This window comes from Tachyglossus aculeatus, chromosome 12, assembly GCF_015852505.1.
Source record: "Tachyglossus aculeatus isolate mTacAcu1 chromosome 12, mTacAcu1.pri, whole genome shotgun sequence".
NCBI lineage: Eukaryota > Metazoa > Chordata > Mammalia > Monotremata > Tachyglossidae > Tachyglossus > Tachyglossus aculeatus.
This window is the reverse complement of record NC_052077.1, coordinates 30,817,560-30,932,654: the sequence shown is the minus strand read 5'-3', so window position 1 is coordinate 30,932,654 and position 115,095 is coordinate 30,817,560. Positions and strand designations below refer to the sequence as shown.

The 115,095-nt window shown below is 43.7% G+C and overlaps 1 protein-coding gene across 2 annotated transcripts; it reads right to left on the bottom strand.

Moving 5' to 3' along the window:
* Positions 1-4,798: 4,798 nt before the first annotated feature.
* KLHL2 (kelch like family member 2) lies at positions 4,799-106,997 on the bottom strand. Of its 2 annotated transcripts, XM_038755187.1 has the most exons (15): positions 106,893-106,997; positions 85,884-86,009; positions 73,144-73,250; positions 64,757-64,878; positions 29,359-29,521; positions 25,417-25,526; positions 23,857-23,973; positions 23,119-23,268; positions 17,235-17,352; positions 13,036-13,233; positions 12,311-12,412; positions 11,079-11,207; positions 10,156-10,296; positions 7,939-8,082; positions 4,799-5,897 (listed from the first exon to the last, which is right to left on the bottom strand). In XM_038755187.1, exons 1-15 carry the CDS (start codon positions 106,943-106,945, stop codon positions 5,869-5,871), a joined length of 1,809 nt encoding a protein of 602 aa, XP_038611115.1. In that variant the 5' UTR covers positions 106,946-106,997; the 3' UTR covers positions 4,799-5,868. The 2 variants fall into 2 exon arrangements, with proteins under 2 accessions (XP_038611115.1, XP_038611116.1); XM_038755188.1 differs by lacking the exons at positions 12,311-12,412; positions 13,036-13,233.
* Between the last annotated feature and the right edge of the window lie 8,098 nt (positions 106,998-115,095).

The following is a 115,095-nucleotide window of genomic DNA, read 5'->3' as shown; positions in this document are numbered from 1 at the left end:
GACTTTGGGCAAGTCACTTAACTTCTCTGCGCCTCAGTTACCTCATCTGTAAAATGGGGATTAAGACTGTGAGCCCCCCGTGGGACACCTTGATCACCTTGTAACCTCCCCAGCGCTTAGAACAGTGCTTTGCACATAGTAATTGCTTAATAAATGCTATCATTATTATTATTAGGACCTGGGTTCTAATCCCAGCTCCACAACTTGTCTGTTGTGTGACCTTGGGCAAGTCACTTCACTTCTTTGGGCTTCAGTTACCTCATCTGTAAAGTGAGGATTGACTCCATTCATTCACAGCGTGGCTCAGTGGAAAGAGCCTGGGCTTTGGAGTCAGAGGTCATGGGTTCAAATCCCAGCTCCACCAATTGTCAGCTGTGTAACTTTGGGCAATTCACTTCACTTCTCTGGGCCTCAGTTCCCTCATGTGTAAAATGGGGATGAAGACTGTGAGCCCCCAGTGGGACAAGCTGATTACCTTGTAACCTCCCCAGCGCTTACAACAGTGCTTTGCACATAGTAAGCACTTAATAAATGCCATTATTATTATTATTATTCAATCGTACTTATTGAGCGCTTACCGTGTGCAGAGCACTGTACTAAGCACTTGGGAAGTACAAGTCAGCAACATATGGAGACAGTCCCTACCCAACAATGGGCTCATTCATTCATTCATTCAATCGTATTTATTGAGCGCTTACTGTGTTCAGAGCACTGTACTAAGCGTTTGGGAAGTACAGGTTGGCAACATATAGAGATGGTCCCTACCCAACAGTGGGCTCACAGTCTAGAATGGGGAGACAGACAACTAAACAAAACAACAGTCTACAGTGAACCTTTTGTGGGACAGGGACTGTGTCCCTGCTTGTATTCACCCCAGCGCTTAGTACAGTGCCTGGCACATAGCAGGTGCTTAACGAATACCATAGCTATTATTATTATTATTACTATTATCATGACAAATGCATTCGAGAAACAGTGTGGTCTAGCGGATAGAGCATGGGCCGGAAATCAGAAGGATTCAATCAAGCGCTTAGTACAGTGCTCTGCACACAGTAAGCGCTCAATAAATACGATTGATGATGACCCGGTTCTAATCCCAGCTCTGCCACTTGCCCGCTTTGTGACCTTAGGCAAGTCACTTCATTTCTCTGTGCCTCAGTTACCTCATCTGTGTAAAATGGGGATTAAGACTGTGAGCCCCATGTGGGCCACGGACTGTCCACCCTGACTTGCTTTTATATACCCCAGTACTTGAACATAGTAATTGCTTAAAACAAAACAAAAATGCTACTTGGAGACTCATCTTTAGTCCCCTTTGTTGCTGGCTTCTAATCCCAACACTGCCACTTATCCACTATGTGACCAAAGGCAAGACATTTAACTTCGTTGTACCTCAGTTTCCTCACCTGTAAAATGGAGACCGGACACTCAATAAATGCCAGTAATGTTAGGGCTCACTTTCCCTCCGTCCCAGGCTGGGTCAACTGGGTCAACTGATTGACAGGCAACATTTCAGACCTTCTCTTTCCAATCAATCAATCGTATTTATTGAGCGCTTACTATGTGCAGAGCACTGTTCCAGACTTGTCCCACTACGTCACGCTCGGGCTGAGGGCCTCGGGTAGAAAACAAAAAGTGGGAGAAATGGGGTGGGGAACAGACACCCCTCAGTGTCTTTGTGCGTCAATTGTCAAACGGGCAACTGAGAAGCAGCGTGGCCCAGCGATTAAAGCATGGGCTAAAAGTCAGATAATTTGGGCTTTAATCCCAGCTCCACATCTTTGCCTGTATGAACTTGGGCGAGTCACTTAGCCTCTCTGGGCCTCAATTACCTCATCTGTAAAATGGGGTTAAAATACCTGTTCCCCCTCCCTCTGACGGTGCACGCCTTGTGGGACATGGACTGCTGATATTACTCCTACCCAAGCACTTATGCTTTACACAGAGTAAGCTCTTAATACCATAAAAAAATTGGGCAGATTCTGGGACAATTAGAAAAACCTCCAACAGCAAGATGCGATCTACACCAACCACTTCACCCAGGCCAATTATATCTCAGTTTTACTTCAACTGTTAAGGTGTAACGTTGACGACTTTCATGTTACTAAATTTCAACTGTAAATGTAAGATTGCTTTAAATTGGCCAATCTTCCTCAAGTTTGTTCTGGTTCTACGGTAGTAGTAGCAGCATTTATTTTGCACTAGGCACCTGAGAAGTGAAAAATAAAGACGTGATACGTTCCCTGCACTCTATCGGGGAGGTGACATAAAGATACGTCTAACTAGTATCAGTATCTAGTATCAGAGAAGCAGCGTGGCTCAGTGGAAAGAGTACAGTCTTTGGAGTCAGAGGTCATGGGTTCAAATCCCGAGCCTGCCAATTGTCAGCTGTGTGACTTTGGGCAAGTCACAACTTCTCTGTGCCTCAGTTCCCTCATCTGTGAAATGGAGATTAAGACTGTGAGCCCCCCGTGGGACAACCTGATCACCTTGTAACCTCCCCAGCGCTTAGAACAGCGCTTTGCACATAATAAGCGCTTAATAAATGCCATCATTATTATTATTATTAGTGGTCTAAAACCAACCATTGACTACACATACACACAGGCGGCATGGAGTGTGAGTGAGCTTCTAAGTGGTAGAAGTTGGTTGAAAAGTTGACATGGTTTTGGCGAGCTCGCGCTCCTGACTGTAAGCTTCTTGTGGGCAGGGAACGTATCTAGCAACTCTGTTGTACTGTACCCTCCCAAGCACTTTGTTCAGTGCCCTGCACAGAGTAAACACTCAAATTCCATTGATTTATTGAAATTCACTAGGGAAAGGTTTATGAAAGAGGTAGCACTTTAGGAGGGCTTTGAATGTGGGAAGAGCTGTGATCCGTCAATTGAATGAATCTGTCTGATCATCATCATCATCGGTATTTATTGAGCACTTACTGTGTGCAGAGCACTGTACTAAGTGCTTGGGAGAGTACAACAGAGTTGGTAGACACACTTCCTGAGTGTGGGGAGGGAGTTTCAATCCAGGGGATTGAGACAGTGTCAAGAGAATCAAGAGCAAGGGACAGCTAGGAGAGAGAGAAAGAGAGAGAGAAAGAGTGAGACAGAGAGATAGAGTCAGTCAATCAGGGAATATGCCAGACTGAGAAGCAATGTGTCCTATGAGAAGCAGTATTGCCTAATAGATAGAGCCTGGGCCTGGGAGTAAGAGGGACCTGGTTTCTAAATCCGGCTCCGCCACTTTGCTGTGTGACCTTGGACAAGTCACTTCACTTTTCTGTGCCTCAGTTACCTTATTGGTAAAATGGGGATTAAGACTGTGAGCCCCAAGTGGGACAGGGATTCAATCAATCAATCAATCAATCGCATTTATTGAGCGCTTACTATGTGCAGAGCACTGTACTAAGCGCTTGGGAAGTACAAATTGGCATCACATAGAGACAGTCCCTACCCAACAGTGGGCTCACAGTCTAAAAGGGGGAGACAGAGAACAGAACCAAACATACCAACAAAATAAAATAAGTAGGATAGAAATGTACAAGTAAAATAAATAAATAAATAAATAAATAAATAAATAGAGTAATAAATATGTACAACCATATATACATATATACAGGTGCTGTGGGGAAGGGAAGGAGGTAAGACGGGGGGATGGAGAGGGGGACGAGGGGGAGAGGAAAGAAGGGGCTCAGTCTGGGAAGGCCTCCTGGAGGAGGTGAGCTCTCAGCAGGGCCTTGAAGGGAGGAAGAGAGCTAGCTTGGCGGATGGGCAGAGGGAGGGCATTCCAGGCCCGGGGGATGACGTGGGCCGGGGGTCGATGGCGGGACAGGCGAGAGCGAGGTACAGTGAGGAGATTAGTGGTGGAGGAGCGGAGGGTGCGGGCTGGGCAGTAGAAGGAGAGAAGGGAGGTGAGGTAGGAGGGGGTGAGGTGATGGACAGCCTTGAAGCCCAGGGTGAGGAGTTTCTGCCTGATGCGCAGATTGATCGGTAGCCATTGGATTGTGTTCAATCTGATTAATTTGTATCTACCCCAGCACTTAGTACAGCGCTTGGCACTGTTAAGTTAGCACTTAACACCATGAAAACAAAATAAAGGGTGAAGAGATCAGAGAGGTTAGGTGGGGCAGAGTGTGGAGAGCCTTGAGGCCTGCGGAGTGGAGCTCTCCTTTGATGAAAGGACACTGGGCCTGTGGAAGGCTTTCAGGAGAGGAGCGATGTGGGCCAAGTGATTCCATCATATTCACTAAACATTTCCTGATATCTCCATTCTCTTTTAGAGTAGGTTCTTCTGTACAGTATTTGGTGTGATTCCTAAAATGGGCTACCCACTTCAGTCATGAACTCATGATTTTATAGTTTGAATTCACACACGCACTGCCCTATTTTGAAAACGATAATACTGATGGTATTTGTGTGAGCCCACTGTTGGGTAGGGACTGTCTCTATATGTTGCCAACTTGTACTTCTCACAGAAAGTGCTCAATAAATACGATTGATTGATTGATTAAGCGGTTATGTGTCAAGCACTGGAATAGATACGAGCTAATCGTGTTGGACACAGTCCCTGTTCCACATGGGGGTCACAGTCTAACAGGTGTTGAATCCCCATTGTACAGATGAGAAAACAGAGGGAGGGACGGAGAAGGTATTTGACTTGCCCAAGGTCCCACAGCAAGCCACTGGAGGAACCAGGATTAGAACCCAGTGTCCTCTGACTCCTAAGCCATGCTGTAGGACACCATGAAAAGAGCAACATCCCTCTCCCTCCCTAAAGTAAATCAAGGGCATCATGAAACAAGTAATATACAAACTTTTATTCAAAGATAACAGCTCAAGAATGACAAGAGTTTTGGTCATTGTTAAAAGGGAGGTTCTGAGAATTTTCTCAGGAAAAAAGTGATATTTGATCCACAAATATAGCCACACACACAGAAAGATCTTTCCTCGGTAAATAGCAGCTACATTTATACACAGAAAGAATTCATAAAACCATGCAAGTTCTGTTTGGTTCCATACATTCAATATATTCATCATTAAACCCGCAGTTATGTTCATGCCAAATAGTCACCGTTTGATGAAAACTTAAGAAAACATGACCAAGATTAAACGAAAAAACAAGTGAGCATAACTGATCTTTTCTCTAAGAAACATTTTGACATTGCACCTGGTCAAATATGCATACCATTTTTATTCTCCAGAAGTGGCATTTAAGTGTTAAGCAGTGTTAAATATCAAAAAATACAACTCTGTTTTACAACGTAGTACCGGCATAATTCGAAGTACTCCGCCAATTATAAATAGTATAATCAACTTTTAAACATTTTTAAAGGAAAGCAACCTATACACATATATTTTCACACTGTTTATTATATATCCATGTAACCAAAGATCTTTTTATAAAAGCAAACAGGCCTATCCCCACCTCAGTTTGTACTACTGATGTAGGTTTAAATACCCATTCAAAAATGTACAGTTCATGAATATACATATTATCCGGAAAGAGAAATGGACAAAATTTACTTTTACCAGAACACATCACTGTAGCCTTCTTCACAAAACAATCCTTACTCGATCGTATCGGATATCAATTGGTCCTTTGAAAGCAGTTTTTGTCTGAAGACTTCGCAAATAGATACCTTAGTTCTTATCCAAAATCCAGTCAGCTGCTGCTCGTTGCAGAAAAATCCCACACGCTGCTTCTATCTAGAATAATCTTCAGAATCTGATGTCTTTAATAGCAGACGATCTTGTCTTCTGCTGTGACTCAAAGTGCAGCTTCAAGTAGAGAAGTGCTAGATTCTCAGTCACTTCAAAAATACTTGCTGAAGCTTGCTTCTAGTGTATAAATTCACTCAACTCCTTCTTGCGTTCATAATGGTTTATCAATAACTGTAACACCTAACAGAGCAAATGAAGGAAACAGCATTAAAGTTATCGACACCGGTATCTCTGGACTGTCAGCTCGTTGCGGGCAGGGAATTTGTTTATTGTTATATCATACCCACCCAGCGCTTAGTACAGTGCTCTACACACATTAAGCTCTCAATAAATACGACAATGAATAAAGTGATCTAACCCACTTTCATTATGAAATAAGAACTGATACCATTAGTAAAAATAGACTTCCCGTGGTAAAGTAATGGGCACGTCTCAAACCATCTAATTACTACAACTACATCACGCTCTAAAGTTCAATGTCCAGATCACAAGCATGGTAATCAGTTTAAAGGCTCTTGTCTTACATTTTGCTGCTCCAACTCCAGTGAGGGGCGAGAAAGTTATCACCCCCAAAGAATCTGGAGTGGAAAAATGAAAAAAAAAACAAACCCCACCAAAAAAACATTAGCTTGGCCCTAGGGTGGGTGGGTGGCCACAGCTGGTTGCCCGCCTCTGCGCAACGTTATGAGGAGTCGGGCAGAAGCAAGGCCCGACTTGCCTGTATATATACCTGTATATATGTTTGTATATATTTATTACTCTATTTATTCTATTTATTTTATTTTGTTAATATGTTTTGTTTTGTTGTCTGTCTCCCCCTTCTAGACTGTGAGCCCGCTGTTGGGTAGGGACCGTCTCTATATGTTGCCAACTTGTACTTCCCAAGCGCTTAGTACAGTGCTCTGCACACAGTAAGCGCTCAGTAAATAACGATTGAATGAATGACTGAACAATAAATATGACTGAATGAATGAATGAAAGGCCCACGACAGGGTTCTGGGTTGTGGCTCTCTCCCGCCCTGGGCCTTGGCAGGGAACAGGTGCTTCGTTCGGATCCTGACTGGCTGTGGCTTCCGGGCCTTAATCCTCTCCTCCAAGAGGCCTTCCCCAAGTAGGCTCTCATTTCCTTTCATTCATTCAATCGATCGTATTCGGGGTCACACAGCAGACAAGCGGCTGACCTGGGATAAAAACCCATGACCATCTGACGACTCAGCCAGTGCTCTATCCATCACGCCGTGTTTCTTCCCCATTAAAACTGCGAGCCCCATGTGTGACACGTGTCCAACCTGATTAGTTTGGATCTACCCTAGCACTTAGTACAGTGCCTGGCATATAGTAACTGCTCAGAAACTTCCCAAGTGCTCTGCACACAGTAAGCGCTCAATAAATACGACTGAATGAACAAGTACAACGCCGCCCACCCCCACCCCCTGCAAAAAAATCCACCCCTGTTTCTCTGTTTCTGCTGTACAATACGGTGGTTTGGCCTCACAGCTCTAGCTCCCTTAAAGGCACAAATTCTGGGAGTATGGGAAGAACGTTTTTACCGGGTTATATTTCTTCTTACGTTAAAGCCTAAAAGGTTTCTTAATTCTTCAACCAGCTCTGCTCTTTGGCTGGATTTAAAAGTACTGTAAGGAATCTTCTGTTCCTTTCTTCTACAAACTAAAGCTCTTCCCAGAAGCACCTTCACTTCTATTAGCCCGTTTGATCTCTACAACATACTTACGAAGAAGGGCGGAACAGGTATTATTATGGGGTTACCAAGAACCCAGGAGTTAAATAACATTCACCCACACACACAGTCAGCCTCAGAACCAGAATGAGATGCCAATATTCTTAGGACAGTCTTGTCAGCTGTTGACTTTAGGTAAGTGACTTAACTTCTCTGGGCCTCAGTTCCCTCATCTGTAAAATGGGGATGAAGACTGTGAGCCCCACATGGGACAACCTTGTATGATGACCTTGTATCCCCCCCAGTGCTTAGAATAGTGCTTGGCACATAGTAAGCGCTTCACAAACACCAACATTATTATTATTCTAGGGTGTAAAGTTTTCAAAATTCAATTAAATATGTATTGAAAACATATCTTCTCCTGATTTTAGAACATAGGTATAACTACATACCTTTAGTCTTAGCTCCTCAGCCAGAACATTCCTTTCAATGTGCTTCTTTACAATATCATAAAAAATGGTAAGGAACTCAGATGATTGTTACCTGCATAACTTCGCCCCGTGCTCATACACGATGACACGACTGTCCATTTATCAGTTGTTGGGTTATAATATTCCACCGATGCCAAATTACAGGAGCCGTCATCACCACCGACGACATACAATAACCCATTAACAGCACAGACGCCTACAGAAATACAAGGAAAAATGTGACGTCAAATAAAAAGAATAGTGAGCCCCAAAGGGGTCCAGGACTCTATCCAGTTGGTTTATAATCTGTCTAATGCAATGTTGAACACATAGTAAGCCCTTAGCAAGCACCACAATCATTAATGTTCTTGGTAGCAAAATTCCAGTCTTAATTCCGGTGAGTCAGTGAGGAGGTACTGACTTCCTTATAGAGGAGCATAGACAGGACACTAAAATTTGGTCATAGTTAAAATTCTGAGTAATTATTGGAATCATAAGGAAAGAAAAAAATTTGGTGTTCTTGTTTTAAACGGGAAATTTTCACTTGTATTGCAGTCTAATTTTTTCTTGAATCAAATTTTGGAAAGCAGAGTGGCTTAGTGGATAGAGCACAGGCCTGAGATCAGAAGGACCTGGGTTCTAATCCCAGCTCTGCCACTTGTCTACCGTGTGATCTTGGGCAAGTCACTTCACTTCTCTGTGCCTCAGTTACCTCATCTGTAAGATAGGGATTAAGAGTGTGAGCCCCATGTGGGATATGGACTGTGTCCAAGTGCTCTGAACTGTAAGCGCTCAATAAATATAATTGAATGAATGAATGAACTTGCTTCTACCCCAATGCTTAGAACAGTGCTTGGCACATAGTAAGCACTTAAGTACTATAATTATTATTATTTAATATTCTGAACTGGGATAATAGCTCCAAATGTTTGGTGCTAGAGGGAATTTAGAAGGGAAGGCAAATACAGAATGGGATGAGGTTATACTTGCTGCCAAGAGTCCTGCAGATTCAGTCTATTTGAGGGCTGCTTTTTTTTTTCCTATTCTGGGAATCCTCTAAAGGATTTCGTGATGCTTTCATGCCCATCACAAAAACGAAATCAAAAATCCCTGTTTGACTTAGATGCAAATACCACCACAATAACACTTTGGAGCTTCATAATCCAGTCTTCCAAAGTGCGTAGTACAGTGCTCCGCATACAGTAAGCCCTTAATAAATATGCCTGATTGATCGATTGATTTGATAGCGCAGAATAACCGACCAGTTGGCTAATCACTCTTGCGGGGCAGCTTTGCCCCCACTTCTGGATCTGGACTGAGGGTGCAGGATCACAATAATTGCTCATGGCTACCACAGAGGTTAGATCCAACACTACACCAGAGAGGGAAATGGTGCTGCTCAACTGTACACGGCTGATGGGTTATCAATGCATGCATGAAAATAACTGAGCCCTGTTTGGTGAGGAATAGACAGGAGCGTGGACTGTTCGTTCACGGTTGAAGAATGAAAACAACTGAAGTCACTTGCAATGAACTTCCCTGTCACAGTAGATTACACCAACTTTTCTAATATTTACAGAGGGCTCTGACCTAAACATTGTTGCACAGAGAGAACGAGAGAATGCCCTTCAGCTCCTTTCCCTACCATGATGACTCCAGAGTAAACAAAACACATTATTACAGCTGTGCTCCAAATTCTGAGCCTGAAATAATAAAGTCCAAGAAATGTCCCACACCTACTCCCATACAACTTGTACAACTTGTACTTCCCAAGCGCTTAGTACAGTGCTCTGCACACAGTAAGCGCTCAATAAATACGATTGATTGATATTTTAAGGAGAAGTCTCTAAAATGGCTCATCCAAGATTTCTGGTGGGATCTGGCTTTCAGTTGGCTCCAGTCTTCAGATTTTTTTCCAGTACCTTCTGAGTTAGGGGACCAAGGTCAATTATAGTGAATGGGTAAAACTTGCAGATAAACCCTAACTGAATCCCCACCACGTATTTCACCAAAACTTCCATTAGTATTAATACTGAGGGAACGGCGTTTCATTCTTCCTATCCTTTACCCACCTTTGTAGAGGCTAATGAGAAGCGAATGATCAAAAAAACAAAAGCAGAGGGGAAGCGATCATTTCCTAGCTAATTAAGAGTTAATTGCAATTGGTTTTGCCTTCTGCGGGCATAAAGATAATGGCAAATGCTATTTTCCTTTGCCACACATTTGAGGGAAAGTCATAGCTTAATCTGATTTTTGAAACTGTGCCCTTCCTTGAATCCCAAATACGTACCTGCATTTCTCCTGCACATGTTCATATCTGCAACTTGCCTCCATGAATTACTGGCAGGATCATACACTTCCACACTTTTTCTTACCAACGGACCATCATGACCGCCTACGGCGTACAATAGGTTGTTTAACACACCAACACCTACGAAAACATAAATAAAATCAAACTGCACAACAAGGATAACAAAGAAACACACTGACTAAATTCCAGACACGAGACAGCATGATCTCACAGAAGAATTAGTGTGGGTTTTAATTCCCGCTCCCCTAACTGCCTGTTATTTTACCTATGTCAAGTCACCCCCTCCCTCTATTTGAAGTTCCACACGAGTAAAATGGGGACAAGATACCTGTTCTTGCTCCCTGTGATCCCTGGGAGCAATAGGGATGGTGTCTCATCCGATTACCGTGTATCAACCCCCAGTGCTTAGCACTCAGCATTAAATATGCATTAAATAAATTCTATTATCATCATCATCTAGATAGCACTCCGCCTTGTGTGTGCTACATGCCAAGTTAAGCCCAAAGTTGCGAAGAAGTTGTGATTCACCAGATAGGGAAAATCTACAAAGGTTTCGATAACAGCTTACTGCTATCCTCAAAAATCAGCATGCCATTAAACAGAATAAGAAGAACCTTGATGAATATGGAAGAGAAATCCAAAGAAGGAAAGGGGAAGAAACCTTTCATACTTGGCATTCCAAAAGCACATTTCCCCCAGGCAGCACGTATTTTTGTGCTGGTGATTTAAAAGGATCCATTACCGGTACAATGCCAGCGACATTTAACGAGCAAGGCGACGTCATTCGAATCAGTATGCAATCTTTTTGAGATTATCTAAAGGGATGCCAAATGAATCATTTCACTTGTTCATCCACATTAAGTCTTATTCTATTCCAACGGCTAAATTTGGTTACGACTCACCTGCTCCACTGCGCCTTGTACTCATTTCTGCAATGTAGGTCCACTCATTTGTTCCAGAGTTATAACATTCTACCGTACTAAGACACTGCCGCGATGCCCCATCATAGCCACCTACAGCATACAGCAGACCTGGAAAAAGGATCATAAAATATTTATTTTATTTTGTTAGCATGTTTGGTTTTGTTCTCTGTCTCCCCCTTTTAGACTGTGAGCCCACTGTTGGGTAGGGACTGTCTCTATATGTTGCCAACTTGTACTTCCCAAGCGCTTAGTACAGTGCTCTGCACACAGTAAGCGCTCAATAAATACGAATGATTGACTGATTGATTGAGAGAGTAAAACTTCAATCTTCTGGCAGCAGTTTTTTTTTTTTCTTTCAGGAACTTCACTTCCATCTTAAAACTATTTTAAATGTGTTTTCAGCAAGCATTTCATGGCAGTGGCAAGTAACATGCACTGAGTATGATGCTTAATACAGTGCTCTGCACACAGAAAGCACTCAATAAAAACCAGTGAGGCATCAATTGAGTAGCTCCATTACACTCCTTTTTAGCAGGAGGCAAAGGAGTTTCAACACGCACACATTCTCACCACAGTATCTTGTGTGCCTTCTCCCTATTACACTGTATGGCCCTAAAGTTTGCAACTTCCAGAATAATCAACAAATCAGGTTCCTTTTGATTGTGTATTAATGGCATAATTGCTCTCTTCAAAGGATAAATGAAAGGTGAAATGGGATGGTCTACAAGGTTCTGGATGTAGGACTAATCTAACATCTTTCACCAGCGACCCTGACAATGGAATAGAAAACACGGTCATTAGGATTTTCACTACTCTAGTTTGGAAAAGATGACCAGCCCCCAAGAAGGAGGATAAAAGAATCACGCTGACCTCAGCGAACTGAAGAAAAATCTGTCAAAATACAGAAAATGGTAGGGCGAATGCAAGGTAGAATGATTAAGGAGGGGAAATACATTTCATAAACTGATGTAATGCTACACCTGGAGATGTAGCATTGTCAGAGATGGGTCATTGAGATCATTTTTGAAATGGAATTTTGGAAAATTTACAATGTTTACCAGCTTTCACTTGTGAAAAGCCCTCTACTTCTGAGGAAAACGTTAAGTTCTGAACACTGAGTGAACCCCACCTCACCATTTCAATGGACAAAAAAACCACAGATGAATAGAACCTTAACATTGCTGCCAAAGGAAGGAATTGTCAGCACACACCTCCAACAACCCCTACACCAACACTACTCCTCCTTGTGTTCATTGGTGCCACATGAAACCACTCATTAGCCTTCATGTTATATGCTTCAACCGATGATAAACCTGAAATAAGTCCAAGAACACTCTTAGTCTTTCTAAAACGAGGCAACATCGTTTCGCTACCCAGCCTCTATTCCTGCTTATAAAGTTTTTCCAAAGTTAAGGGTTATTTTGGATGTACAATTTTCATGTTCCTCCACAATGGTCAGGCTGATTGGGGCTAGGTTAAAAAGAAAGATGAAATATTTCCGGCTTGCACAGAGGCACTGCTTCTTGGTTAGGAATGCTAAATGCTAGCGTGCATTTAGCATGCATCTAGAGAATGAACCTCCGGCAAGGTAACTTGAATTCAGAGTGGTGGAATTCCCAATATGTCAATGATCAGAATTCTTACAAAATTCTTCCCAGAAATTTTGAAATCAGAAAAACCTCCTTCTTTAAATACCAAGTATGTGTATGACCAAGTGCTTACTGTTACAAATGGATATCATGATTAGTTATGTAAGTACAGAAGGAAGACCAAAAACAGCTTCTTCAACTGTAAAATGGGTACTAATAGCTGTTCTCCCTCCCGCTTCGAATGGGAGTCCCATGTGGGACAGGGACAGTGTCTGATCGGATTGAATTGCATCTACCCCAGTGTTCGATACAGTTGGTGCTTAACCAATAGCCCCATTATTAATTACCTGTGCTTCCATCAAATCCTCCCACAGCATACAACAGTCCGTTTAATACAGCAGCTCCTAAAGTGCTTCTCCGATCTTGCATATTAGCAACACTGGTCCACTGATCCTTTATTGGATCATAAGAATCTACCGTGCGAACTCTTAAAGAACCATTAAAACCTCCAACGGCAAAAACCAGGCCAGCCATGTAGACCATACCTATAAAAGGAAGTTATTTTAAAGTTCATTACCAAGACTTGTTCATCAAAGAACCGGATACTCCAGTAGATTGGTTTTTCTGAGGGAGACTCTCACTGAAGAACCATTAACCGTTATTATTAATTCGAGTACCCACACAATCTCCTTGTAAGTTCCTGGGGGCAGAATCCACAGATTTGATCGTATTCTTCTATTACAGTGCTCTGCGCTTGATAAATGCTTTTGATTGAGTGCTACTGAATGTTCCCCTCTGTCCATTTAATATAAAATACAAGATCCTGTGGCAAAGCCCCAACCTCTGTTTTGCTCGGAATACCTGTGCAAATATTTACAGATTTTCTAATGTTCCCTCATTTGTCTCAAACTGCAGTAGGACGCTCACTGCCGTTCTTGAAGGTGTATCCGAGTTAGAATTTATCATCACAAGCTGTATTCCCTCATTAGTCAAATACTGGTCTTTGAGAACATGAATGGAAAAAAGGATGTTTGGGGAAAAAAATCATTCTTTTTTTAAAAAAGGTAGCATATCGCTCCCCAACTTGCACCTCCTTCCACTATCCTCCACTCTCCAAACACCCATCTTGCTACCCAATCAATCAGTCAATCAACAGTAAGTACTTACTCTGTGAAGAGCATTGTACTAAGGGCTTGGGAAGAACACAATAGAGTTAGTAGACAGGATCCACTGGCCACTCTTCTCTTCAGTCTCTGACGGAGCTATCTATTAATTTTCTCTCCTGCATCCACTATCTGCCATTTAACAAACTGCCCTTCAGTCTCTTTTCTTCTTCCTTGTGCCTTTCCCTCCTTTGCACTGTCTGTGATGCTGGCAATTTTCCTGTATCTTCTCCACTTTTATTCTACTCGTCATCTCCACAGAGTTGGATTCTTCTTTTCTCGCCCTTTCTCCTCCCTCCTGTAATTTTTCCTCTTTCCTTTTTCTTCCTCCTTCCCCCTGCAACCTTATCCAGTTTGCTTTTCTATCTCTTCCTTTAAAAAAATCTCCTTCTCTTCAAAGGGCCTGAGCATTTATTCATTCCAAACCACTCCGTGCTCAGTTGGGGGCCCTGGCTTGGACCTGACTTTTCCCAAGTTTCTGGTTCCCCATCTTCCTGTTCCAAACACCCACGGCTGGAGCTCCTCTCCCGAGACTAGGCGGTAAGGGGAAGGTGGCTCGCTTTGCGTTCCCGAGTTTTCCGCAGAGAGAGTGAGGGAAGAGTATCTGGCAGGACTGAGGGCTTTGGAATGGGAGCCAAGGATGGGAAAGGTAGTGTGGGAACATAAACCTCATCTCCAGCATGGCACTGGCTTGCCAGCGGTTTTTGTTCAATTGAAATAAAAGGCTCAGGTCCTGCTCTCACAGAATTTGTGAGCCTGCTGTTGGGGTAGGGGACCGTCTCTATATGTTGCAAACTTGTACTTCCCAAGTGCTTAGTACAGTGCTCTGCACACAGTAAGCGCTCAATAAATACGATTGAGTGAATGAATGAACAATAAATGGCAGGGAGAACTGTAAAATGGACATGTGGCTAAATCAATGCTTAAATAGAAGAGTAGGTCTATATATACATCTCTCTAGACTGTAAACTCATTATGGGTAGGGAAGGTTGTCTGTTAATTCTGCTGTATTGTACTCTCCCAAGTACCTAGTATAGTGTTCTGCATACAATAAACGCTCAATAAATACCACTGGCTGATAAGTGCTGGTGAAAGAGCTATATATACAAATGGTGACATGACCTACTAAATATCATAACCGGGAAAATCGAAGGTAGGATTAATTAGGGAATACCTCCAAGGTAAAGTGCCATTTTAACAGGGCTTTGAAGTAAGGAAGGGATTTGGTTTGGTCCAAGTGAAGGGGAGGTAAGCCATTTCACATGATTGGGGCTAAGACATGAGAAATGGGTGAGATGCGGGAGAGTCCAGAGTGAAACAATCACGAGTTTCTGGGTGAATGGAGAGCCCACAGAAAATTATTATTAGGATTAAACTATTATTGAATCAACAAGAGTGGCTTGAAGAAGCCTCCTTCAATTCTAACTCACAAATTCTTTTTTTTTTCTTCATTTTATTACTTCTAAAAGACCTTTCTCCCAGGCGGCTTAAAACAGTTAAAGACGATCCTTCACGACTCAACACCGGTCCAGAGTGTTTATTTTCCTCTCCGTCTGGGAAGGGGGATGGGGGGGACTGAGCGGCACAAGGAAGCTGTGATTTACTCAGGGACAAAGGTCAAGTTGGGAATAAAAGCAATTCCCCTGACTTCTGGATTCCAGTACTGTCCAGAAGAACCACACACCTTGTTTAACAACTCTCTCTCTGGTTCCTAGCAAGTCAGGACTCTCTGCACCCATTTTTTTTTTATTCTAAATGAGAATTTACTCATTCCACTTGGTTAATGCACCATCTTGGGTTGGAACGTCCAGTATGTTAGAATCACACACACACACACCTCAGTCCTCGTGAGTTCCCCATAGTTTGCCTGCTTTGCCAGTGCAACATCTTTGGCTAATTAAGCCACCTTATCTATAAGATCTGGAAAAATTCACTGTTTCTAAGCAGTGAATGATAAGTAGGTAGACTGTCCCTCCCCCTAGGGCCACCTCCTTCCCTCCTGCATATCTCTTTTCTTCTCCTTCCTATTTTTTCCTTTTCCTTCCTCCCTCCTCACGCTACCATTACCACCTTCCTCCTTCCAATTACATAACAAGAAAGATGCCTGAAACCTATTTTAATTCCCTCTCGTCGGGCTATCCTTAACCACTAGGATGTATGCTTCATATTCACTTGTTCAGCTAATTATAGTCTAGATGAGTCACGTGGCGATTAAGTTGCTACTTCACCGTTCAGCAGGAACAACTCAGAGATGGGCTTCTTGAGGACAGGGAATGTGTCTTGCTTCTACTGTTCTCCTGTATGCTGTGCATTTAGTAGGTGCTCGGTTATAGCTACTGACTGACTGATCATTCGTGATCTTGCCATTATCCCCGTTCACACCGTGGGATGAGGACGATGACTAACAGCCCAGAGATGCCCCAACGCTCAGCAATGTGGAGTGTGGTTCCCTCCCCCACCCTGCACTGCTTCCCCTAATTCCGTGTGCCTTTGGTGGAGGTGGGGAGGGCCTACGGTGCCAGCCCACTTGTCTGCTGTGTGACCTTGGGCAAGCCGCTTACCTTCTCTGTGCCTCGGTCACCTCAACTGTAAAACAGGGGATTAAGACTGTGAGGCCCCACGTGGGACAATTTGATGATCTTGGATCTACCCCAGCGCTTTGAACAGTGCTTGGCACATAGTAAGTGCTGAACAGATACCATTATTATTATTATTATTATTATTATTTGGGACCATTGTGAATCAGGACATAGGCAACCAAGACATTTCCAGGTTCCAGAGTGAGTTAAACACCAGGCATCTGACACAGGGTGGGTTTGGAAGTGGTAGTGAAGGCCTTCTTGGAACTAAAGGCCAGCTGTCTAGGCACTCAGTTATTTTACTCACTGCCCTTATGTTGGTGGGCGGGGAGGGGGTTCTAAAACTAAAACAGAACAATCAAGCAGTACTATTACTGAGCGCTTACTGTGTGCCGAGCACTGTACTAAGCGGTTGGGAAAGTGCAATACAACAGAGTTGAAAGATACATTCCCCACTCACAAGAAGTTTACAGACTAGTGGAACAGAAAAGGATTCAATGCAGCATGGCCCTAGTGGAAAAGCACAAGTGACTGGGAGTCAGAAGACTGGGTTCTAATTCCGCCTCTGCCACCGGCTTGCTGTGTGATCTAGGGCAAGTCACTTTTAATCTCTCTAGGCTTCAGCTTCTTCATCTGTAAAACAAGGATAAGGTAGAGTGTGGGCCCCATTTGCAGGAGGGGCTGTGTTCAACCGGCTAATTCCACGTCTATCCCGTCGTTCATAAATGCCATGAATTCTAATAACAATGACATTTCAGAGCCGGTGAGATTTAACGCGCCGAGGTTTGACATGATGCGTCGTACCTGCTCTGCATCTCCTGGAAGGCAGTTCAGCCACTTGGTGCCATCGTTCCTCTTTGAAGTCATAGCACTCCACGCTGCGGATAGCCTTGGGAGCCTGGCCTCCCACCACAACCATCACCTGGGAGAAGACAGGTGTAATAATGTTAACTGCTAGGTCCCACTCATTCGCCTCTCCGAATCTCCTTTCCCCAACCTAAGGAGGGGTGAGAGTAGGGCCAGCCCTGGCCAACGTTCCTAGGAAATAAAGAAGGGAGATTCCTGGCAATTGCCCGGGCACCTGATCCTCTCTACACCATCAATCAGCCACTTGAGCGCTCACTGGGTGCAAATGCTTCAGAGAGTACAGTCCAACATGTGATCCTGCTTTGTGACCTTGGGCAATTCACTTCACTTCTCTGTGCCTCAGGAACCTCTTTGGTAAAATAATAATAATAATAATGTTGGTATTTGTTAAGCGCTTACTATGTGCCAAACACTTCTAAGCGCTGGGGTAGATACAAGGTAATCAGGTTGTCCCACGTGGGGCTCACAGGTCTTCAGCCCCCATTTTACAGATGAGGGAACTGAGGCCCAGAGAAGCGAAGTGACTTGCCAAAAGTCACACAGCAGACAAGTGACGGAGCCGGGATTTGAACCCACGACCTCTGACTCCAAAGCCCGGGCTCCTTCCACTGAGCCACGCTGCTTCCCCGTGGAATGAGGATTAAGACTGTGAGCTTGACTGCGTCCAATCTGATTCGCTTGTATCTATGGTAGTGCTTAGTATAGTACCTGGCACATAGTAAGTGCTTAAATGCCATAAGGAAAGGCAGCCGGGAGACATGTCCGCAATTCACCAGAGCGGATCCACACTGGCTTCTAAAACCCCTGGCTCTTGTGCGTGGCCTTGGACAGGCTAGAGCCTAGGTTAGGTGCTTCACCATTATTCTGGCCTAAGACTGGAAGCTCCGGCCCCATATTAGCAACTTTGTTCCAGGCACAGACCTGGCATTGCTTGCTGTAGGTGAGGGGTGTGGTAACGGGGAGTAAAGATGGGAAGGAAGACAGACTCATCATAAACATTTAAAAAGCCTAGCGTCTAGCCCCCTAATGACCAACTGGATTCTAAAACTTCAGCCGACGGCACAGACAGCCACAGATCTGGGGACTTATGTTGTTAATTTATTTATTGTTTGGTGCTACTTATCTGAGTCCATTACCCCAATCTAAAATTGCCCTGATATTTAGAGTACGAGTATGGATTTCCCAGGGGCTGAATGCAGTGGTTTTAAATGAACCCAATGATTCACAAATGAACAGAAACACAGAAACAAATAATAACGACAAATGGTGGAAGGTCAATCTGCTCAAACCCAAGATCATAAATCTTAGGGGTACTAGACCATTCATTATGGTCAGGGAACATGTCTTTTTATAGTCTCAAACTCTTCCAAGTGCTTAGAACATTGCTCTGCACATATTAAGTGCTTAATAAATACCTCTGATTGTTTCACTTATCTGTTTTCTCATTCATGAGACGATATTGCCAAGGAGAAACAGTCCTTGAACTTGCTCCTCTCCTTAGGGCTGTTGTGCCAGTATCAAATGTCAACAAACAAGGGCGATGGCCAAATTCTACCACCCATGAGTGCAGAGACAAGACGAAGATGGAATCAAGATCTTGCCTGTAGAGATCAGGGGTAGTTTTAAAAAATTTATGCTTTTACCTACATTTTTTCCCTAGGCTTGTGATAATAAGGGTGACAATCGGGGTGATTTTTTGGACCCCAACCGGGAACCCTGATTTCTGCCAATCCGCTGGATGGGCAGAGGGCACTTCTGGATTTCCCATTGTCCATCACTGTTCTCCCACTCCACACCAGCAGAGGTTGATTCGGAGCTACCCTTAAAAGCTTGGCAAGCTGGCCCAGGGTGAAAAAAGGAAGGCAGAGGTTATCTGTACCCCTGGGCTGTACCTACCAATCAATCAATCATTTTTATTGAGTACTTTCTGGGTGCAGAGCACTTAATGAGCACTCAAGTGGACTCTTGGGTCAATCTAGGGTTCCGCGCAACACAATCTCTGAACCAAAATCCCCTCTCTTCAACCACATGGCCTACTGCTTCTGAGTCACACAGAGCTAAACTGCCACATAACCCTACTGGCATCTAATCCTGCTAAAATCAGTATACCGAGTCAGCTAATGTCAGCCCTGGTGAGCCAAGAGCAGAATCTGAGAAATGCCACCATTTACAGACAGAGCCTGCAATTCTGAAGCAGCATGAATTTGTGGCCAGAAAACAGGACTGGGAGTCAGGAGACCTGGGATCTATTCCCAGTTCCACAACTTGCCAGCTGTGTGACCTTGGGCAAGTCACTTAACTTCTCTATGCCTCAGTTTTTTCTTCCGTAAGCTGGGGAGATGATTACTGCTTTCCCTCCCTTTCACACTATGTGCTTCATATGGGATAGGGACGCTGTCTGATCTAATTGTCTTCCATCTAGCACAGTGCATGGTACATAGAAAGGGCTTAAAAAATTCATTCAGTGATGAAATGTGAATTTTGGAGCTAGGTCTCTTTAGAGTGTAAACTCCCTTTGGGCAAAGAACGTGTCTATCAACTCTTGTACTGTGCTCTCCCAAGTGCTTACTACAGTGCCCTGCACACAGTAAGCACTCAGTAAAAATGATTGGTAGATGATGTGTGTGGGGGTGTGCCACTATGAGATCAAAGGTGTAATCTCTAATAGGCAGACAGCACAGTGCAACTATATTAAATGGAGACAAATGAGAAGCAGCGTGGCTCTGCGGCTTGGAAGTCAGAGGTCGTGGGTTCTAATCCTGGCTCTGCCACTTGTCAGCTGTGTGACTTTGGGCCAGTCACTTCACTTCTCTGTGCCTCAGTTACCTCATCTGTAAAATAGGGATTAAGACTGTGAGCCCCACTTGGGACAACCTGATCACCTTGTAACCCCCCCCCCCCAGCGTTTAGAATAGTGCTTTGCACATAGTAAGCGCTTAACAAATGCCATTATTACTATTATTATTTCCTCTTTAGAGAATAAATCACAGCTCATTGTGGGCAGGGAGGTGTCTGTCTGTTGTTATATTGCACTCTCCCAAACACTTAGTACAGTGCTTTGGACAGAGTAAGTGTTCAATAAATACGATTGAATGAATAAATGATAGAATGGGGGATTTCACTCATTTAAAACACTTTAAAAAGTGATGATTCTCCCCTTTTGACTCCGGAGGGCACAACACACCCTCTGGAGCGGTGGAAGGGAAATCCGCTCCTTGTGTTTCCCTCCTCATAAAGGGACTGCCAGTTGCTTTCCTGGCCACTGCATAACAGATTACTCCTCCACCTCTAAGAGCCGTGAATGAGAGCCAAACAGTCAGTCATATTTATTGCACGCTTAGTGTGTGCAGGCACTGTACTAAGCGCTTGGGAAAAATAGTGCTTCTTTTGTTTCAAGAAAGACAGTAATTTCCTGAGAAAGTTCAATGATTAGTAGTACTTATTGAGCACTCAGCGTAATGCACTTTACTGGGTGCTTGAGATGTACAGAGAGAAGCAGTGCGGCTTAGAGAAGCAGAATGGCTTAGTGGAAAGAGCACGGGCTTCAGAGTCAGAGGATGTGGGTTCTAATCCTGCCTCCACCACTCATCAGCTGTGTGACTTTGGTCAAGTCACTTCACTGGGCCTCAGTTGCCTCATCTGTAAAATGGGGATTAAGACTGTGAGCCCCACTTGGGACAACCTGATTACCTTGTATCTACCCCAGTGCTTGGAAGATAGTAAGCGCTTAACAAATACCATCATCATTATTATTATTACAGAATAAAGAAGCACAGTAACTAGCGAATGTAGTTGCTGACATACTACAATTATTTTTGAAGAATCTTGAAGAATTGAGGAGTTATTAGAAACAAAAAGAAGAAAAAGAGTACCTTCACACTGCATATCTTTATGTAAACCTAATGCCAATTCTCCGGTGTAAAAAAATGAAGAAATAGTTTGAGAAAGACTGTGAACATGTAGGGGACAACAGAAGGATGAAGACTTGGCATTAGGGGTGTAAAATGACAAACTAGGTCTAATGTGATTCTACGTGAAACAGAATATTATAACATTTTGTTTGCCAAATTAGTTTTATATGACTTGGATAAGAATATAGTTTCAGGAACTGAAACTTTCTGCAAATGGACTTATGTCCTGGAGCTGGAGTGCCAATTGAGATGTCCCCAGAGGTGAGGCTGGGTCCATAAAAAGTTTAAATCTTTACTAATGATCTGGAAAAGTGAGTAAACAGCACGTTGATAAATCTGCAGTTGACTCTAAATTTGGAGGTGTTGATAACAGCAGGGAAGATAGAGAATCAGTACCAATATAGACTTTACAGCAATTAAAATGTGGGCAGAAATCATGGGGAAAATGAAAATGGATAGAGGGGATGGAAATGATCCAAAACACATAATCTAGAAGGAAAAACACCCCAGAAAGTCCAGGAATCAATGGGGAGACCAAAAGAATGGCAAATAAACCAAAGATCATGGACAACAGGTTCAAGTGGAGGGCTTTGTTTTTCCCCACGATAATGACCTTTCTACTTCGAAAATGTGAACCAACGATCTGCATGGGGTATGAAAGATCTATGTCGTTAATTATTCTCTACATATTTTGAAATATCACTCCCAGGATTCTGTTTTCAGTCTTGGTCTTCCAGTTTCAGAAGAGTTACTGACCAAAAAAAGTTGGAGGAAAATCACTTGGATAAAACAGACATGAAAGGAAAGATTAAAGCGAGGAAAATAGGAATAGCTTGACTGGAATAATAACGGCAGACAGCAAAGCGCAAAGAGGGACAGGATGTGAAATTTGTACAGCATTCTGGAGATTAGCACTCTCTCAATATTGCTAAATATGGGAGCAAAAGGAATAACCAAGAGGAACAAAATGAATAACATTTGCAATGAGAAGTGGACCAATCACTGGAAAAACTGAATTTACTAATATTGACAGAGAAGGGAGGAGGAGGCCTAGATGTGCTGCTTTGTCTTCCCTAGCCTCAGTTTTCAATTCGTCAATTGAGTGATTGTGTTTAGTCCAGTGCTGTGCACACAGAGGTGCTCAATAAATACCACTGACTGGTGATTTAGTCCAGTACCCCCATCTTTCCAAATTAGAGTCATTTACAGAGAGAACTATCCACATAGATTTGCAGTACCTCTTTTTTATAGGAACTAAAAAAACTTAAAAAGGTCCAACACCTATTATCTTCCAAAAGCGATCATCACATTGAATTTATAGAGAACTTTTTCACCCTCTAGTGTGCTTTCTTGATCATTTTTATTGTCCCCACAATATCCCTGTGAGTTACAAAGGGATGTAAAGGGGCATATTATTATTATTCCCATTTTACCAGTGAAGTGACTAGGGCACTAGAGAGGTTAAGTGACCATTCATTCAATCATACTTTTTGAGTGCTTACTGTGCGCAGACCAGTGTACTAAGCACTTGGGAGAGTACAATACAACGATAAACAGACACATTCCCTGCCCACAACGAGTTTACAGTCTAGAGGGGGGATTATCCCAACGTCACCTCGCTGAACAACAACACAACGAGCACCAGACTCATTTCCCTCTGACTCCCATACGAGGAGTACCATCTTCTAGACCATATTGCTTTCTGCATGATCTTGTACCGTTTGTGAAAAAGACTCATACACCTTTGCACCTACATGGTCCCTTTGCGGATGCCTCAGGGAAATGAAATCAATTTAACAAATAAGCTCTAGCAGGAAAATTGCGAGCCACATTACAGCTCGATTTTTATCCCAAGCCTGTCGGCAAACCCTCCCCCCAGGAGCCAGGAAACGTAAAGTGACCAATCTTACTTTGGGAAGGCTCAAAGGGGTTCTTAATTGAGTCCTTGCACTCTTCATTAGCGCACGCTGCTCCAAAGGTAGTAAATGATACTTCATGGCTTCAATGAGGTAATCTTTACATGCACTGCTGTTCTTAACCAGCGTCTCCTCTTCAACTCTCTGTGGGTTTGCACAATCATCAGGGGTGGGGGTGACAAAAATAAAATCAGATATGACACTCTGGTAGATAAATACCTATCTTAGATGAAATTTGAGTTGAAAATGAACAAACAACAACTTGTGGCCTCTAAGTGCATTAAGGGTGCTGAGGGACATTTATGAGGACGATAGTAGGCTGCCCAGGGAAGGAGTATCCTGGGAGAAGCCAAAGAAAAATTTAAACATCTGGAAAAAAAGACCGAAAACTCTAAAAACAACTGCTTTCCTAGCTGATAAATCTGCTCCCTGACTGGATTAATTTCGGAAAGGGAAGTTAATTTCGGAAAAGAAAGTCTTAAAGCATCTAAAAACGTCAGTTTGCCATGACGGAGGGCAGCTGATATGATACCTACCTTCATCACGAATCTAGCCATAACTATTAAGGTTATAAACTCAAATCTAGACAATGGAATTAGAATATTCACTCCTCCTGGGCAGAACTGTAGCTTCTACTTTCAGTGCACGTTTCCAATCACCCTCGGCAATGCTCTGAACACAACAGGGGCTCAAGTATTAATGACAGCAGGATCTACAGTCAGCGAGGCTTACCTGAACTAAATATTCTCGAGGAAGCAGAGGCAAGCGCACGTGCTCCATCAGCTGGGCCATAAGTTCCTGCCTGATATCTTTGTCGTGGTTTACCCAAGATATCACAGCTTCAAAGACCTTCCAGAAAATATGACGGAGAGGAAAAGTGGTCTAAGATTCAGTGCATTTCAATACATATTATTTTTCAAATTGCTATTTTCTTTTTCATATACACAGTTCCAGGAAGGGCCCGCTTAGGGAGCGTATGCCTGCCATTATATCCACATTTGAGATTGTAAAGGGCCATAAAACTCTTTCACTCCACTACAACAAAAATTCTGTAGGTTCTGTGGATAAAACCATTTCACTGTCAGAGCTCCTCTTAAGCATGAGTAATGCTGGTGATGCCTCAATGACTTGGATGCTATTTTATTAGTGATTGTTCTTAATGGTTTGAAACTCTTCCGCTTCTGGAATCTAAATTTCCACGCCTAAGGAGAATCACAAAACTCACCGCTTCATTAGCAGGTAACCAAAGTACTGTGGGCAAAGCTGTACTTTTCAACAGAAAGACCTATATCCACGGCCCATATAAGCCTTTTTCTTTAAGTCTGAACCATGACATCCTGCCCCCTCCATTAGACTACCAGATTGCATGACCTGATGCAGTGCTTCACGCAGCGCTTTGCACACATTAGGTCCTCAAATAGTTTTGACTTCCCAGTTTGTCCTGGGAAGCTTCCTCTAGACTGTAAGCTCATTGTGGGTAGGAAACACGTTCACCGACTCTGTTGCGTTGTATTCTCCCAAGCGCCTAGTAAGGTGCTCTGCATATAGGATGCACTCAATAAATACCACTGGCTGACTGATTGATGCCAGTGTGCCCAGAGAGTTTTGCCAGGTTATCATCTTCCTTTACAGAGTTAGGAAAAGTGAAATCAAACATGGTGACACCCAGAATGAGGGCATCCCTTAGGCTACAGGTGGGGAAGCACTCGATTAGGAAATTGCATGTACACAGTTCTGCAGAACACTCAGGCCAGTCTACAAGCTTTGATTAGTTCTGCTTCTCCCCTCCGATATTAACGGCTATCTAAAAAAAGAGATATTTTGGAAATTTTTTATCACCCAGCCCATCTATGAACACACCAAGAAGTAACTATGAGAGCTGCATCTCCCTATACCATTGACTCTGAAATGTGTGGTCAGAGAACCCATGGGTTTAAAACGCCACACAAAATATAGGACAGTCTGTGTGCAATCATTTATTCTTTTAAAAATAGATTGTAAGTGCTTTTGAAAGAAAGCAGAGTAATATATTTGAAAAGATGAAGTGAGAATTCACAGCTTTCTCATACGGACAGCGACTCAGTCAACTGAAAAATGACCCAATCCCAATTTAAAGCACCTCAGCTTCACCATCAAACTGCTCTCTCTTTCTCTCTCTTTCTCTCACACACAAACACACAGAACATACCCTGTGAGGACAAAAAAGTTCTCGAAAAAACACACATTAGGAAAAAACATAATAGGAGGAAAACACCTCACATAATCTACTTCAACTAGATCAGTGTGATTTACCTTCTCTTCTGAGGCAATGGTAAGTTTGTCACTTGCGATTAAACCGCACACTTGTTCTATGCCTAGATTGAGGAATTCTTCACTCAGTACGACATCAGAAAAATGCTGTTCTGTTTAGAGGTACAGAAAGAGTTTGCCAGTTAACATAATATTCACAACTCTCAAAGGGTCAAGTTTCTTTAATAGTGATAATAATGAGAATGTTTTTTTAATCAATCTTTGCCGATTAGTGCCCACTAATATTAACTCACTTTTTTAATAGCAGTGAAAGCGGAGTCTTTCTTAGCATTTTATCCCTCAAAGAGCAACTAGTGAAATGACCAATTACAAGAAGATTCAACCTTTGGCCATGCCGCTCTAGAATTGCTTACTGCAGAATTCTTAAATGCAGTCATATATCCCAGGTTATTTGGCAGCCCATGGGAACTTTTTCTTCATTTTTTAAAGTACAATTAGTTTTGGTCATGATAAACATAGTTTTGAACATTACTGGGCTGGAAGAAAGAAGCCCAGTGCAGAGTAGTCAGTTTGGGGGAGCCAGAAATCAAAAATGGAAAGGAAGTTGGGGGAATCAACTGGATGATGTGATCACTTATTAAATCCCCTTCCCTCCCTCCCTACTGCACTCGGCTTCATTCTGCTCAAATGGAATCCCATTTGGAAAAGAACACAAACTCGTACTTAACAGTTAAATTTACAGCAGTTTTCAATTAGATTCTAAAAAATGACAAAAAGAAAAAATAGTCTGTCCCAAACCCAGAATTTTTATTCGAGAAATATGGCAAATTCAGAGAACAGCTTTCGATATGGTCAAATATTTTAGTCACATTACATAGCCCATTTACCATAAGCCAAACGCATCTTAAACCCAGACACAAAAGTCAACCGATTCCACTAAGAATAATCCATTTATGAATGACTCAGAAGGTAAACACCCGGGATCTAATTATATAAAAGGTCTGACCTTCCTGACTTCGTGAAAAATGAATTCATCTTTTCTAAAGGATCTAATTAATCTTCTCATTGTGTCTCTTGATTGTATGCTTTACATGTAGTCTCCTTGATTTACCAAAAAGCAACTGAAAAACACGTTTTGGATGGGAATTGGTTTTATAGGAACTTATTGGAAAGAAAAGTTTGGCGATTAGTGCAGCCCATCTGTTGTTTCACATGTTCTAGAAGCAAGTTACTATTTTTCTCTAAATTCATCACCCTGTGTGGTGGCTCTCTCTGAAAGAGGGTACGTGCTCGAGCATTATTATTAAATGGCTTATAATTAATGCAACAAACTAAGGTATGAGGTGCCCAGCTCACAAATATAAAATACACTTTTAAAAAATTCTTTTCTTTCCCCAAGCCACAAATGAAGACACCCTGGAGAGGCCAGGGATGCCCTCCAGATCTCCTGCAAAAAATGCAAAAAATGAAGTTATTCAAAATAGTCCCTCTAGACTGTAAGCGTGTTGTGGGCAGGGAATGCGTCTACCAACTCTGTTGTACTGGACTCTTCCCAAGCGCTTACTATGGTGCTCTGCACACATTAAGTGCTAAATACATACCACTGATTGACTGATGCTAGTACCGGTATTTAGATGCTTGGGTGTGTGCGGAACATTGAACTAAAGGATGAGAGAGAATACACAGTGGCAATCGGACGTGGTTTCTTGGGAGAGTACATTAACCCTCCTCTCCGGTGTCCAAATCTCCATTAATACATCTATATGAGTTTTATCTTTTTCAAATCAAGATGCTTAATGTAAACTCTCAGAAATGTGAGATAGCCGCAGGTTAACCCAGATTTGGGTGAGATAAAGAGGAGTTTAAAAAGTTAGTATGTTTACTAGAACAGGAGTGGGCAGTTTACACGGGATATCACCCACATGTGATCACTAAGAGGTGAAGAAGTGGAACAGGATGGTTGCCAGAGGTGGTGACACTATACTGTTGACACAAAGACATCAACATGATCTAAAAAACACCAGTTCCAGCATTTTACTGGCTCACTCCAATCAAGGCTTTGGCTAAATAATTCACCTTCCCCTCTTAGAATAACCCTGTCGGGCACAGTTTCTCACCCTCATTTTCCCAGGAAAAGTGGATTTAAAGGGGGTAGAAAGAGGAGACAAAGAGCCTGCTTGAAAGGAACTAAATTACTTGGAACCATGAACTTCGGGTGAGTACCAGTTCTGTGAAAAGTATACAACTACTACAGAAGAACTTGATTTCAATCATGGCAAATAAAAATAGTTCAATACTCTCCTTTTCTAAATACTGCTGGAAATTTCAATAAACCAACATTTTTTTCCTGAATGAATTAATGGTAAGGCTACCGGAAAAAAACCCAGATCCATCAACTAAATTATTGGGATTTTCACATATTTATAAATAATAATAATGATAAAGTAATAATAATCATAATAGGTAAGTGCTTACTGTATGCCTGGCACTGTGCTAAGCACTGGAATTCATTCATTCATTCATTCAATCATATTTATTGAGCACTTATGGTGTGCAGAGCACTGTAGTAAGCGCTTGGGAAGTACAAGTTGGCAACATATAGAGACGGTACCTACCCAACAGTGGACTCACAGTCTAGAAGGAATAGATCTAATAGACCTATTAACATCTGGAATAGATCTAATAACATCAGATCAATCACAGTCACCATCCCAAATGGGTCTCATCGTCTGAGAGGCAATCTGAATGGCTTCTCACTTTTCTTAAATTTATCACAGTAAAATTATAACTAAAAATAAGAAAACATAACCAAAGAAAAACTAATAGTCTTCTTAGGAAAAAAAGGAGGGGAACGAATGATGGGTAACACAATGTTACTTGGAACCAGGTTTGGCACATTCCTGGTTAAACTTTTCTTAATACTCTTAAGGCTATTAAATATTCTCATTTTCCATTAAGGCAGTAGCATTGGCACAGTCCTTTGAAGATGAGTAGCAGCCTTAAGCCACAATTATTAAGTTAGAAAAGAGCTCTGCAAGCAGAAAGAAATGGTGAAATTACCTGGCCATTTTCCTCCTTAATTCTTACAGATAAATATCTAGAGATAAGAAGTGTAAAGCCAAACAGAAAGAAGTTTACATGCTGTTGAGAAAGAGCATTGGCCATAATGGGATGCATGTGACTGAATTAAGAAACATGTTCGCATCTTTTCCAGAAGGCTCACATCAGCAAGGGTGATAAGTGCCTCCTCTGGCCCTCTGACATCTGGATTGAGGCATTTCCATTTGAGAGAGTTTTAAGGCTTCAAAACTGTTAATGGCTCTACACTGAATTTCCATGCACAAAGATAGGCAGTAACTTTTAAAAATATTCATCTAGTCCAAGCAGCCTCAAGTATTCACGCGGCAATCTGGAGGAGACAATGTAATTTCTTTAATAATAATAATAATAATAATGGCATTTATTAAGCGCTTACTATGTGCCAAGCACTGTTCTAAGTGCTGGGGAGGTTACAAGGTGATGAGGTTGTCCCACAGGGGCCCATTTTACAGATGAGGGAACTGAGGTCCAGAGAAGTGAAGTAACTTGCCCAAAGTCACATGGCTGACAATTGGAAGAGCTGGGACTTGAACCCATCACCTCTGACTCCAAAGGCCATGCTCTTTCCACTGACCCATGCTGCTTCTCTAAGAATTCTTTAAAAACTTCAAACTCGGTTAATCAGAGAGCTAAAAACTGAAGGCAGTAGACACTGCATTGTAAAGTCCTTACATGACAGCATCGCTTAAAGAACATTATCTAATCTATATTCGGAGGAGTAAAGTTTTCAAAACATATTTTGAAAATTCCAACCACACCATTTAGAAGAGGAGATTGCTCACAAAAAGAAGTAAAGAATTGCTGTCCACCACCTCCTTATCAAACCCCATGAAGACAGAATCCACCTGAGAAGGCTTCTTGTCCTCTGCTGCCTCTTCTACTTGCCTGCATAAGTATTGGCCTTGTTCAGAAGGTCTGTGCACGCGTGCATATCAGCAAAAGCCCGAATTCCTAAACAGTTGATGGGATGAAGCTGGGATTCCAAAAAATCGCAGCAAGTTTTCTTCACATCCTGCAACTGTAGAAGCCCAGCTGCTGGGAGAAGCACCTGGAACAAGAGAAGAAAATGACCACTAGATGATTTACACATTATAGGAACAGTTGAGTTTCATTTTCACCTCTCTGAACCGTGGGCTTATTTGGATCCCCATTATAGTGTAAGCTCTTTGTCGGCAGTCCTCCAGAGTGTAAGCTCGTTGTGGGCAGGGAATGTGTCTGTTACACTGTTACACTGTATTCTTCCAAGCGCTTTGTACAGTGCTCTGCACGCAAGAAGCACTCAATAGATACTACTGACTGACCGACTGGACAGCGTACCTGTCCTCTTTGTTTTGTACAATGCATTGCATCCAATCAATCAATTGTATTTAATGAGCGCTTACTGTGTGCAGAGCACTGTACTAAGCACTTGGGAAGTACAAGCTGGCAACATATAGAGACAGTCCCTACCCAACAGAGGGCTCACAGAAGGGGAGACAGAGAAGGGGGAGACAGAGAAAAAAAACAAACATACTAACAAAATCAAATAAATAGATTAGATATTTACAAATAAAATAGAGTAATAAATATGTACAAACATATATACATATATACAGATGCTGTGGGGAAGGGAAGGAGGTAAGATGCGGGGGATGGAGTGGGGGACGAGGGGGGAGAGGAAGGAAGGGGCTCCAATGGGATCCAATGGGATCTCAATAAATTCCATTACTACAGAATTCAGCACACATACAAGAACGTAGGATGGGAGTCAGGATACCGGGGTACTAATCCCAAAGTTGCCACCTGCCAGCTGTGACCTCAGGTGCATTCGTTTTGGCTTCTCAGAGCCTCAGTTCCCAATATCTGTAAAATGGAAATGAAATGGCTGATATCTATCCACCTTAGATCCGATCCAGTTGTACTGGATCTCTTCCAGAGCTTAGCCTAGTGCTTGTCATATAGAAACTGCTTAACAGATGTCATTACTTTTGTTATTACTAAGCAAGTTACTTAACTTCTCTGGGCCTCAGTTTCCTCATCTGGAAAATGGGGATGAGGACTGTGAGCCCCACGTGGTGCAACCTGTTCACCTTGTAACCTCCCCAGTGCTTAGAACAGTGTTTTGCACATAGTAAGCACTTAATAAATGCCATTATTATCATTATCATTACTATTATCATTATATGGCAGGGGGCTCTTGGAAGCATTTTGACCAATTCTGGGCTTTCTCACACTCTATCCCCAATAGCTCTGCCACCACTATTTTGTTTACAGCCTCGCGTTGCATCCTATGGCAGTGCATCCCCACAACACTGACTTTGCTCGTTACCAAGGATTAACCAAGCACTCGCAGGAGACAGAGCACTGTTTTTGGTTTCGTTTTGTTTTTACGGCATTTGTTAAGCTCTTACTATGCGTCAGGCACTGTACTTAGCGCTGGGGTGGACACACGATAATTGAGCTGGACATAGTCCCTGTCCCACATGGGGCTCCCAGTCTTAATCCCCATTTTACAGATGAGGGAACTGAGGCACAGAGAAGTGAAGTGACTTGCCTAAGGTCACACAGCAGAGAAAGGGTGGAGCCGGGATTCAGGTTCTCTGACTTCCAGTCCTACGTTATTTCCTCTAGGCAACACTGCTTCTCTAATTACTAGGATGGTCATGCTGGGGTTGTTATCAGAATTATGGCTTATTTCTCCCATTCCACTAACCTAGGCAATTAACAACTTGGCCATCTCTTTATAGGAATATTTTTAAGAGGCTTTTAAACAATGGAAAAATTGTAATGCAAAAGAAGGCCGACCTCTCGCCCCCGTCCTGGACCACCCTCCCTTTTCATAGCTGATAGACGATTACTCTTCCCACCTTCCACGTCTTATTGTAGGCACATCCCCTCCAAGATGCCTTCCCTGACTAAGCTCTCACTTCCTCTTTTCCCACTCCCTTCTGCACTCCCAAGCCCCACCTCAGTGGAAAGAGCAAGGGCTTGGGGGTCAGAGGACATGGGTTCTAATCCTGGCTCCGCCACCTGTCTGCTGTGTGACCTTGGGCAGGGCACTTCGTTTCTCCATGCCTCAGTTACCTCATCTGTAAAATGGGGATTAAGACTGTGAGCCCCATCTGGGACAACCTGATTACCTTGTACCTATTCCTTGAGGAGCAGCGTGGCTCGGTGGAAAAGAGCACAGGCTTTGGAGTCTGAGGTCATGGGTTCAAATCCCGGCTCCACCACTTGTCAGCTGTGTGACTTTGGGCAAGTCACTTCACTTCTCTGTGCCTCATTCCCTCATCTGTAAAATGGGGATGAAGACTGTGAGCCCCACGTGGGACAACCTGATCACCTTGAATCCCCCCCCAGCGCTTAGAGCAGTGCTTTGCACATAGTAAGCGCTTAATAAATGCCATTATTATTATTATTATCCCAGTGCTTAGAACAGTGCTTGACACATAGTAAGCACTTAAATACCATAATTATTACTATTGTTATCATTTATTTATTCATTCAATCATATTTATTGAGTGTTTACTGTGTGCAGAGCATCGTACTAAGCGCTTGGGAGAGTGCAATAAGCAGACACAACCCCTGCCCACAACAAGCTTATAGTCTACAGTATGAGCTTATGGTCTAGAAGACGAGTTTAATGTCTGTCTCTCCCTCTAGACTGTAAACTCGTTGTGGGCAGAGAATGTGTCTGTTACATTGTTGTGATGCAGTTTCCCAAGAGCTTAATACAGTGTCCTGCACAAGGTAAGCACTCTGTAAATGTGATTGATTTATTAGGCCAAGAAACATTTTGCACAATAGTCCTTTTGTCTTTATGGCACAGTCACCAACAAGCTACTAAGAGATTGGACTGTAACCTCGTACATCCCAGTAAATTATATAAAGATCTAATCAGTGGTATTGTCATCAACCACATTTCTGTGTTTCAACTAACTAGGTGAGATTATTTACACCAACAAACCCACATACTCATCTTAAAGGAACTGGATAGAAGGAAACACGGAGGGATTAGATCACAACAAACATTAACCTCAATCTCAGAAGGTGTTGATCAAGAGGGAGCCGGTGATGAATTGTTTGTATATTGATATTACAAAATTCATCATTTGTTGCCACCGCCCACACAAACAAAAGTGCTGGAAGGTGGGAACAGAAACTACCAAAAGTGCTAGGAAGAGCAACCTGTTCCAATGCTAGAAAATTGAACACGATGCCAGGTTTTTAAATTGGGACTTTGTGTAACATTTTTTTCTGTTCTTTCTTTTTTTGGCGAAGCGAGAAAAAACACGAGAGCTGGTCTGGGCCAAATAACCAGGTGTGCCACCCCGTTGGTCCGGGGGTGGGTAGAGGGAGGGAGGTTGTTCCTCTTCTGGCCGTCTTCCTGCCTCCATACCACCATCCTCTGCTGCCTCTCAGACCCTCCGGCAAGCCGGATGTTGAAATATTGGGGTTTCGGGGGGCAAGCGGAGAGAACCGGAGCATGCTCGAGCTCACCGTTGCCCGGCCAAGCGAACAAGTGGGCTCCCCTATGGTCTGGAAAGACTGCCCTGACTACCTCTGCCACAGAAAAGTGGCAGGGCCCAGTGGAAAGAACCTAAGCTTTGGAGACAGAGGACCTGGGTTCTCATCCAGGCTCTGCCACTTGCCTGCTGTGTGACCTGGGGAAAGTCACTTTGCTTCTCTGGGCCCCGGTTTCCTCATCTCTAAAATGGGGATTCAATACCTGTTCCTCCTCCTCAGACTGTGAGCCCTGTGTTGTGACAGGGACTGAGTCCAACCTGATTAATTTCTATCTACCCAGTTTGGCACATGCAAAGTCAAACAATCAATCAATAGTATTTATTGAGCACTTCTTTTGTACAGAGCCCTGCACTAAGCGCTTGGGAGAGCATGATACAACAAATTAGCAGACATGTTCCCTGCCCATAATGACCTTACATTCTAGAGGGGGAGAAGTGCTAAACAAAGTGCTTAATTAATACCACAATTATCGTTACTACTGTTATTATTCTACAAGACTTGGCCCTTATGAGAGACTTTCCCAAACAAAATGAAAATAATAATAATTGTGATAAGCATCTAATTATGCTAAGCACTGGGTAATCAAAATAAGACACAACTCCTATCCCAGTCAGGGCTCACACTCTACAAGGATAGAAGAAGTATTTAGTACCCATTTTACAGATGAGGAAACAGACACAGAGAACTTAGGTGACTTGCCCAAAGTCACACAGCAGGCAAGTGGAAGAGCAAGCTTTACAATCCAGATCTTTGGATTCCAATCCTGTGAGGAATCCACTGGGCGATCCTGCTTCACTGTCTGTCCTGCTCTGAAGAACAATTTAGGTTACTTTCCCAAGGTACATGTCCAAGAGAGGAAAAAAAAAAATATGAAAATCAAAGCTGACAAGGAGAAATGCATTGAAACCTTTAGACATCTTCCAGAGGGCCAACTCCTTGCAATGCTTAGGTGGGAAATGTACAATTATGGATACAGAGAAAAGACCTAAAAATTCAACATTCCCAGATAAATCCATCCTGCTTCCTTATGCCATCCTCTGATCACCTCAGCTCTCAAACACTTATTGGTTCACTTGTTTTCTGTTATTTGTTACTGATTTACCCATCTGTGTGTTTACATATTATAAATTGTTTATTTATATTAATTTCTGTCTTCCCCTCTAGACTGTAAGCATGGTGAGCACTGAATAAATACTATTACTATTACACAGGTCAATGCTGAGCACAAGCTGTTTCTTCCTACCGTGGCATGATGTAACTAAACAGGAACACTGGACAAACTTCCCTAATTCCCTCACAAACTTTTGGCTAAAATACAACCTGAAGTTACGTTATGGCAGAACTAAGTGACTTCTGCTGCACAGTCCATTATGCATCTACTACAAGTGCACACAGTAAATCAGTAAAATTAACACCATCAGGTCTGAGCTCCCCAAAATCACCCCTTCCCCTTCACCCCCCTGGCTCTCAACCCTCTCTGCTACTCTCCCATCCTTCCCAGCAGTATCTTCAGATGAGATCTCCTCCCTCCTCTCAAGTGCTACTCCACCAACTGTGCTTCAGACCTCATTCCCTCTCATCTTATGAAAACTCTCGTCCCTTCCCTCCTCTCCTCCTTAACTTCCATCTTCAACTGCTCACTCTCCACTGGTTCCCTCCCCTCTGCCTTCAAACACGCCCATGTCTCCCTCATCCTAAAAAAAAACCCTCTCTTGATCCCACTGCCCCTTCTAGTTATCGCCCTATCTCCCTGTTACCCGTCCTTTCCAAAATCCTAGAATGAGTCGTCTACACTCGCTGCCTCAAATTCCTCAACTCCAACTCTCTCCTAGACTCCCTCCAATCTGGCTTCTGTCCCCTAGACTCCACCGAAACTGCCCTCTCAAAGGTCACAAATGACCTCCTTCTTGCCAAATCCAACGGCTCCTACTCTATCCTAATCTTCCTTGACTTCTCAGCGGCCTTCACACTGTGGACCACCACCTTCTCCTCAACATGCTCTCAAACCTTGGCTTCACAGACTCCGTCCTCTCCTGTTTCTCCTCTTATCTCTCCAGCCGTTCATTCTCAGTCTCCTTTGCGGGCTCCTCCTCCCCCTCCCACCCCCTTACTGTAGGGGTTCCTCAAGGGTCAGTTCTTGGTCCCCTTCTGTTCTCTATCTACACTCACTCCCTTGGTGAACTCATTCGCTCTCACGGCTTCAACTATCATCTCTACGCTGATGACACCCAAATCGACATTTCCACCCCTGCTCTCTCTCCCTCCAGGCTCGTCTCTCCTCCTGCCTTCAGGACATCTCCATCTGAGTGTCTGCCCACCATCTAAAACTTAATATGTCCCAGACTGAGCGCCGTATCTTCCCTCCCAAACCCTGTCCTCTCCCTGACTTTTCTGTCACTGTAGACTGCACTACCACCCTTCCCATCTCACAAGCCCGCAACCTTGGTGTCATCCTCGACTCCGCTCTCTCATTCACCCCACACATCCTATCCATCACCAAAACCTTCCAGTCTCACCTTCATAACATTGCCAAGATCCACCCTTTCCTCTCCATCCAAACCGCTATCTTGCTGGTTCAATCTCTCATCCTATCCCAACTGGATTACTGCATCAGCCTCCTCTTTGATCTCCCATCCTCCTGTCTCTCCCAACTTCAGTCTATACTTCACTCTGCTGCCCAGATTATCTTTGTATAGAAACGCTCTGGGCATTTCACTCCCCTCCTCAAAAATCTCCAGTGGTTGCCTGTCAACCTAAGAATCAAGCAAAATCTCCTCAATCTTGGCTTCAAGGCTGTCCATCATCTCGCCCCCTCCTACCTCATCTCCCTTCTCTACTTCTCCAGCCCAGCTTGCACCCTCAGCTCCTCTGCCGCTAGCCTCCTCACTGGGCCTCATTCTCACCTGTCCCGCTGTCGACCCCCGGCCCACGTCCTTCCCCTGGCCTGGAATGCCCTCCCTCCACACATCCGCCAAACTAACTCTCTTCCTCCGTTCAAAGCCCTATTGAGAGCTCACCTCCTCCAGAAGGCCTTCCCAGACTGAGCCCCCTTTTTCCTCTCTTTCTCCCCATCCCCCCCATCCTACCTCCTTCCCCTCCCCACAGCACTAGCATATATTTTTACAGATTTATTACTCTATTTTACTTGTACATATTTTACTATTCTATTTATTTTGTTAATGATGTGCATTTAGCTATAATTCTATTTATTCTGACGGTTTTGACACCTGTCTACATGTTTTGTTGTCTGTCTCCCCCTTCTAGACTGTGAGCCCATTGTTGGGTAGGGACCGTCTCTATATGTTGTCGACTTGTCCTTCCCAAATGCTTAGTACAGTGCTCTGCACATAGTAAATGCTCAATAAATACAATTGAATGATTGAATGAATAAAACATTAATGTTCATCATTGGGAAACTTGATAATCTTTGTAACTTCACAGCAGGTTTTACTATATTTAAGGTGGGGAAGTAGAGTAGACAACAGTTTTGAGTCAATTCATAATCATCAGCCTCCAATTACTAATTCCTATGAAAGGAGCATAACATTCCCCATCATAATATCCTTCAATGGGGAAGTGGCGGGAAGTCGCTGCTGAAAGCGAGGAAAACACAAGTTGCCTTCCCAGCCGATGAATCTAGACTGAGGAAGATGGGCTGAATCGTCTCGAATGTATCCCAATATTCCTATTGCCAAAACCTTCAAGAGAATGAACAAGGTGTCTGATACGTATGATCACTTACATAGGTTTCATTGAATGTCCTGGAATACAAAGCATGCATAATGGACTATAAAGGCATGAGATTTTTCTTATTTAGGCTTCCACAAATTTTGAAATACATACACAAGCATAACTGTTCATCTTTAAAAAAAAACTGCTACATTTTCGCTTTCGAAGTGTTGGCTTAGAAAAAGGTCTAATCAAGTAATAAGGACAACAGTAATTAGAGCACAGAGTAAAGACTATCCTAAAAATAGACCCAGCATTCACTACATTTTCTGCTGGAAGCGGAAGACCGTCTGCAACTGCCACTCCAGGCAAAACTAGATTACTATAGGCAGTGATTGCATTTTAATCAACGCAGCAATCCTCCGCTTCCCTAGATACCCATTTCATTCCAGTGGCTCTTAACGCCACAGTGAAAAGCCAACAGTCAGTGCTTAAATAGCCATCTCTCATCCTCTGCCTGTCTTCAAAAGGATTATATAGTATCTCTCTGAAAACTTTTTTCTGGAGTGAATGGCACCCTGAACCTCTGTGTCTGGGACAATGGGATAAACAATTATTCTATATGTAATGGCTCATATGTAATGGCAAAAGTCACCTTGCCAGTACTTTGGACATTAGTTATGTCCCTGCTACAGTATTATGCCCACCTTTCATCTCCACATTTTAAGCAAGAGAGCTGGAAATTGTTTCCCCAAAATGGCTTGTGAATGGAACAAATCAAATCTACATTACAATACATATCTCCTTTTGCTAAGTTACATAAGGCTATTGGGACTGTTGTCTCAATCAATCAAGGGCATTTATTAAGCGCTTACTACATGCAGAGCATTATATTAAATGCTTGGAAGAGTACACTACAACAGAGTTAGACACGTTCCCTATCCACAGTGAATTTACAGTCTAGAGGGACAATCATTAATATAAATGAGGAACTGATAATATATAAAGGGTCATAATTGCTGTAGGGGTTGAGGGTGGAATGGACAGAGCTCACAGATCCAAGGGCATAGGGAGAGTTGTAACGAGTAAGGAACCTGGCTAGTAATATGGCTTGAACATTCTTTCTTTCCTATAGTCGAATACACTCCAGCAATGACCCAGCATCTAATTCATTTATTCAGAGGTATTTAGTGAGTTCCTATTGTGGGCAGGGCACTAAACTAAATATCCTTCCTTTCGTCTTCCCGGAGGGAGGAGGAGAATCTCAGGCTGAAAAAGTGGAGAAAAATGCTAAGAATCTTCAACTCCCTCCGGGACAATCATTAATATAAATGAGGAATTGATAATATATAATTTAAAAGGTCGTAATTGATGTAGGGGTTGAGGGTGGAATGGACAAAGCTCACAGATCCAAGGGCATAGGGAGAGAGAGTTGTAACAAGTAAGGAACCTGGCTAATAATATGGCTTGCACATTCTTTCTTTCCTATAGTCAAATACACTCCAGCAATGACCCAGCATCTAATTCATTTATTCAGAGGTATTTAGTGAGTTCCTACTGTGGGCAGGGCACTAAACTAAAAATCCTTCCTTTCGTCTTCCAGGAGGGAGGAGAATCTCGGGCTGAAAAAGTGGAGAAAAATGCTGAGAATCTTCAAATTTCTCCAGAGCTAATCAACCCCAAGAACACATAATCCTCAGACACACACGACAAAAATGATGGGTACATCCAGTTCTCCCATAAGAACCCCAGGTTAAGGAAAATGCATTGTAATATGCACATCTAGTCCAATGTGACACATTTTTCTTTTTGACAGTCCAGTGTATTCAATCTAGATTAGGCATACATTGTTGGAAGAATGTTCTCTAATTCCCTAATAGTGTTCTAGCAAAAATTCAGTGCAAAAACATGTGTTTTGGAAGACGTGACTGTATGTTCTTTACCCAGAATCGCCAAATTCTGACCGGCTGGGGAACTTTAATAACTACATTAGTCTATAAATGATGTCATTTGAAACATTTGGTGCTAATGAGATGCTCTCCTTCAGAGACATTTGAAAACAGATTTCCAATAAATAAATTAAAAAAAAAACCAACAAAAGACAAATTCTAGAATTGAGGTTTCCTGAAGTGCAATCACACGAAGTCTAGGGGACTGACATCAAATTCTAACTCCATCTCATTAATTGCTTCGAATTAATCTTCTTAATGCATCTGTAATGCTGAGGAAAAGTCCAAAATTCCTTCAATAGTTTCTGGATCACAAACTCTGCATAATCAATCAATGCTATCTACTGAGCATTTACTGTGTGCCGACCACTGTCATAATTGGGAATTAGCAGATATGTTCCCTTCATAGGGGGGTAGTTTCTCATCACATTAATGTTCTTCTCAGATTAATTGAAAGGGCCGCTCCATTTGGACACTCTAGCTAGCATTGTTCCTATAGACTTTTAAAATGTGAAAACAGAGGCCTGAAGGAAACATTTTCTAAGCACAAACTCTGATCTGAAATTCTTTTTTAATTGTTTTATATTCTATGCCAGCATTTTGAGCAGCGTTTAGCACTACTACACCCCAAAATACTCTAAAAAAAAAAAGCTTTTGCTCTCAAGTCACTTTTTAGTAACCCGTTTAGTTTAGGAGTAATTACTTTTTGATGTGCAAAGATCCAATCAAAAATTAAAGTTCTGTAAATAGTACACGATTAAAAACACCAGCTATTCCTTTCTAAAACTCTCATTTTTTTATGGTAACTGTTAAGTGCTTACTATGTGCCAGACACTGTACTAAACACAAGGGTAGATACAAGCTAATCAGGTGGGACACAGTCCCTATCCCACATGGGGATCATAGTCTTAATTCCCATTTTACAGATTAGGTAACAGGCATAAAGTGACTTGTCCAAAGTCACACAGTGGATAATCAATCAATCGTATTTATTGAGCGCTTACTGTGTGCAGAGCACTGTACTAAGCGCTTGGGAAGTACAAGTTGGCAACATATAGAGACAGTCCCTACCCAACAGTGGGCTCACAGTCTAAAAGCGGGAGACAGAAAACAAAACCAAACATACTAACAAAATAAAATGAATAGAATAGATATGTACAAGTAAAATAAATAAATAAATAAATAGAGTAATGAATATGTACAAACATATATACATATATACAGGTACTGTGGGGAAGGGAAGGAGATAAGATGGATAAGTGGCAGACAAGGCCCTCACTTATTTCAGTCTTAGAATTTCTAGAAATAGAAATGTCATATTAGAATAGAATAAACTAAGTTATCAAGATAAACATGTGTTTGCTGTAAATCGCCTGTGTTTCTTCAAGGAGCCCAATGTCACATATGTCAGAAAGCAGCCAAGAATACATTTTTACTGGACTATGTGCATTCCACTGAGCTTTCTAAAGTCCCTGAACTGAATCGTAATTGCTCCTGTGAGTGAGATTGCTGCTTTGGCTTTGGTGTGTTCCTTAATGGACAGTGTGACCATTATCTCTCAAAGTGCAGACTTGCTTATGGTTTAATTTTCAGCTGTTTGTGGTTGCAACCTCAGAGTGGGATCCGGGCCTTCTGATTTCTAGCCAGGGCTGTTTTGGGGGCTGAGGAAGTAGGTAATGTGAAACTAGGCAATATTGGGCAGACTCAGGAGAATTGATCATCATCATCAATCGTATTTATTGAGCACTTACTGGGTGCAGAGCACTGTACTAAGCGCTTGGGAAGTACAAATTGGCAACATATAGAGACAGTCCCTACCCAACAGTGGGCTCAAAGTCTAAAAATTGAGAGTCCAAAAGACCGAGTTTTAGCTCTTTTCGGGTTTGCAATGACTTTGCACCCACAGTTAAAAAGAGTCCCACTGCGCCCATGGATGTGGGGTCAGGGTCAGAGAGTGACACCCCTTCTTGTCCTGGTTCTCGGCGACAACATGACCGTGTGCTTGGAAGGGTGGGGGTGGAGAAACGGCTTGTTTTATACCTTCTGCCGCTAACCAAAATGAACTGGCCTTAAACATAGTTTAAGGGATACTTTAGGGAAAGAGCTCTAAACAAGCAGAAAGGGGTAAAATAATTATTACTTCCAGGCCATTTTTAATACATAATGCTTGATTCTATATGTCGCAGCTGGAAACCATCTCCATGGAAAGATGTAATTAGTGGATTATTTTCAAATTGTAGGTTTTTCTACTATGGTGCAAATGTGCATTGAGGCACAACGGTTAAAGTAAATTCCAAGGGGCTTAGAGGTACAGACAGTTGAATTGAGCAGGCACGCTTTTCTAAAGACTGTGTAAAATAAGCCCCTGGAGACATTGTTTCGGAGCCAAACATTGCACACCCGAGTACAATTAGCCTAATAAGGAGCCCAGCTCACAGCCAGAGGCAAGGGAATCTGGAAAAGAAATATTCACACTGAGGATAAAGCCCCCTGAAGTGTCCCGAGGGATCCAAGAGGGACACAGAGTCTGGAACATCTGTTCGGTGGCAACAGAGACAAAATTTAGGCTGAAGGGGTGTGTGAGACCTCATCTCGCCCTACACGACAGCGTAGGATGGAAGATTCAGGAGATAAGAAAGGCCCAACATCAAGCCCTCCATGTGGACTTACAAACCTAAAAAAGGGGGGATGCTGTCCCCAGTAGCTCTACATCCCTGCAGCTACAGCGTGGCTCAGTGTCAAGAGCCTGGGCTTCGGAGTCAGAGGTCATGGGTTCTAATCCCGGCTCCGCCACTTGTCAGCCGTGTGACTTTGGGCAAGTCACTTTTTTATGGCATTTATTAAGCACTTACTATGCGCGAAGCACTGTTCTAAGCGCTGCGGAGATTACAAGGTGATCAGGTTGTCCCACGGGGGGCTCACAGTCTTCATCCCCATTTTACAGAAGAGGGAACTGAGGCTCGGAGAAGTTAAGTGACTTGCCCAAAGTCACACAGCTGACAAGTGGCAGAGCCGGGATTTGAACCCATGACCTCTGACTCCAAAGCCTGGGCTCTTTCAACTGAGTCACTTCACTTCTCTGTGCCTCAGTTACCTCATCTGGAAAATGGGGATTAAGACAGTGAGCCCCACAGGGGACAACCTGATTACCTTGTATCCCCCCAGTGCTTAGAACAGTGCTTGGCACATAGTAGGCACTTAACAAATATCATCATCATCATCATGAAGCAGTATGGAAAGGGCCCGGGCTTTGGAGTCAGAGGTCTCAAACCCTGGCTCTGCCAATTATCAGCTGTGTGACTTTGGGCAAGTCACTTAACTTCTCTGTGCCTCATACACCTCATCTGTAAAATGGGGATTAAGACCGTGAGCCCCCCGTGGAACAACCTAATCACCTTGTAACCTCCCCAGCGCTTAGAACAGTACTTTGCACTAGTAAGCGCTTAATAAATGCCATTATTATTATTATTATTATTATTATTATTATTATTATTTTATTATTATGAGGCTATCCTGACCTGGGTGGTTGCGGCTGTGTTGAAGATCCCGGTTTCATTTTCCACCACCAATGGGGAGGGGGTCCTGGGATTGACTGTAGGGGAGAGGTGCAATTTTATTCTACCTATTCTTCACACACAGGTGCAAGATCACAGCAGTGAAGGACCTGGAAGCTGGTTTTATGGGGAACACCAACTCGGTAGGATACAAGGAGAAATGAAAGTTGAATCGGATCGAGAAGCTGCACGGTGTAGTAGATAGAACACAGGCCTGGGACTCAAAAGGTCATGGGTTCTAATCCTGGCTCTGCCGCGTGACCTCGGCCAAGTCACTTCACTTCTCTGTGCCTCAGTAACCCCAACTGTAAAATGGGGATTGAGACTGTGAGCCCTACATGGGACAGGGACTACGTCCAACCCGATTTGCTTTTAGCCACCCCAGTGCTTAGTACAGTGCCTGCCACATAGTAAATACTTAACAAATACCACAATTATTATTATTTTTATATGGGTGTGAGATTGGATTTATCACAGACACCTTAAAGGACTACTCAGGTGATTTCATCAGTCACCTTTGTATCAAAACTAAATGCACATCAGAACTACTCAGAAGGGAGGACTGAAGCAATGCTCATTGCAGCATAGCTATTACAGTGCTCAGCACATCGTAAGCCCTCAAGAATACCATTGATTTCTGGGTGGTTCTGCAAGAAGAATGGATTTTATAAGGCTAGAAAGCCCTACTGAGAGCTCACCTCCTCCAGGAGGCCTTCCCAGACTGAGCCCCTTTTTTCCTCTCCTCCTCCCTATCCCCCCTGCCCTACCTCCTTCCCCTCCCCACAGCACTTGTATATATATATATATATACAATATATATGTATATATATTTGTACAGATTTATTACTCTATTTTACTTGTACATATTTACTATTCTATTTATTTTGTTAATGATGTGCATATAGCTTTAATTCTGTTTGTTCTGATGATTCTGTCTACACGTTTTGTTTTGTTGTCTGTCTCTCCCTTCTAAACCGTGAGCCCGCTGTTGGGTAGGGACCGTCTCTATACGTTGCCGACTTGTACTTCCCGAGCGCTTAGTCCAGTCCTCTGCACATGTAAAGCGCTCAATAAATACGACAATGAATGAATGAACAGGGATATGCACAGCAAAAGTGGAGCTATCATAAACAAAGAGGGCAAGAAGGGAAAGCTTTATTTTTCATGGTCTTTTTGAGGCTTTGTTTTTTGTTTGTTTTCTTAGGTATCTGCTAAGTGCTTACTCGGTGCCAAGCACTGTACTAAGCACTGGGGTAGAGACAAGATAATCAGGTTGGACATAGTCCCCATCCCACATGGGCTCACAGTCTTAATCCCCATTTTACAAGTGAGGTAACTGTGGCGCAGAAAAGTGATTTGCCTAAGGTCACAGAGCAGACAAGTGGTGAAGCCGGGATTAGAGCATCCCAGGCCCATGCTCTATCCACTACACCACGCTGCTTCTCATGATACACAATCTCAAATGATGTGGTATTGCAGTGGCTGAGTATTAGGACAAAACTAGCGGAGGATACTTCGACTTGCTATGACCATTGGGAATCAATCAATCAATCAATCGTATTTATTGAGCGCTTACTATGTGCAGAGCACTGTACTAAGCGCTTGGGAAGTACAAATTGGCAACACATAGAGACAGTCCCTACCCAACAGTGGGCTCACAGTCTAAAAGAGACTGTGATTCCCAAGAGATTGGGAATAGCACGGGCTTCAAAAAAAGATCCCAAGAGTGCGAAGCAGAATCAAAAAACAGCACCAGGCAGTGAAAAGAGCTTGATGATGATGATAATAACAGTGATGACTGAGGTATTTGTTAAGCTTAAAAACCAAAAAGGCCAAATGTGTACTCAGTATGGTAGGGATTCACAGTCACACATCAATCGGGCACCCCTGCAAATGCCATAATTAACTCATTCTGACAAATTTCACTGTCGAAAGAACCATCTTCAAATACAAATGAGCTCTACTCTATTGTATTCACAGTCCTCTAGAGTGGAAGCTCCTTGTGGGCAGGGAACACGTCTGCCAACTCTGTTATACGCTCTGCCAAGCGTTTAGTACAGTGTTCTGCTCACAGTAAGACCTCAACAAATAAAATTGACTACGTGCACATGTAGATTTTTGTAAATACAGGCGTACGTTGTCTAGTCTGAGCCCTGAAAATGTCCGTGCCAATCCCAAAGGATTGAACCTTAACCAAGCAGGGAGAAAGGTGAAGTGGTGGCCGGAGTCACCTTGCTGAGAGGTCGCCCTCCATCACGGGTTGGGGAGACCTGTGTCCTTGGGGTGGGGGGCCTGAGAGCCGAGACCACCTCCATCCTCCCATTTGACATCGTGGGAGCCGAGCGTGCCTTCCCAATGTTGCCAACTTGTACTTCCCAAGCGCTTAGTACACTGCTCTGCACACAGTAAGCGCTCAATAAATACGATTGATTGATTGATTCCCAACATTTCAGCCTCTAGGAACATTGTGATAGTTTCAGCGAGGAGACTGGAACTCTACAAATGAGGCGATGAGGAACAAATGGGTAGGAAGGGCACCATCTCTACCTACTTCGAGCTGTAAGCTCTTTGTGGGCAGGGAACATATCTACCAACTCTTGTTATATTGTACTCCCCCAAGGACTTAGTACAGCGCTCTGCACACCTTAAGTCTCAATAAATACAATCAACTGATTACCCTGAGGCTTAGTACAGTGCTTGGCACAAAGTAAGCCTTTAAATAATAATAATAATAATAATAATAGCATTTATTAAGCACTTACTATGTGTAAAGCACTGTTCTAAGCGCTGGGGAGGTTACAAGGTGCTCAGGGTGTCCCATGGGGGGCTCACAGACTTAATCCCCATTTTACAGATGAGTTAACTGAGGCCCAGAGAAGTTAAGTGGCTTGCCCAAAGTCACAGAGCTGGCAATTGGTGGAGCCGGTATTTGAACCCATGACCTCTGACTCCAAAGGCCGAGCTCTTTCCACTGAGCCACGCTGCTTCAAAATAATGGCATTTATTAAGCGCTTACTATGTGCAAAGCACTGTTCTAAGCACTGGGGAGGTTACAGGTGAACATATTGTCCCCCGGGGGGCCTACAGTCTTAATCCCCATTTTACAGATGAGGGAACTGAGGCACAAAGAAGTGAAATCACTTGCGAAAGTCACACAGCTGACAAGTGGCAGAGCCGGGATTTGAACCCATGACCTCTGACTCCAAAGCCCGTGCTCTTTCCACTGAGCCACGCTGCTTCTCTTCACCACCATTTACTGTTACTATTTTTGCCAAATGTTTTCCCTGGCCCATCTGTCATTCCCCTTATTAGATTTTGAGCCCTATGTGGGCTACAAACCATGTCTGGGCTGATACCCATATTTTTTCCCCACATTTGGTTCAGTGCCTTGCACACTGGAAGCCCTTAATAGACTGACTGATTGATATGGTGCACTGTATTTTTAATGCAAGTGTCGCAGATGTTGAACTTCAGTGTTCAAATGTGAAAAAATACTGTTAAATATAATCAGCCCCTCCCACATTGCCGCCAAACAGCTCTAGAGTTTCTAAACATATAGGAACACAAAGAGAGGCAGAAATTCTTAAATCAGAAATCATGTGTGAGCAGCCTGTCTTTCAAAAAAAAAAAAGAAAGAAGAGAGAATGAGTCAAGATAAACATCTTTAATAGTGGGCGGATGGCATTTGAGAGGGCTAAAAATACATTTCAATAACTAGAGCTCACAAAGGCTAAGAGCAATGCATTACATTTCACTTAGGAAAGCTTTTCACCTAAGATATCATTCACTGAATCTGCTGAAGTTCGTGCCTACTAAAAATGCTTTCAAAAATCCAAAAGGGAATTTGTCCTGTATAAAGGTTTTATTTTTAGTATCAAATTATGGTCACACGAGAATCGTACTTATTTTAACTTTTAAATCCAGTTAGTCTTAAATCAGAAGACGAGCCATAAGGAAAGACAAGTCATAAGGAAATGCATGTACGGAATAATTTAAGGACAGTAGTAAGGAAAAAGCTGTAATGACAAATTTAATTAGAAGGCACATATTTTACCCACCCATACTCTCTGCTATACTAGGCTTCTGTCATCCCAAAATAAACAGCTGATTCTTAGAATCAAAAGAAACAATCATTTTCCTTATCCATCCTACCAAATCCTTCTAAGTGCAAACAAATGCACAAGAGTATGAGGGAGAGAGAAAGAATAATAGTGGGAGGGGATTATGGTTAAGCACTTACTATGCGCCAAGCACTGTAAATAAAGAGACTTTTCTCCTGTGATCTCTTTAAAGAACATGAATGTGTCTACTGACACCATTCAAGAACAGATTTCCTGAAACCAAAGGCACCAGGCTACTATAGAACACCATTCTCTTAAAGAGCTGAAAGTGCTCGGCTTCTAGAAAATGGCTTTTTCTGATTCCCTAACTCTTGTTCCGCTTATCTAGCCTCGAAAATCCACAAATCACCAGTTTCTTTTTTTAATCCAACAGGTATTTTTACACCTCCAACCATCCATTATTGCCTCGAAAGGGTACCACACAGTGGAAGCTGATAATCCAAATTAATTCACTGAAAAGCAGCATGGCCTGGAGGAAACAGCACAGACCTGAGAGTCAGAGGACCTGGGTTCTAACCTCGGCTTTGCCAAATGCTTGTTGTGTGACCTTGGGCAGCTCAATTTATTTGTGCCTCAGTTTTCTCAACTGTAAAATGGGGATTAAAGACCTTTTCTTCCTCCTTTTTAGACTGGGAGCCCCAAGCAGGACAGGGACTGGGTATGACCTAATTAACTTGTACCTTGCCCAGTGCTTAGAACAGTCTTTGACATCACAAGCATTTAACAAGTACCGTAAGTATAAAGTTCGAAAGTACAGTTTAGGAAGGACATTTATTAAGTGCTTACTATGTGCTAAACACTGGTATAGGTACAGGATAACTCTTTGTGGGCAGGGAACATGTCTACCAACTCTGCTGTGTGGGTCTCTCTCAAGGGCTTAGTAGAGTGTTCTGTACATAGTAAGCACTCAATAAATATGACATTAAAAATCTTATCTGATAGTCAATCTCTCTCTCTCCCTCTCTCTTAGCCCCCACTGCCCTGGGGGACTCATGAAATATAAGAAGGAGGGAGAGCAGGTGCCTTATTCCCATTCCCCTCCTTCCCCTCCCCACAGCACCTGTATATATGTTTGTACAGATTTATTACTCTATTTTACTTGTACATATTTACTATTCTATTTATTTTGTTAATGATGTACATCTAGCTTTACTTCTATTTATTCTGATGACTTGTCACCTGTCCACCTGTTTTGTTTTGTTGTCTGTCTCTCCCTTCTAGACTGTGAGCCCGTTGTTGGGTAGGGACTGTCTCTACATGTTGCCAACTTGTACTTCCCAAGCGCTTAGTACAGTGCTCTGCACACAGTAAGCGCTCAATAAATATGATTGAATGAATGAATTAATTTTAAGGAAGAGGGGTACTGAGGCACAGAGAGGTTAAGTGGCTTGCCCAAGGTCACAGAGCAGGCCGGTGGAAGAGCGGGGACTAGAACACAAGTTTCTGGATCTCATAATTTCTAGACCATGGTTGTTCCACTATGCTGCAAGATAACTAAAGAAAAGGGAGGGTGGCTACCTCACACGGATTACATGTAGCATTTCTGCTCAATTTATTCATTTGTTCCTTTGTGATCTAACCTTGACAGTAACTTTTTGGATGATAATTGTTTGCTTTTCTTTAAACGTCCTAAGAAACATGAAATCAGAGTCTTTACTAACCCAAGAAATCTAATTTGTTAATATTATACTTTTGGAAAACAGTACAGATAATTAAACAGCTCAAATTTTAAAAGTGTAGCTAGTTGAAGAGCTTCAAATGTAAAACTGTAGCTGCTTTCAAATCACTCAAAATCAATCAAATCAAATGTATAAAAACAGCGAAATTTACAATATCTTCTGTAATAAAGAAGGACAAGGGAAAAAAATCTATCATTACCTAGGAAGGATGACGTGATGGTCACATAAGACGTTCCAACAAAATCTGATTCCTTTGCACCAGCTGTGCATTTTACAAGGAGACAACTTCATCCCACTGCACACTATTTGACAAGCCAAATTACACATGAGACACTTTGTTTTGGCAAATATAACCCTTCTGCCTAGCTCATAGAGTCCTTTAATTTATTTTTCACTTTGCGATTTTACCCGGTTGGGAAGTTGTTTTTTCTTTTGAAAGAGAAATGTAGCTCTTTAAAATCTAGCATAAACAACAGTACGAAGAGAAGAGTCTGCTTAACCAAATCAATTCTCCCCTTAGAACCAACGACCTCTACATTGAGAAAGTTCTAGGGTTTACGTGATTCTGGGTGGTTTTTGTGGATTTAGGCCAGGTGGGGCGGAAGGCAGCTTTCTAATTATAGGAACGCATTTTAGCAATGAAGAAAGGAGCCAAACCATCAGGCAGCACTGGCCCAGCATGTGCGACAAGGCACATGACATCAACTTTAAAGATAAATGGGCCGAAACCTCACTGAACCCAGTTCAGAGGTAGAAACTGAGAAGCTTCTGAAGCCCAGAAAGGACCCTCATTCTTAGCAAGAGAAACGATGGTCAAACACACTCTCAACCCTGGAAATAGCTTCTGAATTGACAGAATTACACAACTGACAAATAATTCTCTTCGTGAATCACCCTGGCAGTCTTGAGAAACAATTCCCCTGATACACCCAAAAGACAACAGGCCAACCCTTGGAATTGATAAGGCAACACACACAAGACAACTCGCATTAGTTGATATCACATATCAATGGGCAACAACCTGAGAGAGACAGAAAACGTAACCTGAAACACAGAACCAAGAAGGTAGTACAACCCGTCCAGGAACATAACCTGAATTCCAACAGATCATGGACAGATACGTACATGTGGTAAACTGAAAATCAGTACACAGCTTATTTAAAATGTTCACTCATATATGAGTATTGAATCCGCTACCGCATTTCTATTTTTCTTTAATGGTATTTGTTAATCAGTCAATGCTACTTCTTGAGCACTTACTATGTGCAGAGCACTGTACTAAGCGCTTGGGAGAGCACAATTCAACAGAACTAGCAGAAATGTTCCCTATGCATAGTGAGTTTACAGTAAGTGCTTACTATGTACTAGGCACTGTACTAAGCGCTGGGGGAGAAACAAGCTAATCAGATTGGACACAGTCCCTGTCCCACTTAGGGCTTACAGTCTTAATCCCCATTTTACTGAGGAGGTAACAGGCACAGAGAAGTCAAGTACCTTGCCCAAGGCTCTGCAGATAAGTGGCAGAGCCAGAATTAGAACTCAGGTCCTCTGGGTACAGGCCAGTGCTCTTTCCATTAGGCCACGCTGCTTCAATTCTTGCATGATACAAAAATCTACCATCCATAATTTTGGCAAAGGTCTGCCAACTGCCCACCACTCTCTAGTAGAGCCCACTCCAACAGAACAGCTCCTTCTCTTCCATCGTGGAGAAGTGGCTTTCCTGAGGAGTCTCAAATCCCTTCACATTAGCGATGCTCCCTCTGGAAGGAAGGAAATTGGTAGGGCACACGCAGATCCTTCCAGTTTATTCCTACAGGAGGAAAAACTCCAGCTGCCGGAAGGCTCTAAGTTTCCACGGCAAAGGCACCCAGGAACTGAGGTAATGAAACTTTGGCAGAGGAAGGGAAGAGTGGACAGTCGTACGTCAGCAAGTCAATGGAGCGTGGGGAAAGAGGAGATTGGAAAGTAACACTGTAGCACTCAATCAATCAATACTGTGAATTGAGTGCTTACTCTGTGAAGAGCAATGTGCTGAGCACTCACTTGGGGCACGAAGCCTATTCTGAAGAAAAGGCACAAGTTGTCACCATCAAATAATATTTAAATGCCCATTACTGAATAGTAAGTGAAATAGAGATACAGCTTGACCTAATGGACAGAGAGGGATAGAGCACAGAAGGACCTGGGGGCTGATTTCTAATCCACTTGTCCATTTTGTGACCTTGGGCAAGTCACTTCACTTCTCTGTGCCTCAGTTATCTCAACTGCAAAATGGGGATTAAGACTATGAGCCCCATATGGGGTGCAGAATGTGTCCAACTGATTAGCTTGTATCCACCCTGCACTTAGAACAGCGCTCGACACATAGTAAGTACATAACAAATACCATCGCCGTGATTTTCAGTCTAGCTTCTAGAAATTGACCATCTAATGGACACCACAAACAATACCCACATCACTGGACAATCTGTGAGAAGAAGGAATATAAACAGCTGCAAAGATATGGGCTGTGGAATCTTAATAAAGGAATATTCCACATATGGAGTGAGCGCATGAAAGAGCAGTGCTTGTGGGTGTTAGATTGGAATGTGGGAATTTGTTCAACAAGCCTGGCTGAAGAGAGAGAGCAGATACAGGGAAAAGGGACTAGAGTGGCCTTGGAAAACATTGGGGTAAAACTCACCAGGAGCTCTAGCAGTAATCAGAAAGAGAGCTCGCCTATCTTGCCGCCAACCCCTCACCCACATCCTGCCTCTGGTCTGGAACGCCCTCCCTCCTCAAATCTGACAATTACTCTCCCCCCACTCAAAGCCTTACTGAAGGCATATGTCATCCAAGAGGCCTTCCCAAACGAAGCCCCACTTTTCCTCTTCCACCACTCCCTTCCGCACGGCTCCGAATTGCTCCCTTTGCTCTTCCCTCCATCCCACCCCAGCACTTATGTACATATTGGTAATTTTATATATTGGTAATGATGTCTCTCTCCTCCTCTCTAGATTATAAGCTCGCTGTGGGCATATGTCTCTATTGCTGTATTCTCCCAAGCACTTACTACAGTGCTCTGCACACAGTAAATGCTCAATAAATGCAAAATTGAATAAATGATTGAAAGCAAGCTGGCCAATTTCCCTTACTGCCAACCCTCCCTCAAAAGCCTGAGGTGTTCCACGCTTCATCCTGAAAATCCAGTTGGTCTTCTGGAGGTTGGGAGAAAGAGCAGGCTAAACCAGACCCCCTCAGCTCCAGACCAATCTTGCCTACCCAAGATCCTTGGAATCTGTTGGAGGGTTTTGGGTTGGGTTTTTTTAAATGGTAATTGTTAACCGCTTACTACGCACCAAGCACTGCACAAAGCACTGCAAGACAGTCAAATTGGACACAGCCCGTATCCAACATGGGGCTCTCAATCTTAATCCCCATTTTACAGAGGCGGTAACCAAGGCACGCAGCAGTTAAGTGACTTGCCCAAGGTCACACAACAAATAAATGGCAGAGCGAGATTAGAACGCAGATCCCTTGACTTCCAGGCCTGTGCTCTACCCATTAGGCCACGCTGCGGCATAATTGCTTATTATTAGTCACCACAATTAGGGAATCTTTCCTGGAGCTATTTGCCCCCAACGATGACCACTAAGGACAGGAGTCAGGCACTGCTTCACTTTTTACTAAACAGATAATTTAGCTGGAGGATCAGAGGGCCAAACTAACAACCCCGAGGATGTTATTTAGTTAAGATCAAGCCAAAAACAACCTTACTTCCTTGGTCAAGGATAGTCAGTATTGGGAGGTCGGTTATCAGCTTAATGAAAAATATTGCCTGCCAAAATACAGTCAATTCCAACTACTGATATCACAGTGGAGTGATATGAGCTACTGCATTAATTACTGCGAAGATATTACCAGGACAATTATCAGTCTGTCTTTTTTGCCCCTATAATTCATAATAATATAAAGATCCATTGTTTAAGAGGGCCTGTAATCACCAGATCCATTTGCTTTAAGCTTGGCTTGCCCGCACTATTCATTCATTCAGTTGTATTTATTGAGCACTTACTGTGTGCACAGCACTGTACTAAGCGCTTGGGAAGTACAAGTTGGCGACATATAAAGACGGTCCCTACCCAACAACGGGCTCACAGTCTAGAAGGGGGAGACAGACAACAAAACAAAACACATATGGTTTGTCACAGCCACATTCTCCTCCTTAATTCCTCTATGCAAACAGTGCGGCAGCGTGGCTCAGTGGAAAGAGCCTGGGCTTTGGAGTCAGAGGTCATGGGTTCAAACCCCGGCTCTGGCAATTGTCAGCTGTGTGTCTTTGGGCAAGTCACTTAACTTCTCTGTGCCTCAGTTACCTCACCTGTAAAATGGGGATTGAGACTGTGAGCCCCACGCGGGACAACCTGATTACCCTGTCTCTACCCCAGCGCTTAGAACAGTGCTCGGCACATAGTAAGCACCTAACAAATACCAACATTAGTATGAGAAGCAGTATGGCTTAGTGGCAACAGCACGGGCTTGGGAGTCAAGAGGTGGTGGGTTCTAATCCCGGCTCTGCCACTTATCAGCTGTGTGACCTTGGGCAAGTCACTTAACTTCTCTGTGCCTCAGTTACTTCATCTGTAAAATGGGGATAGAGTCTCTGAGCCCCACATGGGACAACCTGATTACCTTGTATTTACCCCAGTTCTTGCAACAGTGCTTGGCACATAGTAAGCACTTAACAAATATTTATTATTACTCATATGGAGGCATTGCACTCAGTGAAAGCAGCATAACCTAGTATCAAGAGCCCGGGCTTGGGAGTCAGCGGTCATGGTTTCTAATCCCGGCTCTGCCACGTATCAGCTGTGTGACCTTGGGCAAGTCACTTAACTTCACTGTGCCTCACTTACCTCATCTGTAAAATGGGGATGGAGACTGTGAGCCCAATGTGGGACAAGGATTGTAACCAACCTGATTACCTTGTACCTACCCTAGAGCTTAGAACAGTGCTTGGCACATAGTAAGCGCTTAACAAATACCATCATCATTATTATTATATGTCGTGTTTCTAGGAACTGACCTCAGCGTTCCTTAGAGTTGCTGCTCACTCACTCTGCACTGGTTCCTTCCCCTCTGCCTTCAAACATGCCCATGTCTCTCCCATCCTAAAAAAACCCTCTCTTGACCCCACCTCACCTTCTAGTTATCGTCCCATATCCCTCCTACCATTCCTTTCCAAACTCCTTGAACGAGTTGTCTACATGCGCTGCCTAGAATTCCTCAACAACAACTGTCTCCTCGACCCCCTCCAGTCTGGCTTCTGTCCCCTTCATTCCACGGAAACTGCCCTCTCAAAGGTCACCAATGACCTCCTGCTTGCCAAATCCAACGGCTCATACTCTGTCCTAATCCTCCTCGATCTCTCAGCTGCCTTTGACACTGTCGCCCACCCCCTTCTCCTCAACACTCTATCTGACCTTGGCTTCACAGACTCCGTCCTCTCCTGGTTCTCCTCTTATCTCTCCGATCGTTCTTTCTCAGTCTCTTTTGCAGGCTCCTCCTCCCCCTCCCATCCTCTTACTGTGGGGGTTCCCCAAGGTTCAGTGCTTGGTCCCCTTCTGTTCTCAATCTACACTCACTCCCTTGGTGACCTCATTCGCTCCCACGGCTTCAACTATCATCTCTACGCTGATGACACCCAGATCTACATCTCTGCCCCTGCTCTCTCCCCCTCCCTCCAGGCTCGCATCTCCTCCTGCCTTCAGGACATCTCCATCTGGATGTCCGCCCGCCACCTAAAGCTCAACATGTCGAAGACTGAGCTCCTTGTCTTCCCTCCCAAACCTTGTCCTCTCCCTGACTTTCCCATCTCTGTTGACGGCACTACCATCCTTCCCGTCTCACAAGCCCGCAACCTTGGTGTCATCCTCGACTCCGCTCTCTCATTCACCCCTCACATCCAGGCCGTGACCAAAACCTGCCGGTCTCAGCTCCGCAACATTGCCAAGATCCGCCCTTTCCTCTCCATCCAAACTGCTACCCTGCTCATTCAAGCTCTCATCCTATCCCATCTGGACTACTGCACCAGCCTTCTCTCTGATCTCCCATCCTCGTGTCTCTCTCCACTTCAATCCATACTTCATGCTGCTGCCCGGATTATCTTTGTCCAGAAACGCTCTGGGCATATTACTCCCCTCCTCAAAAACCTCCAATGGCTACCGATCAATCTGCGCATCACGCAGAAACTCCTCACCCTGGGCTTCAAGGCTGTCCATCACCTCGCCCCCTCCTACCTCACCTCCCTTCTCTCCTTCTACTGCCCAGCCCGCACCCTCCGCTCCTCCACCGCTAATCTCCTCACTGTACCTCGTTCTCGCCTGTCCCGCCGTCGACCCCCGGCCCACGTCATCCCCCGGGCCCGGAATGCCCTCCCTCTGCCCCTCCGCCAAGCTAGCTCTCTTCCTCCCTTCAAGGCCCTGCTGAGAGCTCACCTCCTCCAGGAGGCCTTCCCAGACTGAGCCCCTTCCTTCCTCTCCCCCTCGTCCCCCTCTCCATCCCCCCATCTTACCTCCTTCCCTTCCCCACAGCACCTGTATATATGTATATATGGTTGTACATATTTATTACTCTATTTATTTATTTATTTACTTATTTTACTTGTACATTTCTATCCTATTTATTTTATTTTGTTGGTATGTTTGGTTCTGTTCTCTGTCTCCCCCTTTTAGACTGTGAGCCCACTGTTGGGTAGGGACTGTCTCTATGTGTTGCCAATCTGTACTTCCCAAGCGCTTAGTACAGTGCTCTGCACATAGTAAGCGCTCAATAAATACGATTGATTGATTGATTGATTGATTGCTCAGATGAAGCAGCATCAGAAGCTGCTTAGGAGAAGCAGCATGGCTCAGTGGAAAGAGCACAGGCTTTGGAGTCAGAGCTCATGGGTTCAAATCCTGGCTCTGCCAATTGTCAGCTATGTGACTTTGGGCAAGTCACTTCACTTCTCTGTGCCTCAGTTGCCTCATCTGTAAAATGGGGATTTAAGACTGTGGGACAGTGGGACAACCTGATCACCTTGTAACCTCCCCAGCACTTAGAACAGTGCTTTGCACATAGTAAGCGCTTAATAAATGCCATCATCATTATTATTATGAACAGACTGTGGTCAAGAGAGGCAATCAAACTGTTGCTCTTAGAAACGGGGGTTAAAAAAATGCCTGAGGGCAAAAGTCAACCAATGACATTCCTTCTCTTGGAAGGCAGTTCAACTATTTCACTGATTAACACTCCCACCCCAACTAGTAGAGGGATGGAAAAGGTGGAAATCACATCAAGAATGCCAACTACTATCAATGTTTAAATACCCAATGTCATCTTCCCAGATTACAATTAATCAAGAGATGGGGTAATAAAAGGGAGCTTGGTGCTGGTGATTATGAGGAACTTAGTATGTCCCCTGATAAAATTCTCTCCCGAAGCACACAAAGTGTTATACAGAGAAATAAGATAAGCAACGTACAAAACCCCAACACTTCTGCACTGGCACTCAATAACTTTTTTTATTAAAAACAACAGCTGGTGAATAAGAAACGATTAACACATTTGCACTAAACATATAATTAATATGCTTTCATTCCAATTACAGTTTTCTGAAAATGATTTATCTAGAATTGCTACTCTCCAAATTTGAACTACTCAGAACGACAAAGAAAATGTCGGCTGAAATTACTTCTGAGCTAAGTAATCAAGAACACATCAATATAAATTAATATTTGGCAGGGAGCACTACATCACGCTTTCAAATGGAAGGGGGAGTAAGACAAATGGAAAAGAAAAAAAAATCAGCAGTTTCAGAAATTTACAAAGTCATCTCCTCATCACATACCCCAAAATCTCCAAAACGCAAAGTATCTAATTATTCCCAAATATTATAAGACCAATGGGCCTTATCTACTATTACTATTACCTTATCACCATTACAATAACACTGTTACAATACAATGGACAATTGGATAGTTTATTCTTCTCATTTCTCATCTAGGCTTGATAAATATTTCTGCACCCCATCAGCGAAATGGAGATAAAGTATATTTTCTGCCTCCCCCTTAGACATTGAGCCCCATGTAGAGCAGGGACTATGTCCAACCAGATGATCTTTTATCTACACCAACCCTTAGGACAAGGCCCTACTGAGAGCTCACCTCCTCCAGGAGGCCTTCCCAGACTGAGCCCCTTCCTTCATCTCCCCCTCGTCCCCCTCTCCATCCCCCTCATCTTACCTCTTTCCCTTCCCCACAGCACCTGTATATGTATATATGTTTGTACATATTTATTACTCTATTTATTTTACTCGTACATATCTATTCTATTTATTTTATTTTGTTAGTATGGTTTTGTTCTCTGTCTCCCCCTTTTAGACTGTGAGCCCACTTTTGGGTAGGGACTGTCTCTATATGTTGCCAACTTGTACTTCCCAAGCGCTTAGTACAGTGTTCTGCACACAGTAAGCGCTCAATAAATACGACATTGATTGACTGATTGACAGTGCTTGGCACACAGTAAGCACTTGACAAATTACATAATCATTATTTCAAAGGTCGCATACAGCATATAACCAATCCCTCCACATAGGTCCCAGAAAAACATACAGTAAAGATTGCACACAAGTAAAATCATCAAACACTCTGGGCCTGTCACTCCCCTCCTTAAAAATCTCCAGTGGTTGCCTGTCAATCTTTGCATGAAGCAAAAACTCCTCTCTATGGGCTTCAAAGCTGTCCATCACCTCGCCTCCTCCTACCTCACCTCCCTTCTCTCCTTCTCCAGCCCAGCCCGCACCCTCTGCTCCTCTGCCGCTAATCTCCTCACTGTACCTCGTTCTCGCCTGTCCCGCCATCAACCCCCGGCCCACGTCCTCCCCCTGGCCTGGAATGCCCTCCCTGTGCCCATCTGCCAAACTAGCTCTCTTCCCCCCTTCAAAGCCCTACTGAGAGCTCACCTCCTCCAGGAGGCCTTCCCACATTGAGTCCCACCTTTATCCTCTGCTCCTTCTCCCCTCCCCATCACCCCCACTCCCTCCCTCTGCCCTACCCCCTTCCCCTCCCCACAGCACTTGTGTATACTTGTACATATTTATTACTCTATTTTATTAATGATGTGTATATAGCTACAATTCCATTTATTTTGATGGCATCGACACCTATCTACTTGTTTTGTTTTGCTGTCTGACTCCCCCTTCTAATAATAATAATCATAATAATAATATCATTTATTAAGTGCTTACTATGTGCAAAGCAACCAATCAATCGTATTTATTGAGCGCTTACTTTGTGCAGAGCACTGTACTAAGTGCTTGGGAAGTACAAGCTGGCAACATATAGAGACAGTCCCTACCCAACAGTGGCTCACAGTCTAGAAAGCACTGTTCTAAGCGCTGGGGAGATTACAAGGTGATCAGGTTGTCCCACGGGGGGCTCACAGTTTCAATCCCCATTTTACAGATGAGGGAACTGAGGCACAGAGAAGTTAAGTGACTTGCCCAAAGTCACATAGCTGACAGTTGGTGGAGCCGGGATTTGAATCCATGACCTCTGACTCCATAGCCCGGGCTCTTTCCACTGAGCCACGCTGCTTCTAGACTGTTAGCGCATTGTTGGGCAGGGACTGTCTCTATGTGTTGCTGAACTGTACTTTCCAAGCGCTTAGTACAGTGCTCTGCACAAAGTAAGCGCTCAATAAATACAACTGAATGAATGAATGAATAAATAATGGAAATTTCAACCCATCTCTTAATGATGCTGAGTAGAGCTGAGGGTTCAGGAGAGCTAGACTATCATCACAAGTGCAGAGCACAACAGATCTCAATTGTGGGAAGTCTCATCCGTGCTCTAATGATTGTGCGATCTTCTTGTGCGGTCGGGGCATATGTCTACCAACTCTGCTGTATTGGCCTCTCCCAAATGCTTAGTACAGTGCTCTGCACACAGTAGGTGCTCAATAAATACGAATGAATGAATAAGTGTGCAATAAATACCATGACTGACTGATTGATTGGGTTTAGGGTAGGCAATCTTCCTGCTTTAAGTCTTGAGTTGCTCCACCCCGTGCCTGGTATTGCTATGGCAATGGTCAACTTAATGACCGGTATTTTATTTTAATGGGGACATTGCATTTGAATTTTCAACACTCTCTCTGCCTCAGTTCCTGCCACCAAGCCCCTTGAGTCTAAAGGAGAACGTAAACCTCTCTAGGGCATGGGGGGGGGGGGGGGGCGGGGAGTCAGGGGTCCCACAGGGGCCCATCTCCGGGTTCCACATGATGCCATATGAGTTATAATGCATACCCTGTGTAACACACAGAATATTACTTCCTGGTCAGCAAAGGGCCACTTATGTAGCAGTTAGATTACTTTTAAACATCAACTACAGTGCTGTGATTTCACCACCTGAAATGAAGGCTACATCAGGGAAAGGCCATTTCAATCCATAAGGAAAGAGGCCTTTAAATACACCACATTTAAGCCATACAAAACAGAAATTGCTGTGACTCAATCGATCGATGGATTTCCTGGAAGGCTACCACATTCGCCATTCCCCGAGCACTTAATGTGTGATTTGATTACTGATCTTTTGGAGTTGGCCTCTCCCTCCCAAACCTACCCGGTTCTCGCATAATTGGGAGATTGCATTCCATCACACCTAATGTTTGGGGAAAACTCTTGGCACAGTATTCACAGCTGACACCCTCGCTTTCCCATTACTGCAGATGGCACCATCATCTTTCCTGTCTGTAAAGCCCTTGGTGTTACCCTTGACTCCTCTCTTTCTTTCTACCCATATACTCAATTCATCACTAAATTCTGTTGGTTACACCTTCACATCACTGATCCACCCTTTCCTCTCCTCTCACGTTAATCCAAGCACTTACCCTGACCCGCCTTGATTACTGTATCAGCCTCCTTGCTGACCTCCCTGCCTCCTGTCTCTCCCCACACCAATCCATACTTCACTCTCCTGCCTGGATCATTTTCCTACATAAACGTTCAGACTATGTTTCCCCACTCCTCAAGAAACTCCAGTGGTTTCTCATCCACTGCCGCATCAAACAAAAACTCCTCACTCTCGGCTTTAAAACACTCAATCACCTTGCCTCCTCCTTCCTCATCTCTCTTACTCTCTTACTACAACAAAGCCCGCACACTTAGCTCTTCTAATGCTAACCTTTTCACTGTACCTCGATCTCATCTATCTCACCTCCAACCTCTTGTCCACATCCTGCCCTTGGCCTCAAATGCCCTCCATCTTCATATCCCCTCCCCGCCCCACAAAACTTGTGCATAAATTTATTATTCTATGCAGTTTATTAATGATGTGCATATATCTAAAATTCTATTTATTTATATTGATGCCTGTCTACTTGTTTTGTTTTGCCTGTCTCCCCCCTTCCAAACTGTGAGCCCATTGCTGGGTACGGATTGTTTCTGTTGCCGAATTGTACTTTCCCAAGTACTTAGTACAGTGTTTTGCACACAATAAGCGCTCAATAAATACGATTGAATGAATATCTGACAGATAATTATTCTCCCCTCCTTCAAAGCCTTATTAAAGGCATATCTCCTCCAAGAGGTCTTCCTTCACTAATCCCCTTTTCTCTTCTCCCACTCCCTTCTGTGTCACTCTGACTTGCTCCCTTTATTCATCCCCCCTCCCAGCCCCACTGCACTTATGCACATATCAATCATTTTATTTATTTATTTTAATGTCTGTCTTCCCCTCTAAACTGTAAGCTCCTTATGGGTAATGTGTTTTATTGTTACACTGTACTCTCCCAAACACTTAGTATGGTCTTTTGCACACAATAAGCTCTAAATAAATACGATTGAATGAATGAATGATATTCACCAGAGCACAACTAGTTTTTCAGACGACACGCCTTGCTCTATCCAGGTAGACGTGTGCTGCGGAAGAGCGTTCCCTAATTCTGCTTCCAAAACCTATCGGAAAACACATAGTGAAAACAGGAACTCTGGACGGAACTGAGCGTTTAATTTCAGAAGAAGATCGGCTAAGGAGTCCACCGCCGCTTCCTTTCTGGCATCTACAGCGTTTCTATGGGTTGACTTTTCAAGGAGTCCACGTAGCTCTCAAATTAAACTACTTACACAAATAGGTGACTGACTTTGGCTTTCTTTTAGCTTGACCCCTTCTACTTTCTCAGTTCAAATCCAATTCTGCAGGATTTCCCAATATTCACCATAAAGCAACCATTGAAACGTGACACCACAGGGCACCTTTCGCTCCAGGAATCCAGGGGACTTAGCTATCCCTCTAATGTGTTTTGGTTTTGTAAGCCTATGTGCCTGTTATGTTTATGTTCTTGTTATATTTTGCTCTACTGTATCTCCCCACTAACAACTTGGGGGTTGGGAAGCATCTTTCTTCCTTTGCATTTCATCACTGCTCTACCCCCAAAAGCGAGATGACGTGGTTTCTACATGTTTGTGTACCTCTGTAAGTGTTCCTTGAAAATAGGGTGAAATGAAAAAATGCTAGATGAAGCATAGTTTACCATAGCAAATAATGAAAAGCACATTAATGTGTTCCGAACACCCAAAACAAATGCCTAGAAAATTTTGAATATATTTAAGTCATTAAAAACAGAATAATTAATAAAACCAAATGACAGAAAAGTGCCAATTCCTATTCCGTAGAAAAGCACTGTGCTAAACACTGGAGCTCTCATTATTTATTGCCAAACAAATCAATCAATAGTATTTATTCAGCACTTAATGAGTGCAGAGCATCTAAGCACTTGGGAGAGTACACTACAACAGACTGTGAGCCCGTTGTTGAGTAGGGACCACCTCTATATGTTGCCGACTTGTACTTCCCAAGCGCTTAGTACAGTGCTCTGCACACAGTAATCGCTCAATAAATACGATTGAATGAACAGATGCGTTCCCTGAAAGAGTGGTTGAAATGAGTTTTTATTCTCCCTTCAGAATAGAGTAGCTCAATGGTTGAAGGGGGAGGAAAAAGAGACAGGGTGAGATATTTGAGCCAAAGTAAGATTTGACCAGGTTGCAAAACCAAAACATTATCTCCAACTGGGAAAGTTCTAAAATATAAGTCTTCAAATTCACATGAGCTACTGCAAAACCAGTGCAAAGAGATAAATGTAAGGGAGAAACTAAGTACACTCAGTTCAGTAGCCCAGGGGTTCAGTCTTAAATCTCGCATTACAGTACAAATGTCTTAGCCACATTAGGTTCTTGCAACCAGTCACTTCTGACTTTCAAATCCTCACAACACCGCACAGAGTCAGAGAACAGTTACGCAGTGATCCCTAATGGTTTTACAATGCTACTCTTCTTCCGGACAACCTTGAGATTCAACTCCAGATACTCCATCTTTACACCCAGGCTCTCACTAATACTGCCTCATGACTTAGTTTTGTCCACCATTTATAAGCACTTGGATGTTTTCACAGTTCTTCACAATCATTAATTTCCTGCTCTTCTGGGTATCTCTATAGGTGTTGTGAGCATTATTAACCCCATTCGATAGAAAAGGAAACAGTCGCTAAGGTTAATGGTTTGTTCAAGGCCGCAAAGATGGATGTGAAGGCAAGATTGGGATTCAGAATTCAGGATCGCAAGGGCGGTATTACCTAGAGGTCCCCGGAACCGGCTGTCTATAAGGTTCTAGTTATTTTCTGAATCATTTCTGAACTACTAACAAGTTTGAAAGTTACTTCGTATGGTACATTCCCTTCCCCAATGCATCTCTTCATTGTCCGGGGACATTGGTTCTTTAGCATCATTTCACTTGGTGGCACGTGGTTTTTAACTTTCAGACACCCAAAGCTATTCCTCAATACCTGCCTCAAGACCACAAACATCACTGCCTTTGTGATTGATCAATCGATAGTATTTATTAAGTGCTTACTCTGCTCACAGCGCTACAGCAATATAGAGGCTCACACTGTGCTCTACTCAAAATTCTAATTTGAAGGGAAAATTCCGCAGTCTTAGGAGAAATTAAATCATTTAAACTTTCAATACAGTTTGAGAAGCTATTTCAGCAATCATAGTTTCGTTTTAAAAGTCTTTATCACCATCAACATTTCAAACATCTAAGGAGGCTGAGTTCTGAATAATGAGGGCAGGGGAATAGAAAAAAAAAATCAAACATTGTTCAAACAGAAGGGGTGGTTAAAATGGGATGAACAGCCACTTGGGATTTCTCAAATATACAAAATAAATGGCAACTGTGGCAATTTCAAATACACCTACTCTTCTTTCCTGGAGAAAAGAATGAGAGTAGCTGAAGCCACTGAAAAACGAAGTCACTAAGAAAAGCCGACTGCAGTTCATGGGAGATCAATATGTTTATGCGGCATGACTTCTTTTCCATTAAACCAACTTGCCTTTTGGTGAATATGCAACTGTCATGCCACCATTCCAGTCTTGTTCCTAATACAATTCCATTAATCATATTCTACGTCTACTCCATATTCCATTTCTGAATCCTGATTCAACCTCTTTAAGATAAGAGTTTGTTTTTATAGAGAACACTATATTATCATTATTTATTACTTGACTGGGCACATTCCAATTCGCATCTATTGATTTTTTCAACAAGGGAATGAAACTGATAATCTTTTCAAATCACCTAATACGTAGAAGTCACTAACCCCAAGATAATAGTTCTAACACCCTTGGACTCTACATTGCTAAAACAAAATCTATTTGTCTCCTACTTCAACCCAACATGGACGAAGCCAAGAGGGACTCTGCATACTAAACAGTAAAAATTCTAAGCTCACAGGAATAACCATCTACATTGGCAAAATTCCTTAATTTAGTTCTCCCCTCTTTACTCATTCGTTCTTGACACCTGCCAAGGCACTATTAGCTCTGACAGTCTTCCCATAAACTAGAAAGATCCACTTAAAGGTTCAACGTGATCTCAGGGCCTAGAGAATGTCGAGTGATTTCCCTTTTCTGAAATTGTAAGCTACCGAAGTGTATACAATGAGCCTTGACGAAGCTTTGCTTAATTCTGGAAAGCAAGGAGGGGGATGGGAAGTTTGGAAATATGATGCAACCTATTTATATGCCTTTGCGGAAAGAGTAGGCTAAAATAAGGTTTTCGCATCCATGGACATGTTTTTGCTGAAATAGCACAGAATAGAACAGAATTCTAGGAGGCAGTGAAGTAGTCTGCCAAAAGGGGCTCTCCAAATACATTCCAGCAAGATTAAAGGAATTCTCACAAAAGGCAAATTAACATGGCAAAAGGTTTTCTTAAAAACAGGTATGACTCATATTCCACGATGGGAACGTGATAGCTATTTAAAGAAACTTCCGAAGCATTCCATCAGTTCTCTGCAGGTTGATGGCTTCATTATACAAACCACTATTACCAATGAGCTCACACACTTAGTCTCTAACTTCCTTTTTTACTCCCCTGGATCTATTTTCTGATCTATAATATAAATCTGTAAAAAAAAAATCTCACCACCAATGGACAGAGACTTTATTAGTGGGTTACAGAGTAAGAAGGGTGTAGATACAGACAGAAGATAGGAAAACTAGACACGCAGAATTTTAATCCTGTAAGAAACAATGCCCTTAATCCAGATATATGATATGCTGTCTCCCAAAACCCATTTCAATTATCAAAAAGTAGCCTGAGGACAGTATGGAAGGATACGGCATAACTTCTGGAAGCAGAGATGTGGAAGGGCTCCGATGAGGAGAAAATTGAGCTTCCATTCTATTTAAAAAAAAACTCTACCACAGTCCATGGTTTAATGGGTTTGAACAGATACCAAGGACTGAGCTATGAATACCTTCCTCTAGAAAGGGGACTCCCAGATGAAAGTTGAGATAGCTTCTTGTTGGGAAGAAGCAGCAGGACCTAGTGAAAACAGCATGGTTCTGGGACTCAGAGGGCCAAAGCTCTTATCCTGGCTCTGCCAGTTGCTTGCTGTGTGGCCTTGGGCAAGTCACTTAACTTCTCGGTACCTCAGTTTCCCGAACTGTAAAGTAGGGATTCAATACCCACTCTCCTCCTACTTAGACTGTGAGCCCCATGTGGGACAGGGCTGTGTCCAAACTGATTAACATGTATCTACCCCAGTACTTAGAACAGAGCTTTGCATATACAGTTAAGCACTTAAATACCATCAAGGACACCATCGAGGATCAAGCAACAAAAGCAGAGTCAAGAGTCAAGAAAGAGAAATATTTCCCAGGAAACAAGGTCAAAGATCCAAGACAGCTAGAAGTATCACTCAGTGTACCAGTTCAAATAGTCAGTTACTGACTGAAAGCAAAAAATTAAATGCATAATTGCCTGTCTGCACAACAGAATTTGGTTGTTTAATTCTTGAGAGTTTAGGGCCTAATGTTTCAAAGCACCCCAGCTATCAACCTTTGATTTGGTTGAATTCCAGGAAGACTCTAGAGTGAAAGGGGCCCAGGTTGATGCAGGGTAAAAAGCTCTCCTGAAGATTACAGTATGATTACGGGCAACATGTAGCTACGCAATTACAAGTACATTTGACAGGTGCTTTCATTAAAAAAACCCCACAAACCCACAAGTGAAGCCAGAGAATTTGAATATCTAACAATTCATGTCTCAGAGCCTCGAGGACATATGACATGGGATTCATAAGGAAATAATCATCCCTCCCCCATCTGAAATGTTAAGTGTTAGCAACCGGTCCTGTTCCCTCAACAAAAGAGGGATCATTTTGATTTTTCTAAGCCATATGCCTCCAAGAGACCTCACACATGAAACTTTCGGCCTTACCTGTACGTTTTCTTCTGTCACGTGAATTTCAGCAGTGTAAACATAATCGATGAGCATCTTGAGGGTCCAGCCATCCACCTCCTTTATTCGAACCCTCTTTGCCCGGCTCTCACTCATCTCTCCTACGATACAAATGTACAATTAATTCTTCAAATGTACAATTAATTCTTCAAATGTACAATTAATTCTTCGTAGCCATGAGCTAGTCTGACGATAAGCATGCTGGTGTTACACAAGGCTGATCCCCTTGGCTGTGTTCTACAAAATACAAAGGTACGAAGCCAGTCAGCATGTAAAACTGATTGGAGGGGGAAGAGGAATTACAGACGAGGGAACTGAGGCCACATCAGACAAGAGAGGCCACGGCAGACATCCTATCCCGACTGGATTACTGCATCAGCCTCCTCTCTGATCTCCCATCTTCCCATCTGTCTCCCCACTTCAATCTATACTTCACGCTGCTGCCCGGATCATCTTTGTGCAGAAACGCTCTGGGCATGTTACTCCCCTCCTCAAAAATCTCCAGTGGCTACCAATCAACCTACGCATCAGGCAAAAACTCCTCACTCTCAGCTTCAAGGCTGTCCATCACCTCGCCCCCTCCTACCTCAACTCCCTTCTTTCCTTCTACAACCCAGCCCGCACCCTCCGCTCCTCTGCCGCTAACCTCATCACTGTGCCTCGTTTTCGCCTGTCCTGCTGTCGACCCCTGGCCCACGTCCTCCTCCTGGCCTGGAATGCTCTCCCTCTGCCCATCCGCCAAGCTAGCTCTCTTCCTCCATTCAAAGCCCTACTGAGAGCTCACCTCCTCCAGGAGGCCTTCCCACACTGAGCCCCCTCCTCATCCCCCCCACCCTACCTCCTCCCCCTCCCCACAGCACCTGTATATATGTTTGTACAGATTGATCACTCTATTTTACTTGTACATATTTACTATTCTATTTATTTTATTTTGTAAATATGTTCTGTTTTGTTGTCTGTCTCCCTCTTCTAGACTGTGAGCCCGCTGTTGGGTAGGGACCGTCTCTATACGTTGCCAACTTGTACTTCCCAAGCGCTTAGTCCAGTGCTCTGCACACAGTAAGCGCTCAATAAATACGATTGAATGAATGAATGAAGTGGAGGAGCTGCGATTAGAATACAGATCCTCTGACTCCCTGTGCTTATCCACGAGGTCATGCTGCTTCTCACTTTCCTCAAAGGCAATGTGTTTTCGCCTTTAGGATTCCCCAACGTGTTGGACCACAATTGATGACTGCCTCAGTCTTCTTCACACTGCACCCTTTTTAAAAAATACATTTTCCATCCGTGAATGCAACTACTATCTGCAGAGCCTGAATCTGGGACAGCCTCACACTCTTGTTGGTCCTGGTGCCATTTTCCAAAGGAGTCATGGAATTTTTGATAGCCAAATGTTGGGTGGGGTCTCTCTTCCTTGTTTTCTAGCGTTCGCATCTACACTACATTTCTGAAAGTTGCATTTCAGTGGTGTCCTTAAAATGCTTCGCCTCCTCATCTTGTTTTTATTGCTCTTTATCAATTCATATACAGCAGCTTCTTAGGAGTACTGTTATCTTTTCTCTCTGTGTAGGTCCAAATGACTTCAATATTTGTTCCGAGACCTACCTTCTTCTTAAAAAGTACTCCACTTTGGCTCTGACCAGAATGGGATCACTTTCCTTCTCTGCTTTCTCAAAGACTCCCACTCAAGGCGCCAAGCTAGACTCATCTGTCTCATTCAACTTGTCTAGTCAATCTGTCACCAGATCTCAGCAGTTCAATCTTCACAACAGCTCTAAAATTCACTCTTTCCTCTCCATTCATTCATTCGCATTTATTGAGCGCTTACTGTGTGCAGAGCACTGTACTAAGCGCTTGGGAAGTACAAGTCGGCAACATATAGAGACGGTCCCTACCCCACAACAGGCTCAAGGTCTAACACTGACCCAAGTACTTATAATAATGATAATGATCATGGTATTTATTAGGTGCTTACTATGTGCCAAGCACTGTTCTAAGCACTGGACTTACCACATCCCATCTTATTGCATCAGGTGCCTCATCGACTTTCCTGCCTCCTGTCTCTCCCCATTCACTCTGCTGCATGGACCATTTTTCTAAAAAAAGTTCTGTCCACATCTCCCCACTCCTCAAGACAGCACTTATGTCCACATCCCAAATTTATTTTAATGTCTGTCACCCCCACTAGATTGTAAGCGCCTTGTGGGCAGGGAACATATTTTCCAACTCTGTCATATGGTATTTTCCCAAGTGCCTAGTTCAGTGCACACATACGCACTCAATAAATTCGACTGACTGATTGAATAAGAGCCTTCCCCTGCTTCTGGGTTTCTCAAAATGGGGGAAATTCCAAAGAGTCCCAGAATCTGGAGCTGCATAGCTCCAAATCTAAACATTTTTTAATGGTTAAGATGGATGGGGGAAAGGGAGCCTTTTAGAGAGTAATACAGCAAGAGTTTGAGAATCACTATTCTTCAGTGCATTCAGGGGACCGGTGGATTAATAATAATACTAATGATGGCATTTATTAAGCACTTACTATGTGCAATGCACTGTTCTAAGTGCTGGGGAGGTTACAAGGAGATCACGTTATCCCATGTAGGGCTCACAGTCTTAATCCCCATTTTACAGATGAGGGAACTGAGGCACAGAGAAGTTAAGTGACTTGCCCAAAGTAACACAGTTGACAATTGGCAGAGCCAGGATTCAAACCCATGACCCCTGACTTCAAAGCCCATGCTCTTTCCACTGAGCCACGCTGCTTGATTACAAAGATCTCTGGAAGGCTGCTTGCTTTGATCCTGATAATAATAATAATTACGGTATTTGTTAAGTGCTTACTATGTGCCAGGCACTGTACTAAGTGCTGGGGTGGATACAAGGAAATAGGGTTGGATACAGCACCTGTCCAATGTGGGGCTCACAGTCTCAATCCCCATTTTACAGACAAGGTAACTGAGGCACAGAGAAGTGGAGTGACTTGCCCAAGGTCACACAGCAGATAAGTGGCAGAGCCAGAATTAGAACCCATGACCTTCTGACTCGTGCTCTATCCATTACGCCATGCTGCTGGAACTCACTATCCAACGTAATGATCTACCAGAAGGGCCTTTGGAAAGGCATAATTACACCAAATTCCTTTGTCCAACAAAAACTCTGGAGTTCAGAAATGATGCTGAACATTTAACTACACATTTCCCTGAAGATGTGCATCAGACAACATCTCGGAGGCCAGCTGTTTTACCAAAAACTTCAATACCTCAACAGGTCCTGCTACTTCCTCCACCCAAAAAATAAAAATAAAAATCAAAGAAGCCCACATCTTTTTGGAAAATTATAAAGACACCGAAGGGCTAGAGAGTTACATAAAGAATATGCAAGTGAGAAGGGACTGGAAGAATAAATACCTGTAGAAGAACTCATTGAGTTTTATTTTTTCGTAGTAGAAAAATAAAGGATGTGCAGTGATAATTATTCTGATCTGAAGAAGTTGAGGATTTGGATGGAATAGCAGCCCGATATCCCCAAAAAGGACCTACTGCTATGACTTTCTGAAAGCTATCGCCACATGTGTGAGATACAACTGTTAAGTGGATCACCAATTTGTCTCAATAGAGTCTGTAGATAGTTTTATATACACTTTCTTAGTAGGCTTAGATGGTGGTCCTTACTTTACTTTTCTAATCTCCCTTCCACCACCACTGGCACAGATTATTTATAAAAGTATATAGAGAACTGGGAATGTTAGTGGGGGAGATAAGAGATCACTAGTTCATTCATTCAATCGTATTTATTGAGCGCTTACTGTGTGCAGAGCACTGTACTAAGCGCTTGGGAAGCACAAGTTGGAGGCATATAGAGACAGGCCCTACCCAACAATGGGCTCACAGTCTAGAAGGGGGAGACAGACAACAAAACAAAATAGCTGAACAGGTGTCAAGTCATCAGAACAAAGAATTAAAGCTAGATGCACATCATTAACAAAATAGAACAGTAAATATATACAAGTAAAATATATAGAGTAATAAATCTGTACAAACATATATACAGGTGCTGTGGGGAGGGGAAGGAGGTAGGGCAGAAGGGATGGGGAGGAGGAGAGGGAAAAGGGGGCTCAGTCTGGGAAGGCCTCTTGGTGGAGGTGAGCTCTCAGTAGGGCTAGTGTGATTTGGTCCATTCCCATCTGAAGATCCCTTATGCAATGGAACAACTTTCTTCCTTTGGTAATTCTATTCATTGTGCACTTGCTTGCTTTCCTGCCCCCTTTCCCTCCCCTCCCGCTGCCCAGACCCACACATTTCCTAGCAATGCTTGTTAGCCAGACTCTAAGCAATTAATATTTCATGATTATCCACCATGGACAGAACATTGTTACAGAGGAAGAACAAAGTACAGAGCCAGACCTCAAAACACTTACAATCTAACTGGGAAAGAAATATACACACAAACTTAAGTAGTAGCCACACAAACAAGTTTGATGCAACATAAACGATAAATATATGCACGTAAATGATCCAAGGACACAAAACATATAAACAATTGTCATACATGCTCGTACACACATCTACACACACCCGCTGATTTTCACAAACTATCCTCAGCCCTCACACGTGCATATTTTTATTTTGTTGTACATTTTTTGGCTCATTCAATTACTTGTTCAGCTATTTCATCCTGATACATCTTTACTGCTTCTTGCTTTATGGTCATTCTTTCATCAGCTTTCTCTATTTCACTATCTGTAATTACCGTCCCCGCTTCAAAGCCTTATTGAAGGTACATCTCCAAGACGCCTTCCCTGAATTAGCCTTTCCTCTTTTCCCACTCCCTTATGCATCGCCCTGACTTGATTCCTTTATTCATCACCCCCTCCGCCCCACAATTTATGTATATATCTGTAATTTATTTATTTACATCAATGTCTGCCTCCCCTTCTATACTGTAAGCTTGTTGTGGGTCAGGGATGTGTCTGTTCACTGTTATATTGTACTCACCCAAGCATTTAGTGCAGAGCTCTGCACACAGTAAGCACTCAAGAAATGACTGAATGAAGAATTTTTGTCCATTCCCCCCGTTAGATATTAAGCTTCTTGAAGACAGAAAACGTGTCTCTTGATACTGCCGCATTCTCCTATGCACTTAGTATATTGCACCCAGCACTTAGTAGGTGTGCAAAAAAATGCCACTGATTAACTGATTTCACACTACCCAAACAGCCAGGTTCCTATTGAGGAGAGCAGGATATTTTTAGCTACCCAAATTAAAATGCCTGATAAAAATATCTAATGAAAATCATCTCAGGAAAGCCATGAATTTGAAGAATAGACTCAGAACTCTTCTCTTGATTAACATTAACTTCAAGGACTTATCTGTGAGGACTTTCATCTCAAAAAGGATAATGTCAATCTTTTATAACATTAGACATTGGGAAAATCATTAAGAAATAAAGTGTTGCTAAGGCACGGTAAGAGAAGGGGGAAGAAGCAAGTTTCGGGAATTGATTTCCTGGGAGTGTCATTTCAGATATTAAAAATACAATTCTCCTTGGATTCACAGCTGCAGCCAATCCCTCCAATTTTGCTCAGGAAGAGACCTCTTCCCAGTTCAGTTACAGTCCATCAGTAAACTACATCAAATTCCCTCGTTTTCTTACACCCTAGATGTTGCGGTGAATAATAAGGGAAGGGAAGTCATGATCCTTGTCCAATCTTGGGCAAGCGACTTAGCTTTTTGTGCCTCAGTTTCCTCATCTGTAAAATCGGGATGAAATATCTGCTTTCCCTCTTATTTAGACTGCAAGCCATGTTGGGTAGGGACTGTGTCTATATGTTGCCAATTTGTACTTCCCAAGCGCTTAGTACAGTGCTCTGCACACAGTAAGCACTCAATAAATACGACTGATTGATTGATTGACTCTTCCAACCTGACTGTCTTGTTTGTATCAACTCTAGTGCTTAGTACATAGTAAGTGCTTAAACACCACAATTATCACAAATAACAATTCACAGTGCAAAAGCAGAAAGGTACTTGATTATACCAAGCGCTTAGTACAGTGCTCTGCACACAGTAAGCGCTCAATAAATATGATTGAATGAATGAATACGTGGATCATAAAGTAAACTCGCTATTCCTTTATTTTTCATTTACTTACCTGCCCATTATTGAAACATTATTCCCTAAAGAAAAAAAAGATGTCTCCAGATTATAACACAAGATATTTACATATTTTGGCCCCCGAGTTTAGTCACGGAAACAAGGTGGGAGGCTCACAGCTCTGGAAAAATTGGATTCCCAACTCATTCTGTGAACTGAATTTTCTTTTTGTTCCATGTATGTTTCAAGACAGGGTACAGGCTAATGGCAATTGCCTTAATGGAAAATTTCTCTCTTTTCTCTGGGCTCCAGAAAGCTTGGCAATGACACCAGGTCCTACCGTCTCTGGAATGCACATTGCTCAGACTTCAAACCATCAAAGCTAGATATTAATAGGTAATCAGGTGATGACCCAACCCCATTCATATGACCCTTTCCATATAAACAACAAAGTCAACTCTCCATGGGTCACCTGGGCCTTTAAGTGAGAGAATAAATCCACATGGCCTATTTAAAAAATGAGCCACTCAATGAATTTCACCATCTGAACGCATTTCATTCAACCACTTCCTTTGTCCTCTCCATGCCAAGACACCAGGGAAACCTGTACTGAACTGGTCAAGACAATTTATCTTAACAAGAGCCGTTGCCGAAAGCAAACGTTTCGACTGGAAATAAAATTTAGGAAGCAGATGTGAGAAGAATGGAGAAAATATCCCTCAGTGGGATGGTTTTTCCTCCTGGTACACTAACTGTCGATGTCAGAAGAAAACAAAGACTCGATGCTTCTCCAGTGTGGCTCACTGGAAAGAGCCTTGGAGTCAGAGGTCATGGGTTCCAATCCTGGCTCTGCCAGTTGTCAGCTGTGTGACTTTGGGCAAAAGTCACAACTTCTCTGGGCCTCAGTTCCCTCATCTGTAAAATGGGGATTAAGAATCTGAGCCCCACGAGGGACAACCTGATCACCTTGTATCCCCCCAGAGCTTAGAACAGTGATTTACACATAGTAAGCGCTTAATAAATGCCGTCATTATTATTATTATTGAGTAAAATCCCCTGTCCCTTTTCTGCTTTTCTCTGTGCCTCAAATACCTCATCTGTAAAATGGGGATTAAGATTGTGAGCCCACCGCGGGACAACCCGGCCCCTTGTAATCTCCCCAGCGCTTAGAACAGTACTTTACCCATAACAAGCGCTTAATAAATGCCAATTAATATTATCACATGGGTGAAATTTAAACTGCTTCTGTCTTTAATAAAATGGAAGCATATCCAGATCTATTATTTTCTTTCAACGTTAAGTGAACTGTGTTCCTGTGAAAGATTAACAGGAAAGAAGCTAATGGGCTTATTTTCTGGCAAATTACTTAAACACACACATTCACACAAAGCCACCCTGTTCGTACTATGGGGATGCTGCTAGAAGGCAAAAAAAGAGCCAGACTGGCTTTGGCACATCCTTCTCTCCCTGCCACTACCTTGCCCCACCCCTCACCCCCATTCCTGAAAATCCTACACCCTATAATTTCTGCCAGCAAGTCAGTCAATACGCAGGGAGGAAAACAACAAGAGAGCAAAACACATCTTGCAAAGCTGAATGTAAGGTGACCTGTGGCTGGCGGGGGCATACAGCATAAACCTGCTCCCGGAGCACTTATGTCCATCTGCTGAAACGCTGCTGCTGCTAATAATAATAATAATAATAACATTCATTAAGTGCTTACTATGTGCAAAGCACTGTTCTAAGCGCTGGGGAGGTTACAAGGTGATCAGGTTGTCCCACGGGGGGGCTCACAGTCTTTATTCTCCATTTTACAGATGGGGTCACTGAGGTCCAGTGAAGTGAAGTGACTTGCCCAAAGTCACACAGCTGACAATTGGCGGAGCTGGGATTTGAACCCATGACCTCTGACTCTCAAGCCCGGGCTCTTTCCACTGAGCCACGCTGCTATTACCCCTGTCTTCCATGTATTTTACTGACTTAAAGAGAGGGATCGTGTCTACCGACCCCACTGTACTGTACACTCCCAGGTTCTTAGTAATCATCATCATCATCATCAATCGTATTTATTGAGCACTTACTATGTGCAGAACACTGTACTAAGCGCTTGGGAAGTACAAATTGGCAACATATAGAGACAGTCCCTACCCAACAGTGGGCTCACAGTCTAAAAGGGCTCACAGTCTAAAAGATGTGTTCAGCATACAGAAAGTGCTCAATAAAAACCACTGATGGATTGATTGATACCTCCTGAAGTAAACAGCATTACATACCTGTAAACATGGCATGGAAGTATGGACTGCAGGCTGCCAACACCACTCTATGAGCAGCAATTTCCATATCTTCAGCAACTATTGTCACATCGCACAGCAAATTTTGACTTTACCGCATGAGAGAGGAAGAGGAGAAAGCAAGAAAAAGTTTACTGTTATGAGGAGACAAGGCAAAACCTATTTGATATCCATTAAAAAACAGAGTTGTAAAAACCAGTCATTAAACAGCAATTCTTTCAGTTGCGTTGTGACTTCTGAATCTCAAGGTAACAGAATTATGGTCTCAAATACAATTTCGTGGCCCAACTTTTATTTCTGGTCAAACAAGCGCAGGATGCCAATGCTGAACCATGAGGTGGTTTGAAAGGCCTCAAGGCAAATTTCCCACCTCACTGTTAAACACTGCTGTGCCCCTATATGACAGAGGGATTGACCAAGTGCAGAAGACAGTTACCTTGACATGTGAGTCTCATCTTGGTGGAAAGAGCACGGGCTTGGGAGTCAGAGGACGGGGTTCTAATCCTGGCTCCGCCACTTATCAGCTGTGTGACTTTGGGAAAATCACTTCTCTATGCCTCAGTTCCCTCATCTGTAAAATGGGGATTGAGACTGTGAGCCCCATGTGGGAAAACCTGATTACCTTGCATCTACTCCAGTACACTGCTTGGCATATAGTACTTGTACTTCCCAACTTGTACTTCCCAAGCGCTTAGTACAGTGCTCTGCACGCAGTAAGCGCTCAATAAATACGATTAAATGAATGAATGAATGACTATAGAAGGCACTTAAGTACCATCATCATCATTATTATCTTTGGGAAAGTCACTTAACTTCTCTGTGCCTCAGTTACCTCACCTGTAAAATGGGGATTAAGACTGTGAGCCCCCCGTGGGACAACCCATCACCTTGTAAACTCCCCAGTGCTTAGAACAGTGCTTTGCACATAGAAAGTGCTTAATAAATGCCATTATTATTATTATTAATAGGATTAGTATCATCCAGATTCCCATAACTGCCAAAAGCCTGAAGCTAACAGGAAAGGCAGAATGGGCTAGTAATAATAAGATGCTTCGGTAATAAAAGCACCACTTAGAAATGCAGGTATTATTATTCGGTGCTTAGGACAGTGCTTGGCACATAGTAAGTGCTTAACAAACACCATCATCATCATCAGTATGTGCAAAGTGCTGAGATGAAACTTGGGAGAATGCAAGCTGCAGAGAAGAAAAGTTAATTGGGCAAGGCTTCCAAGGGGTGGTGAGATTTCAGAAGGGCTTTGAAAATGAGAGAGCTTGGTCTGGCGGATTTGAAGGGAGAGGGATTTCCAAGAATTGGAACCTTATTGACATTACTACTATTCCTAATTACTAAGCTCTTTTGCTGTTCTAACTCCTGGGGTAGATACAAGGTTATGCACCAATCCATGGTATTTGCTGAGTGCTCCCTATGTGCACAGGACTGTATTAAGCATGTGGAAAAGTACATTACAATAGAGTTGGTAAACAAGATCCCTGCCCATAAGAGCCTTACATTCACCTGTCTACACGTTTTGCTTTGTTGTCTGATTTTGACACCTGTCTACATGTTTTGCTTTGTTGTCTGTCTCCCCCTTCTAGACTGTGAGCCCGTTGTTGGGTAGGGACCGTCTCTATATGTTGCCGACTTGTACTTCCCAAGCACTTAGTACACTGCCCTATACAAGGTAAGCGCTCAATAAATATGATTAAATGAATGGGGAGGCAAAGCTGAGGGTCGGGGGAAATAAAGGGATCGTTAGGAGAAAAACCAAAAATAAGGGATGAGAAACTTCAATGTGAGTCCCACTACTAAGTCCCTGTGTCCCACCTGATTTTCTGGTATCTACTTCATTTCCTGGCTTATAGTAAAGGCAGAACGAGTTCCATTAAAAAAAGACAGCAGAAGAGAGTAATCATACCAAGCATAATAGGATGCAATGTGGAACTCATGATTACAGAGTTTTAATACACAGTAGAAAGAGTATGACGGAAGGCAGAAGAATGAGGACTGGCCAGCTACCTGGTTATGAATTGGACATGGCACACAAGCCCACATTTTAATTGGCTGGCATAATCCACCTGCTAAGCATCCGTTCCCTAACCCGAGGCATAGTATCCGGTCATCGTGTCTGACACACTTCATCCGCTCTTGGCTGTAGCAATTGAGATACTAAGAGAAACAGAGAAGCAGTAAAGCCGAAGTAGCTGGGAGTCGGATATGAATAAAGTCGGAAGACATCGAACGCCAACCTACTCACTGAATGTCGAGCTCGTCTATCTCACCACCGACTCCTTGTCCACCTTCTCCCTCTGGCTGGCATTCTCTCCTCCTTCATATACAACACAACACCAAAATCCCCACTTTCAAAGTCTTACTAAAATCACATTTTCTCCAAGTTGCCTTCCCTGACTAAACCCTCATTTCCCCTACTCCCTTCGCCTTCTGCATTACCTACGCATTTGGATACTTTTTGAGCACTCAACCCACCACAGCCCCATCATGCTCATTTTCATATCCAAAATTTAATAATAATAATAGTAATAATGATGGCATTTATTAAGCACTTACTATGTGCAAAGCGCTGTTCTAAGCCCTGGGGAGGTTACAAGGTGATCAGGTTGTCTGTCCCACGGGGGGCTCACAGTCTCAATCCCCATTTTCCAGATGAGGTGATTGAGGCATAGAGAAGTTAAGTGACTTGCTCAAAGTCACACAGCTGACAATTGGAGGAGCCGGGATGTCTGTCTCCCCTTCTAGACTAAACTCTACTGGGGCCAGAGATGGGTCTACCAACTCCATTGTATTGTACTCCCCCGAGCATTTAGTACAGTGCCCTGCACACAGCAATTGCTCAATAAATACCACTGATTGATACCACCTTACTCCGGAGAGTAGTAGAGAGGGATGGATGATCCCTGAAGATTTACATTATTGATATGATTACAAAATCCAGGTGACAAGAACTATGTCTATTTCCACCATTTATATGTCACAAATACAAGCAACCGATCAATTGAGAAGCAGCGTGGCTTTGTGGAAAGCGCACAGGCTTGGGAGTCAGAGGTCGTGGGTTCTAATCCCGGCTCCACCACTTGTCAGCTGCATGACTTTGGGCAAGTCACTTAACTTCTCTGTGCCTCAGTTCCCTCATCTGTAAAATGGGATGAAGACTGAGCCCCATGTGGGACAACCTGATTACGCTGTATCTACCTCAATGCTTAGAACAGTGCTTGGCAAATAGTAAGCACTTAAATACCAACATTATTATATTATTATTATTATTATCATTATCATTATCATTATTATTATTGGAGTCGATTTACTGACTGTATGCAGAGTGCTGCATTTATGTGCTTAAGTGCATTCAAATAAGAGGCAGTTCCTGTCCTGGAGGAACTTAAAATCTATAAAGACAGACTGACAGACACAAGCCATTCAGCAAGTTGCAGTAGAAGAAAGAAACTTATAGTTGTTGCAATAATAAGTTCAGAAGAATAAACAAAAAGTCAATGTAAATAAGCATTCAAAGAGAAGAACACAATTATATTCCCCCAAATTTTGTGCTCCTTGTGGGTAAGGAAAATGTCAACTCATTCTATTGTATTGTGCTTGAAACACTGCTCTGGTAGGGTAAGCACTCAATACCATTGATTGAGTGATTATTCAAAAAAAAAATTATAAGTAAACCCACCACTCAAATCACCTGCCACCTAAAAACACAAAGCTTCTTTCATTCACTTTTTGGCTTTTTCTTTTTCCAGTCCTCCAGGAATTCTCACAGTCTCCTACCTAAAAAAAGGGTTGGACCACAATCCACCTTTTTAAAACACGTGCATTTTTTAAATTCCCAAATCTGGTTTTATAATCTCCTGCAAATGGTTTTCCAATCATTGAGAAGCAAGCTGTGAAGAAAGAAAGTGCAATGGGTATGCAAGACAGAGATGGCTGTAGTAGAAGTTAATATCTTAAATTTGACTACCAAATAAACAACAAAATAAAATCAAAGTCCAGAGCTTTCTCACATCTAAAATGGAAGAGACATAAGCCTTTAAAATCTGGTAGTTATCATGCTGGGCAATTTCCTCCTGCCTTCAGGACATCTCTATTTCAGTGTGCCCAACTCAGACTTAACGTGTTCAAAACAGAACTCATCTTCTCACCTAAACCATGTCCTCCCCCAGACTTTCCCATCACTGTAAACAAAAAAAAAAAACTTTGCCATTATCCTTAACTGATCTCCCTCTCTCTTTCAACACATCTATTCAATTTTTCACAAAATCCTGTTGGTTCTACCTCCACATCTCCAGAATCTTCCCATTTGCCTCCATCCGTTTTGTTAGTATGTTTGGTTTTGTTCTCTGTCTCCCCCTTCTAGACTGTGAGCCCACTGTTGGGTAGGGACTGTCTCTATATGTTGCCAACTTGTACTTCCCAAGTGCTTAGTACAGTGCTCTGCACACAGTAAGCGCTCAATAAATACGATTGATTGATTGATTGATCCAAAGCACTCATCATATCCTGCCTTCACTACTGCATCAGCCTCCTTGCTGACCTCCCTGCCTCCTGTCTCTCCTCTCCGGTCCATATTTTTTTTTAATGGTACTTGTCAAGCATTTATTCTATGACAGGCACTCTAATTAATGCTGGGGTAGATACAGACTAATCAGGTTGGCCACAGTCCATGTACCACTTGGGGCTGATAGTCTCAATCCCCATTTTCCAGATGAGATTACTGAAGAAAAGAGAAGTGACTTGCCCAAATAAGGTCACACAACAGAAAAGTGGTGGAGCTGGGATTAGAACCCGGGTCCTTGTAACTTCCGGGCCCGTGCTCTGTCACCCTACTGCCCAGATCATTTTTCTAACATTCAGACCATTTTTCCCCACTCCTCAAAAACCTCCAATGATTGCCCCCCACCTCCACATCAAACGGCTACTCCTTACCAGGGACATTAAGACACTCAATCAGCTCTCTCCCTCCTACCTTAAGTAGATGATCTCCTTCTCCAAACCAGCCTTTACACTTGGCTCCTCTGACGCCAATCTACGTACTCTACTACAGACTCATCTGTCTCGTTGCAAACCCCTTGCCCACGTCCCCCTTCTGGTTTGGCACTCCCTCCCCACTAATATCCAACAGACCACCTCTCTCCCCACTTCCAAAGCCCTACTAAAATCCCAACTCCATTAAGAGGCCTTCCCTGACAAGGCCCATATTTCCCTTATTCACCCTCTCTACTGCATGACCTGCACACTTTGAAACTTGGATGGCACCCCTTAAGCACTTGTTATTCATCCCATCCTCAACTCCTCAGTACTTAATGTATATACCCATTTACTTCCCCATTTATCCCCTATCGGCAATTTTTCATGTCTGTTTCCTCCTCTTTGTGGGCAGAGATGGTGTCTACTATCTCTGTTGTACTGTCATCTCCCGAGAGCTTAGTACAGTGTTCTGCATAGGGTAAGTGCTCAATGAATACAACTGATTGAGTGATAGTTCCACGACAAAAGAGACACAGAGACAGAGAGTGAGTCACAGGTAGAGAGAAAAAGCCACAGGCACACAAAGTGAATCACGGGCAGAAAATATGAGTGTCACACAGATAGTGACAGAGCGTGATTCACAGGTAGAAAGAGAAAAACACGGGAAAGTTGCAGAAGCACGAAGAGTCGTAATACCTACTGAAAACTCAGACTTGCTGACTACTCGCCTAACTACCCCTGCCTTGTACGGTTGCTTACAAGCTGCATTTTAATTGGTTTGGGTAATTGACTCCTTCACCACCTGTTTCCCCAAAGTGTCACCTCACTAGCACAGTTACTGCTAATTGGCATGTGAGCATGAAATTACAACAGGCCAGACCAAAGACAAGTTTGGAGGGTTCTGAATAACTAGATTTAAAAGAGATAATTTTTTTTTTTTGGACAGAGTACAAGGCTCCAAGAGCCATCTTGAAAGCAGAATTATGTATGGTTGGCATTAACTTCCCTGAGTCTCAGTGGACCTCTGGAGAGGGGGAGCATCTCCCCATTCCCTAACCGTAATTCATTTCAGTGTCTGACTCCCCTGTAGACTGCGAGCTCCTTGTGGGCAGGGAATATGTCTGTTTACTGTTATATTGTACTCTCCGAAGTGCTTAGTATATGGCTTTGCACAAATTAAGCGCTCAATAAATATGATGGAATGGATGAATGCGTCTACCAACCCTATTGTATTGTTCTCTCCCAAGTGCCTAGTAAAGTGCCTATACAGGCCTGTTATAGTGTACTCTCCCAAGTGCTTAGTACTGTGCTCTGCACACAGTAAATGTTCCATAAATACCACTAATGATGATCCCTTGGGCCAGTCCAAAGCAATGACACTTTGGGGGCCATCCAAAACATTTTTCAGACTTGGGAGCAGCACAGCATTTCTCTAACTCTCGAAACTGAAATGTCTCCCACTCTCCCCACCTAAACAACACAACAATAGCATCTGTTCCTTGGCACTCTGTTGGGACAAAATGTAAAAGAACATCCTTTATTACAATAATACAGTCAATTTTCAATTATCCAGGGTTTAACTGGTCAAGTGGAAACCACCCAAGTTTCTTGAATTTCTCTTTTTTTTCCCCTCTCGTTGACTGACACTTGATCATTTCATCTCTTGGTGCCTCCTACAGTAAGCTACCAAAGGAAGGAAAAGGTTGTGAAATACTCCTGAGTCGAACACTGTTACTGAATTGTGAACTGGTTTTAGGACGGGTCTGATGGGGGAGGAGTTGAGATGATGGCTGAAGTGAAGTTTCTTGAAATGAGGATTTTGTTTTTACTTAAGGTCCCTCCCCAGTTACCACAGAAAATTAAGAGCTGGCTACAGTACTAAATAATAATCATAACAGTATTTAAGTGCTTACTCTGTTCCAAACACTGTGTTAACGCTCTGCAGAAGATGCAAGATAACCAGATCAGACACAGATCAGACACAATCTAAGGGGGAGGGAGAACTGGCATTGAATCCCCACTTAACAGATGAGGAAACAGACACAGAGACATTAAGCGACCTGCCCAATGTCATACAGCACGCAGGTGGGAGAGCTGATTTGGAACCCATGTCTCCTGACCTCCAGCTCTGTGCTCTTCAGCGCTTAGAGCAGGGCTTGGCACATAGTAAGAGCTTAACAAATACCATCATTATTATGATCATTATTATTTCCACCAAGCGATGCTGATTCTGAGAAGCCAGTGAACAGAAACTGCCACTAATTGACTACTCTTTCAGGACAAAAGATGTCTCAAACGATTTCATCCCATGAGTCCTACTGCAGACCCCCAAGACCTCTGGTCCTCCTCAGTAGCCCCCCACCACAAAATCACCAACACCTTAAAACTCCCAGATCCCCAGTTTGTCTTCCTCCTCGTGTTTTGTCGCTCTTAAAGATTAGAAGGGACTGAGATCAGGAGAAGGGCCCAGGGGAACTAGCTCATCTTCTCATTTTACTTCTACTTGCCACAAGAACAGTTAGCTGTTCAAACAGAAATTCCTCACCATTGGCTTTAAAGCACTCAGTCAGCTCACCCCACCATACCTCACTAACTCTGCTCCTCTAGCACCATTTTACTCACTGAACCCTGATCACATCTATCTCACTGCTGACGCCTTTCCCCCATCGCCCCCCTAGCCTGGAACTCCTTCCCCCTCTATATATCACCAGATCACCACTCTTCCCACCTTCAAAGTTTTACTAGCATCAGATCTCCTCCAAGAAGCCTTCCCCAATTAAACCTTTGTCTCCCCAGCTCGCTCTCCCTTCTGCATCACCAATGCACTTCAATCTATGACCTTTGGACACTTGATACTCATCCTGCCCCCAACCCCATAGCACATGTGCATATATATATATATATATATATATCTTTCAATGATATATTATAAATTATTTAGTCATATTAATGTCTGTCTCTCCTGCTGGACTATAAAGTCATTACAGACAGGGAACACATTTGCTAATTTGGGTGTATTGTACTCTCCCTAGCAATTAGTAGAGTGCTCTGCACACAGTAAGTGCTCAATAAATACAACTGATTGATTGTTCATAGCTCTGCAATTCCAGCTCCAACACTTGTCTTTATTTCATATCTCTTCCTATCGCCAGGGTTGTCATGAGGGCAGGAATGAGATAAGCATTTTTTATGGTATTTAAGTACCTACTATGTGCCAGGCACTGAACTAAGTGCAGGGGTAGATACAAGATAAGGGGGTTTGACATAGTCCCTTTCCCACATAGGACGCACGGTCCTAATCTTTGTTTCACAGATGAGGTAACTGAGGCAAAGGGACGTTAAGTGACTTACCCAAGGTCACACAGCAAGTACCTCTTAGAAATTCTAACTTGGGTGAGTAAAGGAAGAAGGAGAAAGAGGAAGTGATCATCTCTTAGCAGACAGGAAATCCTTTCTGCTGCCATCACCCTGTCTTGGGGAAGTAGTTGCAAAGACGGGAAACAACAGATAAATTTCAGCATCCGACAACAAAAAGCAAGTGACTTTAAGACCCACGGATTATTTGCCAGGAGAATATTTGGACTTTTTTTTTATGGGAGAGATTGAATCCAGTTTTGATGAGGTCATACATTTAGTTTTAATAGATAAACCTCAAAACAGGACATTTAGCATCTCAATAGGCTGACCATACACCCTGGTTCAAGATGGAATAATCTCAGCTTTTTGTAAGATGTCCCAACCAACCTTAGAAAAATAAATGCCTGGAACTGGGGCAGTCCTCACTAAATCAGTCAACCTATCATACTGTGACCCTGTACTCTTGTTTATATGAAATGTTTGGACTTTTACCCTGACAGCTGGAGTATTCTCAGAACATGCCCTACAAGAGTCTGAGCGTATTCTGGATGTCTATATCCATGAATGACGCAACATTTTCTTTCTCCTCCCCACTCTTCCAGTCTTTGAAAGGAAAGGAAAGGCTCACAGGCTAAAGCTGGTACCCTAATATCCTGATTTTCAACACAAATAATAGAAGGAGCTTAATCTTTCATCATCAACATCAGAGACTATAATATAGCATCTCCCCACACTGAAGCTACGATCACCACAAGAGAGCTACTGTGCTGGGAGGGACACATGGGGAGAATGAACAGCAGGAATATACCCACGCCCCTGCTGAATGAAAAATAAAATGGGGAAATGGAAAGCAAGAACAGAGGGAGTGGTTTAAGGGACAACAGTAGTAAAATGCTGCATCCCAGCTGAAAACTGGGAGTCAATGGCAGAGACTAGGCCAGCATGGCACACTGCCATTTTTTTAATGGCGTTTGTTAACTGCTTACTATGTGCCGGGCACTGTACTAAATGCTGGGGTAGATACTGGGGTGATACAAGATAATCAGAATGGGCACTGTCCATGTCCCATATGAGGCTCACAGTCTTAATCCCCATTTTACAGAGATAACTGGGCACAGAAAAGTGAAGTGACTTGGCCTAAATTACACAGCAGACGAGTGGGGGAGCCGGGATTAGAACCAGAGTCCTTCTGATTCTCTGACTCATGCTCTATCCAATAAACCACGACACTTCTCAGAAAGGGACACCTCTCTTTGAGCAAATGCTTCAAAAATAATAAGAGACAAGGAAGGAAGAGAGAAAAACAAGCATTTAACATGATAATACAGCAAGAAACCATCTTCTGAGTACCCACAACATGGCTGGGACAGTGGCTCTCCCCGAAGCCTCCTTAGTTACTCACTCAGTGTGAAGCAAATTTCATTATCATCATATATAATATAATATTGAGAAGCGGCATGGCTCAGTGGCAAGAGCCCGGGCTTGGGAGTCAGAAGGTCATGGGTTCTAATCCCGGCTCCACCACTTGTCAGCTGTGTGACTTTGGGCAAGTCACTTCACTTCTCTGGGCCTCAGTTCCCTCATCTGTAAAATGGGGATTAAGACTGTGAGCCCACATGGGATAACCTGATTACTTTGTATCCCCCCCCAGCGCTTATAATGGTGCTTGGCACATAGTAAGCGCTCAACAAATACCATCATTATTATTATTGTTCGTTAAGAACTTACTCTGTCGAGAACTGTTCTAAGCACAGGGGTAGATACAAGTGAATTTCCCATAACTACAGACAGCACCACTATCTTCCCTAATCTCACAAGCCCGTAACCTTGGCATTATCCTCGACTCATCTCTTTCATTCCACCCACACGTTCAATCTGTCATCACATCCTTTCTTTTCAACTTAAATAACATTGCTAAAATCCCCCTTTCTTCTCCATCCAAAGCTATCACATTAATCCAAGCAATTATTCTATCCCACCTTGATAACTGCATCAACCTCCTCACTGATCTCCCTGCCTCCTGTCTCTGCCCTCTCCAGTCCTTATTTTGCTCTGCTGTCCAAATCATTTTTCTACCAAAATGTTCAGTTTATGTTTCCCCACTCCTCAAGGATCTCCAATAGCTGCCCATCTACCTCCCCATCAAACAGAAATTCCTTACCATCAGCTTTAAAGCACTCACTCACCTTGCCCGCCCTCATCTTACCTCCCTGATTTCTTACAACTCAACCCGCACATTTCGCTCCTGTTAACACCAACCTATTCACTGTACCTCAATCTCATCTACCTCACCATTGACTTCTCGCCCTTGACTTGCTTCTGGTCTGGAACACTCACCCTCTTTATAGTCAACAAACTATCACGCTCCCCACCTTCAGAGCCTTACTGAAGAGGCCTTCCTTGACTAGGCCCTCAATTTTCTCTTCTCCCACTCGTTTCTGTGTCACCCTTCTACTTGGCTTTGCAGCTTTTATTCATCCCCCCTCCCGGCCCCACAGCCCTTATCTGTAATTTATTTGTTGATATTAATGTCTGTCTCCCCCTCTAAACCATAAGCTCATTGTGGGCAGGGAACATGTCTACCAACTTTGTTATACTGTACTCTCCCAAGCACTTAGTACAGTACTCTGCACACAGTAAGCACTCAATAAATGTGATTGATTACATGTTAACCAGGTTGGAGAAAGTCCCATTCCACATGAGGCTCACAGTCTAAGCACGTTGCCGGTGTTCTTCAAATGAGAAAAACTGTATATATAGATAGTATAGAGATTTAAAATTTCACCACTTTACCATTCTGCTCCACAAATTCTGACTTGATTTATCAGAGCTATGCCCCACGCATAATAATAATAATAAATAATAATGGCATTTGTTAAGCGCTTACTATGTGCAAAGCACATGGCCAATGTAGTTAAGTTTCTAGTTCGTGGCATACCAGGGCAACTCATGAGTGTAACACCTGTGTCAGGCTGTTTAGTTTTACGACACGTATTCAGTACATGAACTGTGGTGGATGAGTAAATATGGGGTAGAGTCAATCAGCTGCCACTGTTGAAGAAACATTACCTCAAAACTTCAGGTGATCAAGCAAAATGTATTTTCTTTCTTACAATTTCAACTTAATCGGTCGCCCCCTACAGATTCATTCATTCAATCATATTTATTGAGTGCTTACTGTGTGCAGAGCACTGTGCTTGGGAAGTACAAGTTGGCAACATATAAAGACGGTCCCTAAACAACAGCGGGCTCACAGTCTAGAAGATATGCTCAAAGGATAAGACAGGTAAGCAGAGAAAAATGTACCTTCAGAATATCTTGTCATAAAAAGCAATTCAGAATGAGTAAAAAGAGATTTTTACTATTTCCATCATATTAAATCCTTGTGGGATAAAATGTCTTAAAATGTGAAGGAAAGGAACTGGGTAAATGTAGGCTTTGAGTTGACAGGAATTTGAGGATTTTGCTTAATTCCCTCTCAAAGATACCAGGGCTTGTGTAAAACTGTGGTTATATTTTGTTTTTCTGGTAAAGCACCTACTGTGTCAAGCACGGTTCTATGAGCTCAGGCAGATACAAAGTCAATCAGGTTGGACAGGATCCCTAACCCTCATCAGGCTCACAGTTTAAGTAAGAGGAAGAGTAGGTATTGCGTCTCCATTTTACAGTTGAGGAAACTGAGGCAGGGAGAAGTTAAGTGACTTATCCAAGGACACACAGCAGGCAAGTGGCAGAGGTAGGATTAGAACCCAAGTCCCCTGACTCCCAAGCCCGTGCTTTTTCCATTAAGCCATACTGCTTCCCAGGATTGGCTGGCTAGACTAATTCATTTCATCATTTAGTGACTACTCTTGTCACTGAATTAAAAATTTATAGTAATAATTTCTCAATGAAAATCTACCCATTTCTTTTAACACTGCTTTTTACTTGGGAACTGTCTCAGTCAATCTGTGGTATTTATTGAGTGCTTACTCTGGGCAGAGCACCATACTACTACTACTAATAATAATAATTATGGTATTTGTTAAGCGCTTACTATGTGCCAAGCACTGTTCCAAGTGCTGGGGTAGATACAGGGTAATCAGGTTGTTCCACATGGGGCTCACACTTTTAATCCCCATTTTACAGATGAGGTCACAGGCACAGAGAAGTTAAGTGACTTGCCCAAGGTCACACAGCAGACAAGTGGCGGAGCCAGGATTAGAACCCATGACTCCCAAGCCCGTGCTCTTTCCACTAAGCCACGCTGCTTTTCTAAGCGCTCTCTGGACTGTCTACACTAGACTGCTGGTCTAACCCCAAATCAGAGAAAGGCACTAGTCACTGTAAAGAAAGGAGCAAGCAACAAGCTCAGCAGTACACAATTAAAGTAACGGTACCTTCTTAACTCATTCATGACTTTAAAAGCTTTTTTCATATGCCAAGGATTCACTCTCACTGGACAGTGCTTTTCAGAATTATCATCTTTCTGATCGACAGGTTTCTGGTGACACTGCTTTGTGCATCTGTGAACCAAGAAAAAAAAAAAAAGAAAATGACTTTACTGGAGAAGTTGAAGTTTAGATTTATCAAGGCATTAAAACATCTCCTTCTCATCCATTCATTCATCTGAAGGGTTAAGTTACAATGGAACACAACTTTCCACTGTAAAGCCCTCAGGGGGCAGGGAGGGATAAGTATTATTCTTCAGTATATCCCCCAAACACCTAGGAAAGTACTGAAGGGCTCAATAAATTCTGTGGATACTGATACACGATTTCCAAATTCACTCATTCAGTGGTATTTATTGAGCGCTTACCGTGTGCAGAGCACTGTATCCAAACTTAACATTGTTACATATCCAGATAAGAGACATAATCGGCAACTTTGGGTCATCAATGTCTTTATCCACTGGCCTCGGCAGTGGAAAGAATTTGAACGGGAGACTTTGTTTAGAATAAAAGATGATGTGACAAGACCGTCACCCTTGACACAATTAATGAAGCTGTAACATTCTTGGTCGGGAAAATGAATTCCCCGCTTAACACACCTGTTACGCCCATGTGTCGAATAAAAGTTTCAGATGGATTCAAATTCCACACGAGCTTTAGGACCCTGGAATTCCGGGTTGGGAATTTCCTCTGCACCCCATATAGCACTTAAGGGCCATTTTCTGAAACAGCTCTACAAAATACCACAGTGGTTCATACAGCAGGTCAGTGAATTCTTGCAAGCAATATTTCAACTTGGCAATGCTATGTTTGGCCACTACTCTTCATAAATCAATCCCCACCCCCTTATTTTTCTACTCGACAGCTGAAAGCTCTCCATGCAAGACTTTGGAGGAGGGAACAATTACTTTTTTTTTTTTAATCTGGGGTCAAATTAACCCTAAAAAATATTATTCATTATATGACTAACAGCAAAATGAATTTTGCTTTGTTTGGCAATCGCTAAGTGCCATAATCTCACATTTAGTCAGTCAACTGTATTTACTGAGTGCTTACTGTGTGCAGAGCACTGCACTAAGGGCTGTGGAGAGGACAACATAACAATATAACAGACACACTCCCTGCCCACAACGAGCTTACAGTCTTGGAGGGGAGACGGACATTAATATAAAGACGTAAAATTGGGCATATCAGGCTTCCCTGGCTTTGTTAATGCCAATTAAACTGTTACAGATGCAAAGGACAAACTTAGCTTTGTAAATTAAAGGTTATCTTGAGGACTGGCAAGGCTATCGAAGCACAGGCAGGTTTCTCAAGGGTCAAATATTCCAACAGATTCCGCTCTAGAAAGAGCTTTATTGTTTAAGGGTCAGAAGCATACTTGTTTCTGCTCAGTAGATTCAACCACTGATCTAGGCGCTTAGAGCCTAAAACTGACAGATTTTCTAAAATGACAGGGCTGTTGTACTGAACTCTCCCAACCATTTAGTACATGTGCTTTGCACATAGTAAGCGCTTAACAAATGCCATCATTATCATTATTATTATTGCTTGCACACATTAAGCACTCAATTAATACTACTGCTTGATAGTCCCTGCCCTACATATGATAGGGACTTACAATTCATTCATTCATTCAATCGTATTTATTGAGCACTTACTGTGTGCAGAGCACTGTACTAAGTGCTTGGGAAGTACAAGTCGGCAACATATAGACGGTCCCTACCCAACAACGGGCTCACAATCTAGAAGGGGGAGACTCACAAGAGGCTCACAATCTAACAGGGAGGGCCAGCAGCCACTGTCACCATTTTTCAGTTGAGGAAACTGAGGCAGAGAAGTTAACTGACTTGCCCAAGATCACTCACCCAAGGCCATGCCCTCTTCACTAGTCTATGCTACTTCTGTATTATCCACTGGTGGGACTAACAAAGCAGTGAGTGTCTTGGGGTTCTTGGGCTGGAAGAGGAGACTCTTCAAATTATGAGGGACCCTCTAAATCAGAATAGTTCCAGCCATGGGAGTCTGAGTATCTTCCCAACAACTCCTGATTTTGGAAAAGCCCCTGACAAAATCCAGATTGGTGGTTTGGGGGTTTAAAGCATATGCATGCAGGTTGGGTAATATAATAATAATAATGGTAATAATAATAACGGTGGTATTTGTAGAGAAGCAGCGTGGCTTAGTGGAAAGAGCACAGACTTGGGAGTCAGAGGTCATGGGTTCTAATCCCGGGCTCTGCCACTTGTCAGCTGTGTGACTCCGGGCAAGTCACTTAAGTTTTCTGTGCCTCAGTTACCTCATCTGTAAAATGGGGGTGAAGACTGTGAGCACACGTGGGACAACCTGGTAACCTTGTGTCTACCCCAGTGCTTACAACAGTGCTCGGCACATAGTAAGGGCTTAACAAATGCCATCATTAGAATTATTATTAAGTGCTCACTTTGTGCCAGGCACCCTACTAAGCACTGGGGTGGATACAAGCTAGCTAAGTTGGACACAGTCCCTGTCCCACATGGGGCTCACGGTAGTCAATTCCCATTTTACAGATGAGCTAACTGAGGCACAGAGAAGTGAAGTGACGTTACCACGGTGACAGCAGACAAGAGGCAGAGCCCGGGATTAGAACCCACGACCTTCTGACTCCCAAACCCGTTCTCTATCCACTATGCCACGCTACTTCATAATGTTTAGATGCTCCCTCAGAACAGCATTTCCCATGAATCTCTGTGGCTTTAGGTCTTCCTCTCCCTCACCCAACATTCACGCCATCATGACATGAGGGAGAGAGGGTCTCTTTGTTCGTGGCCAAGGAAGAGCACCCCTGGGGAAAAAGCTGAACCCCTGGTACACATGGGACTCAGAAAGGGCTGGACCAGTGACAACAAACTACAGCGGGACTGAGTTGGCCAAGAAGCCACCAAAGACTCTAAGCCCGTTTAAATCAGATTCTGAAAAGTATCAGTTGAGGAAAAGCTCAAGCTTTGTGCCCGGTTTTCCTTTTCGGCACCTAAGGCTTTTCTAGGCATGCGGCATGCCAAAAGGGCCACTATCTTCACAATCTTCATGAAGAAAGGCAAAAAATAAGATTTGGGCTAAATCACGGCACGCCACTGCTCTATCTTTCAGGCAAGATCCCACCAGTTGGACTTCTCTGGGACAAGCTACGGAACTGTATCATTGACACCCCTGCCTTGACACTGTCCCAGAATGGCAACTTGGCTTCAGACCACAGTGTGGTCCCCCAGACACACCCAGCAGGAGAAGTGCCAGGAAAAACACAAGATTTCTACAAGGTTTCCATAGTTCTTACAAAAGCATTTGACACCATCCGGGCTCTGGAAATTGCTTAGTACATTTGGCTGTCTGGAGAAGTTCACTAAGATTCTGGGATTGCTCTGGCTTTTCAGACTTTTCTCACAGTCTATCCAAAATGGGTGGAACTGCACATACCGCCATTTTTAAATGCAGTACAGCCGTCACTCCCTACACTAATCTCCGACCGCCACACATTTCTTTCTGCCTACAGTAAACACTAGTCATCACTGGCTTCACATCCATGCTCCCCTTCTCACCCACCTGCTCTTTACAGTCTTTAAAGCCATTACACTCCAACTTGTCCTCTTGAATCTGTTCAAGCTAATCTTCTAACTGTATCAATCAATCCTATTTATTAAGTGCTTACTGCGTTTAGAGTAGTGTACTAAGATTTGAGAGACTGCACTATAACAGAGTTGGCAGGCAACACTCCCTGCCCACAACAAGCTCATCTCTGACCCTTCGCTCATATCCTTTTTCCCTCCTCCCTCAAATCTGCCACAACATGGCCTGCCCCATCTTCAAAATCTTCCTGGGAAACCCTCCAAGAAACATAGAACAATTAAATCCCCCAACTTCTTGGTCATGCCATTTAGTACCCAGGTGGATAGCTGTGGGTTTGTTTCCTACTTATTTAATTACTTATTTTTGACTGTATCATTTGTATACATGATCTACATTTTGAATGCTTCTTTTGGATTCATTTCCCCATCCACAGCTGTGAGACAAACAGCACTCTACCAAGAAAGGAGAGGCTCTTTAAGAGCAGAATCAATCAGAAAGTCATACTGACTGAGCGCTTAAGGAGATTCAAGAGGACACGAAGTGAGGAGACAAAAACTGATGACATCACCTGGTGCTACAAACTATATGCCAAGCAGGGGACCGTCTTGGGGTGACAACTCTTTATTCTTACTGTATGCAGAGCACTGTACTAAGTACTTGGGAGAGTAAAATACAACAATAAACAGACTATGTGGCCAAGGCTATGGTTCCACATAAGCCTTCTCGACCACACTCACACCCATAGGTAAACTTCATTTCAACTGGCATATCTTCAATGACAACCACAAAAAGGCAGCCCAGTATGGTACATATACTTATGTCCCTTTTGTGACTTAGTTCTGTTCCTAGGTGGGACTGTGAAGAACTGTGCCTGTTACATGTGAATTGCTTGTTTGATCTGTTTTCTCATGTCCTAATCTGCACTTGGTGTTTACTACATTTCTTTTATCTGTTCTACCTACACCCTGGGGGTCTGCTCTGTTTTCAAAAACGTCCTCAAATCTCATCTCCTCCACGAGGCCTTCCCAGACTATTTCCCCTATCTGCCTTCTCCTCTGGGATGACATTTGGCTCTATACCGCTTAGGCACTTTGAGATTCACCCCAACTCCACAATACATATGTATTTCCCTTATTTTCCCTATCCCTAATCTGTTTTAATGCCTGTATCCCCTTCTAGGCTGAAAGCTCCTTGTGGGCAAGAATTATGTTTACCTGTTCTGTTGTAACGCTCCTTCCCAAGCACTTAGTACATTGCTCTGCACCGGATAAGCATTCAATGATTGAGTGATTGATTTGGGGGGACAAACCTGCATCTATTCATCCGTATTTACTGGAAGCTGAAAGCAAAGGGATAGGGACCAGGCAAACAAACTCCAAACTATTCCAAGTCACCTTCTGGGCTATTTGTAACTAGTTGGGAAATTCCTTGCGACTGAGTTGAAACATACCTCCGTGCGGTTGGAGAAATTCTGAAACAAGTTGCACGGTCCCAAGGGAGGCCTGTAGGGATTTATAACCTAAAAAAATTGCCTGGGACACATGCCTGTGACCCAGGGAATCACAGCACTAGATAAACTTTTGAGTTTAGAGACCCAGGCCTCAAGTTACAAGCCCTTCTTCTCAATCAATCAATGGTATTTAGTGAGTACTTACTGTGTGCAGAGCACTGCACTACGTACTTGGGAGAGAGTGCTGTGGGACAAATGCCCAAAGGATCCAAATCCAACCTCGGCTTCACTGTCTCCATCCTCTCCTGGTTCTCTCCTTATCTCTCTGGCCGTTCATTCTCAGTCTCCTTCATGGGATCCTCCTCCCTCTTCCATCACCTAATTGTAGGGGTTCCTCAAGGGTCAGTTCTTGGTCCCCTTCTATTCTCCATCTATACTCACTCCCTTGGTGAACTCATTCACTCCCACAGCTTCAACTATCATCTCTAAACGGATGAAACCCAAATCTTTATCTCCTCCCCTCTTCTCTCTCTCTCCCTCCAGGCTCACATCTCCTCCTACCTTCAGAATATCTCCAATTGGATGTCCTCCCGCCACCTAAAACTCAATATGTCCAAGACTGAGCTCCTTATCTTCCCTCCCAAACCCTGTCCTCTCCCTGACTTTCCCGTCACTGTGGACGGCACTACCATCTTTCCCGTCTCGCAAGCCCACAACCTTGGTGTCATCCTTGAGTCCGCTCTCCATCACCAAAACCTGCCAGTCTCACCTTCACCAGATTGCCAAGATTCGCCCTTTCCTCTCCATCCAAAATGCTACTATGTTAGTACAATCACTCATCCTATCCCAACTGGATTACTGTATCAGCCTCCTTTCTGATCTCCCTACTTCAGTCTATACTTCACTCTGCTGCCCACATTATCTTTCTACAAAAACGTTCTGGGCATGTCACTCCCCTCCTCAAATATCTCCAGTGGTTGCCTATCAACCTCTGTATCAGGCAAAAACTCACTATTGGCTTCAAAGCTCTCCATCACCTTGCCCCCTCCTACCTCACCTCCCTTCTCTCCCTCTACATCCCAACCCGCACACTCCACTCCTCTGGTGCTAGCCTTCTCACGCGGCCTCGTTCTCGCCTGTCCCGCCGTCGGCCCCTGGCCTGGAATGCCCTCCCTCTTCAAATCCGCCAAACAGTCACACTTCCCCATGCAAAGCCCTACTGAAGGCTCACCTCCTTCCCAGACTAAACTCTGCTTTATTCCTCAGCTGCCCCGCCCCATCGACCCAACTCACTTCCCCGTCCCACAGCACTTGTGTATATATGTACGTATCTATAATTCTATTTATTTATAATTAATGCCTGTTTACTTGTTTTGATATCCATCTCCCCCTTCTAGACTGCGAGCCCGTTGTGGGCAGGGATTTCCTCTATTGCTGAACTGTACTTTCCGAGCTCTTAGTACAGTGCTCTGCACACAGTAAGCGCTCAATAAATATGATTGAATGAATTAATGAATGAAGTGCAAGTTATGTCCTGACTACTCTTTAAAGCCCGATACCAGAACCACGATGAGATTCATCTCGAGAACCAGCCCAAAACACGGTATTTTGCAGGCAGAATGAGTTCCCGGTATGGAGCAGAAAAAGTTGAGGGACAGCTATAGTTCCCGTCCTTCACCAATACTTGATTTTGCTTGCAACCAAACTTGCTTTTTGAGAGATCAGCCCTAAGTATGAGCCCAGAATGCAACCTTGTGCACAAATTAAGAGAATATTCTCCTCCAGGACCTCTCCTCCTTCCTATGTCTTTTCCTACGAATCGGCGGCAGGCTTATGTGCAAGAATGATTGCGAGGTTTGATGCATCCACCTTGATAGATCTTCCACACCCAAGTCTGAGTCGTCGCTCCCCGCGCCCCCATCTCACCGCCTGCTCGTCTCTGCTTCAGACGGGCCGACCCACCCTCTGCTCCCTGCTAGATCGGTCCGTCAGCCACGACTGTTTTCCGGCAGTCACCGTCCGTGCGGCAAATCTGGAAGTTCTTTGATACTTCTATAACACATTTCTTCTGGCCACTCCTGCCTGCAGCCTCCTCATTACTTCACCAGGGTCCCGCTGGCCCCTCTCCTTGGCCCAGGCCGGATCCTCCTGAGCCCAGTTGCAGCTAACAGAGTCGACACTGGCGGATGACCGACTACACTTCAAATCCCTACTGTGGATGCTGCCGTGAGGAAATCTGATGGTCAGCGTGCCCTGGGAGGCCTAGAGTTTCAGGACCTGGTATGAAAGAGGAAGATGGGAAAGGGGGAAGAAGAGAAGGCCCATCGGAGATGATGGTTGAGGTGAAAATGAAATGATAGGGGTGGAGCTGAGAAGAGGTGGAGTTTCTTTCCACTCACCTTTCTAAAGTCACCTCTCATCGCCCCCAGTGCACACTAGTTCCTCCTCTTCCTCCTTTTAGACTGTGAGCCCACTGTTGGGTAGGGACTGCCTCTATATGTTGCCAACTTGTACTTCCCAAGCGCTTAGTACAGTGCTCTGCACACAGTAAGCACTCAATAAATACGATTGATTGATTGATTCCCTCAGGCTGTGAGCCCCAAGAAGGAAAAGGGACCATGTCGAATTCCCTCATGTGTACTCTCGCCCAGGGCTTAATTCAGTACTCTTCTAGACTGTGAGCCCACTGTTGGGTAGGGACCGTCTCTATGTGTTGCCAACTTGTACTTCCCAAGCGCTTAGTACAGGGCTCTGTGCACAGTAAGCGCTCAATAAATACGATTGAATCAATGAAAATACTTAATAAATACTCTTTTTACTCCAGTCTCCAGCCCCATGCTTTTCTTTCTTGCTGGAGCCCAAGGCAGAAGCAAGGAGCAGCCAATCAATCAGTCAGTCGTATTTACTGTCCGCTGACTGTGTGCAGAGCGCTGCTCTAAGCGTTTGGGAGAGTACACTGTACCAGAGTTGGAAAGCGTATTCCCTGCCCACAGTGAGCTTACGATCTAAAGGGAGATGAACTCTGTCAGTCTACCTGCAGAAGCGCCAGTCCCCTTGGGACAGGATTGTCTTTCTCTCCTTTCCCTCCTGCTCCCAAAATTAATTGGTTGATTTCTCTGCCAGATTCAAGCTGAGCTCCCCCTTCCCTTTTCCATGATCGTCGCTTCTTGCCTCGCTCTGTATTCTAGTGTCCCACAACTACTCAAATCTGAGGGTTTTGGGTGGGTTTTTTTTTTTTTTTTTTTAAATGATCCTAGGTCTAAGTGAGGTTTTTAAAAAAGGAGGACTGGGGCCTTTACCAGGTCGTGGCCAGCTCAGAGTCAGCAGGTGAGAACATATGCTCCATATAAGACGCTCAACTCAAATATACTGTCTACAGTGCAAGGACACACACCTCACAATCAATTTACTGTGCACTTATGCACAGCATTGTCCTAAACACTAGGGAGAGTACAGGAGAGTTGACAGACAGAATTCCCACCCTCAAGGAGCTTACAGTCAAGCAGGGAAAAGACGTACACGGAAATTAATGAAGTAGGGAGCTGCAGAATTTAAAGATATAATAATAATAATAATAATGATGGCATTTGTTAAGCGCTTACTATGTGCAGAGCACTGTTCTAAGCGCTTGGGGGGATACAAGGTGATCAGGTTGTCCCACGTGGGGCTCACAGTCTTAATCCCCATTTTACAGATGAGGTAACTGAGGCTCAGAGAAGTGAAGTGACTTGCCCAAGGTCACACAGCAGACATGTGGCGGAGTTGGGATTCGAACCCATGACCTCTGACTCCAAAGCCCGGGCTCTTTTCCACTGAGCCACACAAGATATGTGAGGGGCAAGGGGTGTGTGCCTGAATGCTTAAAGGAAGAGGGCTTGATTCATAGGTGACACACTAGGGTGGAGAAATAGGGTGGAAAGGTGAGAAATGAGTCAGGGAAGGCCTCCTCAGCGCTTAGAACACTGCTTTGCACATAGTAAGCGCTTAATACATGCCATCATTATTATTATTATCATGTGATTTTAGTGGGGCTTTGAAAAAGGAGTAGAGGATTGGTCTGCTAGTTACAAAGGGGGTAGGGAGAGAGAGGGTATGAGCAGCACTATGTTGGTGGTGAGCGAGACAAAAGGAAAGCATAGTAAGTAGGCTGGCTTGAGCAGAGCATAGGGTGCAACGTGGTGTCTAGTGGGAAAAGAGAGAGTATACATAGTGGAGGAAGAAAGCTGACTGCAGAAACTCCCAACTATTGGGTGTCAACGCACTCGGAGAGGAATGAGCAAATCACCGGAGGTTTAAGGAGCAGGGAGACAAAAACAGATGAATGCATCTACACATGTGCCCGGCCCATCTCATCACACACCTCCTGCTCAAATCCCACAGCTGGGAGAAAGAGGTGTGATCATCAGAGAGAAGCCATGCGCAACCCTGGGTAACAAACTCCGATGACTGCAAAATACAACTGGAATCCACGTGGCCCACGTGCAAACATGCAAGACATCCGAACAGCAGAATACTGCATCTGGAAAGCAGCTGTCCCTTCTTACATCATCCTTCAATCTCCTCAGCGAGAAAGTAAACAGTATCCATATTTCATGGTCCCTTTTCATTCCTCACAAGGAGGATGACCAGATCACCTTGCCCAAATACCACCTGCTATAAGAGGAACTTTATAACCTCTTTAGCACATCACTCTTCCAGCCTTTTTAGATTCTAATTTTCTCTATGTAAGTGCTAGTTTTTCAAGAAACTCCAGAATCAGAATGGGCTCTTGAGGGCTCCCAGTGATGAACTAAACACATCATAAAATGACGTTGTGCCTTCTCACCCTCTCCTTTTCTCTCGAGGGAAGCCCATCTCCTCATCTTGGATGCCTTATGTTGCGTATCAACAAGACACCACTAAAGGTAAGATCCACAATCCCCATCAAATTATGTGCGGAATTAGGTGCAATGGGTAGCTGTTTTCTGAAAGATGTTCAGCATGGATGGAACGTAATCAACGATAAACCCACAAAAAAAAATGATCTGATGGGGTGGGGGACGTATTGCCAAATGTGTGTGTATAAGGAGTCAGTTGGAATACAAAGTATCTGGGCTTATTACTGGGAAGAGTTAGAAGTTTTCCTTTATTTTAGAATCAAGCCACTGTATAGAAGCAGTTCAAACAAGCCCCCCGTTTCCTCTGCTCCTCCTCCCCTCCCCATCGCCTCTACTCCCCTCCGCTCTACCCCCTTCCCTTCCCCGCAGCACTTGTGTATATTTGTACATATTTATTACTCTATTTTATTAATGATGTATGTATCTATAATTCTATTTATCTATTTTGATGGTATCGATGCCTGTCTACTTGCTTTGTTTTATTGTCTGTCTCCCCCTTCTAGACTGTGAGCCCGTTGTTGGGTAGGAATTGTCTGTTGCCGAATTGTACTTTCCAAGAGCTTAGTACACTGCTCTGCACACAGTAAACGCTCAATAAATACGATTGAATGAATGAATGAAACAAGCAATGTTACGTTATGGCATCATTTGATATTTAGCCCACCCTCAGAAGCCCCACAGCACTTATGTACATATCTAGACATTGTGTATTTTAAAGTCTGTCTCCCCCTCTAGAATGTAAGCTCGTTGTGGACAAGAAATGTATCTCCATTGTACTGTGCTCTCCCAAGAGTGTAGTAGTAGTAATAATAATAATAATAACAATAATAATAATAATAATAATGGCATTTATTAAGTGCTTACCATGTGCAAAGCACTGTTCTAAGCGCTGGGGGGGGGGTTACAAGGTGATCAGGTTGTCCCACAGGGGGCTCAGTGTCTTAATCCCCATTTTACAGATTAGGTAACTGAGGCACAGAGAAGTTAAGTGACTTACCCAAAGTCACACAGCTGACAACTGGCAGAGCCGACATTTGAACCTGCGACCTCTGACTCCAAAGCCCATGCTCTTCCCACTGAGCCATGCTGCTTCTCTAATACAGTGATCTACACTCAGTAAGCGCTCAATAGACTGTGAGCCCACTGTTGGGTATATATATATGTAACTGTATATGATGCCAACTTGTATTTCCCAAGCGCTTAGTACAGTGCTCTGCACACAGTAAGTGCTCAATAAATACGATAAAAAAATAAATAAATAAATGGCACTAATTGATGTAAAATAGAACCCACTGTTTCCCCTCCTGGGTGGTACTTCTGCCATTCCCTCACTATCCTTCTCCTTAATCCAGTCCACTTTCCAAGAGCCTCCAAAGCACTCTGCATTTCCACTTTCCCTTAAAAGATACATATGGAGGACTGTATTCCCCCTGGTTTTAAGAGCATCACACTAAGTTGCTCAGTAGTTAAAACCACTATCTTCTTGTCTCCCATCTCTTTTGCGCACTTTGTTCAAAGCTGTTTGCAACCTTGCTTCCAGATATTAACTGTTCCTGGAAAGGGAAAGAGAAGTCTATTATAGTTTCATGAAGGGGGCATGGCAAAGAAACCGCTAGAGCTGACACGAGCCAATCATCTACTGTAATGGTCGACTCGAGAATGGTATCAATCTGTTCATCAGCATTAGCTCATCTGCATCATCCTGCCCAGCTAGCTAAAGTTCATTGTCTACCTGTTTTTCTGACTTGGATCTTGGCTGACTGTTTGGGGGCTCTGATGGAGTCAAAACTCACATGGCTAAGACCTTTCCTGTTCCCCAGAAAACCTGCGGCTCTTCCAGCGGCATAAAACTCTGCTTGCGAGCTCAGATCTGACAACAGCAGAGACTTGGAGTCCACTACGGCCAGTGTCATCCATCACCTGCTCCCTAACGCGCAGCAGAGACTGTGGGAAGGAGGCGGTCTCGTGGGCACCGAGAAGCAGTGCCATCTCCCTCGGCCACCGCTTTTGGGAAATTCTGCGAACACCCAAGGGCAGTTCAACATAGGGTAGGAGTTGGGAGGATGGGTTGGGTGATGCTACCCAGCCACATGACCTGGGAGCTATAAGTGTACATATCTATTCTATTTATTTTATTTTGTTAGTATGTTTGGTTTTGTTCTCTGTCTCCCCCTTTTAGACTGTGAGCCCACTGTTGGGTAGGGGCTGTCTCTGTATGTTGCCAATTTGTACTTCCCAAGCGCTTAGTACAGTGCTCTGTACACAGTAAGCGCTCAATAAATACAATTGTTGATGATGATGATAAGTGGGCTGAGTCCCACCAAAGGGATTCTCCCTGGACACCCTCCGCCTGACCTCTAGACTGCAAGCTCGTTGTTGGCAGGGAACGTATCCACCAACTGTTACATTTTACTCTCCCAACCCCTCAGTACAGTGCTCTGCACACAATAAGGACTCAAAAAATATGACTGATTGTTAGTAAACTCTGTCTAGCCTTGGGGATGAGCCAGAGCCAGGGCGAAATGTACTTGCTCCTTCCTGACTGAGCAGAGACTCCTTCCTACTCTGGCTTCAGAGTCTACCTACTGACAGAGTAAAGTAGGATCCCAGTCCAGTCAGTTGGGGGAATTGTGTGTGGGAGGGAGGGAATAATAATAATAATAATGTTGGTATTTTTTAGGCACTTCCTATGTGCCAAGCACTGTTCTAAACGCTGGGGTAGATACAGGGTAATCAGGTTGCCCCACACGGGGCTCACAGTTTTAATCCCCATTTTACAGATGGGGGAACTGAAGCACAGAGAAGTTAAGTGACTTGCCCAAAGGCACACAGCAGATAAGTGGCGGAGCCGGGATTAGAACCCACGACCTCTGCCTCCCAAGCCCGGGCTCTTTCCACTGAGCCACGCTGCTAGGGGGACACCAAACGAGAAAAAGAAATAGCATAAAGCTAAACCAAAATAATAGCTTGAGTTCTTAATGAGAGCTCCCGAGGGAGACTTTTCATCGGGTAGGCCTACTGCTCACATCTATATTATTTTATAATCCAGTGGAGGAAACCCTGAAAAACAGCTTTACCAACTTCTGGAGGCCCCACTGCTTTTTCTCAAGGCATTATAACACTATTTTTGATGTCGGCACCTCCAGATTTGAGTGTCTCATTGTTTAGACACTCTAGTGACATCTCAAAATTAGAAAAGAGTTGCGATGAGTGCCAACCATCAGGTAAACAGGTGATGTGAGTGAAGCCAAATAATCGAGCTACAACAAAATGGATTAATCCTGTCGATCTTTCAGTGCATTTGCCTTTATCATCATCATCATCAATCGTATTTATTGAGTGCTTACTATGTGCAGAGCACTGTACTAAGCGCTTGGGAAGTACAAATTGGCAACATGTAGAGACAGTCCCTACCCAACAGTGGGCTCACAGTCTAAAAGGGGGAGACAGAGAACAAAACCAAACATACTAACAAAATAAAATAAATAGAATAGATATGCACAAATAAAATAGAGTAAAAATATGTACAAACATATATACATATATACAGGTGCTGTGGGGAAGGGAAGGAGGTAAGATGGGGGGATGCAGAGGGGGACGAGTGGGAGAGGAAGGAAGGGGCTCAGTCTGGGAAGGCCTCCTGGAGGAGGTGAGCTCTCAGCAGGGCCTTGAAGGGATGACTTTCAGTTTATTTTAAACCATTGTCTACATTCCTCCTCCAAATCCTCCTTTTCGGTTCTTCCCTTCCACCCTCCGGTCTGTAAACTCCCTGTGGGCAAGGGAGCGTGTCTCCCTGTGCTACTACGTTGCACTGCTCTGCACCCAGTAAGCCTTCCGTAAAAAGCACTGATTGATTCTCTTGCCTTTCCACCCTCTGAACAATCTCATCTACCGCCCGCTCCCCATAAACCTTTCACTATAGGAGAGGTTGTTTCTGACTAGATTTGGAGGAGGGAGAGCAATAAATGTAGGTGACAGAATCTGGGATTCTCAAACCCAACTGGCTCTCCACTGAATCCCACCGTGTCGCTGCCAAGTTCGGCCGCCGGTGTTTCCTGGGAATTCGGGAGCGTTCCTAGATCCCGGGCGAGCCGTAAGACTGAATCAATCAATCAATCAATCGTATTTATTGAGCGCTTACTATGTGCAGAGCACTGTACTAAGTGCTTGGGAAGTACAAATTGGCAACACATAGAGACAGTCCCTACCCAACAGTGGGCTCACAGTCTAAAAGGGGGAGACAGAGAACAGAACCAAACATACCAACAAAATAAAATAAATAGGATAGAAATGTACAAGTAAAATAAATAAATAGAGTAATAAATATGTACAACCATATATACATATATACAGGTGCTGTGGGGAAGGGAAGGAGGTAAGATGGGGGGATGGAGAGGGGGACGAGGGGGAGAGGAAGGAACTGAACTGAAGAGGTGCGGCGTCTCACAGCCACGCACAGGCCGATGTAACCGAGCTCAAGTTCTTAAAATGAGCAGAGGAGTTCAATCATCGACGCGACAAAAATCCATAAATTCCGTCGAATTTACTGAGCGCTTACTGGGTGCAAAGCACTGTACTGAAAGTGCTTGGGGGAGTACGACAAAACAACGGACATATTCCCTGCCCGCAGAGAGCACAAGGCCTACAGATGAACTCACGGTCACAACCTACCTACCCTTCTCCGACCAAAACCCCTTACGAGGCATCTGGGGAAGGATCGGCCCCCAAACCCCTCAACTACCGAAAGCAGAGCACATCAAAAGACCGCTCCAAATCCAAGCTCCAAAATCCATATTTTGGCCGGACTTTGGCCGAATAACCACCAGCGGCTGAGGCAGCACGGTGACCTCAGAGCGTGGCTGCCCAAATTCGAACTGGAAAAACGATACGCCTCCGGGAACCATCCTCCCACGGAAAGGTACACAGTTCTGCGGGAGGAGGTTTGTTTGCACTTTCAGGGACAGAGTCGTCAATGGTCTCTTGTTCCTTCGTAAGGTTAAATACGGCAAAGCCCAGCTAAACTGTGCTCCTCTAGACGTTTGAAAAAAATACTTTCCATTTCCCGAGGGACACCGTAAAACAGCCGTGTCTAAGGACGGTACTGTTTCCCACGTCATCTCGCTGCCGCTAATACTCTATTTGAAAAAGCAGCGTGTTGCAGAGGAGAATACATTGCATGTGTGTGCGGGTGTGTGCGGGATTCCTTCAATGCCGGGGAAAATCAAAGGCGTTATTCAGCGGGTCGATATATCGGTACACTGCAGGTTATCGGGAAGCATCGATTTCCCATGAAATTTCCAGACGAAATGTTCTGCAGCGCCAGAAAAAAAAGGAGTCGGGGGCAGATGGAAAGTGATTCTGCTTGCATGCGAAGTCTGCTCCCAGACGAATGACTGCCAGACGCTGAAGGGAGGGCGAGCCTCCGGCATTCATTCCCGTCGACGCCGGGGGCGTCTAGGACCTCCAAGGGTCTCGGGTGATGGTCTGAGCGCCCGTCGGCATGAATGGCATCGCCCGCACCCTCGGCGTGCAGGTGACAGGTAGCCCAGGCATGTGGGCGTCCGGAGGAGATGACACCCACCGACAGAGGAATCCAGCTAAGATCCCCCCTCCCCACCACCACCCATTCATTCATTCAATTGACTGAGCACTTACTATGTGCAGACTACTGTACTGAGCGCTTGGAAAGTACCACACAGCAATAAAGAGAGATGATCCCTGCCCACAATGGGCGCACAGTCTGGGGGTTGTGGTCGGGGCGGGGGGGGGGGGGGGGGGGGAACAGACATCAAAACAAGTCAACAGGCATCAATATAAATAAATAGCATTATAGCTATATGCATATATCTAGAGATACATAAACGAGTATATCTACGTAGACATATATAGATACATACAGAAGTATATCTAGAGATACGGATACATGTAGAAGTATAACTATTCATTTACAGATCCATATAGAAGTATATCTATTCATATGCAGATCCATCTAGAAGTATATGTATTCATATACAGATCCATATACAGGCATATCTATACATTCCTCTATGGATCCATAGAGAAGTATATTCATTCATTCAATCGTATTTATTGCGCGCTCACTGTGTGCACCGCATTGTACTAAGCGCTTGGGAAGTACAAGTTGGCAAGATATAGAGACGGTCCCTACCAAAGCATATCTATATATTCCTCTACGGCTGCATATAGAAGTATATCTATACATTCCTCTACGGCTGCATATAGAAGTATATCTATCTATTCCTCTACGGCTGCATATAGAAGTATATCTATCCATTCCTCTACGGCTGCATATAGAAGTGCATCTATATATTCCTCTACAGATCCATATAGAAGTATATCTATACATTCCTCTACGGCTCCATACAGAAGTATAATCTATGTATTCCTCTATGGATCCGTACTGAATTATATCTATGTATTCCTTTACGCATCCATACAGAAGTATATCCATACAGTCCTCTGTGGATCCGTTTAGAAGTATATCTATACAGTCCTCTGCGGATCTGTACAGAAGTGTATCTATACAGTCCTCTGTGGATGTGTATAGAAGCGTACCTACACAGTCCTCTGCGGATGTGTATAGAAGCATATCTACACAGTCCTCTGCGGATCCGTATAGAAGCATATCTACACAGTCCTCTGCGGATCCGTATAGAAGCATATCTACACAGTCCTCTGCGGATCCGTATAGAAGCATATCTACACAGTCCTCTGCAGATCCGTATAGAAGCATATCTACACAGTCCTCTGCGGATCCGTATAGAAGCATATCTGCACAGTCCTCTGCGGATCCGTATAGAAGCATATCTACACAGTCCTCTGTGGATCCGTATAGAAGCGTATCTACACAGTCCTCTGTGGATCCGTATAGAAGCGTATCTACACAGTCCTCTGCGGATCCGTATAGAAGCATATCTACACAGCCCCCTGTGGGTCTGTATAGAAGTATATCTACACAGTCCTCTGCGGATTCGTATAGAAGTACATCTATACAGTCCTCTGAGGATTCACATAGAAGCACATCTATACAGTCATTCTGTGGATCCACATAGAAGTATATCTATACAGTCCTCTGCGGATCCACATAGAAGTATATCTGTATAGTCCTCTATGGATCCATATAGAAGCATATCTACACAGTCCTCTGTGGGTCTGTATAGAAGTATATCTACACAGTCCTCTGCGGATTCGTATAGAAGTACATCTATACAGTCCTCTGTGGATTCGCATAGAAGCACATCTATACAGTCATTCTGCAGATCCACACAGAAGTATATCTATACAGTCCTCTGCGGATCCACATAGAAGTATATCCATACAGTCCTCTGCAGATCCACATAGAAGTATATCTATACAGTCCTCTGCTGATCCACATAGAAGTATATCATCTATGTATTCCTCTAAGGATCCACACAGAAGTATATCTTATATCTATGTATTCCTCTACAGGTCCACATAGAAGGATATCTATGTATTCCTCTACGGATCCACAGAGAAGCATATCTATGTATTCCTCTACAGATCCATGGAGAAGCATATCTATGTACTCCTCTACAGATCCACACAGAAGCATATCTATGTATTCCTCTAGAGATCCACATAGAAGCGTATCTATGTATTCCTCTACAGATCCACAGAGAAGCATATCTATGTATTCCTCTACGGATCCACGGAGAAGCAGATCTATGTATTCCTCTACGGATCCACGGAGAAGCAGATCTATGTATTCCTCTACGGATCCACACAGAAGCGTATCTATGTATTCCTCTGCGGATCCACACAGAAGTATATCTGTATAGTCCTCTATGGATCCATATAGAAGTATATCTATGTATTCCTCTACGGATCCACAGAGAAGCAGATCTATGTATTCCTCTACGGATCCACATAGAAGCGTACCTATGTATTCCTCTGCGGATCCACATAGAAGTATATCTGTATAGTCCTCTATGGATCCATATAGAAGTATATCTATGCATTCCTCTACGGATCCACCGAGAAGCAGATCTATGTATTCCTCTACGGATCCACACAGAAGCATATCTATGTATTCCTCTGCGGATCCACATAGAAGTATATCTGTATAGCCCTCTATGGATCCATATAGAAGTATATCTATGCATTCCTCTACGGATCCACCCAGAAGCAGATCTATGTATTCCTCTACGGATCCACAGAGAAGCATATCTATGTATTCCTCTACGGATCCACACAGAAGTATATCTGTATAGTCCTCTATGGATCCATATAGAAGTATATCTATGCATTCCTCTACGGATCCACCCAGAAGCAGATCTATGTATTCCTCTACGGATCCACAGAGAAGCAGATCTATGTATTCCTCTGTGGATCCACATAGAAGTATATCTGTATAGTCCTCTATGGATCCATATAGAAGTATATCTATGTATTCCTCTACGGATCCACAGAGAAGCATATCTATGTATTCCTCTACAGATCCACATAGAAGCAGATCTATGTATTCCTCTGCGGATCCGCATAGAAGTATATCTGTATAGTCCTCTATGGATCCATGTAGAAGTATATCTATGTATTCCTCTACGGATCCACAGAGAAGCATATCTATGTATTCCTCTACGGATCCACACAGAAGCATATCTATGTATTCCTCTACGGATCCACATAGAAGTATATCTGTATAGTCCACTATGGATCCATACAGAAGTATATCTATGTATTCCTCTACGGATCCACAGAGAAGCACATCTATGTATTCCTCTACGGATCCACACAGAAGCATATCTATGTATTCCTCTACGGATCCACACAGAAGCATATCTATGTATTCCTCTACGGATCCACATAGAAGTATATCTGTATAGTCCTCTATGGATCCATATAGAAGCATATCTATGTATTCCTCTACGGATCCACCCAGAAGCACATCTATGCATTCCTCTGCGGACCCACACAGAAGTAGATCTACGTAGTCCTCCAGGGCTCCCTATAGAAGTCCACCTATATGGCCACACACCGATACACAGATGGAAGTGTGCGTCTCCATCTCCCTCCGTCCAATCATCATCACCATCATCAATCGCATTTACCGAGCGCTTGCTATGTGCAGAGCGCCGTCCTAAGCGCTTGGGAAGTCCAAATTGGCAACACAGAGGGACGGCCCCTAGCCAACAGCGGGCTCCCAGTCTAAAAAAGGGGGAGACGGAGAACAACACCAAACGCACTCACGAAATAAAACACGCTAACAAAATAAAACATACTAACAAAATAAACGTACTAACAAAATAAACATACTAACAAAATAAATATACTAACAAAATAACGGCTTAAGGGGTTCGGGTCCAATAGGGCAGTGCCTCCAGTGCCTCAAAAACCTCCAATGGCTACCGATCAATCTGCGCATCAGGCAGAAACTCCTCACCCTGGGCTTCAAGGCTGTCCATCCCCTGGCCCCCTCCTATCTCACCTCCCTTCTCTCCTTCTCCAGCCCAGCCCACACCCTCCGCTCCTCTGCCACTAATCTCCTCACTGGGCCTCGTGCTCGCCTGTGCCGCCATCGACCCCCGGCCCACGTCCTCCCCCGGGCCTGGAATGCCCCCAATCCCTCTGCCACTCCGCCAAGCCAGCTCTCTTCCTCCCTTCAAGGCCCTGCTGAGAGCTCACCTCCTCCAGGAGGCCTTCCCACACTCAGCCCCTTCTTTCCTCTCCCCCTCAACCCCCTCTCCATCCCCCCATCTTACCTCCTTCCCTTCCCCACAGCACCTGTATATATTTCTATACGGTTGTACATATTTATTACTCTATTCATTTATTTATTTTACTTGTACATTTCCATCCTACTTCTTTTATTCAGTTGGTATGTTTGGTTCTGTTCTCCGTCTCCCCCTTCTAGACTGGGAGCCCACTGTTGGGTAGGGACCTGTCTCTACGTGATGCCAATCTGGACTTCCCAAGCGCTCAGTCCGGTGCTCTGCACAGAGTAGGCGCTCAATAAATACGATTGATTGATTGATTGATCCACATAGAAGTATATCTGTATAGTCCCCTATGGATCCATATAGAAGTATATCTATGTATTCCTCTACGGATCCACATAGAAGCACATCCATGTATTCCTCTACGGATCCACCCAGAAGCACATCTATGTATTCCTCTACGGATCCACCCAGAAGCACATCTATGCATTCCTCTGCGGACCCACACAGAAGTACCTCTACGTAGTCCTCCCGGGCTCCCTATAGAAGTCCACCTATATGGCCACACGCCGATACACAGATGGAAGTGTGCGTCTCTCTCCTGTCTCCCTCCGTCCAATCATCATCATCATCATCATCCCCCTCGTCCCCCTCTCCATCCCCCCGTCTTACCTCCTTCCCTTCCCCACAGCACCTGTATAGATGTCTATACGGCTGTGCATATTTATCACTCTATTTATTTATTGATTTTGCTTGTACATTTCCATCCTACTTCTTTTATTCAGTTGGTATGTTTGGTTCTGTTCTCCGTCTCCCCCTTCTAGACTGGGAGCCCACTGTTGGGTAGGGACCTGTCTCTACGTGATGCCAATCTGGACTTCCCAAGCGCTCAGTCCGGTGCTCTGCACAGAGTAGGCGCTCAATAAATACGATTGATTGATTGACTGATCATCAATCGCATTTATCGAGCGCTTGCTCTGTGCAGAGCGCTTGGGAAGTCCAAACTGGCAACACAGAGGGCCGGCCCCGACCCAGCGGCGGGCTCCCAGTCTAAAAAAGGGGGAGACGGAGAACAACACCAAACGCACTCACGAAATAAAACACGCTCACAAAATAAACATACTAACAAAATAAACACACTAACAAAATAAACATACTAACAAAATAAACATGCTAACAAAATATAAACATACTAACAAAAGAACGGCTTAAGGGGTTCGGGTCCAATAGGGCAGTGCCTGGAGGCGGCGGGCCGGGCCCGGGGGGGGGGGGGGGGGGGGTGTGTGTGTGTGTGTGTGTGTGCCGGCCGGTCGGACGGGGCGGACGGACTCACGCGGGTGGAGGAGGAGGAGGAGGAGGAGGAGGAGGCAGCAGCAGCATCTCCATGACGGCTGGGCCGGGGGGTTCAGCAGGCGGCCGCCCGGCGGTCCCGCCGACACCATGCCAACCCACGGCCCGCGCCCGCCCGCCCCACCGCCATCCGACCCCCGCGACGCCCTCCGCCAACGGCTCGGCTTCGGCTCGGCTCCGATTCGGGCTCGGCTCGGGTTCGGCTCCGCTCGGCTCCTGCTCGCGCCCGTCTGCCGGCAGAGCCCGCTCCGCCCCTCCCCGACTCCGCGCCTGCTTTTCCCCGCGCCCCGCTCCCTCTCGGCCGGCGGCGCTTCCGGGTTCAGCCGGGGCCGGTGACGTCACCGCGCGAGGCCCCGCCCCCCTCTGCGGCTCGGGGCGGCGGCCCGCAAGACCCGGAGCGCGCGCGCGCGCGGCGCCGCGGAATGGAGCCCACACTCGCGGCCCGCCCCGCCCTCCCCTGACGGCCACTCATTCAGTCCTATTGACTGAGCGCTTACAGCGTGCGCAGAGCACTGTGCTAAGCGCTTGGGTAGTCCAAGTTGGCAACACAGAGAGACGGTCCCTACCCAACAGCGGGCTCACAGCCTAGAAGGGGGAGACAGACGACAAAACAAGACATATTCACAAAATAAAACAAATAGAATAAATGTGTACAAATAAAATTAGTAGAGTGATAAATACGTACAAACATATATATATTCATTCATGCAATCGTATTTATTGAGCGCTTACTGTGTGCACAGCACTGTGCTAAGCGCTTGGGTAGTCCAAGTTGGCAACACAGAGAGACGGTCCCTACCCAACAGCGGGCTCACAGTCTAGAAGGGGGAGACAGACGACAAAACAAGACATATTCACAAAATAAAACAAATAGAATAAATGTGTACAAATAAAATTGGTAGAGTGATAAATACGTACAAACATATATACATTCATTCATTCAATCGTATTTATTGAGCGCTTACTGTGTGCACAGCACTGTACAAGCGCTTGGGTAGTCCAAGTTGGCAACACATAGAGACGGTCCCTACCCAACAGAGGGCTCACAGTCTAGAAGGGGGAGACAGACGACAAAACAAGACATATTCACAAAATAAAACAAATAGAATAAATGTGTACAAATAAAATTAGTAGAGTGATAAATACGTACAAACATATATACATTCATTCATTCAATCGTATTTATTGAGCGCTTACTGTGTGCACAGCACTGTACAAGCGCTTGGGTAGTCCAAGTTGGCAACACATAGAGACGGTCCCTACCCAACAGAGGGCTCACAGCCTAGAAGGGGGAGACAGACGACAAAACAAGACATATTCACAAAATAAAACAAATAGAATAAATGTGTACAAATAAAATTAGTAGAGTGATAAATACGTACAAACATATATACATTCATTCATTCAATCGTATTTATTGAGCGCTTACTGTGTGCACAGCACTGTACAAGCGCTTGGGTAGTCCAAGTTGGCAACACATAGAGACGGTCCCTACCCAACAGAGGGCTCACAGTCTAGAAGGGGGAGACAGACGACAAAACAAGACATATTCACAAAATAAAACAAATAGAATAAATGTGTACAAATAAAATTAGTAGAGTGATAAATACGTACAAACATATATACATTCATTCATTCAATCGTATTTATTGAGCGCTTACTGTGTGCACAGCACTGTACAAGCGCTTGGGTAGTCCAAGTTGGCAACACATAGAGACGGTCCCTACCCAACAGAGGGCTCACAGCCTAGAAGGGGGAGACAGACGACAAAACAAGACATATTCACAAAATAAAACAAATAGAATAAATGTGTACAAATAAAATTAGTAGAGTAATAAATACGTACAAACATATATACATTCATTCATTCATTCATTCAATCGTATTTATTGAGCGCTTACAGCGTGCACAGCACTGTGCTAAGCGCTTGGGAAGTCCAAGTTGGCAACACATAGAGACGGTCCCTACCCAACAGTGGGCTCACAGTCTAAAAGATTGACAGCCCTTCATTCATTCAATCCTATTTATTGAGCGCTTACAGCGTGCGCAGAGCACTGTGCTAAGCACTTGGGAAGTCCAAGTTGGCAACATAGAGAGACGGTCCCAACCCAACAGCGGGCTCACAGTCTAAAAGACTGACAGCCATTCATTCATTCAATCGTATTTATTGAGCGCTTACTGCGTGCAGGGCAGTGGACTAAGCGCTTGGGGAAGTCCAAGTTGGCAACATAGAGAGACGGTCCCTACCCAACAGTGGGCTCACAGTCTAAAAGACTGACAGCCACTCATTCATTCAATCCTATTTATTGAGCGCTTACTGTGTGCAGGGCAGTGGACTAAGCGCTTGGGAAGTCCAAGTTGGCAACATAGAGAGGCGGTCCCTACCCACCAGCAGGCTCACAGTCTAGAAGGGGGAGACAGACGACAAAACAAAACATATTCACAAAATAAAACAAATAGAATAAATGTGTACAAATAAAATTAGTAGAGTGATAAATACATACAAACATATATACATTCATTCATTCAATCGTATCTATTGAGCGCTTACTGTGTGCAGAGCACTGGACTAAGCGCTTGGGAAGTACAAGTCGGCAACATAGAGAGACGGTCCCTACCCAACAGTGGGCTCACAGTCTAAAAGACTGACAGCCCTTCATTCATTCAATCCTATTTATTGAGCGCTTACAGCGTGCGCAGAGCACTGTGCTAAGCGCTTGGGAAGTCCAAGTTGGCAACACATAGAGACGGTCCCTACCCAACAGAGGGCTCACAGTCTAGAAGGGGGAGACAGACGACAAAACAAGACATATTCACAAAATAAAACAAATAGAATAAATGTGTACAAATAAAATTAGTAGAGTGATAAATACGTACAAACATATATACATTCATTCATTCATTCACTCAATAGTATTTATTGAGCGCTTACTGTGTGCAGACCACTGGACTAAGCGCTTGGGAAGTCCAAGTTGGCAGCATAGGGAGACGGTCCCTACCCAACAGTGGGCTCACAGTCTAAAATACTGACAGCCATTCATTCATTCAATCCTATTTACTGAGCGCTTACAGCGTGCAAGGCACTGGACTAAGCGCTTGGGAAGTCCAAGTTGGCAACATAGACAGATGGTCCCTACCCAACAGTGGGCTCACAGTCTAAAAGACTGACAGCCACTCATTCATTCAATCCTATTTATTGAGCGCTTACTGCATGCAGGGCAGTGGACTAAGCGCTTGGGAAGTCCAAGTTGGCAACATATAGAGACGGTCCCTACCCAACAGTGGGCTCACAGTCTAAAAGACTGACAGCCATTCATTCATTCATTCAATCTTATTTATTAAGCGCTTACTGCGTGCAGAGCACTGGACTAAGCGCTTGGGAAGTCCAAGTTGGCAACATATAGAGACGGTCCCTACCCACCAGCGGGCTCACAGTCTCGAAGGGGGAGACAGACAACAAAACAAAACAAATTAACAAAATAAAATAAATACTATAAATATGTACAAATAAAATAGAGTAATAAATACGTACAAACATATATACATTCATTCATTCATTCATTCGTATTTATTTAGCGCTTACTGCGTGCAGAGCACTGGACTAAGCACTTGGGAAGTCCAAGTTGGCAACATATAGAGACGGTCCCTACCCAGCAGTGGATTCACAGTCTAAAAGACTGACAGCCATTCATTCATTCAATCCTATTTATTGAGTGCTTACTGCGTGCAGGGCAGTGGACTAAGCGCTTGGGAAGTCCAAGTTGGCAACATATAGAGACGGTCCCTACCCAACAGCGGGCTCACAGTCTAGAGGGGAAGACAGAGAACAAAACATATCAACAAAATTAAATAGAAAATAAATATGTACCAATAAAACAAGTAAATAGAGTAATAAATACGTACAAACATATATACATTCATTCAATCGTATTTATTGAGCGCTTACTGTGTGCAGAGCACTGGACTAAGCTCTTGGGAAGTCCAAGTTGGCAACATAGAGAGACGGTCCCTACCCAACAGTGGGCTCACGGTCTAGAAGGGGGTGACAGAGAACAAAACAAAATAAAATAAATAGAATACATATGTACAAATAAAATAAGTAAATGAATAGAGTAATAAATATGTACGAACATATATTCATTCAATCGTATTTATTGAGCGCTTACTGTGTGCAGAACACTGGACTAAGCGCTTGGGAAGTACAAGTTGGTAATATATAGAGACGGCCCCTACCCAACAGCGGGCCCACAGTCTACAAGCGGGAGACAGAGAACAAAACAAAACATATTAACAAAATAAAATAAATAGAATATGTACAAGTAAAATATAGTAATAAATACGTACAAACATACGTACATTCATTCATTCAATCGTATTTATTGAGCGCTTACTGTGTGTAGAGCACTGTACTAAGCACTTGGGAAGTACAAGTTGGCAACATCTAGAGACGGTCCCTACACAACAGCGGGCTCACAGTCTAGAAGGGAATAAAAATAATAATGATAATAATGATAATAATGACAGTTCATTCATTCATTCATTCAATCATATTTATTAAGCGCTGTGTGCAGAGCACTGTACTAAGCGCTTGGGAAGTACAAGTTGGCAACATCTAGAGCCAGTCCCTACTCAACAGTGGGCTCACGGTCTAGAAGGGGGAGACAGAGAACAAAACAAAGCATATTAACAAAATAAAATAAATAGAATAAATATGTACAAGTAAAATAAGTAAATAATAGAGTAATAAATACGTACAAGCATATATACATATATACAGGTACTGTGGGGAGGGGAAGGAGGTAAGGCTGGGGGGATGGGGAGGGGGAGGAAGGGGAGAGGAAGGAGGGGGCTCAATCTGGGAGAAGGGGGCTCTGTCATTCATCCATTCAATCTTATTTAATAATAATAATAATAATGGCATTCATTAAGCACTTACTATGTGCAAAACACTGTTCTAAGCGCTGGGGAGGTTACAAGGTGAACAAGTCTTAATCCCCCATTTTACAGACAAGGTAACTGAGGCCCAGAGAAGTGAAGTGACTTGCCCAAAGTCACACAGCTGACAATTGGCAGAGCTGGGATTTGAACCCATGACCTCTGACTCCAAAGCCCGGGCTCTTTCCACTAAGCCAAGTCGGCAACATATAGAGACGGTCCCTACCCAACAACAGGCTCACGTGTGACCTTGGACCAGTCACTCGACTGCTCTGGCCCTCAGTTTCCTCCTCCCTTAAATGAGGCTGACAGACCCACAAGCAGCGTGGCTCAGTGTCAAAAGCCCGGGCTTGGGAGTCGGAGGTCGTGGGTTCTAATCCAGACTCCGCCGCTTGTCAGCTGTGTGACTTTGGGCAAGTCACTTCACTTCTCTGGGCCTCAATCATCTGTATAATGGGGATGATAATGGCATTTATTAAGCACTTACTATGTGCAAAGCACTGTCCTAAACGCTGAGGAGGTTACAAGGTGATCAGGTTGTCCCATGGGGGGCTCACAGTCTTAATCCCTATTTTTACAGGTGAGGTAATTGAGGTCCAGAGAAGTTAAGTGACTTGCCCAAAGTCACACAGCTGACAATTTTTGGTGGAGCTGGGATTTGAACCCATGACCTCTGACTCCAAAGCCCGGGCTCTTTCCACTGAGCCCTGCTGCTTCTCTAAGACTGTGAAGACTGTGAGCCCCAAGTGGGACAACCTGATCACCTTGTATCTCCTCCAGCGCTCAGAACAGTGCTTTACACATAGTAAGCACTTAACAAATGCCATTATCATTATCATAATCATCATCCTAATCCCGGCTCTGCCACCTGTCAGCGGTGTGACCTTGGGCAAGTCACTTCACTTCTTACTATGTGCCATGCTCTCTTCTAAGCGTTGGGGTAGATCCCAAGCACTTAGTACAGTGCTGTGCACGCCGTAAGTGCTTAATAAATACGATTGAATGAGTATCAGGTCACCCTGTTGTCCTATGTGGGGCTCACAGTCTTAATCCGCACTTTACAGAGAGGAAAGTGAGCACAGAGAAGTGAAGTGGCCTGCCCGAGGTCACACAGCAGACAAGTGGGGGAATTGGGACTCTCTCCCCCTTCCCATCTGGCAGACCACCTGTGCTACCCATTTTCAGGGCCCTTCTGAAAGCAACTCCTCCAAGAGGCCTTCCCTGACTAATCTCTCATTCCCCTGCCCTATTTCACCCTTTACTGTGGCCTCTACTTAAATACTCAGCCCACTCACTCCCAAAACAGCATTTATGTACTTTAGATTGTTACGTGAAATTTATTTCAGTTTCTTTCCGTCTCCCCTGCTAGAATGTAACCTCCTTGAGGGCAGGCGTCATATCTACTAACTCTATTGTACTCTTCCAAGCCCTTTGTACCATGCTCTGCACACAGGAGCACTTAGGATGTGCCCCAGCGCTTAGAACAGTGCTTTGCACGTAATAAGTGCTTAATAAATGTCATTATTATTATTATTATTACTATTACAGGAGGTGCAGGATACTGAGACAGAAGAAGACAGTAGTCAGCAGGCCCTCTCATGAAGGGTAGGAAAGGGTCAGCCCCCCTGGTTTCTCTTTCTGTCCAGATAATCCTCAGGTTTTTCACTCTTTATGCAACATGCAAATAGTGTAAACATGATGGATATCTATTTATAGGATGTGTATGTGTGTGTATATATAGAGAGAGAATTTATCAAAGCACTAACCCTAATTCTGGAAGGTAGGAACCCCCTACCTCCTTCCCCTCCCCACAGCACCTGTATATTTGTTTGTGCAGATTTATTACTCTATTTTACTTGTACATATTTACTACTCTATTTTGTTAATGATGTGCATCTAGCTTTATTTGTATTTATTCTGATGACTTGACACCTGTCCACATGTTTCGTTTTGTTGTCTGTCTCCCCCTTCTAGACTGTGAGCCCGCTGTTGGGTAGGTACCGTCTCTCTATGTTGCCAACTTGTACTTCCCAAGCGCTTAGTACAGTGCTCTGCACACAATAAATGCTCAATAAATATGACTGAATGAATGAACAGATAGTATTAATAATAATAATGATGGTGTTTGTTAAGCACTTACTATGTGCAAAGCACTGTTCTAAGCAATGGGGAGGTAACAAGGTGATCAGGTTGTCCCACAGGGGGCTCACAGTCTTAATCCCCATTTTACAGATGAGGTAACTAAGGCACAGAGAAGTTAAGTGACTTACCCCAAGTCACACAGCTGACAATTGGCGGAGCTGGAATTTGAACCCATGACCTCTGACTCCAAATCCCGGGCTCTTTCCGGAAGAGCCACGCTGCTTCCCACTCTATTAAAAAGACTAGATTGGAAGCACAGAGAGATAAAGGATTTTTTTTTCCCAAGGGCAAAATGAGGCTAATAGGGCCAGGACAAGGCCAGAACCTAAGTCTCAGTCTACTGTGTCCAACCCCATTCTCTTTTATCTACTGCAGTGTTTAGCACCCAGGACCTGGCCCATAGTAAGTGCTTAATAAATGCCATTGTTATTACAAAGTGCTTATTAAAGGCTAAGCACTGGGGTAAACAGGTAATCAATAGTGTTTATGAGCCCTTACTATTCATTCAATCGTATTTATTGAGCACTTACAGTGTGCAGAGCACTGTACTAAGCGCTGGGAACACTATGGAACCTACTAAGTGCGGAACACTGTATTAAATATAATAGCAGTAGAAGACTGAGGAGGAGCTCGGCCTAATGAGTCAACAGAACTAGGTTTTAATCCCAGCTCTTTCTCTTGCCTACTTTAGGGCCTTGGGAAAACTCTTTCATTTCCCTGTGCCTCGTTAATCTCATCTGTAAAGTAGGGATAAAATATGACTCTTCCCACCTCCTCCTTAGCCTACAAGCTCCTTGTGGGACAGGGACGACGTCTAATCTGTTTGTATTGTATCAACCCCAACGCTTGGCCCATCCTAAGCACTTAACAAATACTACTACTAGTATTATTATTATCTCTCCCCTCAAGGAGTTTACAGTCTAACTTGGGAGACAAACATAAAGTCATTTATAGAGATTCTTTGCCTTCAAGAAGGGTGTAATGCAGGGACGCGCAGCCTTTCATTTGGCACAGTCCAAGGACCGCAACGTGAATTTGAAAAGTAGGAGTTATTACATCTGGCAGGCAGGATCAGAAGGATGTGGGGGGAAAGCGGAGGAGGGAAGGGA

Excerpts from the sequence above, each read along its gene's own strand:
- KLHL2 (XM_038755187.1), bottom strand. The coding sequence starts at position 106,945 with ATGGAGATGCTGCTGCTGCCTCCTCCTCCTCCTCCTCCTCCTCCTCCA. Across the intron at positions 13,234-17,234 it reads TTCCAGGAGATGCAGAGCAG|GTATGGTCTACATGGCTGGC; the intron begins GTACGACGCATC and ends TTCCTTTTATAG. Across the intron at positions 8,083-10,155 it reads CATGTGCAGGAGAAATGCAG|GCGTCTGTGCTGTTAATGGG; the intron begins GTACGTATTTGG and ends GTATTTCTGTAG.